Source organism: Cannabis sativa, chromosome 2 (genome assembly GCF_029168945.1).
Source record: "Cannabis sativa cultivar Pink pepper isolate KNU-18-1 chromosome 2, ASM2916894v1, whole genome shotgun sequence".
Lineage (NCBI taxonomy): Eukaryota > Viridiplantae > Streptophyta > Magnoliopsida > Rosales > Cannabaceae > Cannabis > Cannabis sativa.
Genome location: NC_083602.1, coordinates 4319446 through 4463624, shown reverse-complemented (window position 1 = coordinate 4463624; position 144179 = coordinate 4319446). Strand labels below are relative to the sequence as shown.

General features: G+C 31.5%; 13 protein-coding genes and 1 long non-coding RNA gene across 19 annotated transcripts in view; 9 read left to right on the top strand and 5 right to left on the bottom strand.

Annotated features, from left to right (window-relative positions):
- Nucleotides 1-909, top strand: part of LOC115718622 (uncharacterized) — a 3713-nt gene extending 2804 nt beyond the window's left edge. Inside the window, exon 4 of the long non-coding RNA XR_004011993.2 lies at nucleotides 501-909. This is a non-coding gene — a long non-coding RNA (uncharacterized LOC115718622). The remainder of the gene's footprint in view (nucleotides 1-500) is intronic.
- A 17389-nt stretch (nucleotides 910-18298) lies between these two features.
- On the top strand, nucleotides 18299-44458 carry LOC115718416 (putative F-box protein At1g49610). 3 transcript variants are annotated; one of them, XM_061109943.1, is made up of 3 exons: nucleotides 18299-18389; nucleotides 42701-44009; nucleotides 44095-44458. In XM_061109943.1, the coding sequence occupies exons 2-3, from the start codon at nucleotides 42729-42731 to the stop codon at nucleotides 44272-44274; spliced, it is 1461 nt and encodes a 486-aa protein (XP_060965926.1). In that variant the 5' UTR covers nucleotides 18299-18389; nucleotides 42701-42728; the 3' UTR covers nucleotides 44275-44458. The 3 variants fall into 3 exon arrangements, with proteins under 3 accessions (XP_060965926.1, XP_030503053.2, XP_060965925.1); XM_030647193.2 differs by lacking the exon at nucleotides 18299-18389 and adding an exon at nucleotides 42163-42322; XM_061109942.1 differs by lacking the exon at nucleotides 18299-18389 and adding an exon at nucleotides 42174-42302.
- LOC133034070 (paired amphipathic helix protein Sin3-like 3) lies at nucleotides 19944-21027 on the top strand. Its single transcript, XM_061109086.1, has one exon. It carries the CDS (start codon nucleotides 19944-19946, stop codon nucleotides 20691-20693), a length of 750 nt encoding a protein of 249 aa, XP_060965069.1. The 3' UTR covers nucleotides 20694-21027.
- LOC115719806 (uncharacterized) lies at nucleotides 22741-25390 on the bottom strand. Its single transcript, XM_061109085.1, has 6 exons — nucleotides 25311-25390; nucleotides 25104-25238; nucleotides 24808-24998; nucleotides 24389-24660; nucleotides 24103-24326; nucleotides 22741-22822 (listed from the first exon to the last, which is right to left on the bottom strand). Exons 1-6 carry the CDS (start codon nucleotides 25388-25390, stop codon nucleotides 22741-22743), a joined length of 984 nt encoding a protein of 327 aa, XP_060965068.1.
- A 1079-nt stretch (nucleotides 44459-45537) lies between the features above and the next one.
- On the bottom strand, nucleotides 45538-48145 carry LOC115718833 (uncharacterized). Its single transcript, XM_030647649.2, has 3 exons — nucleotides 47810-48145; nucleotides 45955-45997; nucleotides 45538-45873 (listed from the first exon to the last, which is right to left on the bottom strand). Exons 1-3 carry the CDS (start codon nucleotides 47896-47898, stop codon nucleotides 45685-45687), a joined length of 321 nt encoding a protein of 106 aa, XP_030503509.1. The 5' UTR covers nucleotides 47899-48145; the 3' UTR covers nucleotides 45538-45684.
- Nucleotides 48146-48759: 614 nt separating this feature from the next.
- On the top strand, nucleotides 48760-52407 carry LOC115721267 (WD repeat-containing protein 55). Its single transcript, XM_030650532.2, has 16 exons — nucleotides 48760-48910; nucleotides 49125-49302; nucleotides 49400-49432; nucleotides 49526-49590; nucleotides 49674-49761; nucleotides 49849-49921; nucleotides 50025-50131; nucleotides 50230-50272; nucleotides 50365-50421; nucleotides 50678-50754; nucleotides 50865-50913; nucleotides 50997-51043; nucleotides 51135-51208; nucleotides 51305-51360; nucleotides 51469-51592; nucleotides 52117-52407. The coding sequence occupies exons 2-16, from the start codon at nucleotides 49208-49210 to the stop codon at nucleotides 52167-52169; spliced, it is 1041 nt and encodes a 346-aa protein (XP_030506392.2). The 5' UTR covers nucleotides 48760-48910; nucleotides 49125-49207; the 3' UTR covers nucleotides 52170-52407.
- Nucleotides 52408-80249: 27842 nt separating this feature from the next.
- Nucleotides 80250-92232, bottom strand: LOC115721416 (SUN domain-containing protein 4). 3 transcript variants are annotated; one of them, XM_030650706.2, is made up of 5 exons: nucleotides 92095-92232; nucleotides 82486-82702; nucleotides 80935-82256; nucleotides 80742-80827; nucleotides 80250-80646 (listed from the first exon to the last, which is right to left on the bottom strand). In XM_030650706.2, the coding sequence occupies exons 2-5, from the start codon at nucleotides 82646-82648 to the stop codon at nucleotides 80400-80402; spliced, it is 1818 nt and encodes a 605-aa protein (XP_030506566.2). In that variant the 5' UTR covers nucleotides 82649-82702; nucleotides 92095-92232; the 3' UTR covers nucleotides 80250-80399. The 3 variants fall into 3 exon arrangements, with proteins under 3 accessions (XP_030506566.2, XP_030506567.2, XP_060965924.1); XM_030650707.2 differs by lacking the exon at nucleotides 92095-92232 and adding an exon at nucleotides 83341-83722; XM_061109941.1 differs by lacking the exon at nucleotides 92095-92232 and adding an exon at nucleotides 83341-83655 and having other exon boundaries at nucleotides 80935-82250.
- On the top strand, nucleotides 84053-85402 carry LOC115719805 (uncharacterized). Its single transcript, XM_030648994.1, has one exon. It carries the CDS (start codon nucleotides 84053-84055, stop codon nucleotides 85400-85402), a length of 1350 nt encoding a protein of 449 aa, XP_030504854.1.
- On the top strand, nucleotides 85399-89473 carry LOC115719802 (uncharacterized). Its single transcript, XM_061109084.1, has 2 exons — nucleotides 85399-87202; nucleotides 87348-89473. Exons 1-2 carry the CDS (start codon nucleotides 85399-85401, stop codon nucleotides 89471-89473), a joined length of 3930 nt encoding a protein of 1309 aa, XP_060965067.1.
- On the bottom strand, nucleotides 90592-92234 carry LOC115721417 (urease accessory protein F). 2 transcript variants are annotated; one of them, XM_030650709.2, is made up of 2 exons: nucleotides 92095-92234; nucleotides 90592-91666 (listed from the first exon to the last, which is right to left on the bottom strand). In XM_030650709.2, the coding sequence occupies exon 2, from the start codon at nucleotides 91428-91430 to the stop codon at nucleotides 90681-90683; it is 750 nt and encodes a 249-aa protein (XP_030506569.2). In that variant the 5' UTR covers nucleotides 91431-91666; nucleotides 92095-92234; the 3' UTR covers nucleotides 90592-90680. The 2 variants fall into 2 exon arrangements, with proteins under 2 accessions (XP_030506569.2, XP_030506570.2); XM_030650710.2 differs by having other exon boundaries at nucleotides 90592-91435; nucleotides 92095-92226.
- A 6005-nt stretch (nucleotides 92235-98239) lies between these two features.
- LOC115719801 (uncharacterized) lies at nucleotides 98240-99542 on the top strand (the record flags this gene model as incomplete). The annotated part of the gene is made up of 4 exons (XM_030648991.2): nucleotides 98240-98438; nucleotides 98542-98824; nucleotides 98934-99097; nucleotides 99370-99542. Coding segments are annotated over 4 exons (819 nt in total), but the record flags the coding sequence as incomplete, so codon positions are not given.
- An 18385-nt stretch (nucleotides 99543-117927) lies between these two features.
- Nucleotides 117928-119239, top strand: LOC115720713 (MATH domain and coiled-coil domain-containing protein At3g58400-like). The gene is made up of 5 exons (XM_030649880.2): nucleotides 117928-118070; nucleotides 118160-118332; nucleotides 118445-118730; nucleotides 118811-118977; nucleotides 119070-119239. Exons 1-5 carry the CDS (start codon nucleotides 117928-117930, stop codon nucleotides 119237-119239), a joined length of 939 nt encoding a protein of 312 aa, XP_030505740.2.
- Nucleotides 119240-132276: 13037 nt separating this feature from the next.
- LOC133034068 (MATH domain and coiled-coil domain-containing protein At3g58340-like) lies at nucleotides 132277-133712 on the top strand. Its single transcript, XM_061109083.1, has 6 exons — nucleotides 132277-132292; nucleotides 132404-132530; nucleotides 132612-132784; nucleotides 132872-133148; nucleotides 133243-133415; nucleotides 133555-133712. Exons 1-6 carry the CDS (start codon nucleotides 132277-132279, stop codon nucleotides 133710-133712), a joined length of 924 nt encoding a protein of 307 aa, XP_060965066.1.
- A 5071-nt stretch (nucleotides 133713-138783) lies between these two features.
- On the bottom strand, nucleotides 138784-142674 carry LOC115719792 (gamma-glutamyl peptidase 5). The gene is made up of 4 exons (XM_030648980.2): nucleotides 142174-142674; nucleotides 139453-139614; nucleotides 139197-139364; nucleotides 138784-139116 (listed from the first exon to the last, which is right to left on the bottom strand). Exons 1-4 carry the CDS (start codon nucleotides 142513-142515, stop codon nucleotides 139015-139017), a joined length of 774 nt encoding a protein of 257 aa, XP_030504840.1. The 5' UTR covers nucleotides 142516-142674; the 3' UTR covers nucleotides 138784-139014.
- Between the last annotated feature and the right edge of the window lie 1505 nt (nucleotides 142675-144179).

Genomic DNA, 144179 nt, shown 5'->3' with positions numbered 1-144179 from the left:
AAGGGCTCTCATGTAATGTGGTGAGACTTTATTATTAGAATTCTAGCTAGTACCACCTATATATAGTTGTTTAGAGCTTGCATATTCGTAATTTGGTGCATTGCCTTATATAGCTAGAGATTATCAATGAGTAAATTCCTAAATAATAATAATACAAAAATAAGTTTTTTTTTTAATTAATGAGATTTGATTTGAATGCATTTGTATAATTTATCAAGCTTTAAGAAAAATATTACGACGCTATAAGCTGTTCAATGTATTATATATATATTAATTAATGTGATGACTAATGTTTACTGTCTACTTGTTTTTTTTTTGTGCTGGGATGAAATTATCAATCGGATGGATGTTTTGAATCCCCAGGTATGCCATTCATTGTTTATTAAGATAATAAGCTTATGATTATCGTTAAGTATTTATTCAAAGAAGAGATAGCATTCATTGAATCCACAGGTATGCCATTCATTTTTTTCTCTGTGTTATGTTTTGTATATGTGAAGAGAAGAGATAGATCGACTGAAGTTGGACTGTCTACAAAGAAAAGAGGAGAATTCGAAGGAAATCACTGGAAATGGCCATTAATAATGACTGGAGCTATTCTTGAAATCTCTAGCTGTTCCCAGCCGATACAAGTTAATGGCTCTTCAACTTTGACACTGCATCCTACACTGTGTTTGACGCGCTCTTGGATTCAAGCTACATATGCTTGGTGATCTTGGGGTTTCCTACTGTTTGTAGCTGAAATTTCAGAGTGGAGACTCAACTCAGAGTTGATTACTAATTTTATATAAGTTTTAAAATGTTATTATAATTTTTTTTTGTATTATGTATTTACTATTATATAGAATGATTCTAAAATTTGATAATGTAGGTGGGAAAAATTGCATGAAAATTTACAATTTTTCTTTACCTACACTTGTGCTTCATTTTATAAATGACGCAATATGTTAAAAAAAAAGTATTTTGGCAATTGATATGACATTTTTGAACCGACATAATAAGTTTTTTGTGACAGTTTTAAAATGCCATGAAACATTTAGCGTCATTTTTTAATCGACACATAAAATAAAATAGAAAAGTAAGTATTTAGCGTCGGTTTATAAATGTCGAAAATTATTTTTTGCGTCGTTTTAAAAATGACGCTAATAAAAACTATTTGCGACTACGGTATATACGTCGGTTTTATAAACCGACGTAAATTCTTTAAGTGACACTTAAAAACCGACGTGAATTATACTTTTTGTAGTAGTGCGCTCAGGTAAGTTTCCTTTCCTTTTTCTTTAATGTCACATTGGGGACAATGTGTCACTTTAGTTTGGGGGGAGGAGTGACTTAATTTTTATTTGTGAGTTTTTTTTTAAGTTTTATGTCTTTTAATTTTTAATTTTTATTGTTGTGAGTCAATTTGAAAGTAGGTAGATAGCATGATTTGAAAAGTTCACTTATTTTCGAAAAATCCGTGTGCTTGGTGATATTACGTTCTTGACTAATTTCAATTTTGAGCATAGAATCATATTAGGTAATTTTCTCGCAATTGAATTGATTTATGTATGCTAATTTGACATGTGGAAAGTTGTTTAGAAAATTCTAGAACTTGCTTGCTTGCTATTTGAGGCGAAATAATAGATTATGCATGACTAGGAAAGTGATTTAGGCAATTTTTTTGGATCGATTGTGCTTGTCAAGCCATCCCTATAATTTTATCCTAGTTACCCTTTTTGAGGCTTAACTTATTTTTTTCTACACATATTGAGCCTAAAAAGATAAACCCATAAATACCCAAAATTTCAATTCTAATCATACCATAAGTAGATCTTTAGTTTGGGGAATTTGGATGGAAGTTTGTTGTATGTGAGTGGAAAAAAGTGTGAAAATTGAGAGAATATAAAAAAAAAAAAAAAATTGATTGACAACAACTTGAAAAAAAGGAGAAAAGAAAGAAAAATCTGACAACTAGTGTCAAATCTAGAAAAAAAAATAAATATAAAGTTGTTGCACCCTTGTTGAAGAATATATCTCTCATGTAATTAGAAAAAAGGGTATTGGGATTGTGTGAAAAATATTGTGGGTGACATAATTTGAGAAGCTTATGGTATAGGAAAGCCTAAATGACCATTTCAACTACCTTACCTAAGCCTAATAATATAAGCCTAGAAAGACCTTCTGATCATTCTTAGTTGTGCATTAATCTATATTAGTGGAGAATAGTAAGTATTGCAAGCATATGGAATTCTGGGTTAATGGATTGATGATTGTAATTGGCATGCATAAAGTGGTTTAATTGTTAGTTAATTGCATTATATGGTTTTATGAGTTAAATGAAAATAAATTAAAATCTGTCAATGGTGTAATTGAGCTGAAATTCTGGATTATATGCATAAGTGAATTTTTTCATAATCATGTTATTGAAGCTACTTGAAAATTACTCATGTTTTGGAGATTGACTTGTCTAATGTTTATTTAGTGTTTTACTCGAGGACGAGTAAAAGCTTAGTTTGGGGGAATTTGTTAGGTTATTTTTAGTATTAATTTTAGATTAATTTTAGTATATTTTTAATTGAGTTTTAATCGTGTTTGGAGCATTTTTACGCTTGTTATCTTTTATTTTTACAGATTTAAAATAGAAGAAGATTAGAAAAATATCAGAGAAAAAGATGGGAAAAAGATAAAAAAAATATCATGATATTTAAAATAGAGAAAATTGTGGAAGCCGAAACTTCAAGCCTTAATTCGACGATGTTCTGTTCAGATTTTGGAAAAAGTCAAAACATGAAAGTTCTAGATCTCTCTTTTATCTTTCCAGAACATCTTGAATCGTCTAATTCCGAGCAATATTGAGAGAGATATGGCCAAAATACTATCAGTCAACGCAGCAGAAAAAAATATCTCGTTTGAGGTTTCCCAAAAATTTAAATCCGAATGGGAATTTAAATATTGCGTTTTTTTTTCCATATTTTTAGGCCTTCAATGCCTATATAAAGGGAAGAATGGAGTTGATTTCATCAAGCAATTTTAGAGAGAAAAACAGAGAGAATACAGATGCAAAGTGGAGAGATCAACTGCAATATTGGAGGCATTCTTTAGAGGGTTTTCAACATTCTTCTCTTCTCTATTTTCATGTCTTTTCTTAAAGTTAATATGTGTGATTGTGCTCTCATAAACATGAGTAGCTAAACACTTTATTAGGGTTAGATGGATATTGTTTAACATTGTTTATGGTTTTAATATGAGTTATTTTCCCCCTAATTTCTATATATTCTATTTTATTTGTGCTTAATTACTTTTAATTGCTTGATCACCAATTATCTGTCTATGATTTTGATGCGAGATCTGAGAAGTGAGTATCAAATATGCTATAGTAAAATAGAACTGAATTTCGATATAGGACGAGAGTACCTACATGGTTTAGATAGCTTATAGGGTTTTTATGCTTAATGCCTGTTGCATGTTAAATTTATCACGAGAGTAGAAAGTTTACATGTAATTGAGGTTTATATATCTGAGAAGACTATAAATTACCTTAGTAAACCTGCTATTGCATAGGAATTAATATTAGGAAAATAATCATATTAGGCCATAATCAATAGAAACAATTGAAATCGACACCCTAGTTTATTAACTATTAATTTTCTCGAATTGTTGCTTCCAACTATTTTTCTTATACTTCATTGTTTTTTTTCCTATCTTTTATTTAATCAAATAGAAGTAAAAATTTAATTTTAACGTACTTAACTACACTCCATGTGGGATCGACCTCACTCCTAGTGAGTCTACTACTTGAAACGATACGTACACTTGCGTGTGCAAAATATCGCAACAATATTTTTATTTAATAATTATTACAAAAAATTGCTAGGTACATTCGCAAGGTGCAGCAGCATCGTGGTGGTATTGAACACCTCTAGTATCTAAGAACAATATTCTTACACCATACGTTGGTTAAAAATTTTATTATCAGCAATGTGTATGGATGGCTATTTGTTTTAAATTATATAGTTAAATGTTTACCAACTTTTCTTTTCTCTCTACTACCTACCCAGTACCCACCACTTGCATTTTTCCAGTGTTAATATTTTCTTTTTTTAATTTACACTACTGTTGAGAGAGTTAGTTAAAGTTTCTAGTTACATTGATGAGTTAGTTAGTTGTACAGTTAGTTTTGATTTTGTTAAAGTGGTTGTTAGTCGCTAATTCCAGCCGATTGTATTCATGCTTTAAATATCTTGTAATTAACTCTCTCACAATTTAGTCAATGAGAGAATTCTTTTTCAAAACTCTCTATGTTTTAACATGGTATCAGAGCATTGACTCGATCCTCAAACACTTCTTCATCCAAGCTTTCTGTTCTTAAAGATCCATAGCCATGGCGAACCAATCATCTTCCACCACTGCACAACAGCAAGGCTATAAAGAGCCAATTTCGTTCAAACACTCTTTGTTGTCAAATCTTGACGAGCATAATTTCCTCTCATGGAAACATCATATCTTAACAGTCGTGCGAGGTCATCATCTTCAATTTTTTGTCCAGAACTATACCCCTCCAAAGTTTGATTCTGAGGAAAATTGTCTTTCCAACACCTTACCCCTCGCGTAATCGGACTGGGAAGCTCAAGATCAGCTATTTCTCTCATGGATATTGACGTCCGTGAATGATCAGATGAATACTCGGATGATTGGTCATGAAACTTCTACTGAAGCATGGACAACACTCTAAGAATTATTCATGGCCCAAACCAGCTCCAAGATAAGTCAATTGAAACCAGCTGCACGAAAACACAGAAAAATTCCTTGACAATCAATGAATACCTACTGAAAATTAAATCCATTATTGATATGTTAAGAATTGTTGGTCATAATTTCCCTGTCTCTGATCATGTCAATGCAATCTTTAATGCCCTTAGACCAGAATATGACATACTTTACACTTCCTTCAACATTAGGAAAGAACAAGTTACTATAGCGGAACTTGAAGCCATGTTCATGGCACAAGAAGCTAGGATCGACAAGTCTACCAAAGAATTGGATATTTTAAATGCTGAAGCAAATCTTGCTCAAAGTGGATCTAATCGTCCCTTTGGTAGCAATTGAGGTGGATACTTGAATTCAAGAGGAGAATTCAATAACAATTTCCCACCCTTGGGTAACTACAACACTCTTGATGATAGTATCGGGCATGCCCCTCTTAAAGTGGGTCTTGTTCCAAATAAAGGGCAGCAACCCAATTGTAATTAAATGAAACAAAAAAAATAAGGAGAAGATGAGATTTTCGTGGAGAACAACCAAACCAAGAAAAAGAAAGAAAATAGATAGAGGAAAAGAAGAGAAGAAAGTAAGGGAGAGAAAATGGGTTTTGCTACTTTGCATTGAAGTTAAGTGGTTGATTCTTCATTCATTTTAACTCAAATTTTGGGCAGTGAATCCTTACAAAGTGCTCTACCAATCTACCAGTTTTGATTTGGTGATTGTCCTCTCTAAGGTGTTCGATCTTCTACAATATTCACTTGGTGAGACCCAAACTTTTTCTATTTGTGTATTTATCTTTAGAGATCTGATGATGATTGTATTGTTGATCTAAGATTATTTAATCATGATGTTGTTTTGAGCCTCTAGTTATACTGTAGAAGACATTGTAATCCTATTATATATATTGAGCATTGGTGATAGTGGATAATTTAAACGGACTACGATCTGTAATTTTTTTCCTGCATTAGGTTTCTATATAAAAATCTTGGTGTTTTGCTTTTATGCTGGACTTGTGTATTTTTTTAGTTCTTGTGGTTCTTTGGTTGATATTTATAAATATTGTTAATTTTGGTGTTTAACAAGTATTCCATTATTAACATACAAAGAGGGAAAATATTGTGATCAATTACAATAGGTTTTCTGAACATGTGGTATCAGAGCTAAGGTTGATTGGTGTTGAATTCTTATGTGTTGAAAAATAGATGAATCGAATGGAATGATCAAATTGAACTTATCAAATTATTTTGCTTGGAAGAAATTGATAGAAAATTTGCTCTATTGTAAAGATTTATACAAGCCTATTAAAGGTAATGAGTGTTGAGAATCATGAGGTTCCATCTCAAAACCAATATTGGTGATGAGTGGAGTAGTCCATGCTCTTATATATAGCTCAATATTTTACATTTGAATATTTGATCCATGTAGGACATTATTGTCTAATATTCCCCTCAAGATGGTGACTATTTTTGTTCACGAATCTTGAATCACTTTATCATAAGTAGTATCATTTGATCACTTATTTTTATTTGTTTTGGGACTGGGAGTTTCATTTGCTCGCTTATTCTTGTTTGCGGCTGGGAGTACCATTTTACTCGCTTGCGGCTAGCTAACTCTTTGATAGGTGTGGATCGAAAGCCCGCTAGGGGGAATATTCTAGACATTGTCTCATATTGAATAAATGGTAAAGTATTGAGCCATATATAAGAATATGGGCTATCCCACTCATCACCAATTGGTTTTACCAATTAGTTTTGAGATGGAACTCCATGATTGTCAACATGGTATCAGAGCCATATCCCTTGCGGGTACGGTTCAAAATTGGTGAGCAAAAAAAAAATAGCCACCATCTTGAGGGGGAATATTGTGAACATTGTCCCACATTGAATAAATATAGTAAAGTATTGAGCCATATATAAGAACATGGGCTACTTCACTAATCACCAATTGGTTTTAAGATGGAACCCCATGATTCTATCAACAATGAGAAGCTGACTATATTAGATGATGAGGAATGAAAAAGTTCAGGATAGAAAATTCATTGTCTATATTAGACGATAGATGCATATTAATCTTCATGAGCATATCTGATAGGTAACAGGTCCTCTTCGAGACAAGATGAATTTTTAAAATACACTCTTCCAGACAGTGTCAATCTTCCAATTGAACTAAAGTTCTAATTTCTCATTCTCTATCCAATAATAGTTACACAATTATATATTTATAAGCTTTCACACTATTTACAAATTACTAATAAGCCCCTATATTATTTTCGTAACTCTTTCCCACTCTTTCAAAATCACCTTGTCCTCCAAGGTGGTAAAAATAAAAAAAAAATGAAATATGAAAAACCGTGTTTTTGCAAATGTAAATTATATATACGAAAATATAAAACTGTATGCGTCTGCAGAAGCAGAAAGTAATTCTGTTACTGTAGAAACTAGTTTTGCAATGACAAAACAGAACAGGTAGAATATAAAAAATATTTGCAGAAAAATAAATAACTTGACACAAGAGATTTATACGTGGTATCAGTGTTCTCCCGAACACTCCTAGTCCACGGGGCCACACCCAGAGAATGAAATCAATTAATAAAGTATCAAAATTACAAAGACAATTGACTTAAACAAGTTTAGACTCCCTCTAAAGTATTGCTGCAATCCTTTGTAATCCACTTTATGAATCTGACTTCTTGAAACACCTTTAAGCTCGAACTCTCTTCGTCTTTGAAGTGTGAGTGCTTACTTCATCCCGAATTAAGGCTTTAACAAGTCTTCTCCCGAAGACCAATCTCTTGTTCAATCAAGTCGTTCTTCACAAACTCTAGGACAGAGTAAGAACAGAATTAAACTACTAGAACCTAGATGAACAACTAGGCTCTCACAAAACAAAGAAACTCTTTTCTCTCAAATATGTTAAGTGCAAAAAATGAATAATGGAAGAGCTAATTCGAATGGCTGCTCTCTAGGCTCTATTTATAGAACATAGAAACCCTAGAGACAGTCACAAGATCGAATCTACAACGGTACAAAAACTTTCCTAAGAAAACACGATCTGCAGCATCAGATTCGGATGCTGACGCAGCAGATCAGACCAGAAACGGGAAACTTGCTATAATCGGGTCCGATCCTCTATCAATGCTTGATTCCTGCCAAAAACAGATTAGATATTCTGATTGTATCAAGATACAATCGAAATCAATAAGGAAAAGACAATAATCAAAGTTTCCTTAAAAAACCAACTTTCCATAAGAGAATTGCTTCTCTTACAAGAAGTTTCCAAACAAAGGAAAGTCCAGCTGAAAAGAGCAACTTTCCTAACAAAGAAAAGAGCAGCTAAAAACTGAATATACAAGGTAAGAAATCGGGTATGAATGCAAAACAATCTTACCATAAAGAAAAAAATATTTTGTCAACTAACTTGTCAAAAAAAGACTTTACAAAATACAAAAAACAAAAAAAAAATAATAAAAGAGAAAATTACACCTAATATGGTATTTTGAAACTTTATTTGAAAAATATGGCAAGTTTATGTTTGTCTGCTTTTTATGAACTTAAGCATTTCTTTTATCATTTTATGCTATTTATTTTGTCATATTTTTGTTATTATTAACTAAATATCATATTTTATTTTTTTTCTCATTCATCTAACCCTAACTTTTAAGATTCTCACTTGTCATTTCAAAAGTATGATATATATTAAACCATAGTTTTATATTACAAAAATATGATATATTTTAAGCCATAAAAATGTAAATATTTGTAAATTAAAGTCCATATGACAAATTGAATTTTAAAAAAATATTTCACAAAAAACTAAACTCTTTAAGTTTTTCCATAATTTGTATAATTTCTATTTATTTTTATTTTATTTTTGGAACAACTTTTGACATAAAAAGTACCAAAATATCAATTTTTATTTTTTTAAAAATGTGTGACACATAGAGCTTCAAGTTATATTTCACACATACACTACAAAAAAAATGTTATTTTTGGTGACAATTTTTCGGTCACAGCATAATTTTTTTGTGACTAAATATGACTTTTGGTCACAATAAAATGTTACTTGTGATTAAAATATAGTATTTAGACTAGGTGATTGTTACGTGCCAAGCCACGTAGTGTTAGTTTTATTTGATATTTTAGTTTTTTATTTTAATTAATAATTAAAATAGTATAATTATTTTAACGATTTGTTTTATAAAAATAAAATATGTGTTAGTATATTTAGTAAGTAAAACATAGTTGTGTTATAATAATGTATGTTATTAATAGTAAAATGTACATTAATCTTCTAATTGAAAAAAGTTCTATTATCTCATTTCATATCTAATAATAGCTACACAACTATATATTTATAGACTTTCACATTCTTTGCAAATTACTAATAAGCACCAATAATATTTTCATATTCTAATATTTTTCAACCTTCTCCTCTTGGTGGTAAAATTAAAAATAAAACTAAAAATAAGCACAAACATATAAGGTAAATACTAATTACAGCCCATTTCATCTTTTTTTTTTAATTATTTTTTTAAGCCCAAGCCCAAAAATCTCTAAGCTAGGACAATCAATCTTCTTTTATATTATTTTTTCTAGATATTTTATCTATATTTTTCTTTTTTAAAAAATAAATAAAAAAATTATTAATATTCTCCCAAGATAGGTTTGTTAGAGAGATATGTGGCTAAGATGATTTTTTTAATTTAAAAAGAGATTATTAATATTTAAAAGATTGTTTATTTAAAATATTGTTTAATTTTTTGGGTTTAATTATTGGGTTTATTTTTTAACGGGAGATCAAACCTAATCGTTAAATTTAACAGAATATTCTTTTATTTTTAAGTATATTCTGTTAAACCAAGAAATGCCGTTAGATAGGCACTTTTAATATATAAAGATACAAGTTGTCTCTAATTTAATTTTAGTCACAACAAGTATTATGACTAATTAATTAACAAAACATGCAATTATGCTTTAGAGTTGGATCAAAATATTTGTTGGATGGGAGAAATTACCACTCTTATGTTCTTTGCTATTGTAAATGATTATTTATTTCTAATATAATAGTAAAAATCTTCTTAAAAAAAAAAAAGTTATATTTCACACAAAAATCAACAAAATATCCATTATATTTATTTCTTTTTTAAGATCTTTTTGTTTTTTGAAATTGAATCGTGTAAAATTTGGGTTAAACGTGTAATCAGATTTTTTTTTTTTTTTTGAATATATATAGTAAAAGTTAAACTCTTAAAATCGAAACAATATAAGTTAATTAATTCATAAAAAAAAAATTCTACATTAAATATTTAAAATATATATATTTGAATGATTTTTGTTTATATTTTTAAACTTTTCATTAACTATATAGGTAGAGAGCAAAGTGCATTTGTAATCGTGTAAGATTTATTTAAATTAAAAATTAAAATCTTAAATTCAAACTAATATAAATTAATTAATTCATAACAGAATTTTTAGTTTTTACATTAAATATTTGAAATTATCGGAAACCTAAGACACGATCTTCTTTTTATTTAAAAATTTCCTAGTGTTACTAGGACAAGGATTCTTTTTTTAACTGAATATATATATGAATGATTTTTATTTTGATTTTAAGTTTTTCCTACTACTACTGCTATTAGGACTAGGATATATATTGGTATTACGTGTAACTATATAAATGGAGTAAACCTAGAGCATTTCTAAACATTATTTCATTTTACATTTTCAATTATTTGTTGTTAAGAAAAGAATTGGTGAGAAATGAAGAGACCGAGAGAAGATGATCATCATCATCATCGTGATGATAACACCAAAAATAATACTCTGTTGCCTCACACTAATACCATGCCCACAATTCTTACCACTAATAGTAATAATAATAATAATAATAACAATAATAGTTCAACTCATGATCAAAAACGTCCTAATCTTAGATTCAAAATAAAGATTCTTTCAAGGACCCCGAGCTATCGTTTTCTACCAAAGAATTCCTTTGATGCAATCACGCCTACTTCTTTAACTGATACCGAAAAATTATGCTCTGAAGTATTAAATGACCGTTGTGCTTTAGTCACTTCCGGAAAAAGTGACGAGTACTATTTCAAGCATGCTGAGAAAAATAAATACGAAAAACTTATGTTTAAATGTGAAGATGAGATGTTTGAATTTGACATGTTGCTGGAGTCTGTGAAAGTAACAATCAAGAATGTGGCACAACTCATGGAGAAGATCAACAACAACATTGACATCGCAGAAATGATCCGTATTGAAGATTACTTGACACCTCAAAATCTTAGATGTATTAAAAAATTGTACAGCGAGCTAGGAGTTGATGATATTGTGGATGCAATGAGGAAGAACCCTATTCGTACGTCGCCTTTTATATTAAGAGAATTGGAACAAGAATATGAAAAGTTGGCGAGACGCCGTTGTGATAAGAATAAAAATTGGGCAGATGTGTACAAAAAGAACTATCGCAAGTCACTTGGCAGACCACTCAACAAAAACTGTCAAGACATTAAAAACTCATCTTAATTAATAAAAGTAGCTTGTTCTGAAATTAATTTATTATGTATGTAGCATACTGTTCAATATTTGGTTTAATAAATAAAGTATTTTACTTTTTATTCTGTTTTTTTTTTTTTATTAATATTGGTCTTAATGAATATTGAAGGTGATGTAATTTTGATGAAAATGAGAATAATGAGGTTAATTGATTAATAAATTTGTTACATCATAATTAACTAACTAACATTCTATATGTTAAGAGAAGCAATCTTACTCTGTATAGAAACAAAATTTTCAAAATGAAACTTTTCAAACAAACACCTTAATAGTGCTCATAAACAATTGCATCAATCAAATAGATGTTTAAGAGCAATTACATCAATCAAAAATTAAAAAAAAAAAAACTCAAAATGACTGGGAAGTTTTTCTTTTTCGTAATTAAACCATATGAGAAAAGAATTTAAGCACAAAAAAATTAGGTTTTTATAAATAGATGTTTTCAAACTTTCGAAACAGAAATAAACGGCCTCTGATGAATGAAATATTAAGCTGTGATAATAATAATGAATCTGAACTGATGATTTTATAGGTGACATACACTAGTTTGAACTATATAAATATAATTAGTGGGAATTACAGAAAGAGAATAAAGTGTTTGGTTGATTAAAAATGGACAAGTATAAATGTCTTCTACTAAGATATACATATTATAACAGAATAAAGGAATATATAGTGGAGTTTTGTTATAGTGTACCTGGTTACTACCCTTATGTCATTAGACCTAAAAAGAATGATATTAATTAAAATAATAATTTAAAGTAGGATTGTATAAAAATTTTCGTAAACCGCCCAACCCGAATAACCCGCCAAAACAAAACCGACAAAATCAATAAAAAATACAAACCGACATAACTCGAAAAAATTCTAAACAGCTCAATCAGTTAATTGGGCGGGTTGAAAATTGACCCAAACCGCCCAACCCGATTTAACCCGATTTTTACTTTTTTTATTTTATATATATTATATAATATATAAATATAATAATATATAATATATATTAAAAAAAATTCCCAAATCCTAAAATTCTTTCTCAACCTCTCAAAAAAATTCTTTCTCACATATATTGTGTATTTATGTGGTTAATTTTTATTTTAGTTGAAACTAAAAAAAAAAAAAACCCTCTTAATTCGGTTTGGGCGGGTTAACCCAACCAAACCGCCCAAACTGTCGGTCAGGTTAAGATTTTTTTTTTTAATTGGGCAGGTTGCATGCAGAATTTTACAAACCGATCTTTACGTTGGGTTAGAAAATATGTAGTATAAACCGACCGATGTACAACCCTAATTTAAAGTACTCGAATTGATCATTTGTGATGAATTTTAATCACGAAGAATATCAAAATATTGACTATATAGACTTTAAGTATTTTGAAAATATTTACATTCTTGAGATGTTTGATATTGTTGGAGAACTTTTTTTTACATAATCATTTTTTGGCTTATTTTGAAAATAGTCGCATATAATACAATAGGATCATTATAGAACTTTAATATTTTTTTTAAATGTAGTGTTTAATTGATTTAATAAATATTATATTTTATTAAATTATTTTAAGATTTTAAATTCTTACTAATAGTTTTGAATTGATATAATTCTTACTAATTATTTAATAAATTAGTTATTTTGGATTATTAATGTAAATAATGTAAAATGCGAGATTTTAAGTAAAATATATTTACTAGGTAGAATATTTGATGTGATATTTAGATGGCATTTAGTAGCACTTTTATTTTTAAATTTTTTAAAATTTTATTTTTGAAAAACAAAAATGTGTTCTATAAGAGAAATCTTGAGGGGGGATGTTAGAGAGTCTTAAATTGCTAATGTGTGTAAAGATAATAGAATATATAAGAGGAATGAACTACTCCTCTCATTGCCTTAATTTTGAGATAGAACCTCATTCATCTTATCACCAAATTCTAACAGTTTCTTTTGAATATTGAAAGAAATGGATATGCTCAAATTAGTATTATATTATGCTTTTTTCTATAAGGCAATGGTTATACTTATATGTTTAATAAAAGCTCAGTCATACCATAAATGCATAATTTGAATACCTTTGTATTTATTGACGTGGATGTCACCTCTTTTAGAAACATTATCTATTAACGGAAAGGAGATATTTTAGTTTGCATTATAATAATTGTGAGTAGCAATGACTATTTGCTTAAGAATGATACTTTTTCCTTTAGATTTTTTTTTTCTTTTTTGTGACTCAGTTGATATTGTTCAAATTATTTTTATACATATTGTTACAATTCTTACTAATAATCTACAAACTTGACAGCACAGCAACTTTGCATTGCCTTGTAATTGTTCAGCAGTGATGTTTCTTATCTCATTTCTCTGAATTTTCTTGTTGAGACTTGTAAATTTGAACTTATCTCTCAGCTGCTTTGCTTAATGATCTCCCAATTGAAATAAAGATCATTCTAATCTAAAAGATTAACTGTGAAATGCAATTGATGATTGTGATGAGCCTGACTTGATGGAATTTTTAGCATTTTCAGTCTGAAACAACATCTCTTTCAATTCCCGCCAACTTGATCATTTGAACCCAGCGAATCGCTGAAAATCATTTCAAAGGAATTCATGTCAAGAAAATCAGTCCTCACAGAAAATGAACAAGCTTTTATCAAAGCCTGAAGAAATCAAATATGGAATGATCCCATATCAAAATATAGCACAATGCATAACAAAAGTGAGGTGATTGCTTCGTTTATAGAGCGAACCAATAAGAATATGACATGTCAACTAACTGGATACAACACATCCAAACTAACTTAACTAACTTACTCAGACACCCTTTAAAGATAGCACATCACCATTCATTGGCACCTTTTTTTTTTCCCTTATCCTATATTGTTTGAGCCAGCAAGAGCATTTTTACATGAATGAAATGTCAGATCTTCAAGTACATGAGTAAGGCAGCCTGCTTCTGAGTCATTCGAGTTTTTCGACAGCATTATCTGCTCTGCTCGATAATCTGCTTTTACAGTTTTTGAACACATGGGCTTCAAATGCCTAGAAAGGAAAGGTGATGCAGATTTTCTTCAAGATCAACTTCCATAAAAAGAACAATTGGCTTAGTTCAATGATCATCTCCATTATTAGCTCATGCTGAACTAATAATAGTTCAAATTTCCTTATTTGATCATGCTTCCATGATCAAGAACAACTCGAGCATAGAGAGCCACATTAGCTGCTGAACTACCTTTGTTCTTCCACAACACATCACAGCCTCCTCGGCCAACATACCAGACCGGTTCCAGAACATCCCACCAAACACATGGAATATAATCAATCTCTAGAGCAACACTAGCTGGACTAACAATTCTCCAAGCCTGGATGACTAGACATCACAAAAGGACAATGTCTAGCCCAACTGACCCCTGCAGATAATATCTAGCCTTATAATAAATTTGGCCAACTAGTTGATATTCATGTAGCACAACCTCCAACCAAGGCCAAAGCCACCAACATGCTTTTGTATACACATTCGATCGGTCTCACCCCATCCAACTAATACCATGAGAATTTCGATTAGAAGAAGACCAACAATGCACATACACCATTATTTCCAAGCTTATACAAGTCTTTAGAAGGAAGAGAAAAACAGACATTGCATAACTTTTGGATGAGCTAGAGCCACTGCTTTAGACAAAAAACGACATTTCATACTATGAATTATTTCTACATTTTATGCCACCCCATGATAAGGCATCCCCAAATACAAACTTCTTTCATCAGCTTCTATGATTCCCATCAAGTTAAGATGCATACCTGTTCTAATTTTTGACCAGAAGCCAACTCAAGCACCCCTTAACATCTTCATTATATGAAGGGCTATTTACAAAAATATGGGAAAATAAAGATAAGTTTTGATATATATGGCATAAAAACTTAATTACACTAAATATGGCATTTTTTAAAAAAACTTACAAATATGGGAAAAAGTCTTGAGGAATGCCATAAAAAACTTTAAATTTGTGTTTCTTTTTATTTATTATTTCTTTCTTAAAAAAATAAAATACTAAAATAAATAAAAAATGATCTCAACTATAGATATTATTTTTTTTTACAGAAATTAAACTTGTTTTTTTTTTATTTAAACTACTATTTTTTTTCTTTGTTTTTTTTTGTTAAAAACTAATTATTTCATTAAAAGCAGAAAAAAAAAAAACCAGTTTCATCAACATCATCCTGAAGAAAAAACAATATAAAAAATTATAATCTAAAGATAATATAAACTTTAAAAATCAGTTTCATCAACATTGAAAGAAACTATTAATTTCATTAAAAGAATAAAAAAAATAGTTTCATTATGTTATTAGAATTTTTTTCAAGTTACTTTTTTATTATTTTTTTTCTAGGTTGGAAACTTACATTTATATTTTGTTATTAAATTATTAGTAGGCATTATGTGTTGTTTTGATTATATTTGTAATTAATATATATATTTTTTTTTTGTATATTTGTGTGTGTATGGTTTTATTTGATTGTCTGATGAAACTGGTTTCAATTAACTTTATTATTAACATTTGTATTTTGTTATGATTTTTTATAACGTCAAAACTGGTTTCACATGTCGAAACTGGTTTCACAGATTTTAACTGTTCTTTAATAGGGTTGCTCAATTTTTATGATATTATTATATATTTTTTAGTTTGTATAAAACCAGTTTTCTTATTGTATGATATTTGAACAACAATTTTTATTTTATTTTAATTAATCAGTTTCTGACACACATATTATTTTATTATTTTCATAACTGGTTTTTTTTTAAGTAACTAGTTTTTATAACTAATTTTTTTTTATTGTTGTTCATAATTGAATTTTATTCAATTTTTTATTAATTTATTTCAAGAAACTGGTTTTTATTTCTTTGTTTTTATTTTGGTTGTTTTACTAACTGGTTTCTCACATTCCGTTTTTTTTTTTTTTTTTTGTTATTCTTTTATGGTTTTTATTGCACTTTTGTCTCTTTAATTTTCTTTGTTTCTTTTTTTTTTTCTCTTTCATTTTAATTTATGATTCTCTTTGTTATATTTGCTGCATATTGTATGTTTAAATTAATCTAATTTTTGAGCAAGCAAATAAAAAATTAAATGCCAAAATAAAGAATGAAGTTAGAAGTTTGATTATTAGGTATTGATATAAAATTTATATGTTCGAAACTGGTTTTTAAATTTAGTATCGTTAATTTGTAAAAGTTTAGTTATTAGGCATTGTGTATTTTTTATTATGTTATTGATGAAACTATTTTTTTTGCCTCTTTTAATGAAATAATTCGTTTCTTTTAATATTGATGAAACTGGTTTTTAAAGTTAGTATCGTCTTTAGATTGTAATTTTTTTCATTATCTTGTTGATGAAACTATTTTTTGTATTCTTTAAATGAAACTATTAGTTTCTTTCAATGTTGATGAAACTAGTTTTTAAAGTTTGGATTCTTTTTAGATTATGATTTTTTATATTGTTTTTTTTTTCAGGATGATGTTGATGAAACTGGTTTTTTTTTTTCTGCTGTTTTTAATGGAATAATTAGTTTTTAACAAAAAAAAAAACAAATAGTAGTTTAAATAAAAAACAAGTTTAATTTTTGTAAAAAAAAAATGAAATAAAAAAATGTACACTTATTATATATATTAAGAGAAAAAAAATTAGGTTGAGAAAAAAAATTTAAAAAAAAAAAAAGAGAGACACAAAAAGAAATTAAAAAAAAAACAATAGAGAGAGATAAGCGAAAGAAAGAAAAAAAAAAGTAGCAACTTACTTAAAAGTTGAAAAGAAAAAATAGAGTCAAAATTGACTAAAAAATATATAAAAAAGACAAAAAAAAAAACTTTTTGAAGTTTCAATAAGTAAAAAAGAAAAAAAAAAATTAATAAAAGTATAAAAATAAAATGTTCTTGTCAAATTAAAAATGTAATGTTTGAAAAAAAAATGTAATATTTGGTGTAAATTTTTCAAATAAAAAGAAACCCTAAAATGTAAGTGTAAAATAAATTAAAAAATAAATAAAATTAATTAAGCTAAAAACAAAAACATAAAATATGGGATTGGATAATAAGTTTATAAAAATATGGCATATCAAATACCATAAAAAATCTTAAATGTAAAAAAAGCCATAGAAGAGTGGCAAACTTAAAAATGCCATATTTTTCTAACTTTGTTATGAAATCCCATATTTCATATAATTTTCACTTATATGAATGTAAATGCCAGAAATTATGAGTGACTATTGGATCCCAAAACTCAGCTTGTTTTTCATTATTTTGGAATCATCATCAAAGAGAATAATTAAACACTTTAAAAATCGTTTTTCCCAACTAAATTTGTTCATTTATTTTTTTAGATCCAAAAGTCAATAAATTAGTGGAAATTCTATTTAGCTTGAATACAACATCATATCCTTATATTTTGAAAAAGGTTAAATATTATTTTGAATTTTGTGTTTTGCAAAATTTATAGAAGTATAGATTAGATTTTATATTTTGTTAAATGACAATTTAAATCGTGTATTTTTTAAAATAGTACAAAATAAATACACAACTCAATTTTTTGTTATTTTTTTTTAATATAACCAATTTGAAACCAATTTCTAGCACGAATAGATACAATAAAAAAAAATATAAGCATTCTTATCATAACACTTCCAAATCAAGTTATTATTAAATTTTAAATTAACAAAAAAACTTAAGGACTATTTTGTACTATTTTAAAAACACAAGATTTAAATTGTTATTTAACAAAATAAAAAGTCTAACCGATAATTTTTACAACACAGAGTTTAAAATACATCTATTATTAAATCTAATAACCTGGAACTTACATAATTTCAAAGTTTAGGGAATAGGGATAATAATAAAATATTTACATCTATTATTAAAAAAAATAATAATTTTATTTTTGTTGGCTGGCAAGTGAAACCCATTTAAGGGTTGTTTTTCATTTCACTCACAAATTTGAGTTTCTTACTCAACAGAAAAACTTCTCCGCTCTCTTCTCCAGCGAAGCCCTCATTCTGAATTTTTAGGGCTTAATATTCTTTCTGTCAGCTTGGATTAACATAAAATTTGTAAGAATCGATCTCTACTTCTTTCTGTTATATTATTACTTGCTCAATTTTACTTTTTTTCATTACTAAGGAATTAAAAATGCAAATTAATGTATAGGATTTCTTTTCAATATCGAAAGAATTGCAAATTATTCCAAAGTTCACCATTTCCTGAGATGTCTCTTAATTTTTTTTTTCCATATATTCACATATTTATATGTTTAATGTAAGCTCAGCGATGCCAGAATTCAAAATTTCAATGTCTTTGAAACATCTTTTACCATTTTTTTGATTCAGTATACTAGTAAGAATTTTTTTTGGGTGGGATTGATTTTTGTTTCTAGTTATTGGAAAGGAATTGAAGTAATAATTATATGAATCATAGAAGTGCAGTAGTAACTCTGTTCTTAGTGTTAGAGAAATGGTACTTATTTGGTCTTCATCATATTTATTTTTGTTCTTATCTTACATTTGTTAATATGTTTTTGTTAATTTTTCTCTCTTCTATATAACAGACTAGCTTAATATGGTAGCTAAATTATTAATTATGAAAAGCTCACCACATTCACATGTGTTATTTATTCTCCTATTTTTTTTTTTTTTGTTTGTTTGTTGCAGTGATCATATGGTGTTTGGAGGGCTTTGAATTTGAGAGATTAAACAGAATGGCATTGAGTATTTTAGGGTAAATACTATTTTGGATAATGTGTTTCACAAAATTTACAAATTAGACTCTTTGTTTTGTTAAATGATAAAATAAAATCTGTATTTTTTAAAATATTACAAATAGGATCATGAGTTCAATTTTGGACAATTTTTTTTAATATAATCAATTTGAAGACAATTATTAACACGAACAGATGCAAAAAATTTAATCAGTTTTGTCATAACACATCTAAATCGGATTATCATTAAATTTTATTTTTACAAAAAATCAATTTAAAATCCTATATATACCATTTTGAAAATCCTATAAGAAAAGATAATAATAATGTGACTCATATTATCAATCCCACTAATACATCTAAGCCTCTTTTCATTTTTTAATTTTATTTTTGGAACCACTTTTCACATAAAAAAAATCAACCAATATCAATTTTAATTTTTTATATATATTTTTTTAACAAGGAATAATTTCATTGAAAAAAAAACATAATAATGTCATACAAATAATTTCATTAGCCGTTTATTAACTTATTTTTTAAGAGTTATTAGCTCTATAGGAAACTTACAAATATATATTCATTGTAATGTTTTTTTTTTAATTTTATTTTTCAAAATTAATGTTGAAAATTTTTACATTGTTTAAAATTTTCAGAAACCTAACTTGATTTTTTTAATTTAAATATTTCCTAGTGCTATTAGGACAATGATATTTTTTTTTTACTATGTAATATAAATATTTTTATTTGAATGATTTTGATTTTTATTTTTAAATTTTAAGTACTCCTATTAGGAGAAGGATTGGTTTTACGTTAACTATATATATAGAACAAACGAGTAGTGCATTTGTAAATATTATTTCATTTCCATTTTCAATTATTTGTTGTAAAGAAGAGAATTAGCTAGTGAGAAATGAAGAGATCGAGAGAAGATGATCATCATCATCATCATGATAAAACCAAAAATGATACTTTGCTGCCTCTCACCAATACCACCACAAATAATAATAATACTAATAACAATAATAGTACAACTCATGATCAAAAACGCCCTAATCTTAGATTCAAAATAAAGATTCCTATAGGGACGCCGAGCTATCGTTTTCTACCAAAGAATTCCTTTGATGCAATCACGCCTACTTCTTTAACTAATACCGAAAGATTATGCTCTGAAGTATTAAACGACCGTTGTGCTTTAGTCACTTCAGGAAAAAGTGACGAGTACTATTTCAAGCATGCTGAGAAAAACAAATACGAAAAACTTATGTTAAAATGTGAAGATGAGATGTTTGAATTTGACATGTTAGTGGAGTCTGTGAAAGCAACAATCAAGAATGTGGCACAGCTCATGGAGAAGATCAACGAAAACATCGACATCGCAGAAATAATTCGTATTGAAGATTACTTAACACCTCAAAATCTTAGATGTATTAAAAAGTTGTACAACGAGCTTGGAGTTGATGATATTGTCGATGCGATGAGAAAGAACCCTCTTGGTACGTCACCTTTTATATTAAGAGAATTGAAACAAGAATATGAAAAGTTAACGAGACGTCGTTGTGATAAAAATAAAGATTGGGCAGATGTGTACAAAAAGAACTATCGCAAGTCACTTGGCAGACCACTCAACAGAAACTGTCAAAACATTAAGAACTCATCTTAATTAATAAAAGTAGGTTGTTTTGAAATTAATTTATTATGTATGTAGCATACTGTTCAATATTTGGTTTAATAAATAAATATTTTATTTTTTATTCTGTTTTTTTATTAATATTGGTCTTAATGAATGTGGGTAGGTGATGTGATTTTGATGAAAATGAGAATAATAAGGTTCATTGATTAATGAGTTTGTTACATCATAATTAACTAACTAACATTCTATATGTTAAGAGAAGCAATCTGACTCTGTATGGAAACAAAATTTTCAAAATAGAATTTTCAAACAAACACCTTTATAGTGTTCATAAACAATTGTGTCAATCAAATAGATGTTTAAGAGCAATTACATCAATCAAAAAAAAAAAAAACTCAAAATGATTGAGAAGTTTTTCTTTTTCATAATTAAACCAAATGAGAAAACAATAAGCACAAGAAATGAGGGTTTTATGAATAGATGTTTCCAAGCTTTCAAAACAGAAATAAACGGCCTCTGATGAATGAAATAAGTTGTGATAATAATAATGAATCTGACCTGATGATTTTATAGGTAACATACACTTTGAACTATATAAATATAATTAGTGGAAATTACAAAAAGAGAATAAAGTGTTGGTTGATTAAAAATGGACAAGTATAAATGTCTTCTACTAAGATATACATATTATTACAGAATAGAATATGGTAGAGTTTTGCTATAGTGTACCTGGTTACTAGACCTATACTATTAGACCTAAAAAGAATAATATTAATTAAAATAATAATTTAAAGTCAAATTGATCATTTGTGAATCTTAACCACGAAGAATATCAAAATATTAATTATATAGACTTTAAGTATTTTGAAAATATTTACATTCTTGAGATGTTGGATATTGTTGGAGAGCTTTTTTCTACATAATTATTTTTTGCTTATTTTAAAAATAGTCGCGTATAATACAATAGGATCATTATAGAACTTTAATAAGTTTTTTTAAAAAAAAAAAATTATAGTGTTTAATTGATTTAATAAATATTATATTTTATTAAACTATTTTAAGATTTTAAATTTTTACTAATAGTTTTGAATTGATATAATTCTTACTAATTATTTAATAAATTAATTATTAGATTATTAATGTAAATAATATAAAATGCGAGATCTTTTAAGTAAAATATATTTACTTGGTAAAATATTTGATGTGATATTTAAGTGGCATTTAGTAACACTTTTGTTTTTAAATTTTTTAATCACAAAAATAAAAGTAAAATTTTTATTATTAAATTTTTATTTTTGAAAAATAAAATGTGTTCTTGTTACGAAAAATATGAATAACTACGCAAGTGCATATAATCAAGTAGTACTCACATAGGTGAGGTCGAAAATTAAACTTGTAATAATTTTTAACTTTACAAATAATTAAAAGATACATGCTCCGGGATCCCGTAAATATTTTTACAAAATATTACAAGTCTCTTTTACGTGTCGACCTAAGCGACAAAATCAGGATTACAAAATACATCACAGGTAGACCCCAACTCGCTTGGTCTAGTGTGGTTCGAACATGTACAAGCATTGCCAAGCCCTCGCGCTCATGGCTGATCAGTAACAGATTTACCCTTTCCTACAAAGTAGAGAATTCGTGAGCCAAGTCCAACAAGACAATATAAATATCATTAATCACAATTATATATTTCACATACATTATAATCATGCCATTGCACTAATTGTCTATTTAGCATAGACATGCGTGTTACACTCACACGCCTATATATGTCTATGTGGCATAGACTTACGTGTTACGCTAACACGTCTAATTACAATAAGGCCTTAGAATGGTTCATCTCAGTTCTAATTACCGAGTCTAACTAAATTATGCCTTAAACGCATAATTCTTAATTTCAATATAAATAGCATGGCATAGCATTTAAACCTTAACAATTACTAGGGTAATAATCCTAGACCACAAAACCGCTCACTTAGGGTAATAACTGTAATCCCGGTTTCTAATGAATCCCAAATATAATATTCAACATAAGTGCTACCACGCATAACTCTACATGCTAATTATTGTCTTAGTTGATGTCCCGCAAATGGGGAGATTCCAAATCCTCTAGTGTTCCTGAGAAAGCGTCGATAGTCCTAGTCACACATTTCCTGGATTTCACAAATAGGTTTAATCCAAAATTTCACTTTCAATAATCACATAATTTGCATTACATTTACTGGTTAACATATAGAGTTTGAAACAAGCTTTCTAGCGATATAAAGAACATCCAAAACGGAGTCCTGAGTCAAAAGTTATAGCCAAAACAAAATTCAGTCTTCCCCGATACAGTCCAACCGGAATTCCAGTTGGAACAGCCCTAAACCAACCAAAATTCCAGTTGTCTGGGCAGAGACAACACGAAAAATAATCTCAACGTTTAAGCCTCCATAACCTACTCAAATCTTCCCCAATCACCACCAAACTTTCCAGAGCATCATCATATAACATATTAAACATATTTTATAGCTCAAACACAATAATTGCACCAAGAATCAAAAAGTGTCATTGTTGAGCAAGCTTTGAGTACTTGAACTCAAACTTGCTCAACCACACAATTAAACAATAAGCTCAATTAGGTCTAAATCTTCAATAGAACATAACCCAATTTCACAATCTAAACACAAAGTAATATCTACTAACTCTAAACACAACTATGACTACAACACCATAATCAACTCTAATCTCACAAGCATGCAATTTCAAGAACATAATCCATGGCTTCACATATATTTTCACTATAAAATTACAGCTATAAAATTCAAGGTAAAAGTGGTAGAAACACTACCTTAAGCTCTTCCAAAGTCCAAGCACAAAATTTCACAAATCCAAGCTTGAATCAAACCAAAATAATTACCTTTTGTTACAAATAACACAAATATCAAAATGACAATAATGCCCCTAGGGCCATATAACATACATACAAGCATTCAAGGGCAATAGTCATTATTCACATATCACATTACTCAAATAACTTTTAGAATATTCATATATCAATAAAATGCCAATATAAAATCCCAAAAATGTATTTCGGCCCCGAACCCAGTTCGGCCCAAAATTCACAATTGTGACTATCTTTACTTGGCGACCTGTCAGAATATACCTGAAAAAGGACAAGACAAGTATACTATATAATAATATATTCCATAAGCATGTCATCACATTAAAATTACAGTTTTACCCTTCTTGGTTCAAAATTACAAAAATGTCCCTGGCTCACAACGGGGTCTTAGCATGTCATTTATCGAATTAATCCACACATAATAAATTATATAATAATATAATTCCATATAAATACACATTTAACTAGTTAGGATTTTCTAATCTGTTTTCTTAATCTTAGGATATTACAATTATCCCCTCCTTATAGAAACTTCGTCTTGAAATTTACCTAAACAACTCCGGATATTTCTTCTGCATATACGTCTCGAGTTCCCAGGTTGCCTCTTCCACTTTACTGTTCTTCCATAATACCTTTATCAGTGCAATTGTCTTGTTTCTCACGACTTTTTCTCTTCTATCAAGTACTTGAACCAGTTGTTCCTCGTATGATAGATCTGGTTGAAGTTCCAATGCTTCATAACTCAGAATATGGGACGGGTCTAAGACATACTTCTGAAGCATCCAAACGTGGAACACATCATGCACTACTGCCAGCATTGGGGGGCATAGCCAACCTGCACGCTACTTTGCCCTATCCTTTCAAGGATCTCGAAAGGTCTATTGAACCTCGCGCTAAGCTTTCCTTTCTTACCAAAGCGCTTGATGCCTTTCATAGACGATACTCGGAGAAATACCATATCTCTGATATGAAAATCAATGTTCTGACGCTTTGGATCAGCATAAATCTTCTGTCTGCTTTGAGCCACGAGCATTCGCGCTCTAATTTTATCAACTGTCTCACTTGTTCTCAAAACAGCTTTAGGACCTAGGAACTTTCTTTCACCCACTTCATCCCAGTGAATAGGTGATCTGTATTTTCTTCCATATAAAAGTTCATAAGGAGCCATCCTGATTGTTGCTTGATAGCTGTTGTTGTACGAGAACTCGATCAGGGGAAGGTACTTTACCTATGATCCTTCAAAATCTAACACACATGCCCGAAGCATATCCTCTAAAATCTGAATGGTCCTCTCGGACTGTCCATCCGTTTGAGGATGAAATGTCGTACTGAATTTCAACTGAGTACCCATGGCTCGATGTAAACTCTCCCAGAATCTTGATGTGAATTTACGATCCCTATCAGAAACAATGAGCTTTTGGACACCATGGAGACGAACAATTTTTCTAACATATAATTCAGCATATTGATCAATGGAAAAGTTCGTCCGAACAGGTAAAAAGTGCGCTCATTTTGTAAACCTGTCAATTATGACCCACACAGAGTCATACTGTCCCGTGGTCCTAAGCAATCCAACCACGAAGTCCATGGAAATGTCTTCCCATTTCCACTCTGGAAGATTCAGTAGCTGTAGCAACCCTGCAGGCCTCTGGTGTTCAGCTTTCACTTGTTGACAAGTTAAACATCTTGCAACATATTAATTAGCAATATCATTCTTCATGCTTGGCCACCAGAACATGGTCTTGAGGTCTTGGTACATCTTCGTTGTTCCCGGGTGAACTGAGTAAGGAGTCGTATAAGACTCGTTTAAGATTTTTCTTTTAATATTATCATCCATAGGCACACAAACACGATTCATAAATCATAGCATTCCCGTGTCATCCACTGTAAAGTTACTAGTCTTTCTAGCCGAAACCCTATCTCGAGATTTCACTAACTCTGGATCTTGAAATTGTGCTTCTTTGATACGATCCAAAAGAGTAGATTGTAGGGTAATATTAGCCAATTTCCCTACAACGAACTCAATTTTATCTCAGGTCATTTCATCTGGTAGTTGCTGGGAGATCTGCTTCACTATATTTATTTGACTCTGGCCTTTTCTACTTAGGGCATCAGCCACAACATTGGCCTTCCCAGGATGATAAAGAATCTCACAGTCATAATCCTTTACCAATTCAAGCCAATGCCTTTGTCTCGTGTTCAAGTCTTTCTGGATGAAAAAGTAATTCAGACTCTTATGGTCAGTGTAAATCTCACATTTCTCGCCATATAAGTAATGCCGCCAAATACTATTACTGGGAGTACCATTGTGCTCGCTTGCAGCTGGCTAACTCTTTGATAGGTGTGGATCGAAAGCCCGGTAGGGGGAATATTGTGGACATTGTCCAACATTAAATAAATGGTAAAGTATTAAGCCATATATAAGAACATGGGCTACTCCACTCATCACCAATTGGTTTTACCAATTAGTTTTGAGATGGAACCCCATGATTCTCAACATGGTATCAGAGTCATATCCCTTGCGGATATGGTTCAAGATTGGTGAGCAAAAAAAAAATAGTCACCATCTTGAGGGAGAATATTGTGGAAATTGTCCCACATTGAATAAATAGTAAAGTATTAAGCCATGCATATATAAGAACATGGGCTACTCCACTCATCACCAATTGGTTTTGAGATGGAACCCCATGATTCTCAACAATGAGAAGACGTCTATATTAGATGATGAGGAATGAAAAAGTTCAAGATAGAAAAGTCATTATCTATATTAAATGATGGATATGCATATTAATCTTCATGAGCATATTTGATAGGTAACGGATCCTCTTCGAGACAAGACAAATTTTTGAAATAGACTCTTGGAGATAGTGTCAATCTCCCAATTGAACTATAAAGCTCTAATTTCTCATTCTCTATCCAATAATAGTTACACAATTACATATTTATAGGCTTTCACACTATTTACAAATTACTAATAAGCCCCTATATAATTATTTTTGTACCACCCCGATTTCCCGAGATGTCACATAGGATAGTCCGTATAAAACAATTTAATAAGATAAAGACAATCAAATACTGCTTTATTGAAAAATATCCAAGCATGAGATCTCATTGTTTAAAACAAAATACTTTTAGTACTGTAAACTTAAATAAGAACTAGTTAAGTCAAAATAATAGTTCCAAAATGTTTAGCAGTTAAAAACATTAAAAGCAAAATACTGTGCCAGCCCCCTAACATGCGGTCCACGCCTCGAGCTCTTCATTCACACTGCTTAGCCTTACCCTTACCTGCACACAGAGTACCCGTGAGCTAACGCCCAGTAAGAAGAGCTATGTAGGACATAACCCTCCTAACTAGTTACTTGACATAATTTGCTCTTTTATATTAATCAACAGTAAATCACATGCCATAAATATATCCACAACGCATGTTGTTCTCACATGCACACATCAAGTCTCATACCGCACATTATACTCACATACGATAATCAACTATTCTCTCATGTTGATCAGACATGAGGTAACCTACCCTGCCTTGTGTTATTCTCACACTTGGCATCCATCAGGGCAATTAATTACCATAAGTTGTACTCACCCATGATAATGTTATAACCTGCAAGTGTTATGCTCACACAAGCAGCAAGACCCTAATATTATTCTCGTGCTAATGATGCTCACAAAAGAGAAGGAAATCACAACACTATCAAATTAAATAACAAACCAACCCAAGTTGTATGCATAACATACACCACCGTGTACGAGATGTCCACTCTTCTTACCTCAGTTGCTAAGACCACACTTGCTACCTCGAGCACCTCAACGAATTTCCTTGTTGAGAACAAGATCCTAGACATTCATTAACACAACAATACACTCAAAATACATTCAAGTATGAATCTCTAAACTCATACAGAAACTTACGTAAAAATACGTAACACATAGGTCCATTTCGCTTGCATGACACACCATACATAAGCATTTATTATTTAGATTCACACAAACATATTGCATGGACTCAAACAAACATTCTTAACGTAAAACATGAATTCATACAACACATTTTTACGTAAAATTTACTAAAATACTATTTATTCTTATTAAAGTCCAAATAAATAGTTAATTAATCACCAATAATTATAATAAATACCTACAGCAACCAATAAATAATAAAACCTATTCCATTTGATATCATAGGCAGTAAATGGTATCACAAAAATACATTTTACTATTTTAACAACACTTATCTATTTTTCATAATTAACTTAAGCATTAATTAAGTAAATTCATGAAAAATACCAAAATTGATTAAAAACCGAATCTAACTCTTCTAATACACTTTATAATCTGTAATAGGTCATAAATAATTTTCTTTGAATTTTCTAAGCATCCTAGGTATTTTTCATAATTTAAATAAGAAATAACATCAATAATTCATGAAAAATACATAATCGCCTGAAAATTCAATCTACCAATTTTATAACAGTTTATATATCATAGTCCATCAAATAAAATTAATCTAGATTTTTCTGAGCAACCTAAGTATTTTTCATAATTAATTTAATAAATAACACAAATAATTCATGAAAAATACAAAATTAACCGAAATTCGAATCTACCAATTTTGCAATAGTTTATATCTCATAACTAATCATATAAAATATATTTAGATTTTTCTGAGTAATCTAAGTATTTTTCATAATTAATCTATGAATTATACTAAATAATTCACAATAATTCCAAATAAATTCAGAAAATTATGAAACTTCACCAAGCACCTTAGAATAAAATAAGGAATCAAAATATTACAAAAATACCCTTTCGGAGTTAGCGGATATTACAATTATCCCCCTCTAAAAGAAAATTTCGTCCCGAAATTTTACTCAAATAATTCTGGATATTGTTCTCGCATATCAGACTCTAGCTCCCAAGTAGCTTCCTCAACCACGCTGTTTTTCCATAGGACTTTCACCAAGGTAATTGTCTTATTTCTCAAAATCCTATCCTTTTGATCAAGAATCTTTACCGGACGTTCATTGTAGGACAAATCCTCCTGCAAACCCAGTGTTTCATAGCTCAAAACATGCGATGGGTCTGACACATATTTCCGGAGTTGAGATACATGAAATACATTGTGCACCCCAGATAATGATGGCGGTAAAGCTATTCTATAAGCTACACTGCCCACTCTTTCCAATATCTGAAATGGACCAACATATCTAGGACTTAGTTTCCCTCTCTTACCAAATCTCTTCACTGAGAGTCCTTTTCGTGGTGTCACTCGAAGAAACACATGATCACCCACTTTGAACTCAATGTCCCTCCGCTTCAGGTCTGCGTAAGATTTCTGTCTGCTCTGAGCTGTGATCATTCTAGCCCTGATCTTCTGAATAGCTTCGTTTGTGTGCTGAACTGCATCTGGCCCTAGGAGTTTGTTCTCTCCCAACTCATCCCAATGCAGTGGAGACCTGCATTTTCTTCCATACAACATCTCATAGGGTGCTACCCCGATAGTAGACTGATAGCTGTTGTTGTAAGAAAATTCAATCAAAGGCAGGTATTTGCTCCATGATCCTTGGAAATCTATCACACATGCCCTCAACATATCTTCCAAGATCTGATTTGTTCTCTCAGTCTGACCATCTGTCTCTGGATGATATGCAGTGCTGAACTTCAATCGAGTTCCCATTGCTCTCTGTAAGCTTTCCCAAAAAGACGAAGTGAACCGAGCATCTCGATCACAAACAATAGAATACGGTGCCCCATGTAATCTTACAATCTCATTCACATAAAGTTGACAAAATGGTCCATGGAGTAAGTCATGCGTATCGGTAGAAAATGGGCAGATTTTGTATACCTATCGACGACTACCCAAATGGCGTCATGCTGCTTTGTAGTCTTAGGTAACCCAGTCACAAAATCCATGGAAATCTCTTCCCACTTCCATTCAGGGAGCTTCAGTGGTTGTAACAATCCCGCTGGTCTTTGATGCTCTGCTTTAACTTGTTGACATGTTAAGCATTTGGCCACAAATTCAACTACATCCTTTTTCATGCCAGGCCACCAATACAATGCTTTTAGGTCATGGTACATTTTAGTGGTCCCGGGATGAACTGAATAAGGTGTAGTATGAGCTTCTACCAATATCCCCTTCTTGAGCTCATCATTATCGGGCACACAAATTCGTCCCTTGAACCGAATTAATCCTGTGTCTGATATTTCATAATCTTTGGCGTTACTATTCAAAATTTCTTGCTTTAGTTCACTGAGCTTTTGATCTGTCGTCTGCCCCTCCTTAATTATTTCTAACAAAGTGGATTGAAGTGTGACCTTTGCAAGTTGCCCTGTAATAAACTCTATACCAGCTCGTTCCATATCTTCCACTAATTCCCTTGATACTCCTTGTAAAGTGGAAACTAGTCCGGGACCTCTACGGCTGAGTGCATCCGCTACCACATTGGCTTTACCGGGATGGTACATTATCTCGCAGTCGTAGTCTTTGACTAGCTCCAACCATCTCCTCTGCCTCATGTTTAACTCTCTCTGGGTGAAAAAGTACTTTAAACTCTTATGATCGGTGTAGATTTCACATTTCACTCCATAGAGATAATGACGCCAGATTTTTAGTGCAAAAACCACTGCGGCTAACTCTAGGTCATGTGTCGGGTATCTCTGTTCGTATTCTTTTAATTGCCTTGAAGCGTAAGCAATTACCTTCCCTTCTTGCATTAGAACACAACCCAACCCTTGTTTAGATGCATCACAATATACCGCAAATTGTCCCTCTTCTGTTGGTAAACTGAGGATTGGTGCTGAGATAAGTCTATTCTTCAACTCTTGGAAGCTTTGCTCACACTTGTCTGACCAGGAAAATTTTAGATTCTTCCTAGTTAATTCTGTTAAGGGTGTGGCTATCTTTGAGAACCCCTCAACAAACCTTCTATAATAGCCTGCTAAACCCAAAAAGCTTCGAACCTCTGAGGCGGTCTTTGGTCTAGGCCATTCTTTCACTGCAGCAACCTTGGCAGGATCTACTTTTATTCCCCCGTCAGTGACAATGTGGCCCAAAAAAACAACCTCGGACAACCAGAACTCACATTTTTTGTACTTGGCATACAATTGATGTTCTCTTAGTCGCTGCAAGGTCAAGCGTAAGTGCTCCTCATGTTCCTCCTCTGTCTTAGAATAAATCAATATATCATCTATGAATACAATGACAAACTGATCCAGATATTCCTTGAAGACTCGGTTCATGAGGTCCATAAAAGCTGCTGGGGCATTTGTAAGTCCAAATGACATCACCATGAACTCATAATGCCCGTATCTCGTTCTGAAGGCTGTCTTCGGTATATCTTCATTTTTGATTCTTAGCTGATGATACCCTGAACGAAGATCAATCTTAGAAAACACCTTTTTCCCTTGAAGCTGGTCAAACAAGTCGTCAATCCTCGGCAGTGGGTACCGATTCTTTATAGTCACCTTGTTCAATTCTCGGTAATCTATGCACATTCTCATAGTACCGTCTTTTTTTTTAACAAATAGAACTGGTGCGCCCCACGGAGAGTAGCTAGGTCTGATAAACCCTAACTTAAGCAATTCTTCCAACTGTATTTTGAGTTCTTTCAATTCCGATGGTGCCATCCTATATGGTGCGCGGGAAACTGGTGCTGTTCCGGGCACTAATTCTATCACAAATTCGATTTCTCTGTGTGGTGGTAACCCGGGTAACTCCTCTGGAAATACATCAAGAAACTCAGCAACTACCCGTGTTTCCTCCGGCTTTCTTTCAATTTTCTTGGTGTCATCAACCACATTAACTAGATACCCTAAGCACCCACGCTGCAATAGTTGCCCAGCCTTCATTGCCGAAATAATAGGAGTGCGGGGTTTCTTTCCTACCCCCCTGAACTCGAAAGTCTCTCCATCTTCTGGTGTGAAAACAACTTTCTTTTGCTTGCAGTCAATTGATGCTCCATATTTGGTAAGAAAATCCATGCCCAAGATTACATCAAAATCAAATAAATCTAATACAATCAGGTCTACAAATAATTCTCTACCATCTATCCTGACAGGTATACCCCTAAGCCAACTTCTAGAGATTACAACCTCCCCAGATGGTAACATGGTCCCAAACCCCACAGTAAATAATTCACTCGGTGCATTTATATGATTTACAATTGTGCTAGCAATAAAAGAATGAGTTGCACCAGAATCAAACAAAACTTTACAAGTGGTGTTGGCCATAGGAATCTGACCTGATACAACCGAAGGACTGGCCTCAGCTTCTGCTTGAGTGATGGCAAAAACTCTGGCTGGAACATACTTGTCATCTTTCTTGGGTTCTGCTCTGTTCCCAGTCTGTCCCCACAGTGGGCAATTGCGTTTGATGTGTCCTTCTTTTCCACATTTGTAGCATGCTTTTGCGCGACACTCACCGAGATGACGTTTGGTACATTTAGGGCATTCTGGAATGTTTCGCCCACTGCTGCCATTAAATCGTTGGTCATTATCACTTTTGTACCTCTTGTCTTGACTTGGCTGCCCAGACTGGTCCTGTCCCCGTTTCTTGTGGTCATTAGAATTGGCTCCACCTTTCTTAGATTCTCTCCTGGCAGCATTTTCCTTCCAAATTTTGTTTTCACTCCGCTCAGCCGTAAGAGCCATTTCGACAACTTGAGCATAGCTGAATTGACCCCTTGACACAATTTCCACATCTCGAGCAACCATTGGTTTCAGGCCTTCCACAAATCGATGTGCTCGCACTCTATCAGTAGGTACCAGATCTGGAGCAAATTTCGCCAATCTATCAAATTTTTGTGCATACTCAGTCACAGTAAGACTACCTTGGACTAACCCAGTAAATTCATCGACCTTTGCTGCTAGAACTGCTGAGTTATAATACTTCTCATTAAAGACCCTTTTGAAATCGTCCCAGTTCATGGTATCTACATCCTTTGTTTGTTCCACCACCTCCCACCAGATACGAGCATCTTTCCTCAGCATGTAAGATGCACACTTCACTCGGTCATTCCCATCCACCCTTAGCATCTGCAAAATGCTTTCTATGCGACTTATCCACTCCTCAGCCACTACCGGGTCTATGCCTCCCTCAAACTCAGGTGGGTGTTGTTTCCGAAATCTCTCTGCTAACAACTCATGTCTAGCCTCTGTAGCAGGATATACCACTGCAGCTGGTGGGTCTCTATTTTCTGCATCCTGCCTTATTTGGACTGGCGGCTCCGGTTGACGTCTCAGCTGACGAAGTTCTTCATCCTGCCTATGAATGATTCCTTCCAGTGCGGCAATGCGCTCTTCCCATCCCTGTGGTGCTTGAGGTGGTTCATTGATCCCTCCATCATCTCGGCCTTGGCCTTGGCCTCGACCTCGACCTCGACCCACTCTAACTGACCTTCTAGGAGGCATTTCTAAACTCCTGAACCACACAAACCAATACACATCAAGATCATTTTGATCATCAATTTTACATGAAAATAATGTTACCCTCTCGCATGCAGAAATTCAAGGCAACTTAATTATAAGTAATAACCACTTACAGTACAGTGAGTCGAGCTCGTCTCATGGCGGTGAACTTTACATGTTAGGGCTAACCACATTCTTTAGGACCGTATTGCTCTGATACCATATTGTAACACCCCGATTTCCCGAGATGTCACATAGGATAGTCCGTATAAAACAATTTAATAAGATAAAGACAATCAAATACTGCTTTATTGAAAAATATCCAAGCATGAGATCTCATTGTTTAAAACAAAATACTTTTAGTACTGTAAACTTAAATAAGAACTAGTTAAGTCAAAATAATAGTTCCAAAATGTTTAGCAGTTAAAAACATTAAAAGCAAAATACTGTGCCAGCCCCCTAACATGCGGTCCACGCCTCGAGCTCTTCATTCTCACTGCTTAGCCTTACCCTTACCTGCACACAGAGTACCCGTGAGCTAACGCCCAGTAAGAAGAGCTATGTAGGACATAACCCTCCTAACTAGTTACTTGACATAATTTGCTCTTTTATATTAATCAACAGTAAATCACATGCCATAAATATATCCACAACGCATGTTGTTCTCACATGCACACATCAAGTCTCATACCGCACATTATACTCACATACGATAATCAACTATTCTCTCATGTTGATCAGACATGAGGTAACCTACCCTGCCTTGTGTTATTCTCACACTTGGCATCCATCAGGGCAATTAATTACCATAAGTTGTACTCACCCATGATAATGTTATAACCTGCAAGTGTTATGCTCACACAAGCAGCAAGACCCTAATATTATTCTCGTGCTAATGATGCTCACAAAATATAAGGAAATCACAACACTATCAAATTAAATAACAAACCAACCCAAGTTGTATGCATAACATACACCCTGTGTACAGATGTCCACTCTTCTTACCTCAGTTGCTAAGACCACACTTGCTACCTCGAGCACCTCAACGAATTTCCTTGTTGAGAACAAGATCCTAGACATTCATTAACACAACAATACACTCAAAATACATTCAAGTATGAATCTCTAAACTCATACAGAAACTTACGTAAAAATACGTAACACATAGGTCCATTTCGCTTGCATGACACACCATACATAAGCATTTATTATTTAGATTCACACAAACATATTGCATGGACTCAAACAAACATTCTTAACGTAAAACATGAATTCATACAACACATTTTTACGTAAAATTTACTAAAATACTATTTATTCTTATTAAAGTCCAAATAAATAGTTAATTAATCACCAATAATTATAATAAATACCTACAGCAACCAATAAATAATAAAACCTATTCCATTTGATATCATAGGCAGTAAATGGTATCACAAAAATACATTTTACTATTTTAACAACACTTATCTATTTTTCATAATTAACTTAAGCATTAATTAAGTAAATTCATGAAAAATACCAAAATTGATTAAAAACCGAATCTAACTCTTCTAATACACTTTATAATCTGTAATAGGTCATAAATAATTTTCTTTGAATTTTCTAAGCATCCTAGGTATTTTTCATAATTTAAATAAGAAATAACATCAATAATTCATGAAAAATACATAATCGCCTGAAAATTCAATCTACCAATTTTATAACAGTTTATATATCATAGTCCATCAAATAAAATTAATCTAGATTTTTCTGAGCAACCTAAGTATTTTTCATAATTAATTTAATAAATAACACAAATAATTCATGAAAAATACAAAATTAACCGAAATTCGAATCTACCAATTTTGCAATAGTTTATATCTCATAACTAATCATATAAAATATATTTAGATTTTTCTGAGTAATCTAAGTATTTTTCATAATTAATCTATGAATTATACTAAATAATTCACAATAATTCCAAATAAATTCAGAAAATTATGAAACTTCACCAAGCACCTTAGAATAAAATAAGGAATCAAAATATTACAAAAATACCCTTTCGGAGTTAGCGGATATTACAATTTTCATAACACTTTCCCACCCTTTCAAAATCACCTTGTCCTCCAAGGTGGTAAAAATAAAAAAAAAATGAAATACAAAAACAAACCAAATAATAAAAGAGAAAGTTACACTTAATATGGTATTTTGAAACTTTATTTGAAAATATGGCAATTTTATATTTGTCTGCTTTTTATGGACTTAAGCATTTCTTTTATCATTTTATGCTATTTATTTTGTCAAATTTTTGTTATTATTAATTAAATATCATATTTTATTTTTTCTCACTCATCCAACCCTAACTTTTAAGATTGTGACTTGTCATTTCAAAAGTATGATATATTTTAAACCATAGTTTTATATTACAAAAATATGATATATTTTAAACCATAAAAATGTAAATATTTGTAAAAGTCCATAACAAATTGAATTTTAAAAAATATGTCACAAAAAACTAAACTCTTTAAGTTTTCCATAATTTGTATAGTTTCTATTTATTTTTATTTTACTTTTGGAACAACTTCATTTTCACATAAAAATTACCAAAAATATCAATTTTTATTTTTTAAAAATGTGTGACACATAGAGCTTCAAGTTATATTTCACATACACTATAAAAAAATTTTATTTTTAGTGATAATTTTTTGGTCACAGCATAATTTTTTTTGTGACTAAATGTGAATTTTGGTCACAATAAAATGTTACTTGCGACTAAAATATAGTATTTAGATACAAGTTGTTTCTAATTTAATTTTAGTCACAACAAGTATTATGACTAATTAATTAACAAAACATGCAATTATGCTTTAGAGTTGGATTAAAATATTTGTTGGATGGGAGAAATTACCACTCTTATTTTCTTTGTTATTGTTATTGTAAATGATTATTTATTTCTAATATAATAGAGAAAATCTTCTTAAAAAAAGGTTATATTTCACACAAAAATCAACAAAATATCGATTAGTATATTTATTTCTTTTTTAAGATCATTTTGTTTTTTGAAATTGAATGATGTAAAATTTGGGTTAAACGTGTAATCAGATTTTTTTATTGAATATTTATAGTAAAAATTAAAGTCTTAAAATCAAAACAATGTAAGTTAATTAATTCATAAAAAAAATTCTACATTAAATATTTAAAAAATATATATTTGAATGATTTTTGTTTATATTTTTAAACTTTTCATTAAATATATAGGTAGAGAGCAAAGTGCATTTGTAATCGTGTAAGATTTATTTAAATTAAAAATTAAAATCTTAAATTCAAACTAATATAAATTAATTAATTCATAACAGAATTTTTAGTTTTTACATTAAATATTTGAAATTATCGGAAACCTAAGACACGATCTTCTTTTTATTTAAAAATTTCCTAGTGTTACTAGGACAAGGATTCTTTTTTTAACTGAATATATATATATGAATGATTTTTATTTTGATTTTAAGTTTTTCCTACTACTACTGCTATTAGGACTAGGATATATATTGGTATTACGTGTAACTATATAAATGGAGCAAACCTAGAGCATTTCTAAACATTATTTCATTTTACATTTTCAATTATTTGTTGTTAAGAAAAGAATTGGTGAGAAATGAAGAGACCGAGAGAAGATGATCATCATCATCATCCTGATGATAACACCAAAAATAATACTCTGTTGCCTCACACTAATACCATGCCCACAATTCTTACCACTAATAGTAATAATAATAATAATAATAACAATAATAGTTCAACTCATGATCAAAAACGTCCTAATCTTAGATTCAAAATAAAGATTCTTTCAAGGACCCCGAGCTATCGTTTTCTACCAAAGAATTCCTTTGATGCAATCACGCCTACTTCTTTAACTGATACCGAAAAATTATGCTCTGAAGTATTAAATGACCGTTGTGCTTTAGTCACTTCCGAAAAAAGTGACGAGTACTATTTTAAGCATGCTGAGAAAAATAAATACGAAAAACTTATGTTTAAATGCGAAGATGAGATGTTTGAATTTGACATGTTGCTGGAGTCTGTGAAAGTAACAATCAAGAATGTGGCACAACTCATGGAGAAGATCAACAACAACATCGACATCGCAGAAATGATCCGTATTGAAGATTACTTGACACCTCAAAATCTTAGATGTATTAAAAAATTGTACAGCGAGCTAGGAGTTGATGATATTGTGGATGCAATGAGGAAGAACCCTATTCGTACGTCGCCTTTTATATTAAGAGAATTGGAACAAGAATATGAAAAGTTGGCGAGACGTCGTTGTGATAAGAATAAAAATTGGGCAGATGTGTACAAAAAGAACTATCGGAAGTCACTTGGCAGACCACTCAACAAAAACTGTCAAGACATTAAAAACTCATCTTAATTAATAAAAGTAGCTTGTTCTGAAATTAATTTATTATGTATGTAGCATACTGTTCAATATTTGGTTTAATAAATAAAGTATTTTACTTTTTATTCTGTTTTTTTTTTTATTAATATTGGTCTTAATGAATATTGAAGGTGATGTAATTTTGATGAAAATGAGAATAATGAGGTTAATTGATTAATAAATTTGTTACATCATAATTAACTAACTAACATTCTATATGTTAAGAGAAGCAATCTTACTCTGTATAGAAACAAAATTTTCAAAATGAAACTTTTCAAACAAACACCTTAATAGTGCTCATAAACAATTGCATCAATCAAATAGATGTTTAAGAGCAATTACATCAATCAAAAATTTTAAAAAAAAAAAAAACTCAAAATGACTGGGAAGTTTTTCTTTTTTGTAATTAAACCATATGAGAAAAGAATTTAAGCACAAAAAAATTAGGTTTTTATAAATAGATGTTTTCAAACTTTCGAAACAGAAATAAACGGCCTCTGATGAATGAAATATTAAGCTGTGATAATAATAATGAATCTGAACTGATGATTTTATAGGTGACATACACTAGTTTGAACTATATAAATATAATTAGTGGGAATTACAGAAAGAGAATAAAGTGTTTGGTTGATTAAAAATGGACAAGTATAAATGTCTTCTACTAAGATATACATATTATTACAGAATAAAAGAATATATAGTGGAGTTTTGTTATAGTGTACCTGGTTACTACCCTTATGTCATTAGACCTAAAAAGAATGATATTAATTAAAATAATAATTTAAAGTAGGATTGTATAAAAATTTTCGTAAACCACCCAACCCGAATAACCCGCCAAAACCAAACCGACAAAATCAATAAAAAAATACAAACCGACATAACTCGAAAAAATTCTAAACAGCTCAATCAGTTAATTGGGCGGGTTGAAAATTGACCCAAACCGCCCAACCCGATTTAACCCGATTTTTACTTTTTTTATTTTATATATATTATATAATATATAAATATAATAATATATAATATATATTAAAAAAAATTCCCAAATCCTAAAATTCTTTCTCAACCTCTCAAAAAAATTCTTTCTCACATATATTGTGTATTTATGTGGTTAATTTTTATTTTAGTTGAAACTAAAAAAAAAAAAACCCTCCTAATTCGGTTTGGGCGGGTTAACCCAACCAAACCGCCCAAACTGTCGGTCAGGTTAAGATTTTTTTTTTTTTTTTAATTGGGCAGGTTGCATGCAGAATTTTACAAACCGATCTTTACGTTGGGTTAGAAAATATGTAGTATAAACCGACCGATGTACAACCCTAATTTAAAGTACTCGAATTGATCATTTGTGATGAATTTTAATCACGAAGAATATCAAAATATTGACTATATAGACTTTAAGTATTTTGAAAATATTTACATTCTTGAGATGTTTGATATTGTTGGAGAACTTTTTTTTACATAATCATTTTTTTGCTTATTTTGAAAATAGTCGCATATAATACAATAGGATCATTATAGAACTTTAATATTTTTTTTAAATGTAGTGTTTAATTGATTTAATAAATATTATATTTTATTAAATTATTTTAAGATTTTAAATTCTTACTAATAGTTTTGAATTGATATAATTCTTACTAATTATTTAATAAATTAGTTATTTTGGATTATTAATGTAAATAATGTAAAATGCGAGATTTTAAGTAAAATATATTTACTTGGTAGAATATTTGATGTGATATTTAGATGGCATTTAGTAGCACTTTTATTTTTAAATTTTATTTTAAAATTTTATTTTTGAAAAACAAAAATGTGTTCTATAAGAGGAATCTTGAGGGGGGGTGTTAGAGAGTCTTAAATTGCTAATGTGTGTAAAGATAATAGAATATATAAGAGGAATGAACTACTCCTCTCATTGCCTTAATTTTGAGATAGAACTTCATTCATCTTATCACCAAATTCTAACAGTTTTTTTGAATATTGAAAGAAATGGATATGCTCAAATTAGTATTATATTATGCTTTTTTCTATAAGGCAATGGTTATACTTTTATGTTTAATAAAAGCTCAGTCATACCATAAATGCATAATTTCAATACCTTTGTATTTATTGATGTGGATGTCACCTCTTTTAGAAACATTATCTATTAACAGAAAGGAGATATTTTAGTTTGCATTATAATAATTGTGAGTAGCAATGACTATTTGCTTAAGAATGATACTTTTTCCTTTAGATTTTTTTTTTCTTTTTTGTGACTCAGTTGATATTGTTCAAATTATTTTTATACATATTGTTACAATTCTTACTAATAATCTACAAACTTGACAGCACAGCAACTTTGCATTGCCTTGTAATTGTTCAGCAGTGATGTTTCTTATCTCATTTCTCTGAATTTTCTTGTTGAGACTTGTAAATTTGTGCTTTGCTTAATGATCTCCCAATTGAAATAAAGATCATTCTAATCTAAAAGATTAACTGTGAAATGCAATTGATGATTGTGATGAGCCTGACTTGATGGAATTTTTAGCATTTTCAGTCTGAAACAACATCTCTTTCAATTCCCAGCCAACTTGATCATTTGAACCCAGCAAATCGCTGAAAATCATTTCAAAGGAATTCATGTCAAGAAAATCAGTCCTCACAGAAAATGAACAAGCTTTTATCAAAGCCTGAAGAAATCAAATATGGAATGATCCCGTATCAAAATATAGCACAATGCATAACAAAAGTGAGGTGATCGCTTCGTTTATAGAGCGAACCAATAAGAATATGACATGTCAACTAACTGGATACAACACATCCAAACTAACTTAACTAACTTACTCAGACACCCTTTAAAGATAGCACATCACCATTCATTGGCACCTTTTTTTTTCCCTTATCCTATATTGTTTGAGCCAGCAAGAGCATTTTTACATGAATGAAATGTCAGATCTTCAAGTACATGAGTAAGGCAGCCTGCTTCTGAGTCATTCGAGTTTTTCGACAGCATTATCTGCTCTGCTCGATAATCTGCTTTTACAGTTTTTGAACACATGGGCTTCAAATGCCTAGAAAGAAAAGGTGATGCAGATTTTCTTCAAGATCAACTTCCATAAAAAGAACAATTGGCTTAGTTCAATGATCATCTCCATTATTAGCTCATGCTGAACTAATAATAGTTCAAATTTCCTTATTTGATCATGCTTCCATGATCAAGAACAACTCGAGCATAGAGAGCCACATTAGCTGCTGAACTACCTTTGTTCTTCCACAACACATCACAGCCTCCTCGGCCAACATACCAGACCGGTTCCAGAACATCCCACCAAACACATGGAATATAATCAATCTCTAGAGCAACACTAGCTGGACTAACAATTCTCCAAGCCTGGATGACTAGACATCACAAAAAGACAATATCTAGCCCAACTGACCCCTGCAGATAATATCTAGCCTTATAATAAATTTGGCCAACAATGCACATACACCATTATTTCCAAGCTTATACAAGTCTTTAAAAGGAAGAGAAAAACAGACATTGCATAACTTTTGGATGAGCTAGAGCCACTGCTTTACACAAAAAACGACATTTCATACTATGAATTATTTCTACATTTTATGCCACCCCATGATAAGGCATCCCCAAATACAAACTTCTTTCATCAGCTTCTATGATTCCCATCAAGTTAAGATGCATACCTGTTCTAATTTTTGACCAGAAGCCAACTCAAGCACCCCTTAACATCTTCATTACATTTTAAGCTGAATCTTATTGTCGTCTGCAAATAGTATATGAGAAATAATATGAGCTCCATGAGCCACTTTACAACCTCTCAAATTCCCTTTAAACTCGAATTTCTTGATTAACGAAGAGAGACATTCAACACAAATGAAAAACAAATCATTTTGGTACTAAACAGTAGAAACATATTGCAAAATTATAAAATTGAACAAGAATTTGAAACTTCTCACATTTCTGTTTATTATTTGGTGTTGAACAATGTAATGACAATTAATAATTATTGACATTATATGAATGTAAATGCCAGAAATTATGAGTGACTATTGGATCCTAAAACTCAGCTTGTTTTTCATTTAGAATCATCATCAAAGAGATCAATTAAACACTTTAAAAATCGTTTTTCCCAACTAAATTTGTTCATTTATTTTTTTAGATCCAAAAGTCAATAAATTAGTGGAAATTCTATTTAGCTTGAATATAACATCATATCCTTATATTTTGAAAAAGGCTAAATATTATTTTGAATTTTGTGTTTTGCAAAATTTATAGAAGTATAGATTAGATTTTATATTTTGTTAAATGACAATTTAAATCGTGTATTTTTTAAAATAGTACAAAATAAGTACACAACTCAATTTTTTGTTATTTTTTTTTAATATAACTAATCTGAAATTAATTTCTAACACGAACAGATACAATAAAAAAAAAATATAAGCATTCTTATCATAACACTTCCAAATCAAGTTATTATTAAATTTTAAATTGACAAAAAAATTTAAGGACTATTTTGTATTATTTTAAAAACACAAGATTTAAATTGTTATTTAACAAAATAAAAAGTCTAACCGATAATTTTTACAATACAGAGTTTAAAATACGAATATATCAAATTATTTCTTGAATTTTTATTTATATTGAACCTTTTTTTATTAAAATTAAACAAAAATATTTAAATCTAATAACCTGTAACTTACATAATTTCAAAGTTTAGGGAATAGGGATAATAATAAAAATTTTACATCTATTATTTATAAAATAATAATTTTATTTTTGTTGGCTGGCAAGTGAAACCCATTTTAAGGGTTGTTTTTCATTTCACTCACAAATTTGAGTTTCTTACTCAACAGAAAAACTTCTCCGCTCTCTTCTCCAGCGAAGCCCTCATTCTGAATTTTTAGGGCTTAATATTCTTTCTGTCAGGTTGGATTAACATAAAATTTGTAAGAATCGATCTCTACTTCTTTCTGTTATATTATTACTTGCTCAATTTTACTTTTTTTCATTACTAAGGAATTAAAAATGCAAATTAATGTATAGGATTTCTTTTCAATATCGAAAGAATTGCAAATTTCAATATCTTTGAAGCATCTTTTACCCTTTTTTTGATTCAGTATACTAGTAAGAATTTTTTTTGGGTGGGATTGATTTTTGTTTCTAGTTATTGGAAAGGAATTGAAGTAATAATTATATGAATCATAGAAGTGCAGTAGTAACTCTGTTCTTAGTGTTAGAGAAATGGTACTTCATTCACTAAATTTGGTCTTCATCATATTTATTTTTGTTCTTATCTTACATTTGTTGTTATACTATTGTTACAGTCATTGTCTGGCGAAAAAGAGGGTTCAAATGGCATCATCCATGGCTGATGAGGACAGAATTTCGAAACTACCTGATGCACTGATCACTCACATCCTGTCTTTCCTCCCCACTGAAGAAGTTGTTCGAACGTGCCTTCTTTCAAAGCGTTGGAAACTCATCTGGTATTCAGTCCCCACTATCTTTTTCTCCAATGATAAAAATAGGGATGATCTTGAAAAGTTGTACAATTATGTCGATAAATATGTGGAACAACGCAAGAGAGGTATGGAATTTATGGTCGATTCAGACATAACTAGTTTTGTGCTTAATATGTATGGAGAATGTGAAAGAAGTAAGACCTGCCTCATAGATAAATGGTTAGGTTTTGTTCTTGAGAAAAAAGTAAAGAAAATAAAACTTTATCCGAGTCTAGATCCATTCGTCTACTACAGCTTACCGAAAATATTCTTTGAAAATGCAAGATATTTGACTATTTTAAAGTTGCACAAGATAGAGTTGGATACTTCTTATTCAGGTAGTTTTCCATCTCTAAAAACTCTAGTTTTGGACTATGTTCAAATTTCGGATACTACAAAGAATGATGGGGTATTTAAGTTTTTGTTGGGTTGCCCTTCTCTTGAGAGATTACGATTACGTGATGCTGAATTCTATGATGTTGATGATCAGTTACGATTACAAAGTTCAAGTCTCAAGTTCATGGAATTTGGATACTTAAACATTTATCACGAGTCATGTCTTCAAGTTGCAGCTGTAAATTTGGAGTCTTTGGTACTAGATGATGTTTCTTTGAACAAAATAGATCTCTCTTCTTGCAAGAATGTTAGAAATCTCTCATTAGATGATTGTTTTGAAGATGAGGAGTCATCAATACAAGTTCTTATCTCTAATTTTCCTCTTCTTGAACATCTGACTTTGAGTTTCCTCAGTTCCGATAGGATTCAGTTTTCGATAAATTATTACTATGGATCAGACTCGGATTCAGACTCAGACTCAACAGAATTTGATCAGTTTAGTTCAAAGCAACTCAAAATATCGAATCAACACTTGAAAAGTCTCAATGTTAGGCAGTACGATGATGATTATATGATCATTACAATTGAATCAGCTCCAGAATTAACATCTTTTCGTTATGATGGTGAAATCCATTTTAGCTTATCACTAGAGTCATCCAATTTGTTGAATGGAACATTTCATGTATACGAGCACCGTAGTATTGACAGTGACACAAGTTTTACCAACATGATGAAATTTCTTTCGAATTTAAATTGCTCATGGAACGTTGTAAGCCTACGTGTTCACAAAGCAAAGGTATTTGTTTCTTTGGCCTTATTTCAAGTTAATATTATTATTTTCTACATACTGTATATTAATTAGTTGATATGTTTGTATGAAGGCTCTCATCTTTTCGGAAAAGTTGAAGAACATATGTAGTTCTCCCTTGATTAATTGGAAGCATCTCAAACTAGTTCTTGGTGAATATGATCCTGAAAGATTATCAGATTTGAAGGATTCATTGATGTGGATTTCACCTTCTTTAGAAACATTATCTATTAACGGAAAGGAGATATTTTAGTTTGCGTTACAGCTTGCCTTGTTTAGAAACATTATCTAAGGCTACCTTGTTTTCACTTTGTTTTTCCATTATTAGTATTATGAAAGAAGAGATCATAGGACTTAATCTGTAACTGTTCCAGCAGTGATGTTTCTTATCTCGTTTCTCTGAATTTATTTTGTTAAGACCTGCAGAATTGAACTTATTTCTCAGCTGCTTTTCTTAGTGATCTTCCAAAGAATTAACTATGCATATGCATGTAGTTGATTGTGATGAGCCTAACTTGTTGGAATTTTTTTAGTATCTTCAGTCTGAAACAACATCTCTTTCAATTCCCGCCAACTTGATCATTTGAACCCCGCGAACCGCTTCCTTTATCATAATTTCAAAGGAATTCATGTTAAGAAAATCTATACCAGCCAAGTCTTATCTGTATGCTGATTTCATGTCAGCATTAGAGTTTCAATTTTGAGACTTTTTTTTTTCCTGAATATTCGATTTTGAGACCTTTAGAATATGGGATATTTGTTTATGATCATAGTTTCATGTCATTTATATATGATTTGTTTTGTCATGAATGTCCTCTATTAGTAGCTTTGTAGTAATGATGAATTTGACTACTTTGCATAAGAATGAGATTTCTTTTCCTTATATTTTATTATGAACAAGTTGATATGAGTATATTACAATTCTTACAAATATACACACTTGCTTATTATGAACTTGATATATTCATTGGCATATATAATGGAGTTTTCTATTTTGTCCTTAATGAAAACTTGAAACTTGAAAAGCAACCACTGAGTTCCTTTGAGATATTCTATGGCTGTATTTTCTTGTTGAGACCAGCAGAATTGAACTTGTTTCTCAGCTGCTTTGTTTAATGATCTAACACACTTAAGTTTCTTCTAAAGATTAACTATATGCCTCTCCAACATATTAGACATTTGTTTGTGATCAATATTTTTACTTTTTACATGTAATAATACTCTCTTTTGGTATGAATATAACCCATAACTTATAAGGAAGAAAAGTTTGAAACTATAAAGCCTTAATTCAATCCTGGTTAGTTATTTTAAGGCATTTTATAGATTTGAAAAATTGAAAAATAAAAATGGTTATAGAATATATTTTTGTTTTCAAAGACAATTTTATTTTTATTTTTGTGATTAAAAATTTTAAAAACAAAAGTATTACCAAATGCTGTCTTAACAGAAAATTTTATCTGTCATCAATACCTACTTCACAAAATGTACCAATACAATATATTAAAAATCCAAAAAAGAATCCAAAGCTTCTCCAACAGCAAAGATATATAAAAAAAAAATGTTCCAGCATTAACAAATAGAGCACTCTAAAGCAAAGTATTCAAATTCATTTACTAAAACATCTCAATAAAAGTAGCACTTAGCAAAGGAAAAATAAAATCAACTAAAATATGACATTTTTGTTAATAGATAATGATTCTAAGGAGGGTGATATCCACATCAAGGTTTCTTTCAAGTCTGACTCGTATTTCAGTTTAAAATGAATATTAAGTCTGAGATGCTTCCAATTAACCAAGGGATAACGAATTAAGTTCTTCAAATTTTTGGGCAAGTTTTCTGGCCAAATGAGCTCCTACAAATTTATGAAAACATATAAATTATAGTCTTAACAATATGAATGAAAACAAATACACAATACAAGTAACCAACATACCTTATCGTCACCAACATACAATTCCACAAAATTCCAAGAGTAACTGAGATTCACAAGAATATTCATCAGATCAATAAACCCTTCAATGTCATAGTTTCTTTTCCAATTCCAAAACATGTCAATCACAATTTTTCCATTTAAAATCGAACTATGTGACTTTATTGATATGTTAAAACTGGGAGTTCCTTCATAACAAATGTATGTTAATTTTGGAGCAGATTCAATTGTGACACTCTTCAAGTGACAATTATTAAAGTTTCTTTCTTCAAAATGTTCAAAATGTTCAAAATGGAAAAACTTCAAGTGTTGGCTGGAGATTTTAAGGTGCTCTATCTTTAAAGTATCGCAGAATTTCAGAGTAAAATTCTCAATTGGAGGAATATTTGAAGTGAGAGCCTCAAATATGTGATTCCTTCTAAAGTAAATTTTGTCCAATAAAACACCTTCTAGTACCAAAGATTCAAGATTTATGGCATCAACTTGAATTTGTAAATAATCATTATCATATTCCTGCTTGCAATATAGAAGTACCAAGAACTTGAGGCTCAAACTCTCCAAGCAAACATTCATGTTATTACCTAAGAAACAATATCTTGTTAACTCCAATTTCTCAATAGATGGGCAACCCAACAAGAATTTAACCACCACTTCTTCCTCTGCATTCTCCGAATTCCAAACGTCCTCCAATATCAAAGTTTTTAAGCATGGAAAATTAAATGAACAAGAAAAATCCAACCCTACAGAATTCAACTCCAAAATAGTCAAATATCTTGCATTATCTATAACTTTAGGTAAGCAGTAATTAGACTCAAAGATACCTTTACCAAAATTCTCTGGGCCTATATGAAGTCTTATTTCCTTAACCTTATTATTATCAATTACAAAGGCTAGCCATTTATCAATGATGACAGCCTTCTTTAATTTATAATACCAAAATGTTTCAAGCTTAAAACTAGTTATGGTGAGTGAAGAATTGTCAACAATAAGATCATGCATAGCTTTCTTGCGTTGTTCTAAATAATTATTGACATCATTGTAAAACTTTTTATCATGATCATCATCATAATAAGTAGAATGGTTATCGTTAAAAAAGAGTGTGGGGACCGAATACGGAATGGATTTCCAACGCTTTGAAAGAATGCATGTCGAAACCACATCTTTAGTTGGGAGAAACGAGAGAATGTGATGGATTAGTTCATCAGGAAGTTCCGAAATTCTGTCATTATCACAACCATCCACCACCATTGTTTTTGTCATGATCTTAAAAGATTTAGGAGTTGGGATCGAGTGAGGAAGGAAGAAACCCTTGTAATTGTTGTATACGTAAATATATTTTTTTTTTGAAGGTTTATGTATGTGGCAGAGCAATGGAGAATACAAGAGCATGGAGCACAGAGTTGTGGTGAACCCAATGAAGCAACGTCTTTCTATTGCTGCATTTCAATTTAGGTTTCTAATTTTGATTTAGTTAGGGATATACTTCATTTATAGGGTTTATTTTTTTGAATGATTTGTTTATTATTATTATTATTATCTTTTTTTTTTTGGAAATTATTATTATTATTATCTAATTTACTTCTATAATTTAATTTTTTTTTATTTTTGTGACTTTGTGATATTTGTTTTTTTAAATTTAAAAAATTATTTGTGTTTTCAAATAATTACTGTCCGATTCATTTGAAGCCTCACTCTTTATATCTTCATCTATATCATTATTACTGTAAATAAATTTAAGTTGAAACAAACCAATAAATACCCGATTAAGTTTCTTCAATTGCAACAAACCAAAATTTAAATTCAAAATCTTTATACCAAGAACATGAACACAGATTGAAAAAAGAAACGAGAGAGAAACCTGAGAGAGCAAGAGCTGATCGTCATCGTCATCTTCGAAGATTTCTTTGATTTGTCTCTGCTCCTCCTTGAGCTTCTGGATGGCCACATTGACGAGCTCTAAGTTGGGATATTCTGAATCCATGGCTCTGGTTGGTTCTCAATAAATCTTTGGATAGTTTTTGGTGGCCGATTGATAACATCGGGGCTGGAGTGGGGTTAGGACTGGCCGGAGTTGGCAGTCGGGATGTGGTTGTGGTTGGGGTCGTGATGGTGCTCCGGTTGTGGCTGGTTGGGGTTGGGTTTCTGGCATGAGAAGAAGAAGAAAACGAAGAAGAGGAAGAAGAAAATAAAGAAAAAAAAAAAGAAAAGAAAAAGAAAAAGAAAAAAAGAAATTATTTATTTATTTATTTTTATTTTTTTTAAATTAAAATAATAACATCCACCAATAATATTTCGACACGTAGCATTTGAAATAGGTTTGACGAATTTGTTAACTTAAAAACTAAAAAATATGACTTTAGGACTATTGCAACTATTTTTGGAGGTTGGGATTTATCTGTATCAAACTAAACTTTTTGGACTTTTGCCGCAAATTTCCGTAATTAAATTATAAAATTATATTCAATATAAAAGTTTGATAACATTGCAAGAGGCTTAAATAAATAAATAAAAGAAAAAAAAATAGGTTTAAGCGGAATTTTCTTTCAAAAAAATTGTGTATTTTTTATACAGTGTATGATGAATTATGTTAAATTTTTAATGTTGTTCTACTATTATTTTTTAGTTATTTTATTGTTGTTTTTAATGTTCTATTTTATTTTTTAATATATATAAAAAGATAATATTTTTGTAAAAAAAATTATGTGGCAATAAAATTGTAAGTTTTTACCCAAAATCCAATATTTTTGTAAAACCCTTTCTTTTTTCAAAATTTCATGAGGCCCGTGTAATTTTCTCCAGTTTTTTGAGCCCATTAAGTAGCCCAGCCCAATATTCCGTTTGAAGCGATAAAACCTAATAAAACCCCAACACACTCTTTCTCTCTCTTCCTCAACTCGGCCATTCATTCCTCTCTGCTCGTCTTCTTCATCGTCTTCCAATTTTATTAGTTATGTGTTTGGTAAGTGAGCCATGTATTGAACCACCTTTGTTTATCATTTACGAATTCCATTGCCTAGATGTGTTCTATATAATGCTAAATTTGTTACTTTCTTTCATTGATTTTGTTTTCAATTTAATGAAAGACGAAAGCCATTCAGAATTAAGTAATTTTGCTTTTTTCTTTTTATGTTCCCGGGAAATTCACGAGCTTAATTGATGATTACTGCTTGTAGGAACATGATAAAATCCCAAATATGAGAAATTTGTGAGTGTCAAATTCACAATTTGTGATTCCCAGAACTCTCAATCTGAAGACATGGAGATTAATTTGGGGTCATTGCCATTTGACATTGATTTTCATCCATCAGATCACCTTCTTTCTGCTGCACTCATTACCGGCGATCTTCTCCTGTAATATTCTTTCTTAAACTTCAGCTTTCTTCTTCATCACCATTATCATTATTATCTTCCTCTTCTTCTCATGTATATACTGTTGATATTCTTGTAGGTACCGCTACACTGCTGATTCCACTCCTCAAAGGTAATAAATAATCTAAACCATTCTCTGTCACTGTCACTCTCTCATTTCCTTTGGCTTTTCTTTTAAATTAAAATTTGTTTGTTTGTTTGTTAGGGTGCTGGAAGTGCACGCCCACACAGAATCTTGCAGAGCTGTTCGCTTCATTAACGATGGCCGGGGTATGATATTGTATATATATAGATGTTTATGTACGTATTTGATTGATCAAGATAATATGAAATTGACTGTGTTAACGTGACAGCTATTGTGTCGGGATCACCGGACTGTTCAATTCTAGCCACAGATGTTGAAACCGGTTCTGCCATTGCTCGTCTTGAGGATGCTCATGAGTGAGTTTTCACTTTCTTCATTAATTCTAACTATATTTCTCTCTTTTATGGAAAACTAATTACACTCTCTGCCTGCGCTTTTTTCAGGGATGCCATTAACAAGATAATCAGTTTAACGAATTCTACCATTGCTTCTGGTGATGATGGTGGTTGTATTAAGGTTGGATCATCATCATCTTCATCATGTATCTTATTATCTTACGTCTTGTGTCTTAACTAATTATTAATTAAGATGGTAATTATCTTTTAATGACTAAATGCAGGTTTGGGATACCAGACAACGCACTTGCACAAATTCTTTTAAAGTTCATGAAGAGTACATTTCTGACATGACTTTTACATCCGATTCCATGAAGCTTTTGGGAACAAGGTTTTTTTTTTTCCTTTTTCAGATTTTAACATTTAATTCAAACCCTTTTATCCTTTGATTATGATGTCCTTAATACTTTTTTTCTTTTTTTCATTTAGTGGAGATGGGACTCTATCTGTTTGCAATCTTCGAAGAAACAAGGTTACGATGCTCTTTCTAATATTCGATCTCTTAGAAAACTGCCAACTGACCAACGGTGTCTAAATTTCAATTCTTGATTCCCTTTTTGTTAGGTCCAATCTCAATCTGAGTTTTCAGAAGATGAGCTACTTTCCGTTGTTATCATGAAGGTACCATTTTCCACCTCTTTTTGAAATGCTTAATTATGATTGTTTTGTACCACATTTCCTTTTTTGTGTTTTTTTAGATTCACAATGTTTAACATGCTTCCTTGGTTGCCATTTTAACGGATAAGCGATTGCAATAGAAAATTTGATCTGGTCTTAATTACGATTGAAATTAGAAACAAAGAAGATAAATTGAACATTGGAATGCATAGACCTTCACCCTGTGTACTGAGTTATTTAAGTGGCTTTGTTTTGACAGAATGGTCGAAAAGTTGTTTGTGGATCACAAACCGGAACACTCTTACTGTACTCTTGGGGATATTTTAAGGATTGCAGGTATTTCATATTGAAGATGTATTACTAATTTTTGTTTCTAAAGAGATCATTAGTGTTGTAAGCTCTGTGTCTTGTACTCTTTTAATACTAAATAACCTTTCTCTTGGTAGTGATCGGTTTGTTGATCTCTCTCCGAACTCGGTTGATGCTTTGCTAAAGGTATGTATACTACTATCAAATTCGTTTCTCTCCTTCTCTCGCCAGCTTTATCGCTCATAGTTTATGCACTTCTGGTGTTGTAGCTTGATGAAGATAGAATTATTACTGGATCAGAGAATGGACTCATCAAGTAAGGGTTTGTTTTAGAATTTGATTTGATTTCTCTTAATTTTTTCTTATCTTATACATATACTTACATAATTTCAATGTGTCTATATCAGCCTGGTAAACATATTACCCAACAGAATTGTTCAACCAATTGCAGAACATTCAGAGTACCCTGTTGAACGCCTCGGTAAATATCATCTGGCTGACATTTTGTGATAGCAATAGGTTTCATATTTTCTTTTTTTCTATATTTTATTAACATTGTTGTGGTTTGGTTTTGTAGCTTTTTCCCATGATAGAAAGTTTCTTGGAAGTATAGCACATGATCCGGTGATGAAGGTTCCCTTTCTCTCTCTCTCTCTTTCCTATAGTAATGTTGGTGTGGTGATCTTGAATTATGACAATATTTTTAGCTATTAATCTCTGCATGTGCATATTTTTAAACAGATATGGGATTTGGAAGATATATTACAAGGTTCGGAAAATAATACAGGGAGTCAAGCCGCTGCCGCAGAAGACAGCGACGACGGTGAAATGGATGTAGATGTCAATCCGCCAAAGTCAACCAAAGGTATTATTTGTTTATGCTATTTCTTCTTGCAACACTTTTAATGATTTAGTTATTAGTCATTTTTTTATTGTTTGATTTTTGATCCGTGCTTGAGATCAGATTTTGAAATAATAGTTTTATGTTGATTTCATGAGTTGAAGGCTTAATTAAATTAGTTCTTCCAAAGATATTATATAGAGAGGCCAAAAAAATAATTTTCATGTGTTTACAATATATATTGTAGTTATAGTAGAAATTTTGCCAATTTTTAAACAATTCTTAATAATTTATGGTTTCAAAAACAGGTTCAAACGATCCCAAATGGGGACTTAACATGAAAATTGTTATGTATGATGAATTTACAAAACAAGTTGTTCATTCTAGAAAATCATCTTTTATAATTACCTTGAGCTATTAATATATAGCAATATAAAAATTTATATATAAGTAGCATTCGATTTTCAGATATAATTGTTATATATTTATGATTTAGAGTGTTATTCATGTGTTGTGTTGTGTGAAATGTGTTTGTTATTTTTTGGCAGGGTCTAAAACTAAAAATTCAAGCACAGACAATAGTTTTTTCTCTGACTTATAGCAAGGCAGCAATTTTTATTTTTATTTATGTCAGATGAGCTTATTTATTTTTTTGGCTTTAGTTTTGTACACTTAAAAAGGTCACCTTTTTATAATTTTGCTAAAGGATTGCTGTATATTCCAATTTTGTATGGTCATTAAAATGGTCTTGTATTGCAATCGATAGAAATTAGCTTGGTCTTTTTTATTGTTATTATTACTTTTGAATTTCATGACTCTTTTTTCTTGCCATAGAAAAACCTTGAGGATGTTCATTTTGTATTATCAGCAAGTTCACAAGCAAAAAATAGTCATTCTTATTATGTAAAGTAGTAAAATTCATTAGGATAAAGAGTACTAATAAGTCAAGTAACTAACAATCTCATATTGGTGTTGACATGCAATGTCACAACATTCCAAGAGCAATTGAGATTCACAAGAAAATTCAGGATATCGATAAACTAATTTTGGTGCAGATTCGATTGCATGTAACTACCTTCAACTCATGACTATTAGGCTTGTAACTATTCTTAAAATTGAGACATTTCAAGTGTTGGCTCAAGATTTTCATTAATTTTACTCATTTTATAAATTAATCAATTACATTTAATAATATCATTAGCAACAAAAACACAATTTTCATTCCTTTATTTGGTTGTATTTTAAAGTATTAGAATAACATTCCATTGGAATGCTCTTTCTACCATTTTGGTGGAATGATTATTCCTTTTTAAAAAAGAAGCAAAGATCATTCAAATGTAATAAGAGAAAAAAATTTAATGGTTTATTTATCAATTTTTTTTGTACATTTTAAATTTTATTCCATTCCCATTCCTGTATTTTCATTCCTCCCAACCAAACGCCACCTTAAGGTGCTCCGACTCTAATGAACGGCAGTTGCTCAAAGCCAAATTCTCAATTAGAGAAATATTTGAAATGAGAGCTTTCAAGGTGATTGTTTTCAAAGTAAACTCTACATAATGATTATTTCTAATTTTCTTGCAAGAAGAGAAATTTATACCGTCCAAGGGATTACCTTCCACTACAAAGATTCAAGATTTATTACTTCAACTTTAATTTGTACAACATGCAATAATATAATTTTCAAGAACTTGAGGCTTAAACTTTGTAATTGATAATGAACATTAGAACTTGCCAATTCATATTTAGATAATCCCAATCTCTCGAGAGGAGAATCCAACAAAAACTTAGATGGCACATCAGATCCTTCAGTATTCCATTACTTGACATTTAATAATGACAGTTTTTAATAATGGAAAACTATATAAATGAGAGGTATCCAACTCTACTCCATTCAACTCTAAAATAGTCAAATAGCTTGCTATCGCCTATGGATAGATACATTGGCCATCGCCTATAGATAGATACATTTCCTTAACTTTATTCTCAATTGCAAAAGTTAAGCATTTATTTAGGATGCTAGCCCTTCTTATGTGATAGTAACAAACCGTGTCAATCTTAGAACTAGTTATACCTGAATTAATAATAAAATGCATACTTTTTTTTGAGATGTTCCAAAAAATTATAGAAATGGCTAGACACTTTAAGCTCTCAAATGAGCATTGCCCTAAAATTGAACCTACAAGGAAGAGAAAGTGTTCTTAACTGAATATGTTGATGCAGATTATGCTTCTAACAAAGATACTAGAAGATTTACATATTTGCCATAAACAAGAGCTGCATAAGGTGGATGTCAAAACAACAAGTGGTTGCTCTATCTACTACAGAATCAGAGTTTATGGTAACTATTGAGGCTTTTAAAGAAGCAAACTGGCTACAGAGTATTTAGCAAGAGTTGAAACTGCTCAAACTTTCTTTTATAATTTTCTTACTCATTCAAAATGATTTTTTAAATATTTAAATTAATTTTTTAAGATTTACTAAAAAAATATTGAATTTTTCTCATTTTTATTTTGAAGGGTATGATTTAATAGTTGTCAAAGTTTGGTAAGTAAAATTACTCATTTACAAAGACATGTCAGAATTTAAATAGAATAATAGGAAGGAATCTAACAGAAGGATTAAAATTTTATAAATGTAAAAATTCAGGGAGATTCTTAACAAGTTGTATATTTTAGGGAACACAATCAATATTATCGTAAGTTCGAGGGATAAAATTTCTAAAAATTCTATATTTTAATTGTGGTATATAATTTGGTTGGTATAGTATGTTAATTCCATTTTTGGCATATTTAATTGACAAAAATATTTTATTATTTAATGTATATTTCGGCTGGCATATATTGATTTGGTTTCCATATTTGTGTAAATCAAACTTGAAAGGAAAGTTGTCTAGCTTTCCTATTTTTGGAAAAAAGGTAAAAATGGTAAGTTTGGTTACCCATTTCGTTTTTTATCTAACCAGCTGTTATTCTGATCTTGTGTTGAGTTTCCCATTTTCTAAGATCAGGTTTCTTGAAGAGAAAACCGGAGCTAGACTTTCCTTTTCTATAAAAGGAAAGTTGTAGTTACTGCCCACGATTTTGTAGGTACAGAAACGGAAATTCCTGGACTGATTGAAGAATTATTTTAGGGAAGTTTCTAGTGGGTTGAGGTCTTGTTCAGACCGAATGTAAGCTGTCTATGAGATGTATATTCATTATAAATACATCTTATAGTAGCTAGGTTTTGTATCTCTTTCATACACTTAGAATTGCTTTCATATCTTAAGAAAAGAGTGTCTTTGTTTAGTACCTCTCTTGGTACCTCTCTTGTATCTTTGAATTTCATTCATATCTTTAGAAAAGAGAGTCTTTGATTTGTAGAGAAGAGTTGTTCTACTCTTACTCTGTTTATTTGTTGTTTGTATTGTCTTGAGTCTGTATTCAAGTCTACAACAAAGAAGAACATCAGTGCACCTGTTAGGCTAAAATTAGTCTAAGTTTCGGGTCGTATTTTCAGTTAGTTTTCACTCTTTGTTTCTAGTTTTAGGGCTATTTTACGCTTGATTCTTTTGTTTCAAGTCCTTGGGTGTTTAAAGAAAGTATGTACAAGAATTGAGGAAAAGTGGTGAAAGAATCGAGAAGAAAAACCAAAGTTTGTGTCGCTGCCTGTTCCAGTCGTGACTGGGAACATGCCAGTCGCGACTGGGAACATGCCGCCGCGATCGGGAACATGCCGCCGCGACGGGAACTGGCAGAGAGGATCTCGAAGTTTCAAAGTTTAACCCCGTCGCGACGGGGGCTTTGCCAGTCGCGACGGGGACCCCAGTGACGGGATTTTTGGGCAGTTTCGTAATTTCACGAATTTTAAAGATGAGAATTGGTTTAAATAGTGAGGGTTCGTGAAAATTAGGGATTATTCAGAATTGGAGCCCTAGAAACAAAGGAGGAGGCTAGAAGAGCGGCTTGTGGCGACCCGGATCAATTGCTTCAACTAGTTCTTTCTCTTCTCTTTAATTTTTCTATGTTCTTTTCTATTTCAATGTTAATTATGGATTTGATTATGGATGTTTTGAACTAAACTCCTATTTAGGGAGAATGATGAATGTTGTTTAAGTTTTTCCTAGTTAATGATTAATTGCCATTCCTCCATCTTGATTGTGAATACTATTCATATTTGTGTTTAATTTCCATGTGCAAGATTGATCACCTTTTACATGTTTTATGATCTCAATTCAAAATCTGAAAAGTGAGAATTGAGAATGCTAAAATTGGATAGTCTAGGTTTTGATGTGAAACGAAAGTATTTACATAGCCTTTGTGACATTTAGATTATTGCTTAATGCTGATTTCATGTTGGTTTAATTAAGAGATTAATTAGAGAGCATGAGATTTAGAACCTAGAAGATCTGAAAAGAGCTAGGTTAATTCATAATCTGTCATTCACTTCAAGAGAAGGATAGCATTTAAACATTAACATTGGTAACTTAACAACAGGATTCGTCTCCCTATTTTCTTATCTTGATTAATCTTCCTTTCGTTAGTTTTAATTTTCTGCATTGTTTTATTTAATTCATTAAAAGTATTCTTTTACCAGATAGAATTAATAGTATAATTTAGTAGTAATTAGTCCAATTCCCTGTGGTTCGACCTCACCTGTGTGAGTTTACTACTTGATTGCGTATACTTGCGTAGTGATTATAGATTTAGCAACAAGTTTTTGGCGCCGTTGCCGGGGAATTGTTTAAAGAATAATATTACATAAAATTATACTAACTTCTACTTTGGTTAATTCTTTTTGCTTATTTCTAATCTGTTTCTTTTAGATTAAATTTTGTAATATTATTAAAAATTAAATTTTGTTCTGATTTGGTTTTTCTTTTTAGTTTTAGTATTAATTTTGTTGTTTCAATTTTTTTTTTATCTTTTTAGTACTAATTTAGTTTTATTTTTTTTATTTTACTAATATTTTACTTATGAGTTTGAACTGCAAGATAAATCCAGATGCTTTATCTTGATGATTTTGTCCAACAACACAATGAACCATTCTATTCTGCTTGGAGGAGATTTAAAGAGCTTGGAGAGAGATGTTATCCCACTTTCTCAAGTGGATGTTTTACATGGCTCTTGTATAATGGACTTAACGATGAAACAAGAAGCTGGGTTGATTATGGAGCAGAGGCAACGGGAGCGCCTTTATTAATGAGAGGCTATGATGTAATAAATCTGTTGAATGATATGGCAGATTTTGATTACGATTGGCATTGGAATCCATCAATTCAGGGTTGGAGTCACCAATACCCACCTTATTGCCCAAATTCATCCCAACAAACAGAAAAAGAGGAGCAACTACTATCACTTCTACAATCACTTCCAGGAGAGATTAATCGCTTAACTGACATGGTGAGATCTTTATGTGATAATTCAATGACTCATGATTCAGAATGTAATAACTCCAATGATGAAAGTTATGAGAGTTGTTGGTACAATGAAGAAGGGTCATTATTTGAATACAAGGAAGATAATGAGCCTACAGTTGAAGATCAAGATCCTTGTGAAAAGGAAATCATTGAATATGAAATCATAAGTGAGGGTATGGATAGTCAAGTGAAGAGTGAGCAACAAGAAGAAGGGTTGTTAGATGAAAGTGTTGAAACTGTGACATTGGAGGATGAGGAAGAACATGACATCATTGATTCAACTGCATCAATGATATTGACAAACAAACCACCAATGGATCCATATATTTCATCAACACCATATTATATCCTCTACGAGCTACGAAAGGCTTCTCCCCAAGCTCATCATCGAAAGTCTTGTGTTGTTGGTGTGGTTTTTGGTTCAAACTCATTACATGCCAAGCTTGAGGGCATTTTTAAAAACAACTTTCAAGTTGTCCAACATGATGCTTATTACGGGCGTCAACCGCTTGTTGATGTGGCGCTCAAGTAAGTTTCCTTTCCTTTTTCTTTAATGTCACATTGGGGACAATGTCATATTTAGTTTGGGGGGAGAGACTTAAAATTTTTAAATTCTGCATTTTAATTATCTGTTTTAGTTAAGGAATGGCAATAAGCTAGAAGATAGTTGTATACTGCTGATTAGTGTGATGTGATCTGAAATTATAAAATAACTGTGTGCTTGATTATGCTAACTCTTTGGATTAGTTTGGATGCTTAGAAACAGGTGTTTATCTGCTAATATTCAATCTGTGAAAATTGTTATAATTGTTTTACAATGGTTTGTGGTAAGATTGACAGGATAGTTTAGAACTTGCATGCTTATTCTCTTGAGACGAAATCCTTGATAGTGTTCAATTGGAATATGATTTAGGCATTTGTTGGATAGTTTGAGCCTTTCAAGCCTACCGTAATAAGATGTATCCATAGTTAACCTTTTGAGCCTAAACCTATTATGTTTTTCACCCATCGATTTGAAAAATTGCAACCACACTATTAATTTTTTTTTTTCTTCACCCTGTTATCCATGATATCATAAGCGACATAATTAGTCTGGGGGAGGAGAAACATTTAGTGTGAGGAAATAGTGAGAGTGAAAAAAAAACTTGTAAGATTGAGAAGAGGAAAATTGTGTAATTCAATGTCACTGAAAGACAAAATGAAATATGATGAAAAAAAAAAAAAACACAATAAAAAGTAAAAATATGTGTGAAAAAAAAAAAGAAAAAAATTTCAGTGATTAGTCTCCCTATTTTCTTATCTTGATTAATCTTCCTTTCGTTAGTTTTAATTTTCTGCATTGTTTTATTTAATTCATTAAAAGTATTCTTTTACCAGATAGAATTAATAGTATAATTTAGTAGTAATTAGTCCAATTCCCTGTGGTTCGACCTCACCTGTGTGAGTTTACTACTTGATTGCGTATACTTGCGTAGTGATTATAGATTTAGCAACAGCACCTTCGGGAGAAGGGTATTTACAAGCTTTCGGGAGATTGCTTTTGAAGTCTTGCATCGGGAGGATACAAGCACACAACCTTCGGGAGATGGTTGTATAGGCTTTCGGGAGATAGCCTTTAAGCCTTGAATCGGGAGGATTCAAGCACTCTTCAAGGTGATCGAAGGGAGTTCGAGCACTTGGAGTTTTATCAAGATTCGGTTAGTAGGTGGAATACATCAAGCTTGCGGCATACAATAAGAGGGAGTCTATTTATGCATAAGTCAATTACTTTGTATTTTTGATACCGATCTAATGAATCTTATCTCTGGGCGTGGCCCCGTGGACTAGTAACAATCTGAAAGGATTGTTGAAACCACGTACAAAAATCTTGTGTGTTTTTACTTTTTATGCACTCGTTTGTTTTTCTCGGGTTTCTCTCGGAGTTACAGAGTTGCATTACGTAACTACGTAAAATCTGTTTTCGTACTCAGCTTTATTATTCCGCATTTAATTAATCATTTAATTAAATAATCAAACTGGGAATATTAAAATACGGAATTTCAATTGGTATCAGAGCGAGTCACTAAACTCTTAGTGAGATCTTGAGGTTATTCCGTTTAATTTGTTTTGTGTGAGATGTCTTTGTTTGCAGAAGGAAGTTCCATCTCTAGACCTCCTCTATTGAATGAGTCGAATTATACTTATTGGAAGGTCAGGATGAGAGCATTCATCAAATCGCAAGATGAGAAGGCATGGAGAGCTATTCTTACAGGTTGGTCTCAACCTACTGAAAATGATGAAAAAGGTAATACTCAGGTAAAATCTGAACTCAGTTGGACCACTGAAGATGAAAAATTGTCTGGTTATAATAATAAAGCTTTACATGCTATTTTTAATGGTGTTGGTGAAGGTTTTATTAAATTAATCTCATCTTGTGAATCTGCAAAGGAAGCATGGGAAATCCTTCAAATTCAATTTGAAGGTACTCCTGATGTAAAGAGATCACGATTTACCATGTTGCAAACTAGATTTGATTAATTGAGAATGTCAGATACTGAAACTTTAAATGATTTTTATGAAAGATTATCTGATATTTCTAATGAGTTCTTTGCCTTGGGAGAAAAATTAGATGAATCTGTCTTGGTTCGAAAAATTGTTCGAGTTCTTCCCGACGGTGTTTGATACAAAATTGCTTGCAATGGAAGAGGCAAAAGACTTTGGCAAAATGAAGGTTGAGGAACTCATGGGATCTTTAAGAACTTTTGAGTTGAATCAACAGATCAAGAAAAAGAGTAAGCAAAGTCTCTCGAATGAGAAAATCAATGATAATGCTTTCAATGATTCTGAAATTATTGTTTTTGATGATGAAAATGATGATGAAATGGCCTTGTTAGCAAAAAATTTCCAAAGATACATGAAATCTGTTGGAAATAAAATGAACTTTTCAAAGAACTCAAATGGTAACATTTCAAGTAACAATCCCTCTAAACCTTTTTCATCTAACAAAAGTATTCGTTGCAGAGAGTGTGAAGGGTATGGTCATATTCAATCTGAATGTGCCAATACCTTAAAGAAAAATAAAAAGGGATTGAATGTTACTTGGAGTGATGATTCTGAAAGTAGTGAAGATGAAAAAGAAAAAGTTGCTCTAACAAGTGTTTTGTCAAGAAATTTGCGGAAAAAAGGAAAATTCATGTGCATGAATAATACCTCGATCGATGACAACAAGGAAGAATCTAGATCCGAATCAGATGAGTCAGAAATTGATGAGAATTCTATGGTTGAATCCTACAAGGTAATATTTGGTAAGTTGATGGGAAAATGTGCTGAAAATCGCTCCCTGGTTAAAGATAATAAAGTCTTGTGTAACAACATTAATGAGTTGGAAGATAAACTTAAATGTTGTGAATCTGAACTATCTTTAAAAGAGTCTAAAATTATTTCTTTAACCAAGGAACTTGATAACATTAAAAAGAATGTGAAAATGCTAAATCCAGGTTCCACCATCTTTGAAAAAATTCAAAAATCTGGCCAAACCAATCATGTTGGTCTGGGTTATGTTTCTAATCAACCTAATTCTAATACCACTTTTGTTAAATCTAATAGTTTTGTTTCTGGAAGAACTATTTCTACCTCGCAGGTTTCTGTCTCTACAAAGAAAGCACTCGTCGTTACAGAAAAGAAGCACCACGGTAAGTTTGACAATTCTAAAGGGAATGGAAGACGTTTCATCCCTATTTGCCATTTTTGTGGGAGAAAAGGTCACATTCGACCTAAATGCATCACTATGCAAAACATGTTTAAATCTAATTACCTTGGAAATAAACATGTTTTACAAAAACAAAAATGGGTTGTCAAAAATAAATGCTTGGTAGGTTCTTCTTGTTTTAAAACTATTGCTACTAACATGTGGTACTTTGATAGTGGGTGTTCTAGACACATGACAGGTGAAAAAGAATATCTTGAGAACATTAGACCAATGCAGTGTGAAGAAGTTACTTTTGGTAACGGTCTTGTTGGAAAAGTCATAGGGATAGGAACTCTCAATTTCGAAGGGCTTCCTAGACTGAAGAATGTCATGTTGGTTGATGGACTAAAAACTAATCTTCTTAGCATTAGTCAAATTTGTGATCGTGGATTATACTGTGAGCTTTGATAGTAATCATTGTTATGTGTATAATATTCTTGATGAAATTGTCTTGCAAGGGTTCTGATCTAATGATAACTGTTACACCATCACTACCTATGGTACTTGTCATTCTGTTATTGATAACACCACCGATTTAGGGCATGAAAAACTTGGTCATATTCATTTTAAAAATCAGAGGAGATTGTCTAATGCAGGAATTGTTCGAGGATTACCTAAATTAGGTAAGGAGTCTTTGGGAAAATGTGGACCATGTCAGCTTGGTAAGCAACTGAAAATTTCTCATAAGAGTGTTTCTGATGTGAATACTTCCAGAGTTCTCGAACTCCTACATATGGACTTAATGGGTCCAATCCAGGTTGAAAGCTTGAATGGTAAGAGGTATATTTTTATGTGTGTTGATGATTTCTCTTGGTTTTCATGGGTAGAATTTTTTAGAGAAAACTTTGATACTTTTGATGTTCTTAAGTATCTTTGCTTGAAATTAAAAGTTCAAAAAGATTGCAACATTGGTAAGATAGTTCGTGGTAAGAGTAATCATGGAAAAGATTTTGAAAATACTGTGTATGGTAAATTCTGTAAATCTTATGGTATTTTTCATAATCTTTCTGCTCCTAAAATCCCACAACAAAATGGAGCGATTAAGGATTCCCACCTTCTTGATCATGTTTTAGACAAGGCTTTGTATGGCATGAAACAAGCACCCCGTGCTTGGTATGAGCGTCTATCTGAGTTTTTACACTCTCATGGTTATAGAAAAGGAAATGTTATTAAAACACAGCTCATCACACACATTCAATTTGATATTATTTTTTCATATGTTGATGATCTTGTTTTTGGAACTACTTCTAACTCTGAAGTGCAGGTTTTTGTTTCCCAAATGCAAAAGGAGTTCGAAATGAGTATGGTAGGTGAACTCACTTGTTTTCTCGATCTTCAAGTGAAGCAATCAGATGAGGGAACTTTTGTCACTCAAAGCAAGTATGCAAAGAATTTGGTGAAAAAGTTTGGTCTTGAGAAAGCCAAACATACCAACACTCCCATGAGCACAACTTTGAAATTAAGCAAAGATGAACAAGGAGTAAAGGTAGATCAAACTTTGTATCGAAGTATGATATGTAGTTTGCTTTATCTTACTGCTAGTCGTCCTGACATTTGTTATAGTGTTGGTGTTTGTGCACGATATCAGGCAAATCCCATGGAATCCCATCTTTCTGCTGTGAAAAGAATCATTCGCTATGTAAATAGCACTATTGATTTTGGGATTTGGTTTTCAAAAGACACTAATTCTAACCTTGTTTGCTTTAGTGATGTTGATTGGGCGAGTAATGCGTCGATGATAGAAAAAGTACTAGTGGTGGATGTTTCTATCTTGGAAACAATTTGGTTTCATGGCATAGCAAGAAGCAAAACTCAATCTCTCCGTCCACGCAGTAGGCCGAGTACATTGCGGGTAGTTGTTGTACCCAATTGTTATGGATGAAACAAATGATGGCAGATTATGGGTTTGATTTGAAAACTTTAACCATCTTTTGTGATAATACTAGTGCTATAAACATTTCTAAGAATCCTGTTCAACACTCTCGCACAAAGCACATAGACATTCGTCATCACTTTATTAGAGAGCTTGTGGAAAATAAAATTCTTGTCTTAGAATATGTTGAAACTAGCAAACAAATTGCAGATATTTTTACTAAGGCTCTTGACTCGATCCGATTTATTTCTCTAAGGAAATCCTTAGGGGTTTGTACTGTTTAATGCTTTTGTTTTTCATAATCCTTGATATTTGAGTTGTCTTAGAGTTCATAATGTCTTGTCTTTGTCCTAGAAGAAAATTTCAACCTTATAAGAATTCCAGTCATTATTTTATTGCTAATGTTGTAATATTATGATGTCATACAGGTTTGTCAGGAAAATTGTCCACTCCTCACAGGAATATTCAAGTTCATCAAACAGTGTTATGTAAGCTACCATTTTCGAATAATGTTGTTCAAAAACTGTGTGTTCAAGCTCCATTGGATGAATAGAGCTACCTATCTCAATGTGTGAAAGCCATCTCTGAGTAAGTTGGAACTATGTAATTAGGAGTTATGTAGAAGATACGCTACCATTGAAAAGGGCTACCATTGAGGTAGTGTGACAGCGTCTCCTATGGGTACAATTTATCAGAAAAAGTCTTTTTGACAAATTGGGCAATGTTCCCTGCTTACACTTTCACACACTAATGTTTGACACAGTTTGTGGTAAAAATTGTTTCTTCTCGAAAATGGTGTTATAAAGCTGTTACATACTGTCAGGACCGGCCAGAAGGTGGGGCGGCCGGAGCATACGCCCCAGGCCCCACCATTTTGGAGGCCCCTGAAAAATTAAATTGATATATATACACACAAAAGAGTATATATATCTTTTAGTTCAACAAATATCTAGGGAAAGCTGTAGCACAAGTGGGAAACAAGGAAGCATAAAATTTGTAGAGATTGTTGAGGTGGTGGGTTCGATTCATTGCTGAGTCCATTTTTGGTTATTTTAAATTTTTTTGTGTTTTACATAATACATCCATATAAGAACAAATACATAGTGAAGAATTAGTTTAAATTTGTAAGGTTTATTATATTTATTTATTTCTTTAAAATAAGAATATAATATTTTGGACCAAATATTATATTTTGTATATTTTTTTTACGAAATTACTTTAATATATAATGTACAATAGTATTTTAAGGTACGCACTGGTACAAAATTAGAGAAAATATTATAGGGAAATTACTCTATATACTATTTTTTTATTTTTTTTTTCAAATTTACGATTTGGATTTCTAAAGTGGTTGCAGCGCTAGTTGCAATAAGGGTTTCTATGTAGAATTTTGTAAAAATACAAAAAAAAATATATATATATTTTAAAGTGTAAAAATGAAAAAGCCCCAATATTATATTTAGTATATTTTTTTTTATGAAATTACTCTAATATATAAAGTACAGTAGCATTTCAAGATACAAACTAGTAACAAAAAATTAAAATAATTTTTGATATACTATTATTTTTTTAACAAAAGTGCCAAAATATATAGTACTCCAATAGAGATGTTATTAATAATTAAATATTACATTATCGAGTTAATTTACGTGGCAAGAAAAATTATTTGTTATATGGAGATAAAATAGTTAAAATCGATATTGTGTCAAAATTTAAATAATATTTATTTTAAATTTTTGTAAAAAAAAAAAAAAAAGTCTCATTTCAAAATTCGCCCTAGGCCTCTCAACACCTTGAGACGGCACTGCATACTGTTTGATGTGCTTTAATATTCTTAGTGATGGAGTCAATTTTTCCTGTGAACCGGTATGACCTCATTCTATTACTTCATTAGTTTGATAAAATAATTTCTGATTATTCTTATGAGTTTGATTTTTTCATCAGGGACAAAGACAAATGGACATTATGAATTCTAGTTGCAAAAATATCAAGGTTATCTTATTTTTCTGTCATTTAATCAAAAAAAAAAAAAACAAAAAAGGAGGTTCGTGATCGAGTTGTCAAGTGAGCTTTGTTAAAAATTTTGTTATTTTTTTGTTATGTTTCATCATGTTCTAAGACACAATTTTTGCTCTTAAGTGGTGATTAGTGCTTTTTGTGTCTTGGTGTGTTCTCTTGTTCTCTATGTGCAATTTTTCTTTGGGGGGCATTTTTTGAAAAAATAAAAGAAAAAGGGGGGCATATTTTTTTCGAATTCATTTTCGAATCCTTGTATGTATTTTTTCTTTTATTTTTTATTTTATGGAAACATGTTTTAATTGTATTTATTTATTTAGAATGTTTCCTTTATTTGTGGAGATTTGGTCTTTTTGGTGTATATAGGAAACTTGTTCTTAAATAATTAATTTTATTTTTGGTTTCCTTGTTGGTGGCATTTTCGGATTTGGTGGGGTTATTATTTCTTGGATTTTGTGGGAAGATATGGTTTCCTTTTTTCATTTAAGGAAACATTGACCACATTTGAAAAAACTTTCTTTGGTTTCCTTTTTTTCTTTCCACACGTGGGTCAAAGGTAAGGAAGTTACCTTCCTTTTCAGTTTTCTTGTTAAATTTGGGCTTTTAAAATTGGAAGTTATATATTCTCAACTTCCCTTTATCCCACGATCACATCTCTCTCTTCTCTTTTTATTGTTTTCTCTCAAAGGTCTAACATTGTTCAAAGTAAGAGGGTTTGTGTTCTAGGGTTTCAAAGAAAAAAATGGCCAAAACTAAGAATGCCCAACCATCCAAGAAGCCCACTCGTGGATCTGCTTCTGCTTCACCGGTGTCTCCGCCTGCGCCGCCTGCTCCAGCAACCGGAGCTTCTGGTTCGTCTTCTGCTCCGACGAAGTCTGCCAAGAAATCGAAGACCCAAGCTCGAAAATCAGTGGCAAAATTCTCATCTCCTCTTGTTGGTGCCTCTCCTATTGCTTCTCCAACACCTGGGTTGGGTGATCATGATGAATCCCATTCATCCGATCACACATTGTCGAAGTCCTCTTCTTCGAATGGTGCTCCTAATGTCGACCAAGCTTTGGTGACCTTGCCCACGGTGAGTTCTCGAACAAGGTCCAAGGTTCCCACTCCTTCAAAGCCTGAAGTGGTTAAACCTAAAATTGCATCCAAAGGGAAAAAGGTGGTTTCTTCATCTTCAAAGGCCAAAAATCTCAAGGAGAATCCCCCTTCGGTCTCTTCCTGATTCGAACCGAAGAAAGTGAGGAGGATCATGATTCGAGGGCTTGTCCGATTCAAGTGAAGAATTTGTGCCCAAAGATCTTCCAGCTTGTTGATGATTACGGATCCGAGAGTGAAGAACCGTAAACCGAACCCGTCACAACCCCGCTCCGGGCCCCTCCCCGCCGTTCCAAAGAAGGACAAAGGAAAAAGGCCCATTGTCTCTAATCTGTTCTTCCACAGAAAAGAAAGAGGCCCTCTGGTATTTCTCTTGATAACTTCAAGCCTCACTCTCATTATTTTTGTTATAATGATCATGCTAGAGATATGAAATTCTATGAGAATAGGAATTTTACTGTGGAGAAAAATTTTAATGTTATTGCTCATAAGCCTTTTGGAGTGTATAACATGTTGAAAGAAAGACAATGGGTAGATACCTTGATCGGTTTTGATGGGTATGTGGATAGAATTGTGAAGGAATTTTATGCTAACATCACTGATGAGTTTCTCGATGAGGACTCTTTCATGTTTGGCAAAGTTTTTGTCAGAGGACACTGATATTCCTTCACTGGGAAGGTTGTTGCTGAGGCTCTCAATTTGCCTATGGGAATTGAGCCAACTGATGTGGAGTTTGATCGTCAAAAGGTGTTCGGTTATCTCCGGTGATAATGAAATTGAACTCTCCGACACCATGCATATGTCTCAACTCACCTATCAACATGCTGCTCTCATGAGGTTTGCCCTATCCAATTGGTTTCCTTGCTCCAATCCGGTAAATGTTTCAAATGAACTTGCTTTCTTTTTGTATAAAGTTTCAATTGGTGCTAAAATTGATTTGGCTGACATGATTTGGGAGCAAATTGTCTCTCTTCGAAAGGGTAAGAAACCTAGGCTCAATCTCATTTTTCCTCACTTAATCTATAAAATTTTATCTGATCAAGAGGAATTGATTCTTGAGAATGAATCAATTGAGATGCCTCGTCGTTGGAACCACTTTCAAAATTCCCGAGAAGCCTCCTCAAGGAAAAGTTGCTCAAAGAAAGGCTCGGTCCGCTTCCCCGGTCTTACAAATGATCCTGCTATCGGATGCTTCCACTTCGCTCCCGCAAATGGCGTAATTCAACTTGCGTTTGGGAAGAATGGAGACCGGTCGAGCCTTGCTTCTTAGGAAGATGGACAGCATCATGAAATACTTCTGACCCAATGATGATGAATAAGTGGTTCAATCTTTTATCTTTTGCTTTTTATTAATGTTTATTTGAATTTATGACTTTGTTCTTGTTTGTTTTTGTTATCTTTGGCTCCTTGATAGACAAAAAGGGGGAGTAGTTATTTTTTTGGATTCATTGAACTCTTTGTTACAACTCTGGACCCTTGGTTTTAGGGGGAGTTGCTTGTTTGTGGTTTAACACTTTTCCGTTTAAAAAGTTGTTTGTGGTTTAACACTTTTCCATTTAAAAAAGTTGTGTTCTTCGGTTTGCAAGCTTTTCCGTCCAAAAAAAGTTCTATGTTTTATGTGTTAGAGAGCTTTCATGCAGGGGGAGTATTTTCTATACTCTTCTATCTTTAAAAAGCTATTTGCTTTGGTTTCTAACACTTGATGCAGGTTTTCTCATAATAAAATGTTTTGTCAATCAAAGTGCCAAAGGGGGAGATTGTTAATTCCATTTTTGGCATATTTAATTGACAAAAATATTTTATTATTTAATGTATATTTCGGCTGGCATATATTGATTTGGTTTCCATATTTGTGTAAATCAAACTTGAAAGGAAAGTTGTCTAGCTTTCCTATTTTTGGAAAAAAGGTAAAAATGGTAAGTTTGGTTACCCATTTCGTTTTTTATCTAACCAGCTGTTATTCTGATCTTGTGTTGAGTTTCCCATTTTCTAAGATCAGGTTTCTTGAAGAGAAAACCGGAGCTAGACTTTCCTTTTCTATAAAAGGAAAGTTGTAGTTACTGCCCACGATTTTGTAGGTACAGAAACGGAAATTCCTGGACTGATTGAAGAATTATTTTAGGGAAGTTTCTAGTGGGTTGAGGTCTTGTTCAGACCGAATGTAAGCTGTCTATGAGATGTATATTCATTATAAATACATCTTATAGTAGCTAGGTTTTGTATCTCTTTCATACACTTAGAATTGCTTTCATATCTTAAGAAAAGAGTGTCTTTGTTTAGTACCTCTCTTGGTACCTCTCTTGTATCTTTGAATTTCATTCATATCTTTAGAAAAGAGAGTCTTTGATTTGTAGAGAAGAGTTGTTCTACTCTTACTCTGTTTATTTGTTGTTTGTATTGTCTTGAGTCTGTATTCAAGTCTACAACGAAGAAGAACATCAGTGCACCTTCGGGAGAAGGGTATTTACAAGCTTTCGGGAGATTGCTTTTGAAGTCTTGCATCGGGAGGATACAAGCACACAACCTTCGGGAGATGGTTGTATAGGCTTTCGGGAGATAGCCTTTAAGCCTTGAATCGGGAGGATTCAAGCACTCTTCAAGGTGATCGAAGGGAGTTCGAGCACTTGGAGTTTTATCAAGATTCGGTTAGTAGGTGGAATACATCAAGCTTCCGACATACAATAAGAGGGAGTCTATTTATGCATAAGTCAATTACTTTGTATTTTTGATACCGATCTAATGAATCTTATCTCTGGGCGTGGCCCCGTGGACTAGTAACAATCTGAAAGGATTGTTGAAACCACGTACAAAAATCTTGTGTGTTTTTACTTTTATGCACTGTTTGTTTTTCTGGGTTTCTCTGGAGTTACAGAGTTGCATTCTGTAACTACAGAAAACTGTTTTCAGTACCAGTTTTATTATTCCGCATTTAATTAATCATTTAATTAAATAATCAAACTGGGAATATTAAAATACGGAATTTCATAGTATATATATAAATATGGGTGACTATTCAATGGTTACATTTTTATTGTAACCATATAGTTATATTTTTTTTTACTTGTAATAGTAGGTAACCAATAAAGAAAAATTCTATTTTTAGAATTAATTAATTGTAATTAACTATTTTTTAAGTAATTAAATAAATATTTAACAAGGTATTTTTTAACAATTAAAATTTATAAATAATTTTTTTTATTTATATATAAATCCCTTAGCTTAATTATTTTAACAAACATATTATAAATAATTATGGGTTAATACAACAAACATATTTATTATACGAATCATTTTTGAGTTAGACGCGAGCCTCTCCAACTTCGATAGCGTGTTTGAGAAATTCAGGTCAGAAGCATCCTCACCTAAATTCATCCTCTTCAGGAGCCAAAGTATATGTTAGGGGGGGCCAAAATTATATTAAATTTTAAGTAACAAATATTTTAAAATATATTATTAAACTAATAATTAAAATTAAAATACATAGAATGTCTCTTTAGCATATTGCGAAATTCATTTATAAGTGAATTTATACTAAACCTTATATTAATTTTATTAGGTAGGTATTTTGATATTTTTTTCCTTAATATTTTAGTTTTCATTTTTTTTAAAAAAAAAAATATATAGGGTGCTTCTATAATGCAGACCCTTAAAAGGGATGCACTGATGCACCCTCTAGCTGTTTCAGCATCCAGAAAAAAAATTTAGTCCGATTTTTTTTTATATCCGTGTACGTTATTTTGAGAAATTTAAATAATTTACAATATAGAAAGTAATGTTCAAACAGTCTATTTCACAAGTGTATAAAATAAAATAGTCACGTGTGCAACACAATATTTGAATCCTATTTTCGGCGTGTTAAATTTTTTTAAATTTCTTAAAATTTTGTAGGATACCTTAAATAATTATAACGTACATAATTATAAAAAAAATTAACTAAAAAATTATTTCGAATACCAAAACAGATAAAGATGTATCGGTACATTCTTTTTAAATGGTATATTATATAATTTTCTAAATATATATATATTAAGTGTATATATTATTTATTGAAATTTAATAATAAATAAAGAATAATAAAGAATTTACGCAAAATAAGAAATAATTATATATATAATAAAAATAATAAAATAATACATATTGGCCACCTTTGGTGGCTACATACCTCCGCCCCTGATCCTCTTCTTGGCTGACAAATTGACAATGATCACTTTCATGTTTTTCAACCAACCTTATTTAATCAGATTCACACACAACCCCATTCAATCCATTCACAAATCTCCTATCCTATCAATACCATTTGTATTATGTACCATCAAATTTAAGTTTTGACTTAGAATAAAACGCAAATATTTTCTGGCAAGATTCTAGTATTTTAATCACTCGCCAAACATTTAGTCGTTTTTTGTCTTTGATTGAAGAGTGAATTTGGAAAGATAATTATTCTTAAAAGTTGCTTGCACCACCACGAAACTTAGTTATTATATTTTTCTATGAATATGATGTAGACTTGTACTCATAAAATGTTCATAGCTGGAGATTTAACTCTTAATTTTCTTAGTTATATGATGCTGCTCTTTTCTCAGTTTTTCCCTCGCTTTTTCTCACGAAAGTTTCGATACCCACACCTCCTACCTCGGCCCCTAATCGTTGAACACCCAGAGATTGAAAGAACAATCGGAGGCCCATTTGAAAGAAGAGAATAGATTAGAGAGTAGCAGTGGGAGATTTTCTGTTGAGGCTATTAATCTAAATCCATGGAAAACAATCCCAGAAGAATATGTAGAATATGTGAGAAATTACATTACTGGAAGGGAATATAGTACCGATATCCAAAGGGTATCTAGAGAGGCAGCTAATTGCAAAAAATTGCAAAAAAATTAAAGATCTCTATTTAATAATAAATTACAAATTATTAATTAATAATTATACTTAATTTAATTTTAAAATATAATTAATCTTAATTAAAGTTTTAAAAGGAAATAAATTAACAGGTTAATATCAGGTTACAGGTCATTTTTTATTTTTTTTATTTAATTTCCAAATTAATCACAACCATTTAATAGTGATCCAATGGCTAAAAAAAATATAATCATGATGGTTACAATAAAAATGTAACCATTAAAACCTACTCCATATAAATATATATATTAGTAATTGTTATAAATATTATTAATTATGTGGATGTCCAAATCTTTTATTTATTGTCATTAATTGTAATCAACATTCCTCTTTTCCTTAGTTTCCCTTTTTCTTAGTTTCTTAATATCTCACTCTTGTATTTGTATAAATAGGGGTTCACCCCATTGGAATAAACAACTCAGAAATTCTCATTCATTTTCTCTTTCTCTCTTCATCTTCTTCTTTTTTCTTCTCATCTACTTTATATTATTTTATATTATTTTATAACACGTTATCAGCACGAGTCTCTGCCCAAGCTTCAAGCATGAGTCTATGCTATGTCCCAATGTAAGTATTTTGTTAAAGTTCTTGAATTGTTTCAAAGTCATGTACACTAAATATATATTTATATATATACTTATCTGACTGAAATAATTTCAAGAATCCTTTGTTTTCTTTTTTTCTTTTTATCTATATATCCATTTATTATATATGTATGTATATGTTTTTATATATTTATTATTAATTTCATATATATATATATTATGTTCTTATCATTCATAATATTTACAATATATGTGCGCCTATGATATGATAGAGAAAATCTATATAAATTATACATATATCCAAAAGATTATGTATTATCGATAAAATATTGCATATATCCTAAAGATTATGCATCATCGATAAAATATTGCATATATCCTAAAGATTATGCATCATCGATAAAATATTGCATATATCCTGAAGATTATGCATCATCGATAAAATATTGCATATATCCTGAAGATTATGCATCATCGATAAAAAAAATTGTATATATCCCGAAGATTATGCATCCTCGATAAAATATTGCATATATCCTGATGATTATGCGTCCTCAATAAAATCTTGCATATATCCTGAAGATTATGCAAACGTAATATTCATTATATAATTGATGGATATATAATGAAAGAGATGAATACATATTTATATATATGTTCTTGTATTCTTTGAGGACAATGAAAAGTAATCTAATATCGATATAGATTTTGACAAACATTTCCTGAAGTAAATGTTTTATATTTGTCAAAAAAAAATGATTGTATTTATGTGAATACAACTAAAGAATCATTAAAAATGATTATTATTGATGCAATTTTATAGTGGGTTTTGAATACCTAAAAAAAATATTAAGAAAATTGCATTGAAACATCAAAGTATAAGAATAACAGTGAGCATGACTAATGTTATTTAAATACATGAGACATGTATTTATTGTTCATCATTCCCTGCAGAGAATGATACGAATTGAAGTCAACTACTTTTAAAGATTCTTTGTATTAGTCATGTTATTATACACTGTTATTGCTTGCAATGTTGAAAATTATTGCATGTGACATATATTAAAGATCAAATTTTGCATACATCTTGGAGATTATGCAAAAATTGTATTCATATATTCTTTGAAATTTCTTTTTATATATGAACAAGTAATAAATTTTTAAGAAATTTATAATAATGTTCTACTTGTTCAACGTCATTCCCCGAAGTGAATGTAATGATTTTAAATAATCAATGGCATTGTTTGCTACTCAAATATTTCCAGAAGAAATTGGAAATAACCAAAAGATGAGATACCACACACAATCAAAGTGCATGAAATCTATATATCATGTGTGGAATTGAATAATAGTGGTCGCGTACCTGTAGTACGGACACACTTATAGTCAAGATAAAAGTATACTTGATTATTTAATAGAATGTGAATTGTACAAACTTATTGTACATTTAGAATATTTAAATATCATTACCTAAAGAGAATGAATAGGCATGAAATTCTATTTCAAAGAATATAGATTTCACATATATTGGTAATGCCAGAAGCAAATTAATATATACATATTTTATTATTTCTTGAAATCAATAGTTTCAAACTATTGTTGGTACATGATATGTAAATATATAGTTACCATATAATTCAGTTTGCATATTCCCAAAAGTGGATATATAATTTACTAATATTTGTTAGTGATCCAATATAATCAAAGTGATAAAGAATCACAAAATGATTAGTTGAAAAGCTTCCTGAAGAAGTCTTACATACAATTGCTACTTTGAGCAGTAAAATGTCTTTATATGTACCTAGATGTGTAACTTTTATCTAGTTATGAAAGTGATAATAAATAACTTATTATATGTACTTGTTGTACATTTAAATATATAATATATCAAGTCATGATAATTAGACTGATGAATAGTCTATTAATAAATTAGACGACTTGTTAAAAAGATATCAGGAAAAATGAATGATATGTTATGGTTATATCTATTTGACCATTACAATAACATGATGAAGTTGTCATGTATCTTTTAAATTATACACATCATTGAATTGATGATAGTGATTCCTGAAGAGTGTATATCTTTTGGAGAATAATATAATTATATTATTCGTGTATATAAAAATGAAACTTGTAATGATTATGTTGTAATGAATTTACATTACATTTTGAAAGTTTCATTGAAATACAAATTATAGTGAACCTGAAGTTCATGAATTGAATTATTTTGACATGATCAATCATATGCAATAAATTGTCAAAGAATTTGACTAAATTTTGTTGAAGAACCAGAAGATTCTTCTCATTGTTATTTATAAGGCTCAAAAGAAGAATGTGCATATATTTGCACATAGAAAATATTTAAATTATATTTTCTTAACAATCTTGAGCCATTGTTAGATTTTTATTGCATAGTTTCTTATCGATGTGATAAGATTATATAATCATGCATTTACAAAATGTGTAAATTTATGTATTTCTAATTATACACGTATGACTCATTCTTAGAAATAAATTAAGTTCATAAGGATTGAACTTGAAACTGAAGTTTATTGAACCTGAAGTTCAATGTCATATAGTATATATGAGTTTAAACAAATATTGATTCATTGTGATATACTGAAATCCCTACAGGTATATTAATATTATTAGATATCACAATTTTTAAAAATTCTCTCGATCAGGGGGAGAGAAGCAGTTGGGATGATGATAATTTTTGAAAAATGATCCTTGCACAAAGTATATAAGAACAATATAGTTCAAAATGATATATACCAACTGCAAATCAATATTATTCAAAGATGAGATAGAATGAGTTGAAAACGCCTGAAACGTAAATGAACAATGTAGAAATTATTAATAAATGTTCATTTGATTTGCCCTGAAGTTGTTAAATTTAGAGGTACTCATGGAGATACCTTAATGTTATAAAGTATTAAAATGATAACCGTGATGAAAACGGTACTCGAAAAGACTCCCAAGAAAAGTTAGACATAACACATTTGATCATAATTGAATCCCTGAAGTGATTCTATATAGGTACCTATAAATGATAAACATATTTGAAAATATGTAATTTAAAGAGATCTCTATAAGTTATGTCAATATGGGAGGAAATTATCATATAATGAAATTTTTGTCGACAATAGATGTTGAATGTTTGCATATGCAATAAACTAACATGAGATAGCAAGGATCATGGTATTAGATTTGTCGAGAATTATCGACATACATTTTGATTTTTGGCCAAAATATTATGACGCAGTCCAGGCAAGTTTACTCGCATAAAGTGAAGTAAGACCTGTAGGGTGTGCAAATAAATATTTCTAATGAGAAATTTGCATATATATATTTGTACATAATGAATTGCTGTACAAAGTTTGCATAGACATGAGATTGATTGAAGTAAGGCTTAAATATTGAGAAAATATAATCATGATTTGATTATAGCCTGGAATATATTTTATGAGGATTTATAAGCGTCACATAAATGTTGCAACAAAAGGTTATTTATTTGGAGCTCCTAATATAGTGAGAATTTGAAATAAGCCTTATCTAAAAATTCTAGAAGAATTTAATACATGTCTTAAGTGATATAAATTCAAAGTCGCGCGCACTATATGACAAAGATCTTTGTATGAAATAAAGACATGTAAGTAAATTATTATTTGAAAAATACCTATGGTTGTCTATGCAATATAAATACGTAAATTATACGTTGTGATAGACTCTTTAAGAGTTTTTGATTAATTGAAGAACAAACTTTTATTTCTTTTGTATTTCGAGAAATATTAATGTATAAAGTTTGTTCATTAGTATTGAAGTCCTGAAGTACTTCATATGTATCAAGAATTATAGATATATGATCATTTGATATGGAAATTAAGATCATAAAACAAGATGGAATAAATATATGGTCTTGGAGTACCATCATTGTCACAAATGAAAATTTGTAGTACCATTAATGTCTTATGTTCATATCTACTTGAAATTTTAAATTTTCGTATGAACAAAGTTGTGTACACACATGAATGATACAATTAGTTGGATAAAGACTAATGTTCCACGAACCCCTCATCTATAATTTAGAAGTCCATACATACTCTGGAAGAGTTATAGAAAATATATGATCAAAGATTATATATGGTGATATTTTAAAAGTGATAACAATAATCTTATGAGATTTATTATCACCAAAAGAATTATGGATCATATGTGCATGAGTGGGAGACATATTCATGTTGCACTCTTTTTCCCTTAGCTCAGGTTTTGTCCCACTGGGTTTTCCTGGCAAGGTTTTTAACGAGGCAACTTGCAAATAGTTATGAATATGAAATATATATTGTACTCTTTTTCCCTTAGCTCAGATTTTGTCCCACTGGGTTTTTCTGGCAAGGTTTTTAACGAGGCAACTATAAATCATGTTAACATACTTGCATTTTATGAAGCAAGTAGAGAATGTGTGTGAGTGAGATCATTGACATAGCATATTCGGGAAACATATGGATTGCACTCAATAAAGAAGTATCAACCCAAGCAATTCTCTATGGATAATACTGCTTGCATCGTTCAACTAAAAGGAGGTACATTGAAGGAGATAGAGTTAGAACACATTTCACGAAATTCTTCTTTATACGCTTCAAGAAAATGCATATTGGTGTTCAACATATTCAATCAAGTGTCAATCTTACAAACTTATTCACAAAGTTATTACCAACATCAACATTTGAGAAGACGGCAGACAAGATCGAAATTCGTCGATTAGAAGATCTCCACAAATGCCTAAATGAGGGGGAGGGAGTTAGTTTACACTATACTCTTTTTCCTTTGACCAAGTTTTCAGCAAGATTTTTAATAAGGCAGCTATTATGGACATCCAAGGGGGAGTGTTATAAATATTATTAATTATGTGGATGTCCAAATCTTTTATTTATTGTCATTAATTGTAATCAACATTCCTCTTTTCCTTAGTTTCCCTTTTTCTTAGTTTCTTAATATCTCACTCTTGTATTTGTATAAATAGGGGTTCACTCCATTGGAATAAACAACTCAGAAATTCTCATTCATTTTCTCTTTCTCTCTTCATCTTCTTCTTTTTTCTTCTCATCTACTTTATATTATTTTATAACAGTAATATATTTTTTTAGTTATTATTAGTATATATGTTAAGGTGAATGATATATATACTTTTAACAACTAGAAGAAAGCTACGTGCAAGGCACGTATACTTAGTTTTATGTTAGGTGCTCTATAATTTAATTGAGAAAGATTCAATAAATAATCATATAATTTAAAATGGTTTAAAAACTAATTTTAATTAGTGTGTGGGGTTATTTAAAAATCAATAGTGAAAAGTCAAATTTAAAATTTACAAAAAGAGAAGAGGAGAATAGAGATTAGCTTGAAATATATTTAAAAAATAATAATGCTACACACTTACTATGGATACTTAACTCGAGTCGGTAATAATAAAATTATAAAGAATAGGGATAGCAGGCATATAACTGGACATATGAAAGAAAGAATATAAAAAACAAGAAATACGATAGCTTACAAATAATATTATAACAAAGCAATGCTCTCTAAATTTATCTTAATATCATCTATAACATCATAACCTTATATTTAGATTTGGGCCAACTTTCTTCTCAGTTGGGCTTCCAGCTTTCTTCACAATGCAAGTTGCCACTTCTGACTTTTTTTTTTTGAAACTTGAACTGTAGCCATCGTAATCTCATTCTTCTCTTGAAGCCTCTCATCAATCTCATAGCACTCCATGATAGACTCAACAAAATACATGTGTTTATGTATATTTGTTTTGAGCAAATCAGTAAACATATATTTTCAACAAATTAACCCGATAAACTCAAGATCCACATATATTCAAATACAATTGTAAAATCTAAACTTAAAACAAAATCAAATGGACAATTCATGCTCAACTAAAGCTATATATTTACTGTTATGATTACATCAACCCAAATATTCTTACTTGCTATAACCGAATTATAAAAATTAAAAAGTATAATTTGAGATATATAGACTAAAATCATCCAAATAAACAAATAAATTAGTTACACATAGAATTATAAATGATACTTTTTTTAGAGTGTGTTTGAAGCTTATGTGAAATTTTTTGGATCTCTTCACTACTATTTTTTATCTCTATTTTTTTTGTATAAATATATATGTATATAGAAAATTTATATTAAGAAAAATGAAAAATATACGTACATATATTTTATTGTTGTTAATTAAATTCAAAATAGTATAGCAATAGAGAAAATTTAGAAATTAGATTTTTATTATGAATTTTTATTTATTTAAAATAATTTAAGTTTAATAAAAAAAATTAGAAAAAATGAGAGATATACGTACAAGATTAGGTATATATATTTTGTTGGTTTTAATTAAATTCAAAATAGGATAATAATGGAGAAAATTTGGGAATTAGATTTTTATTATGGATTTTTATTTATTTAAAATAATTAACTTTAATAAAAAAAATTAGAAAATTAAAATGAGAGATATACGTACAAGATTACGTACCTATATTTTGTTGGTTTTAATTAAATTCAAAATAAGATAGTAATAGAGAAAATTTAGGAATTAGATTTTTATTATGGAATTTTATTTACTTAAATAATTAACTTGAATAAAAAAAATAGAAAAAATGAGAGATATACATACAAGAATATAAAATAGGATAGTAATAGAGAAAATTTAGGCTTTTAAATTACTGGGCACTAATAATTTCTCATAAACCAAAAATTCTATTATATAGACACATTTTATATAAGCACATTTTATATCTATCTATATTCTAAAGCCATTAAAACCCATCACGAATCATCATGGAAACAAGAGCACAAGCGGATCTGAAGATGAAATCATTTTTCATTAAAGGAAGCAACACTTTTTGGTATTGAGTTGAGTGTAGACGAAAAACAACTATCTCAATTAAAGGAACCCAAAATGAATTTCATATGATCTTATTCCACTTCATATTCATACTTTAACAACTTTTTAGGCATGATAGAAGTAGCCGCAATCCATTCAAATTTTCACACATTGAGCCTCTTTCTTTGTTTTTAGGTTTTTATTTTTAATAAAAAATATATTGTGTATCAAGAGTCGAGACAATCAATATTTTTATGCAACAAAAAGTTTATTCACATCGATCATTATATTATAAGTTGTATCATTGGGCAACATACCACAAGACTTCATATGTTTGAATAGTTCAATTGCCATGCCAATCTAAATGTCAAGAAAGAAAGCTCGTAAACAGCCATAGAACAATATTAGTTGATTTCACTTTCGACATTGGTAGAAACATTATCTCCACAAAAAAATTCATCTTTATTAATAACACTGAATTTATAGCTTCTAATCTTTATTAATCTTTTAAAATTGAAGGGAGTGCGAAAATTTATAGTTTAAATAATATCACATGAGAATAATATATAATATTGTATATATATAAATAATATCAGTTCAAATATCAAATATCAGTTTAAATGGGATTTGTTTTATTTTTATTTTATTATTTTATTATATATAAATAATATTTTATTATTTTATTAAATATAAATAAAAAGTCACCCATGAATTTCTTATAAACCAAGAATTTAGTTATATAGGCACACTTTATATAGAATAGATACGGTAATATTATTTTTAAATAATGTTAATTTATTTTTTTTTATTGTACTTTTGTTGGTGTGACATATAATTTTATTAGCATGCTATATATATATATTTATTTTTATTTGTTGTTATAATATATATTTTTTATTGTAAGTTTTATGTTTTTTTTTGTTATTTGGTATATAAATTTTGCTGCATAGTATATCATTTAATTTTACATCATGCATGCTTAGTTTTTATTTTATCATATATAATTTTGTAACTATGATATAATTATTTTATGGTTGCATGTAATTTTATTAATATGATATATATAATTTTTTTTTTTAATAATATTATATTATTTTATTTTTTGTTTATATGGTATATAAGTTTTATTGTATATAGTATATTATTTTATTTTAGATCATGCATGTTTATTGGATAATTTTATAAGTATGGTATAATTATTTTATGGTTGTATATAATTTTGTTAATATGATATATATAATTTTTTTAATAATAATATAAATCATTTTGTTTTATTTTATTTTTTATTGTAGGTATATATATTTTATTATATGATATATATTTTTTGTTGTGTAAATTATGTTATTTATTTAAGATGATATTTAGTGTCATTTTATTTGAATGGACAATCTAAAATTAAAAATAATAAAAAAGGAATATTAATCCAAGGAAATTAGAAAGTCATATACCATATATCTCTTAAATTATAAACCAAAGCTGATATGTGTGTTCACACAGAAATCGTGGAAACAAGTACATTTTACAGATTGGTTTCTAAATAAAAAACTCATGACTTATAATATCATCCATTCTATATTCATGTTTGAATTTGATCATACAATTTTCCTTTTTGTTAAAGAACAACTTACTTATAAAAAAATAGATATTTAGTTAGTCCAAAATAGATATTTTGTTAGATTAGTCTTAGGAGTATTTTTTTTTTCTTTGGTGATCTTATTTTAAATATTCATAAAAAACTTTTATTTGTAAGCTCTTTATCGGCTTTTTAAGCAAAAGCGATTACATTGTTAGTAGACTTAAGATGAGCTCTGAATGTTGTCATTAATTTTTACTTTGAATTATAGTTCTGTGTACTATAATGAATTAGGTGTTTTATTTTTAGATATTAAAATTTTATTATCTAATTTTTTTGTGCATCTCTTTTTCATGCTAATCGTAATTTTAACGTTGAGATTTATGGATTAGCTAAACATTCCCTTAAAATAAATGATGAGTTTTTTTGGATGGAAGATACCACTCCTTTGTTGCTATAATTCTTTCTTCTGAGATTATGACCAAAAAAAAAATATATTTCAACAATTGATTTGGTTGACAAAACTCATCTAACCATTGGACAAATCTCAACTATTCACTAAACTAGAATCAAACCAAAAAAAAAAACAATCTCTGATAAATCATATTCAGAGAGATATCTTTAGATGAAATTGAATCAAGAAGACTAGAACAAGAAGAACAAAAACTTTTTTATATATATACTTAGAAGAACAACAAAACTGGGAACATTTGATCATTATGAAAAAAAGAAAAAATGGGAATTTTCTCTTTCTTTCACTTTGAACTTTTGGCAAAAAGAATAACCAACCTATGAGCATAAATTACAATGAGAGAATGAACAAGGTAAGGATGCAACTCAATAGTAAGAAAATCCAGGAAGAACTCATCCAACAAAATTTCCTGGAATCGTTTAATCTGTCAGCGCTCAACGCCTTATAAACACTACCCGCCATATCTACGAAAAGCTTAACAACTGCCAACAATGAAAAAATTAAACATAAAAGAAATATCACAATATTCTTATCATCTATCGATATCTGCTTCTCCCGCACCTTCTCTACCTCGTATCTGCAATTGAATCCCACTTATTAGAACATCCATATGAACAGTCAGAAGCACAACTCGAGCAAATAAAAACCCCGAAAGTGTGACAAGTTCCTCACCTGAGAATGGCATTGTCCCTGGCTAAATTATCCATTTGTAAGGAGACAATGGACTTCCAAGAATTAAGATCATCAACTTCTGTAGCCTGTAAGGACAGAAAAAAAGATTAGCATTAACTTTTGTTCTAATGAAAATGGTATTACTATTAACTGATGAGAATTCTAATTAAAATATAAAAGAGGTGAAATATACCAAGGTCCTGTGATTCTCAAGGAGATTGGTTATTTCTGTTCTGATCTTCTCTAAAAGTATGTCCTTCTCTCCTATATCTTTGTCGATTTCTTTGAAAAAGTTGCCATATTTTGAAGTTAATTCCTCCAAGTATCGTTCCAATACAGATAAATTTACATCCAGGGAACGGACTTTCTGCATAAGAATTTTGAGAACTGTGTCCCCGGGCATCCTTCCAACTTGTTGATGACGCACTTCTTCAATAGGATCAGGCACATCATTCTTAGAAATTTCTAGGTTCTCGATCGAGCTTCCAGTTGTAGTTTGAGATCCTGTTTCTTTGGCAGTTTTTTGATTAGTATCATGACCCTCAAGGGGCTCTGGCTGGGATGAAACAGGTTTCTGGTCACCTTTTGCTCCTTCCGACATGGACTTAGTACCTTGAGCAGATATCAAGTCTTCAAGCATTCTTTCAACAGCATCTACACCATAAACTTCAATAGTACTCAGTGTACAATAGAACTCAGAGCCATAGTGGCTTAGAAGATTCACCTTTAGATATCTCACCCATTTCGGTTCCTGAAGAACAAATCTCTGTGCTAGCTTAACATTACCAGCAGTGAAGTTTCCTAGTTTAACCCATTTATCTGATGGATAAACCAAACTGCCACGCAGTTCAAAGTCCTTCAAATTCGATGAGTAATGTTCAAAATTAGCTATCTCTATTGTGTCAACTAAAGTCTCTTCCGAAAGCTCTATATCAACATATTTGTCTTCAGCTGAACATGGATTTCGAAGGTACTTGTCTTTGTCTCTGCCTAAGATATTTGAGGCACCTTTGGCTTCCTTGTTGAAAGCCAAGACCTTAGCTCCTTTCGATGCTGATGCATAGTTGTATTCCTTCCCTCCAGGCTCAACTCTATGCTTAATACCTCCACTCTGATCAATTCCAGGTTTACTTTTGGTACTATATTGTTTACTCTTAAATTCATCAAGACCAAGTGGCACAACATGAGATAGGCGATCTGTCTTCGAAATATCATTTTCAGATTTCGTGCCTGCACTGGACTTATCCGCCACAGGTTGCTGTCCAGCAACTAACTCATTACTTATACTTCCCTGAGTCGATACATCATCTTTACATCCTTCGTGATCATTTGATCCATTTACTTTATTACTTGAAGCGTCATCATTTACGCATGGAGCCTCACAGAAAGGGATAGAGTTAGAGCTTTCCACTGGGGGATGTTCACCAGCAGGACTGGAACTTTCTCCACTTTGCAGTCTTTCAGCTTCCTCCAATGTCGATATGTCAATCGAGGATTTCACAGTTTTATCTGAAACTGAGAGAAGTACATAGCAGCCCAATAAGATGAATTCCTGTACATATATATCTTCAACAACTATTAAAAGTAGCTAATGAAAATGTTTGACCAAATTCTTAGTTTCCCACCAAAAAATTGGCCCAAGAAGAGTATTGCCCAAAACTTTGCATCAGCAATATAAGAATAAAGCATCTATTAGCAAAATAAGCCTAGAATGTGCAAGGAAAGAATCCAGTTCAAAGCTTACCTTTGTGTCCATCGCCGTGACTTATCCATAAGCTCAATAGGAATGGAAGGCCCCATAAAACAACAACCAAAGACAAAGAGACTTTATACAAATGACTGCTTCTGGTGATGGTGTCCTCTAAAGCCCTTCTTCTTCCCAGAAGAGCTTTACGAGACTTCTGCATTGTGCATCAATCCAGTCCACTGCTGATCACTGAGCAAGTAAAGAAAGAGCCACCCTACAAAATAATCAAATAATTTACTTCCTCAATATTGTTTAATTTAAATCCTCCAAGTAGATCAAACAAGAGATTACACTAATGATCAATGCTTATAAAAATCAAATAGCTAAATCTAAAACAGGTAGATTGAGCTCTTTACTTGCAGAGTTTGAAATCCATATAAGTTAATGAAGCTGAATACTGAAGATTCCCTTCTTTTCCCAGTTATTATATTGATTTTCATCACAATAAACTGAAAAGAGAATCCTTAAAAGAAGCTAACTTTAACTTAATTCAGCAAAAATAAAAAAGCTAACTTTACCTTAGCAGTCAAGCAAAATAATTTTTTTTCTTTTATTCCTATAAAGGAACACACTATTCCACCAAAGATGACTAATGAAAAAGAATCCCTTCAAAGCAAAATCATGAATACAGAACAAAGCAATGGACATTCAAACCCATCAATCAACCAACCAAAAAAAAAAAGAAAAAACCCAATTGTTATTATTTCATTGCAATCAATTATACACACATGACAATCTTTGATTCAAGGGAACCACAAAATTGAGAAAGTATCAGATCCAGTAAAGAACAAGAAACAAGAAAGAAAGGAATGAATCAAGTGGAGAGAGAGAGAGAGAGAGAGAGAGACCCACCTGTGCTTAAGAGAAGAGTGAATTATTGGGATGATCAAATAAAAAGGGTTTATGAGAAAGAGAGAGAATGAATCGTAGATTGAGGCCAATTTGCGCGTTATGGCTTATGGGTCGGCCACCATTAACGTTATTGTCTTCTTCTTTCTTCTTCTTCTTCTTCTCTCTCTTCAATGCCCAATCTTTACTCTTCTCTTAAGCTAAGAATTTTTGAATGAATGAATACATATAAACAACAACACAAATTTTATTCAACTCTTTCTCTCTCATTATTATTTAGTGAAGAAATCGAGTAATATTGTGCCACGTCGGATGGTGACAGCTATGTGGAAGTTGTCTTCTTCTTCTTCTTTCCTATTATAATATTGTTATAATTATTTAAAACAGACTTATTTGGGGGATTTGTCTGCACAAGCCACTTTCCAATGGAATCCAGGGAGACACCCATTCTTATTACGTGTAACTTTCTTATTGGACACCCAATCACTCTATTACGTGTCATTACTGCTTTTTCTTTTTATTTGTATTATTATTATTAACCGTTGGCCGACTTCTCAAATCCATAGTCAGCTACACTTAAAATATGATTTTATAGAGCCTACATAAAAAAGTGAGCAATGTCTTGTCTTTTGACATGTTTGTGAGTTTGTGAGTTTGTGAGTCTACGTGGTGTTAGTGGTTTTATCTGGTTGTTCTGGTTCTTGTGATTGTGACAATGGCGTCTAGCAGTCATGCTGTTGATGATTTGGGAGTGCAGTGGGCCGATCTACAGGTCGAAGATGAAGAGGGAGGAGGCTTACTGTTTGATCAAGAAGAGAGTTTGGTGGATGATTTTGATGGAAGATGGTGTTTGGTGGGCAAGTTATTGGCGGATAGACCGGCAGATTTTGATTCTTTAAGAAATGTTATGGCATCGCTGTGGAGGCCAGGGAAAGGTATGTATGTCAAGGAATTGGAAACTAATAAATATCTATTCCAATTCTTCCATGAAGTGGATATTGGTAGAGTTCTTGAGGGTACCCCATGGACGTTCAATAAGAATCCTTTGATTGTTGAACGATTGAAGGAAGGTGAGAACCCGAGGAACAAGGCGTTGAATACGATGGAGATGTGGGTTCAAGTTTATAATCTGGAAGTGGGATTCCGATCGGATAGAGTCTTGCAAGGGGTGGGTGCTTATATTGGGCAATATGTTTCCTCCTGTCCAAAGAATTTTGCCGGTATTTGGCGAGATTACTTCCGTGTTCGGGTGTTGATTAACGTGGAGAAGCCTCTCAAACGAAGAATGCGGATTTACAAGAACAAGGTGGAGTGGTTCTGGGCTAACTTCAAATATGAAAGAGTCCCAACGTTTTGTTTTATTTGCGGTATTATCGGACATTCCGAACGTTTCTGTCATCGGTTGTTTGAGGAATCAGCAAACACCATTGCCAAACCTTACGGTATGTTCATGAAAGCGCCTGACCGGAGACAATCTAAACAAATCGGGGCTCGATGGCTGCGAGATAATATGGGACAGCCACTAGAGGGGGCTGCTGGACAGAGCTCGACGGTGGGAAAGGATGAAAGGACATTGAATGTTGATCATTATTCGGGGGATTCGATGTTGATGGAGGGAGTGATTGGTGGAGTAAATGGTGGAAGATCTTTTGGTGTTAATACCAATTCTGGTAATAGCACAATTAACGTGGACAATAATGATGGGAGGGAGTTGCATGGGGAAGAAGGAATAAATAAGGGAATTGAAAATGGGGATATTGTCATTATAGATCTAAAGAGGAGACGTGTGAATGAGGGAGAGGTGATTGGTCAATCAAGTGAGGAAAATGTGGGGCTGAAGTTGAATGGGAGGGAAGGGGACGTGGAGCTATTTCAGGAAGGTACTAATATGGAAAGTGGCATTTTTGCAAATGGGGTTAATGGAAATGATAATGGGTCATTACAAATGGAAAAGCCCAGTGGGGGAGATGGTTCTTTAAGCAAAAAAGCTGACACTTATGTTGGTATTTTTCCAAAAAACGATTATTTGGCGGGTACTCAGTTTGGGGCCCGCCAATCGTTATGAGTTTACTAAGTTGGAATTGCCGAGGGCTTGGGAACCCGAGGGTGGTTCAATTCCTTAAGGAAATTGTTTTCCAAAAGAGACCCACAATTATTTTTCTTTGTGAGACTATTTGTAAAAGTGACAGAGTTAATTATGTTAAAAGATTGTTGGGCTTTGAGGGTTGTTATGTGGTGGAGGCCCGTGGTCATAGTGGTGGGCTTGCTATGTTATGGAAGAAAGAAGATGAAGGAAAGTTGCTAAGCTTTAGCAATAACCATATTGATTTGGAGGTGAAAATGGATGGTTATCCTACATTTCGAGCTACAGGTTTTTATGGTGAGCCTCAAAGAAGCTTGCGAGGTAACTCGTGGAGATTAATCAGAGATCTTTTAGGTGAGTCAACTCTTCCTTGGTGCTTGTTTGGTGATTTAAATAACACGCTAAACCATGGTGATAAAAGGGGAGGGAGACCATATCCGAACTGGCTCCTCACGGGCTTTCAAGATGTGGTTACTGAGTGTCATCTTATTGACATGGATTTGAGGGGCTATCCGTTCACTTGGGAGAAAGGGAAGGGTACTGAAAATTGGGTTGAAGTTCGACTGGATCGGGCTTTAATTTCTCAAGAATGGCAAGGGTTGTTTCCTTCGGCTTCACTACATAATTTGGAGGTCTCGGTTTCGGATCATTGTCCTATTTGGATTGACCTTGCTGTAAGTAAACATGTCCCAATTCAAAAGAAGTTCCGGTTCGAAAATGCATGGTCTCGGGAGCCTATGTGTCGTATGATTGTTCAAGCTAATTGGGATATGGAGCCGCATGAGTCTTTGGATAAGAAATTGAGCTCTTGTAGCACGGCTCTGGGTGCTTGGGGAAAAGATATCACGGGAAATTTCAATTACAAGATCAACCGGTGCAATAAAATTCTCAAGAGACTAAAGGGTAGAAGAGATTCAGAGTCCATTTCAAAGTACAAAGAGACACAATCTCAACTCTTCGAAGTCCTCTCTAAGAAGGAAGTTTATTGGAGGCAAAGGTCGAAACAGTTGTGGCTACAAGCTGGGGATCAAAACACCAAATATTTTCACTCATGTGCAAGTAATAGGAAGCGTACCAATCAAATTGTGTGCTTAAAGAATGATGATGGCACTTGGGTCGATTGGGATAGTGGTCTTCGAGATGTGATGGCAAAGTACTACATGGAGCTATTTTCTACTTCAAATCCGAATTGGCAGCGTGTCATTGATTGTGTTCGTGGTATTGTTTCGGAAGACCAGAACAGGGATATGTTACTTCCTGTTGAGGAGCATGAAGTGAGGAAAGCCCTTTTTCAAATGCATCCAGATAAATCTCCAGGTCCGGATGGTTTCAACCCCGGGTTTTACCAGAAGCATTGGGATATTGTGGGAAAGGATGTCACAAGTATGGTCCAACACTTCTTCAGTGTCGGTGAGTTTCCTGATCACTTAATCCATACTAATATTGTTTTAATCCCGAAAAAGACTCACCCTGAAAGCATGAGTGATTTGCGTCCTATTGCTTTATGTAATGTTCTCTATAAGATTGCGTCAAAAGTTTTGGCAAATAGATTGAAGGGATGTCTCCCAAGTGTTATTTCTGAGACTCAGAGCGCTTTCTTACCAGGACGCCTTATTACTGACAATATTTTGGTTTCGTATGAGATTATGCATTATCTTAAGCGAAAGCAAAAAGGTAAGCAAGGTTTCATGGCTTTGAAATTGGACATGAGCAAGGCGTATGATAGGATTGAGTGGGGTTTTTTGGAAGCTATGTTGAGAAAGTTGGGATTTCAGGAACATTGTATTCAGCTTCTATTGACTTGTGTCCGCTCAGTTTCTTATAAGTTTGTCATTTGAGGGGACAAGAGGTAGGCCGATTGTACCTACTAGAGGGCTGAGACAAGGTGATCCTTTGTCACCTTATCTCTTCATCTTGTGTGCTGAAGGTTTCTCGGCATTGTTGAATGATTATGAGAGAAGAGGCAGAATCCGAGGCTGTAGAGTTGCAAGGGGGGCTCCTTTGGTGTCTCATATGTTATTTGCAGACGATAGTTATATCTATTGTCAAGCGACAGAGGAGGGTGCTAGAAATGTGATGGAACTCTTACAATGTTTTCAAGAAGCCTCGGGTCAGCAAGTCAATCATCAGAAGTCCACTATTTTCTTCAGTCCAAATACAACCCAGAATGTCAAGGATACAATTTGTTCTTTGATGGGAATCGCTGAAGCTGGGGAGAATAGTTTTTATTTGGGCCTTCCAAACACTTTGGGCCGCAACAAGACTTCATTGCTTGGTTTCTTGAAGGATAAAATGAGAAAAAGAATTCAAAGTTGGGAAGGAAAATTTTTGTCTAAAGCTGGAAAAGAGTTACTAATTAAAAGTGTGGCTCAATCCTTACCAAGCTATGCCATGAATGTTTTCCTTTTACCTGTGGAAACTTGTCAGGAAATGGAGCAACTAATGTGCAAATTCTGGTGGCAAGCTTCAACAAGGAATAATAAAGGGATACATTGGAAGAGTTGGGAGAAGTTAACAGTTCATAAGTCTAAGGGCGGAATGGGTTTTAGGAACCTGCGAGATTTTAACTTGAGCCTTTTAAGCAAACAAGGTTGGCGTTTGTTAAGTCAGCCTGATTCCTTGGTGAGCCGCATTTTCAAAGCCCGTTATTACAGAAGTGGTAGCTTTCTATCTGCTGATTTGGGGTGTAATCCGAGCTTTGTGTGGCGTAGCATTATGGAAGCTCAGGAGATGGTTCGAAGTGGGGTCAGGTGTCGTATTGGGGATGGTTCAACTGTTAACATTCTATTGGACCCGTGGCTGCCTGACCAAGGCGATCCGAGAGTCTCCTCCTCTCATCCGGCGTTAGTAAATCAAACTGTAAATGTGTTAATGACTACTGAAGATGTTGCCTGGGATGTCGACTTGGTTCGTGATTTGTTTAATGACAGGGACGCTAATTTAATCCTTAGTATTCCCTTATCTTTAAGTCGAAGAGCTGATGAATGGTTTTGGTGTTGGGAAAAAACTGGGCATTTTTCAGTTAAATCAACATATAAGCAGTTACAATTGTCTAAGGATGGGGTGTCTCAACAGAGTAATTCTGCAATTTGGAAGGGTATTTGGAAGTTGCATGTTCCTCCTAAAGTCAAAGATCTAGTTTGGCGTGCGGCTTCGGATTGTCTTCCCACTAAAACACGGTTGCGGTCTAAACATGTTCAAGTTGATTATAGCTGTCCAAAATGTGTGCTTCATGCCGAAACTCCTTACCACTGTTTGGTTGAATGTCCGTTCGCTAATAGTTGTTGGGAGCTTGCTGGTTTGAGGAAAACTACCCCAGCCGTGACCTCTTTTGCAGGTTGGTTGGAAGCCATGTTCCTGCAGCTAGATAAAGATCAATTAGCGGATGTTGCAGTGTTGTGTTGGGCTGTTTGGAAGACCAGGAATGATCTGGTGTGGTCAGACACGGTAACAACAGCAGCTGCTGTTGTATTTCTGGCCAAGAATACTCTCTCCAACTGGTGCAATGCTCAAGACCGAATGCTGGTGCCTACAGCAGCTTATCTCACAGAAAAAGATGGGCATTCGGCTTGGTCCAGGCCTGGTGCAAACACTATTAAAGTCAATATTGATGCTGCAATTTTTGACAGCAATGGCACTTATAGCTTTGTTTGTGTGGCTAGAGATGCAAATGGTCACTTTGTTGAGGCTATTACAAGGTGTCGGGCAGGGATTGTAACTCCTGAATTGGCGGAGGCAATGGGGGTTCGGGAGGCCTTAAGTTGGATAAAACAACGAGATTGGCAAGAGGCGATTGTTGAAACGGATTGTTTATCTGTGGTTCAAGCAATTAGGAGTGATCTTCCTTTATTGTCATATTTTGGGAGTATTGTTTCTGATTGTAAAATGTTTTTAGAACAATTGAGGGGTGTTTCTGTTATTTTTATTAGACGGTCTGCAAATAGAGTTGCTCATGCGTTAGCTCGAGCTTCCTATTTTGTCGCTGATCGTACTCTTTTGAGCAATGAGGTGTCTACCGATTTGCTTCTTGTAATCATGAATGATTGCATTTAAATAAAGTTGGATGATTTTATTTCAAAAAAAAAAAATATGATTTTATAGGAATTTCAAAAAAAAAAAAAATATATATCCCAATTATAAAGAAGGCTAATTAAGTTTTTTATCTCATCATGTCACTTAAATTTTCAAGGTCGTTAAAAATGTCCTTTAAACTATTGAGATGATTGTATTTAAAGACTTTTGTCTAATTTTAATAAAAAAGATCTAACATAAATGAAAGTTCAGGGAACATGATTTAGTATATGTCAAAGTTTGAGGAGCATGATTTGGTAGATATCAAAATTTGAGGAGCATTATTTAGTACATAAAAAATCACTAAAATAGTAAAATTGAATAAAATTATACAAAAATTCTTAAATCTAATAATCTCAATAGTTTAAGAGAAATTTTTAACAACCAAAGTTCATGGGCATGATTTGTTACATGTTAAAGTTTAGTGAGTAAAAATTCTAATTAGCCTATAAAAAAGAATATTCAACTAATTTATTTAGGGTTATTAATTTATTTTTATTATTATTTTTAAGTATTTTATTTTATGATATTTTTAAAAAATAATAGATATTTTTTTTTTTTTGCTTTAATTGATTTCAATGTATTTTTTAGAATAATAGAAAGAAGAAAACAACAAAAATAAATTAAGTACAATTTTTAAAAATATATTTTCTATCACCTTTTTTTTAAAATAAAAATATAGTGCTAATGGATACAAATATAAGAATTTAATGATTTTAAGAGCATAATAAATTTCTATTCAATGGAAAACGACAAAGATTTTTTTTTAATATCATATCTCTTTGTATAAGTAATGGCTCTAGTCTACACACTTCTTCTTGTATTATATTTTTCCTTGTATAATGAGGATAATGTTGCTCATTTTAAACTATAAATTGTTTGATTAAATTATTTTCTCGATAATCTTATTTATTTTAAAATTCAATAACAACAACTTCAACTATTGCTTTTCTTGTATTTGTATATAAAAAATATAATATATCTTTATTATGTACTCACATAACTTTCAGCTACTTTATCGTAGAACTAAAGAACAATGCATAAAACATACTTTGTGATAAAGTGATATAGCACTATGTTGGATTGACCGATCCTCAAAATACCAATCAAATTAAAATAACCTTTATGAAGAAGAAAACACATGGGTTGAAAAATTGCTATGTAGCATAATTGGGGTCTTGTTCATGAATCAAGAACAAAATAGTCTAGAAAACAAGTAGGGATGGCAACCCTGGACAGTATCAAGAAGAGGAGCAATTTGGCATGAGTCTTCAACCGAACGGTTCATCCATTTAAGCACCAAAGCTTCGGCAACCTTGGCCATTCGATGTTGTAACACAGCAGCAGCCAATGGTCCAACCAAGTTGAGCCTTGTTGCTGCAGATATCACATCTCTCAGTGTTGTATACATGTAAGCTCTCTGAGCAGTTGTACTGTCCATTCCGAGAACCCCACAAACAAGGCCGAAGATGGGAGCGTGGTGGAAACAAACTAGTACTTTCCCAGAAGCCGAGCACAAAGAGGCGTCTCTCATGATTTTAAGACAAGGCTGAGTCTCTGAATACACAGATGCAGCCACTCTCATAAGTGCAGAGCCCTGTGCAGTGGACGCCTTTCGGCCCACTTGATTGGTTAGTGTAGCATCCAGCATTTTGTCTAGTTTGTGCCATGTCTGCCCATCAGGTGATATGGCTGCAGAGTATACATAAGGAAGGAGTAAGCTTCCGGTGTTGTCCAAAAGGTGACTTATAAAAGTTTCGAGGTGTTGAGGAGTTGAGACTAAGTGGGTTTGGATTGCTGCCTCAAGACCAAGAGAATGAGCAAATCCACCAGTTGGGAGAATGGAATCTAATAGCTGCCATTGACTCCATTGCAAAGCAGCCGAGTTTGAGTAATCAAAACCATTATTGGGGTTTTCGCTCTCCGTGTCTATTTCCATTACTTCTGCAAATTTGGTATCATTCTAAATTTATACCGAACAAGAAAACTTGATTCGTTTACTGTAGTACTTGATGCGGCATAATTTGTGCATGAAGCCTCAAACAGACGAAAAGAGTTAAGAGTTTTCCACTGGTGGATGTTCACCAGCAAGGCTGGAATTTACTCCACTTTGCAGTCTTTCAGCTTCTTCCCACATTGAAATGTCAATCGAGGATTTCGCAGTTTTATCTTAAGCTAAGGGAAGGATAAATCAGCCCAATATGATTTCATGAAGATATATATCTTTAACAACTATCAGAAGTAGCTAGTGACATATTTGACAAGCATGTAGAAAGGAGAACTTTGGCCAAATTCTTAGTTTTCATATATAAAACCATAAATAGACAAATAAATTCTCCATGCATCTACAGTTATTTTCAATAAGTTTGCATATTCAGCTTTGAAATAATTCTTTTGATAATAAAAACATCATGGCGAAACTCAGTGAAGTTAGACATATTCCATGAAATTAACCAAAGCAATTTCCCCATAAAAAAACATCTTTGCATCATAAAGTATCTACCGGCCAAAGAGCATTTATAAAACAGAGGGATCATACATGAAACATCTATTAGCAAAGTAAGCTTACAAGGTGCAAGAGAAGAATCCAATCCAAAGCTTACCTTTGTGGCCGTCACCTTGACTTATCCATAAGCTCAATAGGAATGGAAGGCCCCATAAAACAATAACCAAAGACAGGGACTTTATACAAATGACTGTTCCCGGTAATGGTGTCCTTTGAAGCTCTTTTTCTTCCCAGATCAATCCAGTCCACTGCTGATCACTGAACAAGTAAAGAAAGAGCAACCCAACACATAAGTACATAAAAAGTGTCGATAAATTCAGTAATTTACTTCCACTACTATTTAAAGTATCAACAGACAATAAATCTAGCAAAACGAAACACATCTCCTCATATTGCTTAAATTGAATCCACCAAGTCAATCAAACAAGAAATTACAGTAGTGAGAAATGAGCAATGCTGATGAAATCAAAAGGCTAAATCTAAAACAGGAACAATGAGCTCTGTACTTGCACAGTTTGAAAATCCATATAAATTAATGAAGCTGAATACATTCTTTTTCCCCCAGTAACTATGTTGATAGTTATTACAATAAACTGAAAAGATAATGATTGACTTTACCTTAGCAGTCAAGCAAAATAATTTTTTTTTCCGATAAAGGAACAGACTATTCCCCCAAAGATGATGGTGAGGCTATAATACCAATATCAGAACTTGATCAAAAAATGAGCTGTGGATTAGAATAAATTTTGAGTTTGTGATTCATTTTATCAGTGTTTTTCTTCCATTACTAATGGGAATTTGACACTATTTTGGTACATTACCAGTTAATTTTTGAAGTGTGAGCTCTTTACTGTAATGAATGCTAATTACAAGAATCCAATAGTGCTTGAAGATGATCAGTTCATTAATTAGTTCTAAGAATACAACTCTTTCAAAGAACATGAAATATTTGAGAATATAATGACAAATATGTCAAGTTATAAACATGACTTTTATAAACTAATTATTAATTAGTCATGTCTGATATTGTAACATTCATTCTGTTTCATGTATAAACTTCTTTATAAATGAAAGATAATAATAGAAAATGATTTATAGATATTTCCATTAAAAATAATATTGATTAAAAGTTATACAAACAAACTCTTAATCGCCATGATGAGGAAATAACTGTATGCACAATAACATGTTTATTCAAATTACATATTCTGTACAGTTGGCAAATTACACAGAAAAAAATTAAGTTTTTACACAATAGCAAAATCAACAGATACAATATAATACAACTCTAAATTAGGGGAGAATGAATCTCAAAATCAAAATTGAATACCTGTTGGAGCTTGGAGTAGTACCAAAATTTCTGAAACGGAAGCAAATGCCAGATCCTTGCTAATGCTCCTAAACCCAAATCAAAACTCTTCAAACTTTAATTAGACAGATCAATACTAAAACTTTCTCAACGAATTACATCAATAAACCCAAACTCAAACAAAATAATGAACTCTACTTACTCAAACATTGATTCAAGCATAAAAAAAATACCTGGTGACGATTCATGAGAGGGAGGCCGGAGCAGCGTCACTGCCGAGAGAAACGAAGAAACAGAGAGAAGAGAGAGAAAGGTGGATGGAGAGATGAGATTATAATTATAATATTTCTTTCTTTATTTTTAAAAAGAAATTATAATTAATTTGAATTTAGATATAGATGAGATTTGTTATTATAATACCGAAGCAATAATAAATAAACTATTTTCTTTTTATATTTGTTTTGTAGCACTTGTTAATAGATTCGAAAGCAATTTCAATAATTGTATAATTGTATTATAAATTGAGGAAAAAAATTAGACTTTAAAATAAGTTTTTTTTTTTTTTTTTTTTTTTTTTTTTTTTTTTGCATTTTAACAAAAATTCACCTAAAAATCCCACAATTAAAATTAAATCGCAATTAAAATTCTCATATCAACCTATATGAAAACTATCGGAACAATCTAAACTGTAAATTTAAAAAAAAAAAAATTAAAATAGCATATGAAATAATTTTCCAAACAAATATAAATATCTTTTAAACACAATTTGAAAAATTAAAAAGCTCATTATCATTATTTTTATTTTTTTAATGAAAATATGACATTTTATTAAAGCAAAGAATCAATCATTACAATGTCTAACAATTCTATAGGGGAATCATGATGATGAAAAATATGAACTGTCGAGTAACAAGCACTACACGCCAAAAAATGCACTGCCTTGTTAGAAGAACGTTTGACAAAATTTAACTTAACATTTCCCAACTCAGCTAGGAGTTGTTTACAATCCCAAACCAACAACCCAAATGTAGATGGCATCTACATATTATTTTCGATGCCTTGTACAGTCACCAGACAGTCGGTTTCAAGAGAAATAAATTACCAATTTTTGCCCTTTATCAAGCTGAGAGCTTCTTTTATTCCACTTGCCTCAGCAACTTCAGGTGAAGCGTGGCCTAGTTGACACTTTGAGATATCTTCAATGATTTGTCCTGCACTATCTCTAGCGACGAAACTGAATCCAAAAGAATAATTTGCTTCAGATATAGCCCCGTCAACATTTACTTTAATCATATTAGCCAAATGTTAGAAAATATATCAAAATGTTAGGAAGAATATATAATAAGTCATAAAGTGAGCATCTCCAACCTTGCTTTTTAAACACACTTTTTATTCAAAATAAAATGAGCTCCAACTATACAAAAAATAGAAATAGATAAGGAGCTCTTTAAATGTGGGGAGCTCTCTACTATTTTGCTAAATATTTTTAATAGTTTTTTAATCGAAAGTATTATTACATTTTTATTATTTTATTAAATTAATATATACTTAATAAATTTAATTCATAAATATTATTATAATAATTTGTTATACCCATACTTCGAGCAAGCAATATAGTTGAGACACGTGTAAAGGAGTTAGAAAATAAATCAGCTTGTGTTATAAAGAAATAAATATGTCTGATAAACTCGCCTTAGAAAATATAATTGGTAAAAATATTTGAACTCATTTTTTTAGAAATAAGGACGAGCCATGAGTAATAACTACCGTTTTGTAAGACCAATAATATGAACAATCAACGTAGAGGGTCTATCTCGGAATACACAGAACAACAATATGTTAAAAATGGTTGATAATGAATTCTCTAAGAGCTTGCAACTCATTGACTCACATACTCGTGAGTATGTTGAAAGACTAAAGGAACTACATCCAATATAATTCATCTCGGAGTTGTCACACTATGATAGTGTCTCGCGTTCGCTTCTCTGATCAACATTTACAGAAAGACGCGAGAAGTACTTCCCATAGTATACTTAGACCCAAAAAGTTATCTTCAGAATAAAGCATCCTAAGAGGATTGTTTGTATAGCGAGACAAAGAAGTGTAGTCAGCATAACCGTTATTTATAGATAAAGACAAGAGCAGTTATAGCAGTTATTTATTATTATCCCATGTGATGTAAATATGAAATGTGTGGACTCTCCATATTTCATAGGCAGTTATAAAGATAAGATCCCAAGGGAATATCAATCACCCAAGACTCCTATAAATAGGGGCAGGGCCTAGGAAAAAAGGATGGCCAATTTTAGAAAGAAAGAAGATAATTCATAAATTATATTTTGTATTTATACACTTTGTAAATTTCTATATGTACTCGTGGAGTATGAAGAATTAACTTTAAAACTACCTTAAAACTTTCTTGTCATTTATATTTATTATTACTATTATTATTATTCATTAATATTCTAAAGTCACTATAAAAAATCTTACTTTTAGTCACAACAAAACTTGTGACTAAAAGAGAAAAGATTGTGACTAATTATAAATTATTATTCCTATGTTGTGATTAAAAGGTCCGTGGCTAAAAGTATTAGTCACAAAAATTAAAATTTATTGTAACTAAATGTATTTTTAGTCACAATACTTGTTGTGACTAAAACTAAATTAGTGACAACTTGTAACTAAATATTATGTTTTAGTCACAAGTAATATATTGTTGTGACTATAAGTCACATTTAGTCACAAAAAAATTATGTTATGACTAAAAAGTTGTCACTATAAGTAGTAATTTTTTGAAGTGAATTTATTTATTACATTATTACTCTTGGTTAACAAAATTTTTTTTAACAGTTTGTGCTTTTATTGAGAGTCTTGTAAAAAAAATAATAAAAAAAAAGGCGAATAATTAGCAATTTTTTTCCCCGAACTTTGACATGTACTTAATCACGCCCCCTGAACTTTTTTGGCCTGTAGGATTTTCTTGTGAATTTCCAAGAATGCCCTACACCAACTCAAGCAATAATCAAATTAAAACTACAGGGACAAAATTATCCCAGAAAATTCAATTAAAGAAATGATTCAAACGACAAAGAAACTTGGTCATTTCTTCCCGCACGACAAATCGTTTAATCAAAACGATTTGTCGTTCTGCTTTGAACAAAACCAAAGCCAAACAAAGCTAACCCTAGCTCAGTTCTCACTTCGAACCTTCAAGAGTTTCTCAAACTCTCTCTCTTTCTCTCTGGTTCTCAAACCTTAGAACCAGAGATCTTTCTGGATCAAACAGATCGATCTTCCCAGAAATGTTCCCCAGAAAAACACAAGCACACACATACAAAGATTAACGCCAAAACAGTAGAGTTAGATAGAAACAAAAAAAACACCAGAAATTATAGAGGTTCGCCCTAGAAATTAGGGGTACGTCCTCTGATGAGCTCGCCTTGAAGATCGACCTCAGATCTGCACTATACTTGAAGAAACATACATCAGGTGAGAAATCCAAGTCACAAAGTCGACTGGTATTTCTGATTGTTGTTCTCTCTTTTTCTTTTCTGTGTTTATCTCTCTTTTTGTTTTCTTTCTCACTCACTAACTCTCTTTCTTTTCTTTGCATGAACCCTGGAACAACAACTTCGAGAGCTTAACTCTCAGATCTGGGTTTCTAGCTTCTAGAATCTCTCAACTGAGAGATTGGTAAGTCTCTGGTCCCCCTTTTATATTCGTAGATTAGGTTAAAAGGTGTGTAACTGAATTTCTGTTGCAAAACAGAAATTCAGTTACACAACTTGTTTAAGTTGTTGTGTCTGGTGAGTGGGTAAAGCCACGAGCCTTTTATTTTGTTTTTCTCTTTCTTCTGTAAAGCTGTAATAATAAGTAGACCAGGGGAGGTCTAATTTAACATGGCCGTTAAAAATTTCCCTTGAACTATTAAGATTGTTAAATTTAAGGACTTCTATCTAATTTTAGAAAAAAAATTCTAACATGGATGAAAGTTCAGGGGGCATGATTTAATACATATAAATGTTTGAGGGGCATAATTTGGTAGATATCAAAGTCTGGGGAGCATGATTTAGTACCTAAAACAATAAAATTGAATGAAATTAGATAAAAGTCCTTAAATTTAACAATCTCAATAGTTTATGAGGAATTTTTAACCGCCAAAAAAGTTCAGGGGGCATGATTTGGTATATGTCAGAGTTCGGGAAGAAAAATTGCTAATTAACCAAAAAAAAAAATATATTTTCCTTAAAAATAATTTAAAATTTCCATCCATTATAAACGACACCCCTCAAAATGAAGATACTCAACTGGGATAGACAACTTAGCGTCATGAGACAACTCAGTTATTGTTGTCTTGAAAATATAAGCTGATATTATTATTATTGCTCCATAATTATTATAGTTTTTTTTTTTTTGGAAAGGAACGATACTTCAAGAAATTAATATTATAGCACGATATAAATTTTCATTCGTTCTTGAAACATGACACTTCAACTTCTGAAAGGGAAGCGATCCATCTCTAAGTAATAAAATCGGACTATATATATATATAGTACAATCTCTTCTTCTTCTTCTATTTATACAAAATCCTCTCAAATAATACTTTTTCCTCTTATCGATCAGTTACACTCATGGATACTGGTACATATATATTTTATTCACATTTAAGTCATATTCTGTTATTTAAGTTATGTCATTTTGTAATATTTGTCTTGTGTTATTGATTTTGTAGAAATTTCAAGATGTATGAGAAATGTTCCACCATCTCACTATTTGATGAAAGTTAAATCGTTTAGTTTGCTTTCAAAGTCAAAGGAAAAACATGATAGTTCTTTTTTTGAAGTTGGAGGATACAAATGGTAACAATATATTGTGAAAATTACTGCAGTTATTTCTTTTGTATTTTTAAAACTGTCTTTTGGGTTAATTGCTATGTGTGTGTGTATATATATATAGGAGATTGTCATTTTATCCAAATGGAGACAAGAGATTAATCACTGATAACAACTACATATCACTCTACTTGACAATATGTGAGACAGAAAGTAGTCTTCCAAATGGTTGGGAAGTTAATGTTAACTTCTCATTGTTTATCTATAATCACTTACACGACAATTACTTGACCTTGCAAGGTAATTAAGTCTGTATAATAGTTATACATAAAAATATATAGTTATTTGTTATTTCTATATATATATTTATGTGGGTGCATTGTGTTTTTTTTGTTTGTTGTAGCTACGAGGCGTTTTCATAAAATAAAAAAAGAATGGGGTTTTGATAAAATAGAGTCTGTTGAAAGTTTCAAAAATGTATCCAATGGATATTTGCATAATGACTGTTGTGTATTTGGAGCTGAAGTTTTTATCATTAATCCTACTCCAAGCTTTGAAACTCTTTCTGTATTTGAACGTGGAGACATAAGTAATCCTATTTTCCGGTGGGAGATTAAGGAGTTTTCTAAGATAATGGACAAACATTCTTACAGTTCTGAAGAATTTAGTTCTGGAGGAGCTAACTGGTATGTTTGATATATATATACATTCTCATTCAAAGAGTACTGTTATAGTTTTGCTTTACATTTTTGGTTCAAATCTTATTAGTTTTTCTGTTTGCTGTTTTTGTTCTAGGTATTTAAGGATCTACCCGAATGGTAATCGAAGTACAGATGGAAAATCATTAGGAGTGTTTTTAATGATAGTAGAAGGCAGCTTTAAAAATAAGTCAACAATTTATGCGGAGTACTCTCTACGAGTAATTGACGAAGTTAATTCTAAACACAAAAAGCGTTCAGGTCATAATCATATTTATTAGGATATTTTTTTAAGGATATTGTTTTCATATGTTATAAGGTGTTCATAACACCTATACTGTTGTAAGTGAGCTTTCTAAGAGTATTGTTATTTGAAAACTTATGTGACATACTCTAATATCGCCATGCAACATCAAGTGGTGTACCTTTAGCATTATTTTATTATGATCATTATTATTTAAGTAGAGTCAATAACAAAACAATGGTGATTAAAAGCTTGATCATTGATTTTATAATTTTCATGTTTTATGCAGTTCAACATTGTTTCATATGTGGCAAAGGTGGTTGGGGTTTTTCTGATTTTATGTTACTAGAAGATCTTCACAAGTCTTCAAATGGATATGTCGTAAAAGATACTGTAATTGTGGAAGTTGAGTTCTCCGTTGTTTCACAGACTAAAGTTTCTCCCAAATCGACTGGGAATTGAAGCCAACCAAGTAGCTTAGTTCTGAATCTTCTGTTTGTGTCTTTCTTTCCAAAAAAGGAGAATATTTTTCAACTGTGTTATGAGAACTTAGTTAATTATACTTTATTTATGATTGAAATTCCGTTCCAAAATTTTCATAGTTGATATTGTAAGTAATTGATCTGTGCTATTTATAATGTGTGTTTTAGCTAGGGGTGTACATCCGATCCAATCCAACATTTTTTTCTTCATCCGATCCAATCTAATTAGTAATTAGATTTAGAAAACCATCATCCGATCCAATCCAGTTACGATTAAAATCCAATCCAATCCAATCCAATTACTAATTAGATTGGATCGGTTTTTAGTTGGATATTCAATTACATACATAAATTTTAATATTAGCTTAAAAATATAAAGAAAAATACGTAAAAAACTAAATATCACTTTTTATTTAAATTTAATACTTTATAAATATACTATTTTTTACAAGTGTATTGTAGCTAAAAATTAAATAATTAAAACAGTAACATTTCTAAGTAATTAAATAGAACAAAATATCATGAAAATAAATACATTAAACAATCAAGTGTTACAAATTGAACATACTGAAAAAATCTAATATATATTTTTCAATATTTTTTATTATATAAATAATTTTTTAATATATATAAATGTAATTGGATTGGATCGGTTTTTAATTGGATTTTGAGATTGACATCCAATAACCGATCCAATTCAATTAGAATCCAACTTTTAGCATCCAATCCAATTGTAATTGGATATCTAACTTTTTGTAATTGGATTGGATTGGATCGGTTCAGTTCAATTAGATTGGATTGGATGATGCCCACCACTAGTTTTAACATATACGTACATTGGTTTTTGAAGTTTAATTACTTGTGTCCTTATTAAGTATTTGACAGTATTGAGATAATTAATAATGTGCTTAAGTTGAGAGCCTTGACATAGCTAGACTATGGGCATGCATATGAATTTACAAAAATACTGGAATTTGGGTTAAGTTTTACAAAAATACTGTCACGTGGAAAAGTTTTTTAAAAATACTGTATTTTTATAAAATACCAGTAGAACACAAAACAGAACAACTCAAAACAACAGTAGAATAACTAAAAAACACCAGTAGAACACCAGTGAAAACTTAACACAGTATACTGTAGTATGAAACTTATAAAAAATACAGTAAAAAAATAAAAAAAAATACCGTCTGACAGTACTTTTATAAAAATATAGCAAAAGTTAGTATACCATGTAAATTTATCAATATATTTATTTAGAAAAAAATTAGTGTCATATCTTATCCTACCTCTAATACCAATACCATGTTAGGGCCAGGTTTGGGTTAAAGCGGGTTAAGCCCGTGCTTAGTGCCCACATAGCTTAGGAGCCAAAAAAATATTTTTTTTATTTAAATTATATATATAATTTAGTAATTTTTGAAAATACCACATATTTTTTAAAAGGTAAATATTATTTTGGACCATATGTTTTGTAAAAGTTACCGATTGGATCATGTATTTTGCTAAATGACAAAATGGATCATGTATTTTCTAAAATGGTAAAAATAAGACCCTGAGCTTAATTTTTGACACTTTTTTTTTTAAATATAACCAACTTGAAAACAATTCCTAATACGAACAGATACAAAAAATGTAAACAGTTTTGTCATAGCTCTTTTAGATCGGATTATAATTAAATTTTATTTTGACAAAAAATCAATTTAGGGTCTTATTTGTACTATTTTAGAAAATACAGGGTCTATTTTGTCATTTAACAAAATAAAGAGTCCAATTAATAACTTTTGCAAAACATAAGTCCAAAACGGTATTTTTCTTTCTCCAATTATTGGGTCCTTTTTTAAATAAAGGACCAATAATTTTTCTTTCTCCTAAGATCCACCCAATTCCAGGACCAACCTTGTATCATGTAATTGGATTCTATTTATAGCAGCGTTGTTAAATAGTTATTATTTTAATCTTTTGTGTTAGTTGCCTATATAAGGCTTTCTTATTTAGTTATTAGTTGTATTCTTTCACTTTTTTAACTTTGTAATTGAATGAAACTCTAATTTATATGCATCTTTTTTATTCTTCATTTGTTATTTTTCTCTTCACAAATAATTGTCATAATATTAGAGTAAGATTTATGAAAGCAAATTTCTTAAGCATAATCACAACTTTTGTAGGCGTTCGTACAACATCTGTACAGTTCGACATTCAATTTTTCAGTATTAATTTCTTTGAGTTCTTTTTTCTTAATTCGCATAGCAGTTTTGGCTATTGATTTTCGCATAGCTAACTTAAGAGCTGACTCGACATACCTACAACATTTAACGGTTTGAGATTAACAATTGTAGTACCCAATAAGTTACTAAAATCTCCCACATATCCCTATTCAAAATTTCCCTTCACTACTACAAAATTGGCTTTTCCCAACGGTTTATAACTGTCTTTTATACTATTTTCCAACGGTTCCTAAAACCGTTGGCTATGTGGGTGTCATAAAAATATGGAACTTTAAATGACGGCTTATAACTGTTGGGAAAAGTTACTTTAAATGACGGTTTACAACTGTCAAAAAAAGTCACTTTAAATGACGGTTTATAACTGTTGGGAAAGACTTCCATCGGGTAGTAACTGATGGAAAAAGTCTCTTTAAATGACAATTTATAACTGTTGCTAAAAGTCACTTTAAATAACAGTTTATAACTGTTGGAAAAGGCTTTAGTCAAATTATAACCAACAAAATACACTACTATAAATGACAGTTATAAACCGACAGACAATATGAGGCAAGAGAGAAATTACAAATGTTAATGCTATTCTTCCCCTACATTTTTAGAATTTAGATTTTCGATTTACAATGATAAAAAAATATAATAACAGTAACAATATTCTTATAAAAAAAATTCATACATTTGTCAAGTTAGATTATATATATATATATAAAAAAAAATTATACTGATCAAGTTAAAATATATATCTCAAAAAAGCAATCTTCTCCTTGCTCTATTGATTCTTCTTCAGTGAGGCCTACGGTTGCAAGAGGCGAAATGCTGCAAATAAACAGAACAGAGATACTCATCATTCGCAAAGAAAGTCCAGAATATTTTAGGAAATCTCAATCATTGGAATAAGAAAAGGAACATCACTACGGACCATTAAGTCAGTGTGAACTCTGAACTTTCTAATATGATAAATAAAAAGGTTCCCAAGTAACAAAGACCACTACTTAATAATAGGTTATAATCACCAATCTAACTTAATTTTGTGCTTCATATAAAGACAAATAATTTATCATCTAGTGTTTCGGTACCAAGGCAAGTTAAATGGTTATATGTATATATAGAGAGAAAAAATTCAGCAACACACAAATAATACAAAATTCCAATTAAGTTCACATAATTAATTTCTATTCAGGATTAATCATACATATTTTATATGCTTATATGATAAAATTCAGACAAAAAATTCATTGAACCATTGTAATTTTCTATTAGTTTTTATTTTTGCAAGCATTAATGTACTCAAATCCCACTGGGATTATAGTAAATGAAAATTAAGCACATTCAGATGGATCTTAAACATGAATCTCTTAAGCTAACAATATCCACATTCTATCTTAGCCACCTAAGGTAGGTTCACACATAACATACCTTATTACCTAAATTAGCGATAATAAAACTCATGAATAAAAGGGAGATTGAATTGAACAAGCTCAATATGCAAGCAAAGAAACAAGATTAAAGCAATGATTTAGGTGATCCAAAATTTATAAAACGTTTATACAGAAAGTGGAGAACAACGTACTTCTCCCAGTTGATGTTTTATCTCTTGTGTGGTGTTAATTGTGGTTTATCTTTATGAGCAATGACATTCTAAGTTTCCTGCATTTAAAAAAACCAAATTCGAAAACCTTAATCAATATAAAATGAAGCATCAAAAAACAAAGTATAGACAACATTGCTTATTGATAACTAAGCAGTATTAACTAAACCTAAACAAAGATAATATAAAAACCTTTAAAAGAAATTAGTAGGCAATATTTTCAAGTGTTGGTTCAGATGAGGCAATGCAAAACCACTCAGCCCAAAATTTGCATTTCACAATTAAACACAAATGTATCACGTACTGATTGGATTAACATTAGCTGTTTTTCAATTTCACTTTCTCAGTAACCAAACACTTTAGCTACATGGGAGTTGTACTAACAAATAATCAATAAACTTAATAATTACAAAGGTCCAGAAAGCTCAAGGCAAAATACTCAACCCCAGGCCAGCTATATCGAATATCATATTACTATTATCATTATAATATATATACCAGGCATGTATCACATTATCTGCTTTTTTTATTAGAATATTTTATCTATGGAAATTATTTTCTAATTAAGGAAATGATTTTCTATTTAAGGAAATAAATAAATAATTGATTTTCTGTTAAATGAATATTTTATATTCATTTAATCTGGACAAAATCAATTATGTAATATTCTATATATGGTCAGATTTCTATATTCATTACCTGATTTGATTTCCTGAATTAATTGTCAAAATATTCTGACAATTAATGTGGCGCAGATACTGATGGAGTATCTCACCTATAAATATAGGGTCTCGGTCCCCGAGCTCCTCACTCATTCTGTTCATAATAGCAAATTCCATCTAAAGAGAGTTGAGAGAGCGAGGAAGCCCGATTACCCATGGTAGTCAATTTCCTTTGCAGATCAAAGCTTATGTGGGATTAATGCTCAAAGAATCAATGGCTGGAGGTATTTCGATCCTTATTCATAGTATATATATGTTTGTTTAATTCTGCATTTTATATACACATACATATATTTCAGTTTATACATATAAATTGTCTAACAGTTGGTATCAGAGCGGTTTTTATCTCTGCCTTGATTTTAGTTTGAGTTTCATATATATATATACTCGTATATACAGTGTTTATATATATATATTTAATTCAGTGTTGATATATATTTATTTTCGTTTGTGTATATATTTATATATTCATATTCATTCAATCCCAATTGTATATATACATATATATTTTCATACATATATACTTGTTTATTCATTCAGTTCATATATATATATTCATATACATATATATATATATATATATATATTTTCTTCATTTCATTACGTATATATGTTGTATATATATATATTATTTATATATCTAAATGCTATATACAAATATATACATATATACATTTCATGTTTATATATATATACATACAGTATTTTTATTTTTCTGTATATATATGTATATATATTTATATATATATTGTATATGTATTAATACATTCATATATTAATATAGATTGTTCTAAGCATGAAAATCCACTTTGAAAAAACAAAGAAATCTCAAAATTATTTTTCAGAAAATTTTGGTGATTTTTAAAGTCTTTGTTTTATGTATTTTCGATGCATAAAATCTATATGAATGTCTTAATTTTTGCATTTAGATTCATTTGGAATTGATTTCATGATTTTTGGAAGTTTAAGGAAATTTTATCATGTCGTTTATGGCAGTGTATTTTTCAAAAAAAAAAAAAAAACAAGGGAAAAAATTTCGATTTTTTTTTTTATATATATTTTTTATTTATTTGGAAATATAAATTATTCTCCTATTGTTAATTTAGTCAATAAATTACATTCATTAATTTCCATTTTTAATTTAATACATATATTTAGAATTAATATGTTATTTAGTATAAACTGAAAATGGAAATTTGTTTTAATATGGTAATTAATTACATGATTTATTTAGGCATGTAATAATTGTGCAATTTGTATAATTGTGCATTTAATTATTTATTACCAAATTTATGTAATTTATTGTTTAAATTAATAAAATTTGAAAAATCTGCCATTAAGTATAGTCTTTAATTTTGCATTTAATTCATTCCATATAATTAATTGTACTAATTTGTATAATTACCTTATTTATACAAATTAATTATTAGTATAAATATTTAAGATATTATATGGTCATAAATGCATAATTAATTATATATTATGGAATTAAGCATTTAATTTATTATCATACAATAATTGTATTAATTTGTATTTATTTGGCAAATTTATGTTTAATGCAATTAATTTAGATTTGTATGATTTAAATGCTATACATAAATTCCTTTTATAGTGCTAGATATATTTAGAAATATTCAAACATTAAGATAGGTTGAATATTTTATATAGCACATTAAGTTTCATAAAACTTCATAAAATATTCATAAAACTTCTTAAAATGAATAAAATATGAATAAAATGTAAGTAATTTTGTGGTTTGACATAAGAAAACATGAATTGGGACAAATGCTCATATCTAGAACGGTTTTTAATGATCTTCGGACGACCACACTAGGAGCATTAATCTCAGTGATTGTCTACTATGTTAATAACGAAATTACTTTTAGGTAGAGCCCAATACCTAATGTCAAAGTGAAAATATAATTTTATATAATTAGGGAGTAGCCACAGCATCCTTATTTGTATAAAATTATATATTAATTAAAATTCACCTTAATGGACATAACTTGTAATTAATTATATAGGTATAATAATTTTACCCCACATGGATTTTATTATATTTGTATAATTAATTAGGATAATATGTTAAATTAAATTCTCTTAATTTACCCCTACTGTGGAGTTATGGGGATTTAATTTAATAGTGTTATCACAAATTTAATTAAAGATAGATAATAAACCTTCATTTTCCAAAACTAATTGTTTAATTAAATCTATCATAAAGTTCATCTAATTTTATTAAATTTAAAATTTAGCCCACAGGCAATTTTGGATTTAGTAAAATTTTAATCTTCAGTTTATACTTTGGTGTCTAGTGAACCACATAATTTTAAATAATTAGGGAGTAGCCACAGCATCCTTAATTATATAAAATTATATATATTAAGTGGATTAAGATCACATAATGGACATGAATTATGTGAACATAATAATCTTACCCTACAGGGATTTTATTATATTCACATGATTAATATGTTAAATTAAATTCTCTTAATTTATCCCACAGGAAATTATGTAGATTTAATTTAATAATTTTATCATAAAGTATAAAATTTTGAAACATTTATAAATAATTAAGTGTTTCATACCTTTCATTAAGATAGAAATATTAAACTTTAAGTTTTTCATAAATTGTGTAAATCTATCATAATCTACATCTAAATCTAATCTTATTAAATTAAAAATTTAGCCCACAGGCAATTTTTGTTTAATAAGATTTCATATTTAAGCATGTTTATTCATTGGTAAAAACATGATTCATTTAAACCTCAAAACTATATATGTAATTTTATTACATCACTATTCATAAATTTCTTCCATACTAGTAGAAAATTTCTTCCATAACAGTAGAAATTTTCAAAATTTATTCTGATAATTTCATCAAGCATATACAGTTTTTACTGTATAATTAAGAAAAATAAATCACACTTTATTATCACCAATAAATTTTAATTTATTGTGTATGAATTCATTCTAATATAGTTAATGTGATTATTAACACATAGTGGATTATTTTAGATTGTTATTCCACATTCATAATTTCTTGCAAGGTTTACAAATAAACCTAAGAAAGTCAGTAACTGTGAGCAAATCTTATCCACAGACAAGATAACTTCTCACATTTAGAAGTTTAAGGAACAAGCAATATAGTAGTGGCTTTGTTTTAAAATTGGCAAAGATCTTTATGTTCCAAGATTCTATTGAAACTTGATTTAGACACATTTAGAGGTCTTTACTACAAATGATGTCACTCATAAAGATATGCAAGTTCAATCTGACAATAAGAAATGTGTTATTAATAAGAATTCTTCTACATTATAGCACCAAAAATTATGGAACATATCTCCGTAAATAGAAAAAATGTTAGTAAATGGTGGGGATCTTCATTACACTTGATTTTACTAACTTTATTTAGAACTTGTGTGAATTTCATTAAGAATATGTATTCCAACAAGTCAAAATCGGTGCATACTAGAATTCTATCATATTAGAAATCATACAAGTCAATTAATTTTGAAGACATGGACTCAAATTTTGCATCTCCTTTTTAACGATTACTCACATAAATAATTTTTCTACAAAAGTATAGATTTATATGTTTCAAAGACATTTAAATCTTAAGTAGAGAAATGGTGCATTTTGCATATTAAGATAGTGAGATCAAATATAAAATGGAGAATACTACATTAAAATTCGTGAGTATGGATAAACTCCCAGTCTATTTGTAAAGTTTCTTTGAAAGCATGGGTTCATTGCCCGATACATATGCTTGGTACACCCAAATTATAGTGTGTAACAGATTTAAGAAACTAAGCATTTTTTGGACATGGGGTGGAGCCTACATAGCAAACTCCAATCTTTCCTAAATCTTTGTCTATTGATACTCAACAATGGGGTGTACATATCGAATCGTGTTCTAACCAAAGTTGTTTCTCAAACATATTTTGAGTTGTGATAAGGTTGAAAACCGACTTGATGACATGTACACATTTTATAAATACCCATATATAGTTAGAGTACAATTGTCAAAGAAAAGATCTGGGCCCTAAACCATAAATGAGCATATTTCATTTGAAAAGCTATAAGATTTACGGGTTACATATTTTATTATCCATCTCACAACACTAGAATTGTGGAATTAAGAATTGACTTGATCAGTGGGAGTGATCAATCTAGGAACCTAGTTTCCGAGAAAGATCATTCATATTTTCTCAAACTTCCACCTCAAGTGTTAGATTAATTATGATTCACAACATCCCTTAAGATTAATGGTTATTGAGAATTCATAACTAATCATTAATAATATACAAGTCATTGGTAAAATTCTAATAAGTTATGTTATTTAGTAATTGCTTACAATTTCTAAAATAACATGTTATTGAACCATTTGCTCTTTTAAGAGTTTGTTGGTCCATCCTTAAGATGACTTATTAGAACAGTAAGATCAATGTTTTCTAGTGATTACATTTTGTACAATAAGAGTTCAACTACAATATTAATTTGAGACACAAATTAAATTATAGAATGATAAAGAATTGAAGTTGTAGTACAATATGCCATGAATGAAGAAATGAATATCTTAAATAGCAATAAAGTTTATCTTTAGTAAAGTTGTCTAATGGGGTGGAGAACATTAATTAAGCATAGGTTTTTTCACCAATAATATTCATTAGGCAACATTGAGAAACATAAAGATATAAAAGGATATTCATTGCTAAGAAGTTCATTTTGAACTAAGAATCAATAACAAATGAGATTTACATTCTCACTTGTTTTTATAAAAGATTCTATTATAGACCTTGGCATTTGTTGCTTGTTTCAATTCATTAATCAATTCCAAACAGTGAACTAGAGAAGAAGGTATATTGCCATAAAGATTTTCCTCTAATAGTGGTGAACATATGCAAGCTTAAGGTGTCTACCTATAGATTAAAACAAACATCTCACAAATTGGTATTATATCATCTTTTCATTTAGACTTGAAAAGAGAATTATGGAAATAATTATATACCAGAAGGTTAGTGGGAGTAATATTTGTTTTATACGTAGACAATATGTTACTTGCAAATGATGATAAAAGTTAATAATTTGAGATAAGGAATATAACTAATATATATAATTTTAATTAATTAGAGAGTAGCCACAACATCTCTGATTAAATAAAATTATGTATTATTCATCTGATATAACTTTTATCTTTAAGTGTGATAACTTCAACTCGAACTAGCATCTGAAAAATGATCTGGACTGAGAATAAATTAAGAACATTCATTTGCTTCTAATTTTTGAAGCCTAATAACGTATGCTTAAGAGTCTGAATAAGACTTTGCATTACATTTGTTTTAGGATCGTTAAGTAGTATCAGAATAATTAAAGTTAAGACCACTTTATTCTTCATACAAAGTGATGAGGTGTCTTTAAGATACTAAAAGTTATATTCATACATATTTTGTTAATATGAATTGACTATCTGGAAATATAGTTAACCAATTATATTCTAACGTACTTCACTGGTTGTATTGATTCACGTAAATCAATATTTTATTACGTCCTTAAGATTACCAGTAAGTTATATTGTAGAGAATCTTGATTGGTATTCCCACTATAGAAGTCAGATTCATTTATTGTTTTGAGGATACATCTCGTATGATGTATTATAGAGTTTCATAATAGGCCTAGAGTTCAGAATTACAGTTTCATTAGGCCATTAAGAAAATTTTGCGATAAATTCAGCTACAATATTTATGGCTAATAACTCTAAGAGTACTGGTCGAAGCTAGCATATCGACATTAAGTATTTAGCCATAAAAAGGCGTGATAAGTGGTCATTAATCACGCAAACTGAATTGGGTGATCGCATAGATCCTTGACTAAAGGCATGCCGCAACACAAATTCAAGGATCATAAAGTAAATATGGGATTCAGTTAACCCATATGCAGTTTTTTTTTTTATTTGTACAACCAAAAATTATTTAATGAAACTCTAATTTCGATATTTTCTCATATTTATGTGCACCTTAATTTCATCTGAGAAATTTATTGTAAGAGGACCTGAATAAACATAAGGGTTAGGGTTTATTCGCTTAAGTACATTGCCACATAAAGTACATTGTTATATAGTAAATGTATTGTAATACATGGAAGATAATACTCGATTCATAATGAGGACATGTCGCTATGATTCGTATGTTTATTATATAATGAGGAACGTTGGGTTTGAATATTTTAGTTTAAATGCTGACCAAGTGGGAGAATATTAGAATATTTTATCTATGGAAATTATTTTCTAATTAAGGAAATGATTTTCTATTTAAGGAAATAAATAAATAATTGATTTTCTGTTAAATGAATATTTTATATTCATTTAATCTGGACAAAATCAATTATGTAATATTCTATATATGGTCAGATTTCTATATTCATTACCTGATTTGATTTCCTGAATTAATTGTCAAAATATTCTGACAATTAATGTGGCGCAGATACTGATGGAGTATCTCACCTATAAATATAGGGTCTCGGTCCCCGAGCTCCTCACTCATTCTGTTCATAATAGCAAATTCCATCTAAAGAGAGTTGAGAGAGCGAGGAAGCCCGATTACCCATGGTAGTCAATTTCCTTTGCAGATCAAAGCTTATGTGGGATTAATGCTCAAAGAATCAATGGCTGGAGGTATTTCGATCCTTATTCATAGTATATATATGTTTGTTTAATTCTGCATTTTATATACACATACATATATTTCAGTTTATACATATAAATTGTCTAACATTTTTTTCAAGCAAAAGTAAAATTATCACACGAAGTATCGAGGAAAAAAATTGTTGAATGATAAATCAAAACTTATAATCTTTTTCCCAAAATCATGTCCTAATTCCAAAGCTAACACCTATTCCCAAAATAATTTTTCTTGTGCAAAATCATAAAGGAAAATATGAAAAGAATGAAGAAGTGTGAGACATGTAAAGTCGAGTCCTTATCAAAGTATTTGAAACTTTGTTTCACTAATCCCTGCTTCATAAACAAGTTAATTTTCTAAGAAATGCAGTAGAGAAAATGATCAGCTTTAAGAGACTGATGCAGGGCAATTGTATTTATAATTAACCACAGAGTTTACAGAGGTGGTAGAGATGAAATCCCTACCTTACACGTGGAAAAGAGAAAACAATCATTACAGAATGATAGAGAATCAAAAAGATTCTATTGTAACGAAAATAAAAGTTGCTGCAATGATTGCCTAGGGATTGGAAATATTCCAACAAACTTGGAGTACACCTCATGACAGTATGACGAAAATACCCTGCATAATTTTATCCTGTAACACCACCCCTCAAGCGAGAGGGTGATGTAGTCACTCCGAGCTTGTCGACAAGGAACCGGAATCTTGAGTGTGAAAGTCCTTTCGTTAAGCAGTCTGCGACTTGGTCGTGTGATGGTATGTACCTGATTTCCAATTGCCTCTGTAGAACCTTGTCTCTGATAAAATGCACATCAAGCTCGATGTGTTTAGTTCTGGCATGATAAACTGGGTTGGCAGCTAGTGCGCTTGCACTCATGTTATCACACCAAATTATGGGAGCTGCAGGGAGTTTGAACTTGATTTCCTTGAGTAATTCTTGAAGCCATGTGAGTTCAGCTGCCAATTGAGCTAATGCTCTATACTCCGACTCAGTACTAGAGCGAGCAACAACTGTTTGCTTCTTGGAAGACCATGAAATCAGTGAATCTACAAGGAATACACAGTAGCCAGCAATGGATCTTCGATCGTCAGGGCAACATGCCCAATCCGCATCAGAGAAACCCGTGAGAGTGAGTCTGTCACTTGGTGTTATGTGGATTCCATGTTGCATTGTTCCTTTGAGATACCGTAGCACACGCTTTGTGGCATTCCAATGAGTGTTGGTAGGACATTTCAAGAATTGATTAAGCTTATTAACCGCAAATGAAATGTCCGGTCTGGTGTGGCTCAAGTATTGTAATGCACCTATGACACTTCTGTAGTGTGAAGGGTCAATCATTGGTTCACCATCGTGTATAGACATCGGCTTTCCTGTTGTCATAGGTGTTGGACTCGGCTTCAAGTTAACCATGTTCACCCTTTAGAAGTTCTGATATATACTTTCCCTGTGACAAGTATAGGCCTGTATCATCTCGAAACACTTCAATGCCCAAGAAATAATGCAGTCCTCCTAGATCTTTCAATGAAAAAGTCTTGTTTAGCCGTGAAATAAAACTCTCTAACTCCCTTGACTTGCTCCCTGTCACAATAATATCATCGACATAAATCAAGACCATTATCACATACTCAGAATGCTTCAACATAAAGAAGGAGGAATCGGCCTTAGAGTTCACAAATTGCCACTGCAGAAGTGTACTTTTCAGTTGCTCATACCAGACCCGCGGTGCTTGTTTCAAGCCATAGATCGATTTTTGCAATTTGCAAACATGATGTGGCTTGTTAGGATCAACAAATCCTTGAGGCTGCAACATATAAACATCTTCATCCAATGTACCATTCAAGAAGGCGTTATTAATGTCCAACTGCCTTATATCCCAGTTATGAGCAACATCAATAGTCAATACCACACGAACCGTGGAAGCTTTGATGACGGGACTAAAAGTTTCGCCAAAATCTACTCCAGGTCGTTGATGAAAGCCCTTAGCCACCAACCGTGCCTTAAGCCTCTGAAGGACCCCATTCTCATCAAAATTTTCTGTATAGACCCACTTATTTCCAACAACATTGAAATGAGGTGAAGGAGGCACAAGCACCCATGTTTTGTTGCGAAGTAAAGCAACCCTTTCAGTATTCATAGCTGAATTCCACCCCTCATGGTGGAGTGCATCCTGAACAGTCAGTGGTAAACCAGGACGAGAGGACTGAGAAACCGTTTGTGACACCAGAACTCGTGGCTTGAATATACCAGCTTTGCCACGAGTAACCATAGGATGTTGCGAAGTGAGTGGAGCAGGTTGTGCCACTAGTAAGTTGACATGTTCATCGACCTGAGCCGCAGGAGACAACTGAGGAACAGGTGAAATGGTATGTTCATGTTGCAGATGTGTAGGAGAATGAGAACTGGCAGTGGGTGAATGAGGTGATTCCTGAGCAAACAAGTCAGAGGAGTGAAATGGAACAACAGAAATGGGAGAACCATGGTTAGAGGATGATGTTACCTGATCGTGTGAGGAAGAATTCTGAGAAAGTGATGCTGCAGAGGACTGAGATGGACTTGTATTGAATGGTAAGTTAATCCACGAGTGTGGAAAAGTGACAGTCACTTCTTTCTCGGGTTGGTAATTGTTAAAAAAACCATGCTGACAGGGAAACTCTTTTTCATTAAAAATGACATGTCTTGAGATGTATATCCGACCATGTGAACTAAGGCACTTGTAACCTTTATGAACATCACTATATCCTAGATTAACACACTTTGTAGAGTGATACTGAAATTTATGAGTTTGATAAGTGCGAAGACAAGGAAAACAAGATGAGCCGAAAACTTTCAGCACCTTATAATCAGGCAGCTTTGAGTGTAGAACCTCATAGGGTGTTTTGTGATTAAGGACAGAGGTTGGGAGTCTATTGATTAGATAGACTGCCGTCTGAAAAGCATCAGACCAATATTTTTGAGGCATTGCTGCCTGTGCAAGAAGTGTGAGTCCGGTTTCAACAATGTGACGATGTTTTCGTTCGGCTCGACCATTTTGAGCCGAAGTGTTGGGACAAGAGTGATCAAACAAAATGCCACACTGTGAAACAAGACTCGAAAAAGCTTGATATTCTCCACCTGAATCACTCCTTAATTTCTTTATTTTTCGCCCAAACTGAGTTTCAACTATAGCTTTAAACTGTATAAATGCTTGTAAAGCATCAGATTTGTTTTTAAGGAGGTATAACCATGTATACCTGCTATGGTCATCAAGGAAGTGAATGTAGTAGGTGAAATTGGTGTGTGATGTTGTGGGGGCAGGCCCCCATAAATCGGTGTGCACAAGATCAAGTAAACCAGTAGCTTTTGACAATGAATTTTGAAAGGGTAAAGCATGTGATTTACCATATTGACAAGCATCACAAAAGTGCTGAATTTCATTCAAAGGAAATTTTACATTTGACATTTTAAGAACTTGATTTAAAACATTAACAGAGGGATGTCCTAGACGCCTATGCCAAAGGTCTTTTAGGGAATGATGATTAACATTAGTAACAAGTGGCTTGTTGACAGCAACAGCAGAGAAAGGATTGTGAACTTGTTATTGTTTTGGTGTTGAGTCGATCCGATACAGTCCATCTTTAAGAGTCCCTTGCAGAACCACTTTCCCGGTGCTTCGATCCTTCACACAACAAAAATCAGGAAAGAATTCAATTGAGACATCATTATCGGCTGTTAGTTTTGAAACACTAACGAGATTTTTAGATATACTGGGTACATACAGCATATTGTTTAATAATAAGGAGTTTGAGGTATTTGTTTGAATAGAACCTGTACCAATGTGTGAAATTGGCAATTGGCTGCCATCACCAATTGTGATTAACTCCTTACCCTCATATTCTGTCTTGGTTTGTAGCTTGTTAGCATCAGCTGTTAAGTGGTTACTCGCACCACTGTCAGCGTACCATGAGTCGTCATTGAGCATCTCGGGTGTTGCTACAAGTGCAGAAAATTGCTTATCTTGATTTCCAGCAGTGTTTGGTTGATTTCCCATGTAGTTTTCGTCATATCGGTTATAACAAATTGCAGCAGAATGCCCATACTTGCCGCACACCTGGCAAGTTGGCTTTGGACCAGTGTTCCTACCCCCTCGTCCTCTGCCTCTGTAGCTACTTCCTCTAGTAAAACCAGTGTTCTGTTGTTGCCCACGGCCATGATTCTGACCAGTATTGAACCTCCTTTGTCCCCCAGCATTTGAAGAACCACTTGAGTTAGGCTTTTGGGCGAAGTTAGCAGATGCATTTCCCACCAGTTTGCTGCCTGCTGAGAGAACATTAAGCCTCTCGAGTCGACTGTCAAAACTCAGCAGCATACTTTGTAGCTGCTGCCAAGTGGTATTGGCTTGAGACTCAATCAATACAACAATAGACAAGTAATCTGCATCTAAACCAGACAATATGTTAGAAATAAGATGTCTCTCTGGGTAAGGTTCACCTGCAAGAGCCAAGGAGTCAGCCCACATCCTTTTCATCTTGAGATAATCTGCCATAGATTGTGATCCCTTGCGTGTGGTTTGAATCTTCGTTCTCAGATCGTCCATGTTAGCCCGTGAATGTGCACCATACAACTCTTCAAGTGCACTCCACAAAGCAAAGGCTGATTGACAACCCATAACCTCCGAAGCTATTGCCTCTGTCATCGACCCATACAGCCAGCCCATTAAGAGCTGGTCATGTACAAGCCACGTTTCATATTCTGGGTTAACTTCCATACCAGATCCAGGAGCTTCTTCCACCATAGGACCAGCCCGAATGAACTCTGCAGGTGCAAGCCGTGTGCCATTGATGAACCCTTCCAATCGATGCCCACGAATGATGGTGTTTACCATGGTTTTCCACAAAGGAAAATTGTTGCGGTCGAGTTTCAAAGAGAACGGTTGGCTGAGTGTGTTAGTGAAGGGAGTAGAAACAGGTGTTGGGTTTGAGGAAGATGGAGTAGTCGCCATTACTGAAACAGAACCAGCAGTCTGCCCAGCAGGAGTCTGATCACCTTGGTTCACTGCACTAGTCTGATCTTGAGGAGTCGACATAGCGTTGGCAAAGTAAGCTCTGATACCAAGTTAATTTTCTAAGAAATGCAGTAGAGAAAATGATCAACTCAAAGAGACTGATGCAGGGCAATTGTATTTATAATTAACCACAGAGTTTACAGAGGTGGTAGAGATGAAATCCCTGCCTTACACGTGGAAAAGAGAAAACAATCATTACAGAATGATAGAGAATCAAAAAGATTCTATTGTAACGGAAATAAAAGCTGCTGCAATGATTGCCTAGGGATTAGAAATATTCCAACAAACTTGGAGTACACCTCATGACAGTATGACGAAAATACCCTGCATAATTTTATCCTGTAACAAAACAACTATGTAAATCCCATTTCAGATAATATCTTTGGTATTTTAAACAAAATAAAATCCAGAGAGTAATTTCACCTTCATACATTTTTCTTTAAACTTATATTTAGCAAAAATACAAGATGAATCAAGGAGATGTTTCATAAAATTCTACATTTCACTTAAAATTTCTCAAGAAAACAGCACCCAAATTAATTTGTGCAATAAAAATATCTAATAATCACATATACGAAAACCAGATCAGATCTAGAAAACATTTATTAAGAAAAAAATAAACCATGGTACCTGAGGAACGCACGCATGGAAGATAACCGGTGAAGAAGAGACAAAGTCGGCGGCCGGTGAATTCCAAGGGAAGACTCCCCGACAACGTTAAGGCACGAAATGCCGAGGGCTACGACTTGGGGAATCTTCGGGCTGCCGTGGTGTTTGGTGAGTCTCGTCGGAGGGAAGGATTCAGCCACGAGAGTGAGAGAAGAGATGTCACTTGGGGAATTGATGTAATGGTGGTCTGAAATTTTCCATTAATATCGTTAAAAATTTTGAAATTTTCTAATTTTTGTGGCGGTCTAAAATTTTCATGAGAGAGACGACAGATAGGCGGTTTGAATTCTGAAATTTTCGAGCCAAGATAATTTCGAGCCAAGATAATTAGTTTTGTATAAAAATTAAAATGCATCCTTTTCCAACAGTTTATCACTGTTGGGAATATTAAGTATTCCCCACATTTATAAAATGTTGGGTATACTTAGTATTCCCAACAGTTATAAACCGTTGCTATTAACTTTTTTTCTTTTTTAAAAAATACCATTTAGTATTACCCACTGTTCTCCACCGTTGGCAATAGCTATCCCAACATTTTTTTTACAACGTTGCTAAACCGATGGGAAAAATAACCTCTTATCTTTGCCAACAATTTTCATAATTTATCCTCTTATTAACCGTTGGGAATAGCCCATTTTGTAGTAGTGCTTACAACATCTATTTATAAATTAATCTAACAAAAGAAGGTTACCAGGGGTAAATTAAATCCATTAAATTTATGTTTGAGCACTAATACACTACAAAAAATAACTACTTCTTTTGGTGACAAATTTTTTAATCACAATAAAAGTTACTTGTGACTAAACATAATATTTAAATATAAATTGTCACAAATTTAGTTTTAGTCACAACAAATTGTGATTTGTGTGACTTATACATGTAGCTACGGACCTTTTAGTCACAATATAGGAATGATGATTTATAATTTAAAATTTCTTATAATAATAAAATTCAAAAATGGTTTATTAATTATTATACATATCCTAGATATATGGACATTAGACCTAAAATATTATTTATAAATAATAATGAGAAAATTAAAGTAATTGACCTCCTGCTAATTTTCAACACTACTGTTCTCGACGACATGGAAATCATCTTATTAATTTATTTTGGAAAAGGGATGAGATCATCTTATAAATAAGGACAATTAATGAATGGTTCATGCATGCAAATTAATTTGTGACTATTGAAATTCTGAAGGAACAAATATAGTCGTTCTACTTCTAGATACCAATACCAATATTACAAATATTAAGTAAAAATTAATTGTTACCCTTGGAAATGTCAGTTCCAAAATAATTATGATATGCTTTCATTGGTCGTTGAAAGTAGACACTTCGACTTCTAGAAAAGAATTGATCAATCTCTATATATAAATTCAGTCCAATATTCCATCTACTCTAACTAACAAAACAAAACAAAACACTCTTCAAATCACAATCATGGATACAACTGGTACGTACTTACGCTTTACTAGAAATCTTCCACCAGCTCACTATTTGATGAAACTTGAATCCTACAGTTTATTATCAGACACAAAAGAAAATTTCGATAGTTCTTCTTTTGAGGTTGGAGGCTACAAATGGTAACGAATTAGTAACCTTTCTTCAATTTTAATTAAATGATTTTATTTTTAATTAATTATAATACTATTTGTTCGTGTCTTATGCATAGGAAATTATCATTTTATCCAAATGGGGACAAAAGGTCTAATACTAAGAACAACTACATATCTTTGTACTTGACAATTTGTAATACTGATATTCTTCCCATTGGTTGGGAAGTTAATGCCAACTTCACATTATTTATCTATAATCATACATACGACAATTATTTGACTTTCCAAGGTACATGATGAGTAGTGGATGTTAATAATATATACATATATATTTTCTGTATTTGTTTAATATTCTTTTTAATTATATTAACTAATGTATGTGTGATATTTGTGTAATGAAGTTGTGAAGCGTTTTCATGAGATGAAAAAAGAATGGGGTTTCGATCAAATGGTATTACTTAATACTTTCAAAAATGTATCTAATGGGTATCTCTTCAACGACACATGTGCATTTGGTGTTGAAGTTTTTGTCATAAATCACACTCTCAACTCTGAATCACTTTCTGTATTTGGACGCAAAGGTATAAAAAATCCTATTTTCCATTGGGAGATTAAGGGGTTCTCCAAGATTAAGATGGACGATTCTTATTACGTTTCAGAGGTTTTCAATTCTGGAGGAACAAATTGGTATGCTATTAGTTTATGTTATCTAATATTTTTACTCTCAACTCACTTATTAATTGTTATATATTTCTTCTTTGTTCTAGGAAGTTAATTATCTATCCCAAAGGTTGTCAAAGCAGAGATGGCAAAACATTTTCAATGTTTTTAAAGTTATCAGCTGATTCCAATAATCCAGATAACTCCACAATTTATGCTAAATACTGTCTTCGTGTAATTGATCAAATCAATTCTAAACACTATGAAGTCTCAGGTCATGATTACCAATAATTATTAAGCTTCTAATTATTATATAATGCTGATTTTCTTTAAATCTCATGCTGTTTTACTTTTCATATTCTTCAGAACTTGATGAATGGTTTAATAGTTTCCAAGGATATGGTTCCGAATTTATGTCACTTGAAGATCTTCACAAATCTTCCAACGGCTATATTCTGAAGGATACTCTAATTGTGGAAGTTGAGTTCTTCGTCATGTCTCGATCCAAGTTTTCTGTCAAATCTATGGAGAATTGAACCCAACTAATTGAGATAATGGCTTATTTTTATTTATATATATCGTACGTAAGTCGTTTTATTATTATTACTATTTCATAAAACATTTGTCATTTAATTAGTAATCTCCAGTTGAAATTTTATATCCAGCAAAAAGAAGGAAATCTTATATTTTAATTATGAAATGTATTTATTATTATATGTTTGTTTGGAAAACATGAATACATTACGTTTGAACTATAATTGTATGAAATCTAAATAAATCTAGTGTTTATATGGTAACGCGCGTCTTGGATTTCATCACAATTATTTCTTTTTAAATTTCGATCAGTAACGGTGGATTTCTCTTGCAAAAATTCTTTCGTTACGACCTTCATATAATCACTTAGCTTGATTATAATCTCAGCCAATTTTCAGAGTTTAACAGGTTCTTTTTTAGAATTATAATCTCAGCCAATTTTCAGAGTTGACCCCAAAAATATGTTTAACAAACTTGTAGACCCCCATTTTTGCCATGAAAATTAAAATTTTCATCTAAATTCATTTATTTTATATCATTTTCAAGTTGTGATGTATTATGTCACAAAATTGTCAGTCCTATTTACAAATGATATTTTCTTTTTTGACAAAAGATTAGTATAATAATTGATAACAATTGTTAAGTAATATCAAAAAATATATATTATATTTCCATGTAATTTCATTTTCGGTACAAAGTACAAACTTAACAATAATAGGAGCTTTTTTATTTTTACACTTCAAAATAATTTTTTTATTTCATTTTTACAGAAATACATAAAAACATCTATTGCAACTAGTGCTGCAACTTAAATCGCAACAAAAAATCGTATAGAAACCCCTACTGCAACTAGAATTGTAACCACTTTAGAAATCCAAACCGTAAATTTGAAAAAAAAAAAAAAAAAGTTTAAAAACCGGTATATGGGATAATTCCCCATAATAATGATAAAAGAAAGACATCCCTAATATGGTTTTTTAAACTTGCTCATACTCATACTAAATTTGCTCTTTCTTTAAAAATTGTGAGAGTATGATGGCCGAGGCTATCGTATTTTGTTTGAGTTTTTAGACTATTGGCTTAATGATAAATTCATTCTGTTAAAAAAAAAAAATAGAATTATTAATAGAGAAGGCATCACTATAATTATAAGAAGAGCAGAGTATTTAGAATGAATTTATCATTAAAAGGCAAATAGCCAAAAACTAATGTCACAAGGACTCCCATAAAATTGGATAAACTTGGTCACTACACTTACTCCTAAGCCTTATCAAAATATAAACTAAGTTAGGAATAATATTGTGGAGCATTAGAATTTACAATAAATATTTTGGCACGATCACAAATAGCATAAAAATGTCTTGAAAAATCAAACAAAATTCAGCTAACAACAGTTTTTTCTTTTGTAGGATGTTAGCAACACTTATTGAATTTGATTGAGATCTCTAGCTAGGTGGTGATGGCTATTTTCAACTTTCTAATTAATTCAACATACACCCACAAAAAAATGAAAAATAGTTAAAATAGATTTCTAAATTAAATATAGCTATTTTTATTTAATTTGATTTGATTTTTTTTTTTTATTTTATTTTTATTTTTCCAAAGTGGCATTATTGCTATTTTTTTTTTTTCCTTTTCTAAAGGGCATTATGGCTAGTTTGACCATGCATGCTTAATAATTAAATACGTTATTTTCATATAATTCAAATAAGATTATATCTTCAAGAATTTTAAGTTGTGAGAAAAATCAAATAAGATTAATTACATCTTCTATCTCCTGGCAATTTTCTGACAGTCAAAATAAATAATTGTGGCTATTTAAATTCTGAAAGAACAAATATATATATATAGTTCTTCAAGCGACGGATACTATAGCTAGTTCCAAGACATGGTAGCTTAAATATTATAATTAATGATATTAATTTTTCTTTTTTTGAAAACATAATTAAACTAAATTGCTATCTTGAAAATATATGATGAGGGATTCAATATTTAATATTGAGATAATGTTTATATTAATTAATTATGATAATGTTTTCATGCATGCATGTATCTCTATATAATCAGACTATTTCATTTTCACAACTCCTCTTACGTACTCACATATCTCTTTCTTCAAAACCCTAGCTAGAATACTTTCTAGTTATTCATCACAAACACACTCATTATGGATTCTACTACTGGTACATTCACGTTATTACTATATACATTATACATATAATTAATTTCAATTTCATGATATATATTGTTTGAAAATTAATTCATTTTTTGCTAATAATCTTTACAAAAAATTGCTACTTTTAGTGACAATCTTTTAGTCACAACATAAATTTTTGTGACTAAATGTGACTTTTAGTCACAACAACTAAATGTGACTTTTAGTCACAACAACTAAATGTGACTTTTAGTCACAACAAAATATTATTCGTGAATAAAACATGGTATTTAGTTACAAGTTGTCACTAATTTAGTTTTAGTCACAACAAATATTATGACTAAAAATACTTATAGCCACATCAAAATGTAATTTTTGTGACTAATACTTTTAGCCGCGGAGTACCTTTTAGTCACAACACAATAATGATAATTTATAATTAGCCACAACTTTTTTATCTTTAGTCATAAATTTTGTTGTGACTAAAAGTAAGATTTTTTATAATGTTAGAAAACTTCAAGATGTATAAGAAATATTCCACCAGTTCACTATTTGATGAAGGTTGAGTCTTATAGCTTGCTCTCAAACTCAAATGAAAATTACCATAGTTCTTCTTTCCAAGTTGGAGACTACAAATGGTAACTTATAATAATCTCCCATTATTAATTAATATCCATATATATATATATTTCTTTATTATGTCTTATTGTTAGTACAGGTAGTTAAAAGGTAGTTAAAGTCTGTTATAAAGTTAGTTAGTGAGCTGTGGGTTTAGGTAAGAGTTGTCACTCTTGCACAGCTCATTCATAACAGAATTCTGTTATCTCTGTATTGCTTGTAAGTCTGTTATAAATAAAGTATACAAGAGCCTGTAAGTTTTTACAGCTCATATTCATCAATCTCAACTTGGTATCAGTGCTCTGGTTTTTTTTTTTCCTTTCTTTGTTAGATTCAAGATCTTCAAGCAGTCAACAATGGCGTTTACTTCTGCAGCTGGTCTTAGGCCTGAAGGCTCTTCCACTTCCGCTGTCAACAACACTACTCAGACTCATGCTATTAAAGCAATTCCCAATCACCTTGTTCCTCTGAATCTTCGCCTCGATCGAAACAACTTCTTTTATTGGCGATCCCAAGTCTTATCGACTGTTCGTGCTCATCAACTTGAAGGTTTCATCAATGGTGATCGCCCTCGACCACCAGCAACTATTGCTGATCCCTCAGATGGAACAAGATTCCTTCCCAATCCTGAATTAGCTGACTGGCTTCGTCTTGATCAGTTCCTTTTGAGCTGGCTGTTCAATTCGATTTCAGAAAGCATGCTTGGACATGTCGCACGATGTGAATCTGCTGCAGAACTGTGGGAAGTGCTTCGTCAACTCTTCTCAAACACCTCTCGTGCAAGAATACTTCAACTTAGAGGGCTGCTTCAATCTACAAAGAAAGGATCTACACCGATTGATGAATACATCCTCAAAATGAGGTGTCTCGGAGATGCGTTAATGGCGGCTGGACATGCACTCTCTGATGATGAATTGATCTTGTACATTCTTGGAGGACTAGGCAGCGAATATGATCCTGCTATTGTCAATCTTACCTCCAAAGAAACTGTTACGATTCAAGAAGTTCAATTCTTGCTCCAAACGCAAGAAATTCGAATCGAACAAATGAACTCCATAGCTGCTTTTGGATCTGCAAAATCCAACTGCGAATTATGCTGCAGCAAATAAGAAAGGACCTCCACCACAAAGTTCGAATTCCACCAGAGGTGGCCGTGGCTCTACAAGAGGCAGAGGAGGCTGTAATCCCAATAATCGTGGAGGTAATCGACCGGTGTGTCAAGTTTGTGGTCGCACTGGTCATATAGCATTAAAATGCTATCATCGGTTTGATTTGAGCTATCAAGGTGAAGAAAGCTCTAACAATCAAGAATCCAATCCTGCTGAAGCACAGGCCATGCTTGCTACTGCATCCACACTGACTAATTCTCAATGGTATTTAGACAGTGGTGCTTCTCACCATGTCACTGCTCATGCCAATTCCTTGACTGATAAAGTTGACTACAAAGGGAAAGGCATGCTGACCGTAGGTAATGGTGCCTCTCTTCTCATTTCTGCTATTGGAAATTGTTATCTTTCTTCCTTTTCTAAACCTTTGATACTCAAAGATGTCTAACATGTTCCCACCATTCATAAAAATCTCATCAGTGTTTCTCAGTTTTGTGCTGATAATAATGTCGTTATCAAGTTTGATACTAACAATTGTTTTGTCATTGACAAGATGAAGAGGCAGGTCCTTCTTCAAGGAACTCTTAGTCAAGGCTTGTACAAGCTATCCCTCCCAACAACAAGTTGTTCTTCTGCACCATTTCTTTATGCAAATTCGTGTTTGTATTCCCCCACTGTAGCTTTTAACAATTCGAATAATGTGGCCTATAATGTTTCTAGTTCTTGTACAAATTCAGATTGTATTGCCACACTATGGCACAATAGACTTGGCCATCCCTCCTCTGTAATCCTTACTAAAGTTCTTCAACAAATAAATACAAAAGTTCTCTAAATTTGAGTTACAATTTTGTGATGCTTGCCAATTTAGCAAAAACCATTTAATGCACTTCAGTAGTTCTTCTTTAAAAACAACTCAGCCTCTACAACTTATTCATTCTGATGTTTGGGGACCCTCCCCAAACCCAACTGCTGAAGGTTATAAATATTATATACTATTTGTTGATGACTTTACAAAGTATAGTTGGATTTATCCAATGAAAGTCAAAACTGAAGCCTTTCCAATATTTCTCTCTTTTAGAACTCTTGTGGAAAAGCAATTTGACACATCTATCAAGGGGTTACAAACTGATTGGGGTGGGGAATACAGAAAATTACAACCTATCCTACAGCAGTTAGGCATCTTGTTTAGACATCCTTGTCCCCACACTCACCAACAACAAGGTAGAGTTGAAAGGAAGCATAGGCATGTTACAGAAATGGGATTAACCTTGTTAGCCCAAGCCAAAATGCCTTTGAACTTTTGGTGGGATGCTTGTGTTTCTGCAGTCTATCTCATCAATAGATTGCCTACCATAGTCAATCAATACAAATCTCCTTTTCAATGTCTCTATGGTCTGCAACCCGATTATAATTTTTTAAAAACATTTGGGTGTGCTTGCTTCCCCTTCCTTAAACCATACAACAATCACAAGTTCTAATTCAAGACTTCTAAATGTGTCTTTCTTGGCTATAGCCCTTTCCATAAAGGATATAGATGCCTTCACTCTTCAGGTAGAATATATATTGCAAGAAGTGTCAATTTTAATGAGAAAGAATTCCCATATTCTACCTTATTCTCCAAACCCCAATCTGCAACATATCACAGAAACTTTCTTGCCCCTGCTTTTGTCATTCCTTCAATGCCTTCACCTGTCAGTTCCAACACCATCCAATTTGGCTCTCTTGACCTTGATTCTGCTCTAAATTCACACAACACTTGTCCTTCTCCACAAGCCACTTCACAGCCTACTGAAGTTGTGTCTGCAAGACCAAATCTTGTTGCTTCTGAACTGCCTGCTGAGTTACACAACAATGATGCAGTCACAGTTCTTCCAACATCCACTATACCTACATCTATTCCTCCATTACCTCAAGGTCACCCTATGCAAACTCGGTCCAAATCAGGAATCTATAAACCCAAAGTATTCCTGGTTATAGCTTCTCAACATGAAATCTATGAAGAGCCAAAGTCAGTCAAACAAGCACTTACCATTCCACACTGGAAAAAGGCTATGGATCATGAAAAAATGGCTTTGCTCAGAAAAAAGACATATATTTTGGTTCCTAGAACAACTGACATGCATGTGCTATCCAACAAATGGATCTTTAGGACAAAATATAACAAGGATGGGTCATTGAACAAGTTTAAAGCAAGATTGGTGGTTCGAGGATTTGAACAAACTCCAGGTTTGGACTTTCAAAACACCTTCAGTCCAGTTATAAAAGCATCTACTATTCGAATAATTTTTTCCCTTGCTGTCACTTATGATTGGGATATACAACAAATAGATGTGAACAATGCCTTTTTAAATGGAGAGTTAAAAGAAAAAGTGTATATGCAGCAGCCTCAAGGGTATGAAGATCCCACTAAACCTGATTATGTGTGCCAATTGACCAAATCTCTCTATGGTCTTAAACAAGCACCAAGAGCTTGGTTTGACACCTTAAAAGGAACCTTAATTCAATGGGGATTCAAAGTTTCAGTGTCAGATTCCTCTCTATTTTACAGAAATCAACAAGGTTCATTACTCTTGGTTCTTGTTTATGTTGATGACTTGCTAATAACAGGTGCCAACTCCACTGCTATTTCAGATTTGATAACTTCTCTGCACACAAAATTTGCCTTAAAATCTCTGGGATCAGTTAGTTATTTTCTGGGGTTTGAGGCCTATCGTAATGCTTCAGGCATTTATCTCACTCAATCAAAGTATGCCACTGACATTCTCTCTCGAACCCACTTTGAAGATGCAAAAGACTGTAACACTCCCATGATTTCAGCAAATAAATTAGCTCAAGATGACAGTTTAAGCATGGACAAACCAGAAATCTATAGGAGTACTATCGGAGCTCTACAGTATCTCACTTTGACAAGGCCAGATATTGCTTATTCTGTCAATACGCTGAGCCAATACCTCAAATCCCCAACAGTTCAACACTGGAATGCTTGTAAACGCATTCTGAGATATATCAAAGGAACCCCACATCTTGGCTTACATTTCAGGCCATCTACACTGCTCAATCTTGAAGGATACTCAGATGCCGATTGGGCCTCCAGCCTTGATGATAGGAAATCTACCAGTGGTTTTTGTGTCTTCCTTGGTGGAAATTTAATCAACTTGAGCTCTCGCAAACAAAAGGCAGTAGCACGGTCTTCAACAGAATCTGAGTACAGAGCTCTTGCCTCTGCTGCAACAGAACTGGTTTGGATCAACTCTCTCCTCACTGAGCTTGGCATTAAACTTCACACTACTCCTCCAGTTCTCTGGTGTGATAACCAGAGTGCTCAATCATTGGCACTCAATCCTGTTTTCCACACCAGAACCAAGCATATTGAGCTTGATGTTCACTACATCCGAGACCAAATTGCTCAGAACAAGCTACAAGTTTGCTACATTCCAACCCAAGATCAGACAGACGACTTGTTTACTAAACCTCTGTCCTTTCCTAGATTCAAATTTCTATGTAACAAGCTTTACTTAGAACACTCAAAGTACAGCTTGAGGGGGAGTGTTAGTACAGGTAGTTAAAAGGTAGTTAAAGTCTGTTATAAAGTTAGTTAGTGAGTTGTGGGTTTAGGTAAGAGTTGTCACTCTTGCACAGCTCATTCATAACAGAATTCTGTTATCTCTGTATTGCTTGTTCTATATAAATAAAGTATACAAGAGCCTGTAAGTTTGTAAGTTTTTACAGCTCATATTCATCAATCTCAACTCTTATGAATTGCCTTATATATACAGGAGATTATCATTTTATCCCAATGGAGTACAATTGTTTACAAAGTTTATTCATCTAATAATTAAATTGCTTACAAAAAGTTATTTTATGTACTTTAAAAGTCCTTTTAATTATAGCGAGTACAATTGTTTTAAATTATGTCCCACAAAATAGTTTAAATATTTTTATATATATAGTTGAGCAAATTCTAGACTAACTATTCCCGAAAAACACATTTTAAGTAAATAAAAAATATTTTAAAGCATCTTCAATTGTAACACTTCTTAAAAATATCAAAACTCTCTATATAATATTTAAAAGATAATATTTTATTTTTTTTATATTATTTTTTACACTCTTTACTTTTAAAAGTACTCCAATAATAAACAATCTTCAAATTTACTACTATCATGCCAATTGTTATTATTTAATGTTTTAGTTTTATTCAAAAAATTGAGTATGGGATCAATATTGATTTTTAATGTGACACCTAAACATCTCTAATGGTTAGCATCATACCACATCATCAAGCACTTTCTCTAAGAGCATTTTTTTGTTAAAAGTAACACATCATCCCATAATATTGGTTGACAACTTTAAAAGTTGTTAATGTAACCTATAGTGGTTGACAACTCTGAAAGATTTCTCTATAGTCCCACATCACATTTTAAATATTAAATTAATAAAGTTTTTTTGGTAAAAATATTTTTTTTTCTTAAAAAAAACAAGAAAAGAATAGATGACATGGTCATTGTCTCTTTTGTACAACACTCAATATCTGTATTCTCAAAATTTATCTTAAAAGTTGAACCACTTTGTATATGTGGCAAGATTACTCCAATAGGAAGGTTTGAGGCAAAGTGTTTCGATTGAAGAGGTTAAAGTTGCTGTTTTTCAGATGCATCCAGATAAAAGCCCAAGACCTGATGGGATGACACCGAATTTCTTTCAAAAAGGCTGGTCTATTGTATCACAAGATGTGGTTGGAGTGGTTCAACGTTTTTTTGATTCGGGTGTGCTCGTAGAGGGATGTGGTGATGTTAATGTAGTCTTAATTCCTAAGAAAAAGGCCCCAGAATTTATGTCTGACTTTCGTCCTATTGCTCTTTGCAACGTCATTTATAAGATCATTACAAAGGTTATCACCAATAGAATGAAGGGGTATATGGATTCAATAGTTTCGGGATATCAAAGCGCCTTTATCCCAGGGCATTTGATTCATGACAATGTTATGGTTTCTTTTGAAATCTTTCATTATCTTAAAAGAAAGCGACAAGGCAAAGTGAGATACATGGCACTTAAGCTTGACATGAGTAAAGCTTATGACCGCATCGAATGGAAGTTCTTGGAGGCTATGCTTTTGAAATTGGGTTTTGAACCTTTCTGGATGAGATTACTACAACAATGTGTGACCTCGGCAAAATACAAAGTTGTTCATGGGGGAAGAGAAATGGGTCTGATTGTCCCTACTAGAGGTATTCGTCAGGGAGATCTTCTTTCACCATATTTGTTTATTCTATGTGCGGAGGGGTTGTCGGCTCTTTTATGTCATTATGAATGAAGAGGTTGGTTACATGGATGCAAAGTTGCTAACGGTGCTCCTGGGATATCCCATATGCTTTTTGTAAATGATTCCTACTTGTATTGCAAAGCTAATCTAGAAGAAGCCTACCGAGTCCAAGAGGTATTACAAAAGTTTGAAATGGCGTCAGGCCAAAAAGTTAATTTCAATAAGTCTTCTATATTTTTCAGCAACAACACTGGGGATGATTTGAGGGGAAGAATTATTAATCAGCTCCATATGCAACCAGCGATAGATTCTAGTATGTATCTGGGTCTTCCTAGTACCTTGGGAAGAAATAAAACAGCAGCAATGGGTTTTCTCTTGGAAAAAGTTAGAAAGCGTTTACAAGGGTGGGAAGGGAAACTTTTATCAAAAGCTGGAAAGGAAGTGTTGGTGAAATCAGTGGCTCAGGCTCTTCCTAGCTATGCTATGAGCGTCTTCCTTCTTCCTATTGAGATTACTAGAGATATTGAGAAGATGATAACGAGGTTCTGGTGGCAATCTTCGGGCAAATCAAATAAAGGGATCCATTGGCTATCTTGGGCTCGGTTGAGCAAACATAAGGACTTGGGGGGTATGGGCTTTCGCAACTTTCGAAATTTTAATCTTGCGCTGCTTGGTAAACAAGGTTGGAGGTTGCTAACTCATCCAAACTCGTTGGTTGCGCGGGTATTCAAGGCAACATACTTTCCAAATGGCTCTTATCTTTCAGCAGAATCAAGAAACAACCCAAGCTTTGTGTGGAGGAGTGTGCTGGAAGCCCAATCTTTGGTGGCAATGGGGGTTCGGTGGTGTACCGGTACGGGTGAAAATATTTCAGTTTTGGGAGAGCCTTGGTTGCAAGATCACTCGAATCCAAGGGTCATTTCTGATCATCCGACTCTTGTGAATGCAAAAGTGGCTAATCTTATGCACGTGGATGGTGGAGGTTGGGATATAGAGCTGATAAATGATTTATTTCTGGAGCGTGATAGGAAACTTATTCTTGTTATACCAATCCACTTATCCCAGACGGAAGACCATCTCATTTGGCACAAAGATGTAACGGGCAGCTACACAGCTCGAAGTGCATACAACTTGCTACAGGAAAGTCAAGGGCAATGGCATAATACTGAAGCATCATCATTATGGAAGAGTTTTTGGAAACTCAAAGTCCCACCGAAAGCAAAGAATACAGTCTGGAGAGCGGCCATGGATTGTCTTCCAACCACAGTCATGTTGAGAACTAAACGGGTGGAGGTAAGTGCTATCTGTCCTATTTGCCATGGTGATCAAGAAACTATTGTACATACTTTAATCACTTGTCAAGTGGTTAAAGAATGCTGGAATAGAGTGGGCATTGGGACACCTTATGTAACCGGTCAGAGCTTCTTGGAATGGTGTACAACAGCTTTTAAGGGGCTGAAGGAGGAGAAAAGGTGCGTTGTGATTATGGTGTGTTGGGCAATGTGGGGAGCTCGTAATGAGCTGGTGTGGAATAAAAAGACAGTTTCGGTGGACAATATTGTGGCTTTTGCAAATAAAAATCTTAACGCTCAAAACTCTTTTTTAGAGTCATCATGGACCTTGTTCAAGGAAGATGATAGGGCTGAGTGCTGGTCTAAACCTGGTACTAATAATATAAAAATTAATGTGGATGCCGCTTTATTTGGGGAAGGGCAAGGCTTTGGTATTAGAGCAGTAGCACGGGATGACAAAGGCCTTCTAATTGAAGGTGTTTGCAAACATTTTCAAGGGACAGTGGAACCTCTTCTGGCCGAAGCAATAGGAGTCAAGGAAGTTCTTAGTTGGATCAAACTAAGAGGTTGGCAACAAGTTCTTGTGGAGACGGATTGTATGGGTGTTGTTCAAGCACTTAGAAGTTTGTTAGACATGGTGTCTCTTTTCGGTTGTGTTATCAATGATTGTAACAAACTTTTGTCTGAGTTAAAAAATGTTTCTATTTTCTTTATTAAACGATCAGCGAATAAGGTTGCTCATGCTTTTGCAAAAGCTTCCCTATTTTATTCTGATCGTACGTTTCACCTGGAGGATTTTCCGGTAGATTTGCTACCTAGTTTGGTAGCTGATTTTGATGGTTAATAAGATTAACTTTTCCATTAAAATAATAATAATAAAAAAAGACATCCCTAATATGGTTTTTTAAACTTGCTCATACTCTTACTAAATTTGCTCTTTCTTTAAATATTGTGAGAGTATGGTGGCCGAGGCTATCGGATTTTGTTTGAGTTTTTAGACTTGTGTTAGCAGATTGCTTTAATGATAAATTCATTCTATTAAAAAAAAAAGGGTAAATACTATTTTGGACCCTGTGTTTTGCAAAAGTTACAGATTGGACCCTGTGTTTTGTCAAATGACAAAATGGACCCTGTATTTTCTAAAATAGTAAAAATAGAACCCTGAGCTTAATATTTGATAACTTTTTTTTTAATACAACCAAGTTGAAGGCAATGCTTAATACGAACAGATACAAAAAATATAAACAGTTTTGTCATATAGCACTTTTAGATCGGATTATAATTAAACTTTATTTTGACAAAAAATCAATTCAGGGTCCTATTTGTACTATTTTAGAAAATACAGGGTCCATTTTGTCATTAAACAAAACACAGGGTCCAATTGGTAACTTTTGTAAAACAGAGGGTCCAAAATGGTATTTACCCAAAAAAAAAATAGGGTTATTAATAGAGAAGACATCACTATATTTGTAAGTGGGACAGAGTATATTTTTTTTATTATTTTTTTAATAGAATGAATTTATCATTAAAAGGCAAGTAGCCAAAAACCAATGTCACAAGGACTCGCATAAAATTTGGTGAACTCGACCGCTACACTTACGCCTAAGCCTTAACAAACACTACAAAAAATGTTACTTTAACCAGCACAGTTCGCTACTGCGATGGTAAAAGTAACTTTAACCAGCACATTTTGCAAAGTGCGCTGGCAAAAAGATCAAAGTTTTACCACCGCACATTTCAAGTGGCTAAAATTTAACTTTTACCAACACATTTACGCGCTGGGAAAAGTCATTTTTGCCAGCGCTTTTCATTTTGTGCTTGCAAAAGTTCTAATACCAACGTTGCCAACTCATTTTGCCAACACATAAGAAGTAAATTTCATTTTAACAGTGTAATACTAAACTTTTGCCAGCACAAAAATGTACTGGCGAAAGTGACATTTCTTGTAGTGAAAAGATAAAGTAAGTTAGCAATAATATTGTGAGTATTAGAATTCGTAGAGCGATTACAATAAACAATTTGGCACGATCACAAATAGCATAAAAATATCTTGAAAATTCGAACAAAATTCAGCTAATTAAGAACAGTTTTTTCTTTTGTAGGATGTTAGCAACACTAGTCACCTATTCCACTTCAAGAATTTATTTTTTTGACGTGCCACTTGAAGAATTTGAAATTGTGAGAAAATTCAAATAAGATTAATTACATCTTCTATCTCCTGGTAATTTTCTGACAGTCAAAATAAATAATATTGTGGCTATTTAAATTCTGAAAGAACAAATATATTTATAGTTGTTCAATTCAAGCCACGGATACTATAGCTAGTTCCAAGACAATAGCTTAAATATTATAATTACACATTATAATTAAATTGATTATTTTTTTTGAAAACATAATTAAATTAAATTGCTATCTTGAAAATATATGATGAGGGATGCAATATTTAATATTGAGATATAATGTTTATATTAATGATAATGTTTTCATGCATGCATGGCCATCTCTATATAATCAGGCTATTTAATCTTCACAAGTACTACTCCTTTTACTCACAAATCTCTCTCTTTAGAATACTTATTAGTTATTCATCCCAGACACACTCTATATGGATTCTACTACTGGTACATTCCCTTAACTATATATATATATATAGTTATAATTTTATATTTTAATAATTTCATGATATTGTTTGATAATTAATTCGTTTTTTTGCTAATAATTAATCTTTATAGAAACTTCAAGATGTATAAGAAATATTCCACCAGTTCACTATTTGATGAAGGTTGAGTCTTATAGCTTGCTCTCAAACTCAAATGAAAGTTACCATAGTTCTTCTTTCCAAGTTGGAGACTACAAATGGTAACTTATAATAATCTCCCATTATTAATTAATATACATATATATATTTCTTTATTATGTCTTATGCATTACTTTATACAGGAGATTATCATTTTATCCCAATGGAGATAAAAGGTTCAATGCTACCAACAATTATATATCTCTATATTTGACAATATGTGATACTGATAGTCTTCCAAGTGGTTGGGAAGTTAATGTTAACTTCACTTTATTAGTCTATAATCATAGACACGATAATTACTTGACTTTCCAAGGTACGTACGTATTTTAGTTGTTTTTATTTCACTATTATATACTTTTGCTTTGTTTTGTTTGGATATATATTTATTTGATATATGTAGGTATGAGGCGTTTTCATGAATTGAAAAAAGAATGGGGTTTTGAACAAATAGAGTCACTTGAAACTTTCAAAGATGTATGTAATGGATACCTCTTTAACGACTCTTGTGCATTTGGGGCTGATGTCTTTGTCATGAAGCACACTCTCAACTCAGAAACTCTTTCTGTATTTAGACGTGAGGATCTAACTAATCCTACTTTCCGTTGGGAGATTAAAGAGTTTTCTAAAATGGATAAATCAATCATATCTAAAAAGTTCTGTTCTGGAGAAACAAACTGGTATATATGTTCATCCAAGACAATGTTATTTTTGCTTTCAACTTTCAGCTCAAGTCCTATTATTACTGTTTGATTTTTTTTAATAATGTTATAGGTATTTATCGATCTATCCGAAGGGTAAAAGTAGTAAAGATGGCAAAGCATTCTCGATTTTCTTATCTTTAGATGATGATGATGATGATAGTGCTCACAACAATTCAACAATTTATGCTGAATTTTATTTGCGAGTAATTGACCAACTCAATTCAAAGCACGAAGAGGGTGCAGGTGATTATATTTTCTTCTTTTTTATGATAATATATACAACCCAATACTATATATAAATTTAATGTAATTAGTTGTGACAATGGAGTTCTTTATTCATCTAATGATTTTTTCAGTTAATTTTCGTTTTCTGAATTTGCAGTTAATCGATGGTTTAGTGGTTGCAAAGGTTGGGGTGTTCCTGAATTTATGTTATTGGAAGATCTTCACAAATCTTCGAATGGTTACATTGTAAAGGATTCTCTTATAGTGGAAGTTGAGTTCTCCATCATGTCACGAACTAAGGTTTCAAACTCCTAGAATTGAAGAACCCCCAGAATATGCTGAACGCTGCAATTTTCAAGAAAAATGTGACTGAATTTTCAAGATTCATGTAAATTAGTTGTGACTTTTTTTTTATGAATCAGCAGGTCAATCTTTACTCCAAAAATTCGTTGACTTTAGAACAAAAATCTTACTTTCTGTTTTATAACACGTTCTTAATCTTAAGTTAAAGAGAGGAGCTATTATGAAAAGTTAGCCGTTTTATGCATATATATGATAATAGAGTGATTGTAAAAATAGCCTTTTACCAAATTTTATATTAGTAAAATAATTTTATAAACGACCAAGATTTCAACCATAAAGGACCATAAATTTGATAAGAAAACAAATTGTGGATTAATTAGCCTATATGATAATCAAAAGTTGTGCAGCTTACTAAGGAGCAAATATCTTTTCTGTTATGCTATTTTGTTATAACAAATTTATTCTAAGGATTCAAGAGCATATATTCTCTGCTTTAATCACATTATTATTTTGACAAATTTCACTATGATAATATCATCCATTTAAGTTCTTGATATCAATGTGAGATGAAAATCTTATGCATAAGTTCTTTCAGAAAAATGGCCAGTTCTTGTTTTTTTATCTCATTTATTTTCTTGGTTATTTTCTTGGCCAATAAAATTATTACACGGTAAGGTATGCATAATATGCATACTACGCATGTGCATACTTTAGTCATATCATGTCTAACATCAAGCACTTCATTAGTCCACCAAATCCATCTTTGATCATCATTACTTACCCCTTTAAATTCTTTAAAGTAAAGTCTGTTGCGATTGCATTCACAACTTAAATTAGCACTCTTTGAACTTTTGATCTGCCATGATTCTGAATAAACATGTCAAAAACATCCATTTAGTTAGAGCGGATTGGAACTCCGATACCGACGGATCACCTTTGATTCGAAACCTTAGGATACTTATTGGATCTTGGATCAGATCCGCTCTGCTCCGCCTAATTTTTTTCTGGATCGGATCTTATTCGACGCGATTTCAATATATTTAAATAAAATAAAAAAAAAATTTAATTCAAGACTCGAATCCCAGACTTGGATGCCTTTGGACCTAGACACGGACCCGAACAGGGACCGGGAACCCAGGACTGAGGCCGAGAACGAGACCCGGGACCCGAGATCGGGACCCCGGACCCGAGACCGAGACCGGGATCCGGGACCCGGGACCGGCACCCAAACACGGACCCGAGACCCAGACTCGGAACCGGACCGGGATCGGGACCGGGACCCAAACACGGACCTGAGACCCAGACTCGGAACTGGATCGGGACTAGGACCCGCCACCAGACTGGGACCCGGGACCGGACCGAGACTTGGGACCCGGACCCGACCTTGCCCTGAACTCCGACCGCACTACAAGAAATGTCACTTTTGCCAGCACATTTTTGTGCTGGCAAAAGTTAGTATTGCGCTGGTAAAATAGAATTTACCTATGATGTGTTGGTAAAAGGGGGTTGGCAAATCAATGTTGGTATTAGAACTTTTGTCAGCATAAAATGAAAAGCGCTGGCAAAAAAGACTTTTCCTAGCGCGTAAATGTGCTGGTAAAAGTTAGATTTTAGCCACTGCAAATGTACGCTGGTAAAACTTTGATCTCTTTGCCAGCGCAGTTTGTGAAATGCGCTGGTAAAAGTTACTTTTACCAGCGTAGCAGCGAACTGTGCTGGTAAAAGTTACTTTTACCAGCGTAGCAGCGAACTGTGCTGGTAAAAAAGACATTTCTCGTAGTGCCGGGATCCCAAGTCTCGTCCGGTCCCCTAAACTAATTAGGATTTTTGTCCCCTAAACTTTGATATGTACCATATCATTCCCCTTGAACTATTCTGATCGTTAAAAATTCTCCCTGAACTATTGAGATTATCGAATTTAAGTACTTTTGTCCAATTTCATTCAATTTTACTAATTTTGTGATTATTTATGTACTAAATCATGTTCTCCAGACCTTCATATCTACCAAATCATGCCCTCTCGTACTTTGACAAGTGTAAAATCATGTCCCTCTGAACTTTTATCCATGTTATACTTTCTTTACTAAAATTAGACAAAAGTGTTTAAATCTAATAATCTCAATAATTTAGGGAAAATTTTTAAAATCAATTTTTTATTTTTGAAAATTGAAAATAGATTTTAAATTATGAAGCCAAACAGACTCTACCATTAGACACACTTTCATATTTTACAAATATATATGTAAAAAATGTTTAAAATTTATTAACCAATACGCTATACAAAAGCTTAAGAAAAAAAAAATCATATTTCTAAAAAATAAATAGAAAATATTGTTGTTGTTATGAGGATGATATGGAGAAAAAAATAAACAATTAAGACAACAATGGCATTTTAGTAATCAGTTTTGCCTCATCTAGTACTATTGATACATGCAATCTGTACTCATAAATAACACCTTGTCAGCAATGATTAGTTCTTATCCAAAACCAAAAGAACGAATCTTCATCAAGCTTCGATCAGTTAAACTGATGATCACCAAGTCATGTAGTATCAATTTGCATCATCAATGCTTTAGACAGCTCAACTACGTGTTGTGTTGTGTAGTGGTAGGAATAGCTTATTCTCCCTTATTTGGGTTAAGGGTTCGAATCCTACCTCGACTCCTTTTGAAAGGGATTAAAAGAGATTCAAGCAACGTTTGATCCTTGCTGATGGTGGTATCATTTGTGTAATAAGAACCCTTGAAGGGACTACCGATGACTCAATTAAAGTAGGCTAAGGTACAAGACTCCTGTGGTTGATACGTGGTCCCTGTAATTACTAAAAAAAATTGAAAGAATGGAAAAAGAATCTACACCACGTGATTCTCTTTTTTCTCATAAAAAAAAAACTATCCCATATACCTTTTTTTTTCAATTTACGGCTTGAGTTTCTAAAGTGGTTGCAGCGCTAGTTGCAATAGGAGTTTCTATATAATTTTTTGTTGCAATTTAGTTGCAGCGCTAGTTGTAATAGGGATTTCTACGTAAAATTCTATAAAAATGCAAACAAAATTATTTTGAAGTGACTTATCAAAAAAAAATTATTTTGAAGTGTAAAAATAAAAAAACCCCTAAAAAAATGCTTTAACAACTCTCCTTTTATTATTCATGTAAGTTAATATTAGACTGAATTTCCTATAAAGTTTCCCACGTGGTCCAAATATGCACACTGTTTTTCCCTATCAACAAATGAACACCTACCTTCTCTATCAATAATCATATTAGAAGTGAGTCAGTTGAGGTCAGTTCTAACATTTGGGAAGTAAGAGTTTAAATTCTTAAGATATTATTAGTACATGTCTTGGTCGGGTTTAGAATTTAGTTCTAACCAATTTTACATATTTTATAATTATAACTCAATCTTACTAGTTATATATTTTGGGTTTTCTTAAATTATAACTCATTTCAAAATTTGTTTCAAGTTTGATTTTTAAAGGAAATTTACATAATATATTAACTTTTACCAATTTTTTACAAAAATACTGCCAGGTAGTGTTTTTTTACTTTTTTACTATGTTTTTTTATAAGTTTCATACTGCAGTATACTGTGTTAACTTTTTACTGGTGTTTTTTAGTTGTTCTACTATTGTTTTGAGTTATTCTATTTTGTGTTCTACTGGTATTTTATAAAAACACAGTATTTTTAAAAAAATTCCGTGTGACAATATTTTGTAAAAATTAACTCAAATTCCAATATTTTTGTAAGTTTCCCTTCTCAAAATCATTCATTCATACCGTATCATAATGTAAAAAATGATCAAATTAAAGTCTTAAATGAAGAAATTCAAATTTTTGTAGTTAGTGCTTAATCTATATCATCCAAACATAAACTAAAGTCTTAAAATTATTAAGGGTGCCCTAGTAAATAGAAATTTAAACCGACTAAAAGATTTATCATGAATAAACTTTTAAGGTTATTAGCTTTTGAAATTTTTATTTATTTCACTATTACCATAATTTACGTGTATATAAAAAATACAAAATTAATAATAATAAAAATGTTATGCTATTAGACATAATTAGGTTGGTTTGGATTGGATTAATTTAGGACCCATTTTCAACTCAATAAGATCGACTTATGAACATTATAAGCCATTTTCGGCCACGACTTGGTTGGATTGGGTTGTTCGGTCCATAACTTCATATTGGGCCATTTTTGTGCAGCCCAACTTAATATAGTATCCTAAAGCTATTTTTGACTTTGTTTAACCATCTCCTCTGTTTATAAATAGGGATTATTTCACAAATATACAATAACAATAAAAAAAATTACAAAAATACGGTTTCACAAAATTTTAAATATTTTAACGATTTTTCCAATTTTATATACCAAAAATACAGTCTTTTTTTATATTGTACTATTATTAATTTATTGTTAATTTTTTGTTATTTGTATGTTATTTTTTGTTATTATTTTATACTTTTATATAAAGAATAATTACATAAGGCACCAATTTTTTGTAAAATATTTACATTTTTACGTTCAAAGAATATTTTTTTACATTTTTACGATTTTTCAAAAAATAACACGAAAACAACATAAAATCAACAAGAAAACAACATAAAAGTAACATGAAAATAACAACAAAAAAATAACATACATATAACAAAAAATTAACAACAAATGAACAAAATTTCAACATAAAAAGACCGTATTTTATGTAAATAAAATCAAAAAAATTGTAAAAATATTTAAAATTCCGTGAAACCGTATTTTTGTTGTTTTTTTTGTTGTTTTTGTGCATTTGTGAAATTAACCCATTATATAACTCTTTTGTTATTTGAAAAACTGTAAAATATTAAAAAAAATTAAAAAAAATAATACTTAATGTAATTATCTCTTATATATGTTATACTTTATACTTACATTTGCACGTAGTTTGGCATGAAAGTCAATAATGTTTTGACTTAATAGTAATTACACATAAAACTTCATTAAGATTGTTTCCTTTCAATGAGGGAGATCAAGATCAATTAATTAAAAAGTCCGTTCCTTAATTGGTTTAATTAAAAAACTTTAAGTACATGAAAACAAATAGTGTTTTGGCAAAGCTTGAAATTTCATTAGTAAATGTAGTTTGCTTTGACAATAAACCATAACTACTAAATTGGTGTTTGCCTAGCTAGTGCCTGCCTAACACCACACTTTTCTTCTTCTAAACTTTCTATTCAGTCCACTCAATATTTACATTTTCTTTTATTATTTTAGCCCCCCACATTACCCTTTTTTTTCTTTCACGGGGTTTCATCTCCAAACCAATAACTTTAAAGATCATAATCCACCCTTGAGAAAGCTAGTACACAATCTCCTCAACGCCTCCCTATCCGGCTCGTGTTCATCCAACTTGGCCTTCAATTCCTCAGATTCAGAATCCTACAAAAATCAAAAAATATTAGCAAAAATACACATAATCGACAATTAGGGTTAGGATTAAACCGAGCATTTGGACATACCTCAATGAAATCGAGCTTAACAAGGCGATCGATTAGGTGAAGAAGTATGTCTTTGGTGTATTCGGGGTGGCCTTGGATGCCCATCATGTGATCACCATATCGAAACATCTCCACTCCAGTCTTATCAGACCACGCAATGAGTTCAGCCTTCGGAGGAAGTTCCCATACCTGCAATATTTTTTTTCATACCTAAGTTTTCAAGATATAATGAAATGAAAGAAACAGATAATAACACAAAAAGACATTGTTTTTGTACCTCATCGCGATGGATTTCGTAGATGGAGAGTAAGGGTGGTGTTTTGAGAGATTGAAAAAGCTTTGATGATGATGATGAAGATGAAAAATGAACGGTTCTGATTCCTATATCCCAACCCGTCATTGAACGGCCTGATTTTCCTCCCAATGCTCTACTTAGTATCTATAATGACAATTAAGAAAGAACAAAATTATACGACATTACTAAAGTTAATCAAATTGATAGTGATTCAATTATGGAGAAAATGAAATGACAATATACATATCATTCAAAAGGAATTAAATCAAAAAAATACAAAGTAACAAAGAAAAGGAAAGATAGTACATATAATGTGACACTTCAAATAATCACAAATAATAACATCATTTGTCCTTTGACAATGAATTGATCCACCCAATAAAAAGACATTCAAATCTCTAAGAACCATTCAATCTAGAAATATAAAAAACAAAACCTCTTTCTACTGTTTATTTTTAAAAGACAAGACTTATAACCAAATCAAATAATTTTGAAATGTTTGAAAAATGAAAAATAAAGTATGAGAATTATTGTATAATAACTGAAAAAAATGATAATACATAATACAAAAGTATCTTAGCTAGAATCCAATTAAATTGGTATCAGTGGGAGACACGCAATTTAATTGATGCTTGCCACCATTGCATCATAATATTAAAGTACAATTTATATAAATTTATATATGTATGGTGTCATGTAATAAAAAAATAATCATATTGAAGAGTTTACCTAATAATAATAATTATTATTAATAATATTTCAACTGTTATCACGTTTTTCAACGAGTTTTAAACTGATTTTGCCGACAATTTTTTGCTATATGACAAGCATATATTAAGAACTTAATTTCTTTAATGTATCCTATTTTGTCCAGATCATATGCAACCATATTTTTTTTTAGCTTTAATAAATATTTATTAACTATAATTATATAATCTAGTTCAAATTTACCCATCTCCTCCCCCAATTTAATTAACATTTAAGTTTTAACTCACTAAACATGAAAAAAAAATGTGGTTGGAAAGCCCATGCGGAACTGGATTTGAGTGTAATTAGAAATAATTACACTATTTGATAAGTGTAATTATTAAAAATATTTTATTTTAATTATTCATTATTAAAAATTTATTTTTCTATGTAATTACTAATTATTTTACTAAAAAAAAAATATTTAAAACTAATATGTAGTTTATATCCAAAATAGAGTGTAATGACTAATTATACAATTGCCCTTACCAATTTCTTTGAATAAAGTATACATACATATTTTAATTTCTCCTAATATATGTTATCTAATTATAATGTAATTTAATTAATTTCCATATTAAAAATAAATAGAGATCTAATAGTATAAGACTAACTCAATGAAATCATTTAGCCGAATTTAGTTGGAGGTAATAAAATAGAATAGAAAATAAACAATTTTTATTCTATTCTTTTGTTTGGTTGCATTTTAAAATATTGAAATGACAATCAAATGGAATGCTCTCTGGAATAAGTACACAAGGCACCAATTTTTATTAAAAAATTATATTTTTACATTTAAAGAATTTTTTTTTATATTTTTACAATTTTTCATAGAAATAACATAAAAACAATAAAAAAAAACTACATAAAAATAATATTTAAATAACATCAAAATAATAACATACAAATAACAAAAAAATCAATAACAAATTAATAAGATAATAACATAAAAAGACCATATTTTGTATAAATAAAATAAAAAAAACATTAAAAATATTTAAAATTTCGTGAATTTGTAAAAGACCATATTTTTTTTTTGTTATTTTTGTGTATTTATAAAATTATTTCAATAACTATTCTATTTAAAAAAAAAAAATCATTCCAATGTAATAAAAGAAAAAATTTAATAATTTCTTTTTTAATTTTTTTATCCATTTTAAATTTTATTCCATTTCATTCTTAATACTATTCCCAATCTCATTCCTTTTCTTATAGGCAGATTAGACTTAGTACCAGTTTTAACGAAGCATGCCATTTTCATTTTCTGTATAAGTCTCAATCAATATAAATATAGTTAATATACACATTAAAGCATTTTTTACGTGAGTGATGTATTATTTATTTATTATTATTCCTTAGCTGTCACATGCTGAACCACGTGCACCAACTGGCTCACCAAACAACAGACCATTTGTACAAATTAATTATTTAATTAGTTACAAAAAGGGTCCCACCCTACATCTCTAGATCATGCCTGATGACTCACTTAGATAAGCGAGTGTAACCCACTCGAAAAAGCTCGCGACTGGATATCCACTGAGATAACACAACAGAATATACTCTTTTTGTACATATAACTCAATCTGGACCGTCCAGGTCCCACAATCGTACGGACAATATACTCCACACCGAAAAAAAGTTCGGATTTTCACTCACACGCGTGACCCGAGTGACAGCATTTTAAAAATTAGTTATTTTTTAAAATTTTAAAAAAGTAAGTAATAATCAATTAGGTGGACCAATAATTCTGAATATACTGAAAATTACCATGATACCCTCAGTCCCCACAAACTAAAAACACTACTTCCAAAAACAACCACATTCGTATAAATATTTTTTGTTTGTTATGTTTGGAGAAAATTCTGTTACATTTTTAGTAAAAGAAAAAAAATTGGAGTATATAAAAATTAAATCTTAATAATTAATATTATATATATTTATATTTAATGTACGAACCTGGTGGCCAAAGCAAATGCCCAGAACTTTTTTCTTCATGGAATCGAGTTTCTTGAGAAATATTAAAAGCCTGGAGATCCACGGTTCGTTACTGTGGGCATCTTTTCTGCTACCGCTAATCACAAACCCATCGTACGATTCCAATTCATCTTCGTCTGGATACTCGCCACGTGTCACCCTATACATATCCCAAGTCTCCCCTTCTTCCTTCAGCATTCTTACGAAAACCCCATAATACCCTCCGTACATTTTCTTAACGTAGTCTGTATCATCTGCGCAAAGAAGAAGCCCAAATTTTTTGTTCTTCTTCATCGTTGTTGTTGTCATTATTATGCTTTCCATTCCTCTCTCTCTAGAATTTTGGCTTTGGAGGGTGTTTGGGGAGAGAAAGAAAGAAGGAAAGTGAGGGAGATTGGAAGAGAATTGTTCGGACTTTCTCTCTCTAAAATAAAAAAAAAATTTAAGAGAGAGAAAGAGATAATGGGGTTAATGAGGAAGATGAAGATGAGAGAAGGTGGTTTTAAAGTAACGCGGTTATGAAAAAGGTCTTTTTTTGCCATGAAATTACGATTTTACCAAACCTATTTATTTATTGTTTTTTTAAAAAAGAAAATAAAAATTTAAAATTGGAAAAATTTTGATACTGTTAATGAATCTAACTCGGATTTTGGTCATTATTTGTTCATTTAATGTATCTTTGCGCAAATCTTTACTAGAGTTTAAATTTCTTATTTTTATTTTTAAACATAGTATCTTTCTTTTTTATCACTATTTTTACTCACTCTGTGTTGTATTTATTATTGATTTTTTTTAAAAAAAAAATTATATTTTGTCCTTGATATTTTCTACAGATTTTTCTTATTATTTTATTGAATACTAGAGAAGGTGTTACACAATATGTGTTACTTCTATAATTTTGCTAATATTTTGTGACGAATAAGTTCTAAATTATAAAATATGACATTGTGTTATTATGTTTCTCAAAAAAAAAAAAAAACATTGTGTTATTATGGAAATTATTAATTTTTAAAAGATGTATTATAAGAATTAATGTTACATTTATTGAATTAGTAAAATACAAGAACAATATTGATTTATAATTTTGGCAGACTGTAAATGAAAATTTAATTTACTTACTTGAGAGTTGAGACCACTTGCAAAGGGTGCTTTCAGCAATTTTTGCCCAATTTGTGAGAAGAAAGAAGAGATTTATGATCATTTATTTTTTAATTGTGATTTCTCTCAACAGATTGTGCAACAAATTCATAATTGGATTGGCACAATTGGTCATAAGTGATTGTGGCAACAACTTTTTTAACTTTTTTTTTTATTTATTTAGGGCTCGTTTGGAACGCCGTATTAGATCGTATTGTATTGTATTATATTGAATTGTATTTTATGCAATATTTTTATGTAAAACTATATGTGATATTAACTTTTATGGACACCTAAATATATAATATTTTAGTATAAATTAAAGTTTAACATATTATTATACAAAAATATGATATATAATCCAATTTAATATAATACAATACGACCTAATACGGCGTTCCAAACGAGCCCTTAAGCATTTATAGATTACAACTATGCATAATTTGAGACTCGAACCCAAGACCTCCAACACACACACTCTTATGGCCACTTGAGCTAACCTCAAGTGACAACAACTTTTTTAATTACAATTTACTATATTTGGCTTAATAGAAATACTTATTTTTATAATAAATACTCTCATAGAGTGAATGTAATTGTGGATATGATAGAAATGTTAAAAAAAATAATAATGTTAACATACAAAATTTATATATAATATAGTATACTATAATATATAATAATTAGATATACATACTTGATTCATTTATAGCAATTATCGTAATTTGGTAGTGCAATACTAACAACTAAGTAGATAACATGTATTTATAGAGTTAGGGAGGAGATTTAACTACATAACCCTAGTTAGACTGGACATGTTCATCAAAGACTTCAGTTAACTAGAAGAGCCC

Excerpts from the sequence above, each read along its gene's own strand:
- LOC133034070 (XM_061109086.1), top strand. The coding sequence starts at position 19,944 with ATGAAGAGATCGAGAGAAGATGATCATCATCATCATCATGATAAAACC.
- LOC115719806 (XM_061109085.1), bottom strand. The coding sequence starts at position 25,390 with ATGGATGATAATATTAAAAGAAAAATCTTAAACGAGTCTTATACGACT. Across the intron at positions 24,661-24,807 it reads AGAGGATATGCTTCGGGCAT|TGGGTGAAAGAAAGTTCCTA; the intron begins GTGTGTTAGATT and ends ACTGGGATGAAG. Across the intron at positions 24,327-24,388 it reads TAGGGCAAAGTAGCGTGCAG|AAGTATGTCTTAGACCCGTC; the intron begins GTTGGCTATGCC and ends TGGATGCTTCAG.
- LOC115718416 (XM_061109943.1), top strand. The coding sequence starts at position 42,729 with ATGGCATCATCCATGGCTGATGAGGACAGAATTTCGAAACTACCTGAT. Across the intron at positions 44,010-44,094 it reads TACGTGTTCACAAAGCAAAG|GCTCTCATCTTTTCGGAAAA; the intron begins GTATTTGTTTCT and ends GTTTGTATGAAG.
- LOC115718833 (XM_030647649.2), bottom strand. The coding sequence starts at position 47,898 with ATGTGGCCATCCAGAAGCTCAAGGAGGAGCAGAGACAAATCAAAGAAA. Across the intron at positions 45,998-47,809 it reads ATCAGCTCTTGCTCTCTCAG|TTACTCTTGGAATTTTGTGG; the intron begins GTTTCTCTCTCG and ends TGTGAATCTCAG. Across the intron at positions 45,874-45,954 it reads TGTATGTTGGTGACGATAAG|GAGCTCATTTGGCCAGAAAA; the intron begins GTATGTTGGTTA and ends ATAAATTTGTAG.
- LOC115721267 (XM_030650532.2), top strand. The coding sequence starts at position 49,208 with ATGGAGATTAATTTGGGGTCATTGCCATTTGACATTGATTTTCATCCA. Across the intron at positions 51,209-51,304 it reads GTACCCTGTTGAACGCCTCG|CTTTTTCCCATGATAGAAAG; the intron begins GTAAATATCATC and ends TTGGTTTTGTAG. Across the intron at positions 51,361-51,468 it reads CACATGATCCGGTGATGAAG|ATATGGGATTTGGAAGATAT; the intron begins GTTCCCTTTCTC and ends ATTTTTAAACAG.
- LOC115721416 (XM_030650706.2), bottom strand. The coding sequence starts at position 82,648 with ATGCAGAAGTCTCGTAAAGCTCTTCTGGGAAGAAGAAGGGCTTTAGAG. Across the intron at positions 80,828-80,934 it reads TTGAGAATCACAGGACCTTG|GCTACAGAAGTTGATGATCT; the intron begins GTATATTTCACC and ends CTGTCCTTACAG. Across the intron at positions 80,647-80,741 it reads AGGGACAATGCCATTCTCAG|ATACGAGGTAGAGAAGGTGC; the intron begins GTGAGGAACTTG and ends ATTCAATTGCAG.
- LOC115719805 (XM_030648994.1), top strand. The coding sequence starts at position 84,053 with ATGGCGTCTAGCAGTCATGCTGTTGATGATTTGGGAGTGCAGTGGGCC.
- LOC115719802 (XM_061109084.1), top strand. The coding sequence starts at position 85,399 with ATGAGTTTACTAAGTTGGAATTGCCGAGGGCTTGGGAACCCGAGGGTG. Across the intron at positions 87,203-87,347 it reads GTTGGGATTTCAGGAACATT|GTTTCTCGGCATTGTTGAAT; the intron begins GTATTCAGCTTC and ends TGTGTGCTGAAG.
- LOC115721417 (XM_030650709.2), bottom strand. The coding sequence starts at position 91,430 with ATGGAAATAGACACGGAGAGCGAAAACCCCAATAATGGTTTTGATTAC.
- LOC115720713 (XM_030649880.2), top strand. The coding sequence starts at position 117,928 with ATGGATACAACTGGTACGTACTTACGCTTTACTAGAAATCTTCCACCA. Across the intron at positions 118,071-118,159 it reads GAGGTTGGAGGCTACAAATG|GAAATTATCATTTTATCCAA; the intron begins GTAACGAATTAG and ends TCTTATGCATAG. Across the intron at positions 118,333-118,444 it reads CAATTATTTGACTTTCCAAG|TTGTGAAGCGTTTTCATGAG; the intron begins GTACATGATGAG and ends TGTGTAATGAAG.
- LOC133034068 (XM_061109083.1), top strand. Across the intron at positions 133,149-133,242 it reads TGTTCTGGAGAAACAAACTG|GTATTTATCGATCTATCCGA; the intron begins GTATATATGTTC and ends ATAATGTTATAG. Across the intron at positions 133,416-133,554 it reads AAAGCACGAAGAGGGTGCAG|TTAATCGATGGTTTAGTGGT; the intron begins GTGATTATATTT and ends CTGAATTTGCAG.
- LOC115719792 (XM_030648980.2), bottom strand. The coding sequence starts at position 142,515 with ATGGAAAGCATAATAATGACAACAACAACGATGAAGAAGAACAAAAAA. Across the intron at positions 139,615-142,173 it reads GCATTTGCTTTGGCCACCAG|ATACTAAGTAGAGCATTGGG; the intron begins GTTCGTACATTA and ends TTGTCATTATAG. Across the intron at positions 139,365-139,452 it reads ACGAAATCCATCGCGATGAG|GTATGGGAACTTCCTCCGAA; the intron begins GTACAAAAACAA and ends AAAATATTGCAG.